At 45.5% G+C, this 144,179-nt stretch overlaps 1 protein-coding gene and 2 long non-coding RNA genes across 4 annotated transcripts; 1 reads left to right on the top strand and 2 right to left on the bottom strand.

Annotated features, from left to right (window-relative positions):
• Positions 1–23,373: 23,373 nt before the first annotated feature.
• LOC116454397 lies at positions 23,374–25,440 on the bottom strand. The gene is made up of 3 exons (XR_004244085.1): positions 25,195–25,440; positions 24,226–24,332; positions 23,374–23,602 (listed from the first exon to the last, which is right to left on the bottom strand). It is a non-coding gene; the product is annotated as an uncharacterized LOC116454397 (long non-coding RNA).
• Positions 25,441–45,114: 19,674 nt separating this feature from the next.
• On the bottom strand, positions 45,115–132,795 carry BRINP1 (BMP/retinoic acid inducible neural specific 1). Of its 2 annotated transcripts, none has more exons than XM_032130787.1 (8): positions 132,342–132,795; positions 104,611–104,878; positions 72,168–72,358; positions 66,573–66,742; positions 65,196–65,301; positions 58,244–58,480; positions 52,692–52,914; positions 45,115–47,527 (listed from the first exon to the last, which is right to left on the bottom strand). In XM_032130787.1, exons 2-8 carry the CDS (start codon positions 104,826–104,828, stop codon positions 46,387–46,389), a joined length of 2,286 nt encoding a protein of 761 aa, XP_031986678.1. In that variant the 5' UTR covers positions 104,829–104,878; positions 132,342–132,795; the 3' UTR covers positions 45,115–46,386. The 2 variants fall into 2 exon arrangements, with proteins under 2 accessions (XP_031986678.1, XP_031986679.1); XM_032130788.1 differs by lacking the exon at positions 132,342–132,795 and adding an exon at positions 118,976–119,000.
• Positions 129,747–132,551, top strand: LOC116454325. Its single transcript, XR_004244065.1, has 2 exons — positions 129,747–131,002; positions 131,275–132,551. It is a non-coding gene; the product is annotated as an uncharacterized LOC116454325 (long non-coding RNA).
• Positions 132,796–144,179: the final 11,384 nt, after the last annotated feature.

Raw genomic sequence — 144,179 nt, 5'->3', positions numbered from 1 at the left:
TGTAAGGAAAGCAAAGGCTCTTCATCCCCCTTCCTCTTGTCTGAAGCTGAGAGAGGAGTAAGCTGGTATCCTCAAGAGGCTTGGAAAACAAATCACTTTTGTGTTTGTTAAGTGCTGAACTTCACACACTTCAAGACATGCTCAGCTAATTAAGACCCAGGGTAGGAAGCAAAATGGGTGAAACTTCCCCAGGAAGGCTGGAATAACTCACTAGTTATTAAAATCTGTTACGCCAAAGAAATGCCAGCAAAGTCCCCTCTTCCTCCACCCTACACCCCAGCATCATGGAGATATCACAGAGAAGGGAATCAGGTTTTCCCAAGTGTTTTGCAGCTTCACTGCAGCATCTGCCCCAGGCAGAGCACCCAGGCAATTTGATCCAATTTGTTAGCAAGAGACATCAGACTTCTCCATGGTGTCTTTAGTCTCCCAAGTTCCAGGATGAAAAACCTCTGAGTGCAATTCCAGAGCAAAAATGGCTCCAAGGCACTGAGGTTACATGAATGTGCTTTAAAAGCATCTGTTAACTCTGTACTCCTTTTCAGCTGTAAAAATTACTTCATATGCTGTCTGCAATCCCCATTTATAGGACTTCAGTACTTTGGTGGATGGATGGAAGGAAGGAAGCCTGAAGCATGCACAGGGGAAGGTACTGCAGAGCACTGTGCACAGCATATTTTGTAGTAATCACTTGATTTCTTCTCAGCCTCTTCCATACAGGGGGATGTCTGTGCAAGAGTCTGGGCCTGTGGTTTCCAAAGCATCACTCATCCCCTGCTTGTTCACAAGACACAACCCAGGACTCCTGGAAGGATTAGCTTCTGCTGCACTGGCCACAGAAGGCTTTGCAAACTCACATTTGCCTGGTGGGCTCGCCTCCCACCTTTAGTTTTCCAGCTGGCTCTGCCTGTTTTGTGGTGGGAGGACTCCCGGGGAGCAGGGGAGCCCAGCTGGCCAGCAACTTTCCATCTGAGTGGCACAAAGAGGCGTAGAGGGGAGTAGGATGATGCTGGTGATGTGAAGCTGTAACCCTTGAATGTGGCACATGCAGCCCACAGGGAGATGTGAAGAAGCAAATCCATGATCCCAGGGTGATCTGCTTCCCCAGATTTCTCAGGACTCCTGTCCTTCCACAAGCAAACATTTCACTGCCTCTCACCCACCAAGACTCAGTGGGCACTCACCCCTTCCTGCTACAAATATCTTCAATTGTCATTTGTTCCTGGTTCCCCACCCCACCAAAACTACACTCCAAAAGGCTCAACTGCTCTTTTTATCTTTCTTTACTACTGTCACTCTTTTTTCCATTCCTCCTCATCATGCAAAACCAGAAGTAAATAAATGAGCCCCAACTTAATTTTACACGCACATATGAGCAGCACAAAGGAGCCATGAACAAAATCAGCAAAAAGCCCTAATTCCAGCAGTCTTTCCCTGGGCCCTTCATGGCATGTGATGTTGGAACAGCCACTGTCAAATGGTGCTCCAGAATGGGGCTGTTTCTCCATCTCTCCCTCCCTCCATCCTCCTCTAAACCCTGGCCACTCTCCTACCATGGCTGTCCCCAGCATCCCAGGGCTGTTTCCCTCTTCCTGCCTCTCCCTGGGCTCCCTCTGCACTCTCAGCTGCCCAGGATGCTGGGGATGGAAGGGGCACCTCCTGCCAGTTGGTGGCTGGAGGGAGCGGTGGGGGCTGAACCATTGGAGATGGCAGCAGATGCTTCCTGGTGGAGGCTGCGCTGGCTAATTCAGGGCTTTGTGGTTTCAGACAGAATCCCAATTATTTCCAATTAGGAGATTGTAGTGACAGCTGCTCTGAACGGGGCCTTCTCTTGCAGCTGAGAACCTGCTCCACGTTCAGCTGGGGTTGGATACCTGTATTTCCAGCACGGAGAGCTCAGCCTGGGCTCTATTATAACATCTTTTGCTTCCACCTCTCATTAAGCCATTCCTCTCTCCCACACAATACCACTTCTCAAGAGGAATTTTGGCAGTGGAAACGTCCTTATCTCTCCCTCACCAAAATCCCTCCATTTTCTCCTTTCTATATGCAGAGTTTAATTTTCCTGTTGTGCTGTCCACCTCCCCCTCTTCCCAGTTCCCCCATTACTTCTGCCTGCCCTGTGATGTATGGGCCTTGTCAGGCAGTTTTGGCCTGACCCAGGCAACCAAAATCAGAAGAAAACCTGGTTTTATTTTGCCTGGGGAGAATTCATCACAGAAAATGTCTCATTTAGGGAAATTAAGGATGAAGGAAAGGGAGAGCTGGAAATTATTCTGGTTTGGTGTTAAAAATATATCTATCTACTGCTGTGTTAAAGGCTGATATTTTCTTTCCACTTTTCTTTCACTCTTGTCCAGCCATATCACACAGTCCAGAGGCAGAATTCAGGAATAAGGGGCATTGGGCCCCTTGCTGGCTGGAAAATTCTGCCTGTGGTAGAGAGTGAAAAGGATAAGGAGCTGTTGAACAAGAAGACACTTTTCTCTCCATTCTGTGCCATAACTACTCATCAGAGGCAAATGGAATCCTAAAAATACAGACTAGACAAATGCTTTGAAAGGAGGAAGGGGGATATGCGGGTGCTGGCTTTAGTTATGATTCAGTTAAGTCCTTGTTTGTTTGGAGACTGAGCCTCTTGAATCACAGCAGAGCAAGCCCAGAGTGAGCCCTCAAGTGTGCAGAGTCCTGGAGAGCCTCCTCCAGAACTGCTGTCTGCCCTCCCCAAGCACAGGGACAAGGGTTTTCCTGGTCTCCCTTTTCTTCCTCCCTGTCCCAGACACAGTGAAAAGTTCATGGTTTCCTCGGGGAGAATTCCCAGGTGTTTTCTCTTACAAGGTTAGGCATCACTTGGCTACCCCACACCCATCCCAGGTTTGCACTGTGGGCACCAAGGAGCTGTAGAGCAGATTTGGGGGAGCTGTAGGGCATGTTTGAAATCAGAATTCCTTTCTCTGCTATAGAAACCCCACATCTGGAGGGAACCCAGGATCTGTATCAAGAAACTCTTGGTCTGGGGGGACACCACCCATGTTGAGAAGGTGACACCAAGGGGAGGCCAGGCCCTAACTTGACACAGGTGATGCTAACAGCAGTGCTGGGCTGAGAACAAACCCCTGCTGGTCCCTGCTGGTGTCATACCCACTGGTACCCACAAGAATTTTGACAGCAGGTTTTGGCACATGGTGTTTGTCTTGATCCCTGCATGGCTGTGCTCTTAATAGTGCTTTTCATTTTCCCTGGGGTCCAAGAGGGAAGATATTAGTCCAGGAGATTTTTCTGTGGTACTGGGATGAGTGTTGTCTATTAATTCATGTGGAGCTCTTAGGTGCTACAGAAGATAAGTGCCTCGTAAATACAGATAAATAGATCAGATTAGACCTTGACAGTGGTTCATGCAAAAGGCATTTTTATGTGCAAAAAATAGTAACATTGTAGAGAAATAGCTGTTATTTGAAACCTTGGGCTAGAGCTTCCATAATTGATATTGTTGGAGGAAAGATGAAGCTAATGGAGAAGACCTGCTGTGATTGCCCTTTTGTCATTGACTAATTCTTCCAGCAACCAAAGTGACATTACCCAGCTCCCATTTAGACCTCCAAGCAAGTGGTCACATTTTTCAAGAGAGCACAGCTCAGTGAGCACCGAATCCTTTCACAACTCTACGTGCCAGTGTGGTAATGGCAGGGGTGAGGGAATGGGAGTGATTTTGAAAATCAGCCCTCTCCTTTGCATCCTGACTGCTTGGAAATCTCAACCACGGTGTGCCTCAGAGAGAGGCATGAAAAATGTCACTGCCCAAGAATCTGGACTTATCCATGACCCTGATGGAAATCACATCCTCAGCAATTTCAAAGGCAGTGCAAGGAGAAGATTTTGGGTTCTTGTGATTATCAGCTCAACAAGGGTTGGCCACAAACTTGAGTTTAACCCATTCAGGCCCAAGCTCCCAGCACATGGGAGGTTCCTCCAGTGGTGTAGGTTCACACCTTTCTAAGCTACAAATGAAGGCAGACCCTGGATTTCAATTTATCCACGCAGAATTAAAAAATAGAAAGGCAGAAATAAACACTTGAGTGATCTTGGGAATCCTGAAACAAACAGCAGTTTTGTTCCTCCGACAAGTTACAGTGAAGTACCAGCATTGCTCCCTCAGCCCCATCACATTAGGTACAAAACACAAGTGCTTAAAAGCCAGGGGATAAATAATTAACAGCATCATACATCTTTTATGCCCTATATAAAGCATATAAAAGGTTAAATCCTGACCCATCCAAAGGCAACGTCAAAGTTCTTGACTTTAGATGAACTTGGGTTTTATCTAAATTGGTTTTTCGCACACAGTGAAACGTGTCATAAGATTCCTCCACAATCTTAATTCTGCACCAAGAGAGATGATTTTCTATCATCGCTTCTAGAATCTAAACAGAAAGCAAACCCTTTTTTAAAAAATGTGAAATACACCTACAAAATTAATATTGATTTGAAGACAAACAATATTATGGAAATCCTTTTTTTTTTAGTATAAATATGGGCACATATTCACCTATTGCAAATTCAGTATCACTTAACAGTAATGGTACTTAGAAATACTTCAACTAACTAATGGTATTTACCACCTAATAATATTCTTTAAAAGATAATGTTTGTACACCAAATTCAATGAAATAAAAATGCCACATAAAAGAGGAAAAAAAAAAGAAAACAATTCACAGGTTAAGCATGAGGTTGTTTTGTCAAAATAAAAAGTGCACTTCTTTGTACTCTGCTTAAAAACATATATTTATTATGTGGGCAGTATAGGGTTTCAGGAGTCCTTAATCATTCATGTCCCTGTTTTTAAGTGTGAGGGCTTTGCAAATGATGTGATAAGTAAGTACACTGTTGTCACTTAGCAACCGTAACTTCTCTCTGAAATGAGTTGTTTGTTTCTATAACAAACGAGACACTCGGATACCATGGAGATAAGCTGAGACCTTGTCTGCTTTGCCAGAGCCCATCCTGGGAAATGGGATATTGCTTGGAGGGATGAGGTCATCACACAGAGGAGCAGCTCTTCATTCCTGTCCACAGCATAGAAACGTGGGCACTGGCTGTGTTTGTGCTGATCTGAGAACAAGACTCATTCTTCTTTCGGGCAGAAAACCTGGAATTTTGGGCTTAGCCATGGTGATCTCTCCAGTGTCCAGGACATGGTGGGTTTGCAGCCAGCTCTCAAATGCTTTTGTTGTTATCATCAGCCTTACTCTTTACACTCAGCTCCACACTTGGAAAACACCATCTTTCCATCTTCAGACAGCCCTGCTAGAACCACACTGGGCCTCTTCTTGGCCCCTAATTGCTCTTTTATGCCCCTCTTCTGCTGTAATTCAGCTCTAAGGCCAGTTTAAGCATCTGGAGGAAGATCACTGGCCTCTGGGAAGTCTGTGATAAAGAATGTCCAGTACAGTTCCTGCAGATGGGAACTGATGCCACACCTTGAGGGCTGTGTCTGCGGGAAAAAGGAGGAAAGACAAATGGCACGGCTGAGATAGAACTCCCTCCCTCAAACCTGAGCTCCTGGCACTAAATTAAAGCACAAGGGTTAATAACAAATGTCAAAACAGATTTTAGACAGCTCTGTTCTCTTCTAAAACTGTATTTAATTGTACAAGACATCAGTAAATCCCTGGACACTGTTGATTTGCTAGAGCTCACCAGATTTTCCCAAATCTTCTCCTCCCTCACTCCTGTATTTCCTGACTTTCACACAATCAACTTGTATGGCTGTTACAGCTTCTTGAGTTTAAATTAATCTTTTAAAGAAGGATGAATCACACAAACTTTCTTTTGGTTTAAGAAATCACATCCATATTCATACCCACTAATTATGTTTGATAAATCAGAATTCATTGTGAAACACACTAGCCCTTCATGTTGCTTCACTTTTTAATCTCACAGGGAAAGCAATCATCGCTGCCAGGGGGCTGGGCTGGGCTGTCTCGGGTGTCTGCTTGAGTCAGCTCCCTTGTTTGTACAATGCAGCTTGTGCTCCTGGATCTAAGCTATCATCTAAAAACGTAATTAAGTCTTCAGCACTTCAGTAGCAAGAGGAATCCTCACAGTGTGAATCAAACACCATCTTCTCAGTGATGCTGGCCTGAGCCTGCAGCTCAGCTGCGGGAGCAGCTCAGAGCTTTCTTCTCATTCCAATGGTGTAACAACCACATGGAAACCTCAAGGTGCTTTGCTTCCAGGTCAGCCATGGGAAGAGTTGCACCTGCAGTCAAAGAATAAACAGAGAGATGTTTGTAGGGATCAGCAGGGTCTGTTATTATGCAGTGGCTGGTTTAACCAAGTGCAGTGTGTGGATAAGAGCGAGGGAGATGGCATTTCTGCCCCTCATGTCATTTGGACAGGAACGTGCATGATTGTGTGTTTTCTGTTTGCAAAATGGGATTTTTGGCAACACCTAGATAAGTGCAAGATTAGCTACATCACCGTGTTTTTCTACCCCTATCAGTCCGTTAATCTTGATCTTTTCTTTAGAGGAGAAGTCTTCACATGGCTCCAGTTCCTCTGACATACTCCGTCTGCTTCTCCTGCTGCCAGCTCCAAGATGATCCCTTCTTCCCCACAAGGTGAGGCAGGAGACGAGCAGCCCACAGTGGGGGAAGGACAGTGACAAAGTGAAGTACTCTGGACCATGAACCTCCTCCTGGGGATGATGTCAAGGTTCTGGCTCTGCTCCATACACTGGAGTTGCTCTGCTTTCCCACAGTCCCAAGTTTTGGGCTCCCCTGCTTTCCCAAAGAAATATAGCTGTTATTTGCTGAAGCAGATTCTAAACCTGCCACACTTAATAATTCAGTGGTGAACTTTCGAGCTGTGAGCAGGTTGAAAAATAACTTGCTTTAGTAAGTACAAAATCTCCATTTCTGCTGCCTTTGCTTCTCCTTCCCTCCTCCTCTCGCCCATGGCCCCAGCAGCCCCTGCAATCCAAACACTCCCCGTTATTATACTTTGGAGCAAAAGGGAAAGGCAGGAGGGGGAGAAGAAATTCATTTCCTCTCTGTGGGATGTTTATTGTTTTTCCTGCTCTCAGCCATCCAAGGTCTCTGTCATTTTACGTGATATTTTATAATGGGAACAGTTCTTGTGGGTACCAATGAGTTCATCTGCAGAGAACGTGGAGCCTGGAGATTTAAATTTATACCTCCCTGCCATGGCTGTAATTGGGACTCCCGGGAGAGGAAACCTTGACAAGTGACAAAATAACCCCTGCCAGACCCCTCTCAAGACCTGTAGCAGGAACCCCAGGAGGACTCCCATGATCAAATTAGCCTTAAACAAATGCTCCAGCCTGCAGTAACTAAGGGTGTCACTGCTGAAGGTCAACAAAGTGTGTGTGTAACTTGATTACTGGGTTTAGTTCCCATTGCCTGCTCCCAATCAAAGACCAGGAGCTGCAACACTGGCAAAACATAACTAGAAGAAGCTGCAAAACTAATTAAAACTCGTTACTCCAATTGCCTAGGAATACATTTATTTAGGCCTTCCCTACCCCTCTAGCTATGCAGGCATAATTCCACCAGCACTGTTTCCCTGCATATAAATTAATAAAATAGAGTACACACGTTTTCTCTCCTGTGAACTGAAATTTGGCAATGTCTGTGATATTCATTTGGGGAGCTGATACAAACATTTTGAAGATGTCAGCATCTCAGTGGAAAAGAGGAGGTTAAGAAAGATTGATGGGCAGATGGATATGGATATGCAGATATATCCATAGATATAGATGTATAAAAAGGATTTACAGTTTGCTTCTTTTCTCCCACCCTTTTGCAGTAAGCTTTTTAGGGAAACTACGTATTGTATAAATAGATGTAATTTCCATGGAGGAGGAGAAATAATTAATACTGATTTGTCAGCTGCCAGGGAATGTATTTCAGGTGCTGCACTGCCTTAACTGTTGGTTAAAAGAGGAAAAGTCCCCATAATTGAGCCACAAACTGTGCTGGTGTAAAAAATCTGTATTGACCTTGTTCAATACACAAATAGCTCCTTCTGATAAAAATAGGAAGACAAAAATTCCAGATGTAATGCAAAAATCATGGGATGAAATTCTCAGACAGGATTATGTAGGAAGTTCAAACTTGAAGAACAAATGAGTTCATAATTATTGATTAAATTATTATCATTATTAGATGTTAATTTATTCTGGATTTCCTCCCAGAATCTGCTGGGTTTGAAACATAAACTTACTTAGTTAGCACAGAGCTTTTTTGTGAGCCCAAGGCCTGGGAGAATCTGTAAGTTCCACAAAAGCTTGATGGGACTCAGGAACTATGGGAAGATTTTCTTAGGAAAAATCAGTCATGGTATCAAGGGACTGCTTTGTTCCTTGCCCACTGTTTGTTTCTCAGTCATTAAATGGGGCTCCTGTTCCTGGCAGAGCCCTGTTGACAGTCCATCCCTGAGGTTTTGTTCCAGCAGACACCGTGTCCTGGCCCTGGCTGTCCCTGTCACATTCCAGTTGCGCTCCTGTTGGTGAGCTGGACTCTTCCCCACTGCCAGAGGAGCGGCTTGTGCCACAGGCTGGCATTCCCAGGCATTCCCTGGCATTCCCAGGAACTGCAAATGTGCCATTCAGGATTCATCTCCCTGCAGCTGCTCCAGGGATTTTTTCCTGGATAACATTCCAGGGTATGGGAGGAAGATCTCCAGCCCTCATCCTGTGTCTCCCAGTGCAAGGAGATGCCCAAAGCGCCTTCTCAGCATCCTGAGCTGTCCAAACTGCCCCAGCATGTGTAGCCATCCTCTAATGCCATGCACAGCCTGCCCAGCTCATCAGCTCACATCCTTCCTAACATGCCCAAATTCTCCCAATATCCCAGTTGCTCAGGGCTCCAGGCCGTTCTGTGCTGGTGGTAAAAATTACAATCACAGAATCGGACTTTTGTGTGTAACCCTCAGCTCAGTCACCAGCAGATTATTTAATTGCATGGGAAAATGTTCTCTTTAATCTTTTAGAATTAGTCATCTCTTCCTCAGTCATCTCTCTATATTTTTGGTTAGAGACACTGAAAAATCTTAATATATCTGTGACATTTATAGCACATGTTAATATTATAAAACGTCAGAGCTCTATTTGCAGAAATGAATACTGATGTGATGGGAGTGTTTTATTATGTCAACGATTTTTATTATAAATATGATAAAACTGTGTCATCTCTTTTTTTCCCCAAATAAAAAATAAAACCACCTAATAATTTATCCCAAGGTTACCGCTGTGCTACCTGGTTAATTTATTCAATAGCAGTGCTAAAAAAAATACACCCGGCAATGGATTTTCACGTTGTGTGGTCATTTGATGGATGTTATCATTGACCTGAAGGTTTGTTTAGGATTAGAGCGTGACAACGCACACAGGAACAGGGTTCACACAGCGGCTTCCTGGAGACACAAAGCCAGGAGGTGAAACCTACTTTTGAGGGGATAATTAATCATTACCAGAGAGTGAAAGGTGAATGGATGTCATGGAATCTCCACTTCTCTCTCCAGGACTGCTGAAATTGCCAGCCTCAATCTCACCTGCCGTGTCTGCAGATGAGGCTCTTGAGAGGGTTCCCTGCTCAAGGCTCCCTGGCCCTCAGGTTCATTCCCAGAGATCCAGGAGCTCTGGATGGTATCTTAAAGAAGGCCATTTATGGGCTATGATCCATCTTACTAATTAACCTTTATTACTACAGCTAGCATTTACTGTGGTGAGTAAGCTGAACTGGTCACAGCTGGTAGTAGCACTTCCAGCCCCAAAAAGTGACAAATTCACAAAAAATTAAGAGTTCACTGTAAGGATAATGATATTTTATTTAAAAGATTAGTAAATAAGGAGAGTTTCTATAAATTCCCTTACTTATCTTTGAAAGTTTCAGGCCTATAAGAGTCATCTCTAAAAGCAGTAAAATATTAATGTATTTAAAAGACAGAATGGGAAAGCTTGATTTGATTCATACAAAGTAACATGACTCCAAGGGCTGGGATTTTTCAGAATAACAAGGAATGTCATGGAAGTCCCTCCAAAGTTAGAAGCAGCCACAATAATGAAGGGGCACATCATTGCTCTCTGAGGTGACACACTGCATGATGAGGGATCTGTTCCCTGGAGAGAAGCACAGGGAGGATGGAGATTGCAGCTTTGAGATGCTATTGCTATGGTTGGTGGTGTGCAAGACTTCAGGATTTATATTTCTTTTAATTTAAACTTTTTTTCCCCTCCTCCCCCTCCTCTTCTGTCCCTGTGCAAAGAGAAACCCAAAATTCCAGTCCTTGTAAGAAAGACATCTGTTCTGGTTGGTGACTGGGAGGAGGTCAGGAAGAGGCTCTTGAAGATGACTGTCATGCAGTAGTACATAATAAATCCAGAGGGAAATTTAATTAGTGGGTGTTTTTAATGGCAGGCATCTCAAATGTCTGGTGAGACGCCCAGTCTGGTTTTTCAGACCTCTCTGGCGCTGAGACCTGGCAGAGTCACTGCTGAGGAGGAGGTGGGCAGAGGGGTCTGTAGTGGGCAATGAATGAAAGGCTGAGGGGCCAAAGGGACAGCCTCTTTAGATGGCACCAAACTGAACAGCAGCACTGGGCAGGGAAGCTCCTTCAGCTGCTGCTTGAATGAAAAATATCCACAAACTGCCTCTGCTCAGCTCAGTAATAGGATGCTTTGTGGGAAGAGAAATTCCTGCTGGTGTCCAGTCCAGAGAGCTCCCAAAGAGGCAGGTGTGGAGTGGCCATCCCTTGGGACACTGTCAGTGGGACAGGGTGGGCCTGTGGCCTGGCTGTGCAGGGCCCTCCTGCCCTCACAGCAAGAGGATTCCTGAAATGCTGCCTGGCTCATTAGGCTGTGTCCTGTTAGTGATGTTTATGGAGGCTCCCTGAGGACTCCAGCCTGAAGTAGCACAGCCAGAGAGGGCTTCTCCCTCCCATAAGTGACTGGAGACAGAATAGCAGCTCTAAAAGAAAATGCTGCAGCTTCTCTTTTAAATGTTCCACTGGGCTCTTGAGAAGCTTCTCAGACATCTGCAAGGCTCTGAAGGATGAAGTGATGAGCCCACTCATTCATAGCACTGCCCAGCTGCTCCCAGCAACACAAGAATGCAAACTTTCTTATGGTTGCAAAGCAGGACGTGGTAACCAGCTCATTTCGTTGTTTAATTTCTTTCTTAAGGAGGGAGAGGGGATATAACCCCTCCTTCCCTGGATTGCAAATGGCTACGGGTAAACTAAAAGTAGGGAAGTTGTGACAAGTTATTTACTGCTGGATGAAATGCCCTGATGAAGAAGCATAAATCACGGTTTGCTCAGAATATTTCCAAATTAAACCTGCAGAAAAGCCTAATGTCCTTCCATTTCTCCTGCTCTCAAACAAGGTTGTCTCAGTATGACACTGATCTGAATTGCTCTCCCTGCAGACATTCATAAGGGTCTTTTATTGGCATTTAAAGTGGGGTCCATAGAAACACCCTTCTGTACAGCAGCCCTTTGCACTCAGGGGTTTGAGGATGTACAGGAAACAAGGCTGGAAACAAGGTCTCCTGAGACATACGTAGACTTTTAAGTCCCCAAGCCCGCTGTCACTTGGGCTGCTGAGATCCGGCTACAGATCTGGCTGCAGATTTGCTGCTGTTCTTGGATCCCAGCTAAAACTAATATTGATGCAATTCAGTGGGATAAAGGGAGAGAATCTATAAATATTTTTTATAGATTGTTATCTATGAATACAGCTATATATCTGTATGTACCTGCCCAGATATACAACAGTGTGTTTCCCTGCAATCCTCCTCTGGACTCTTGCCTGACTCCTGCCCTTTGGCAGTGGTGAAGTGCTCACCCTCCTTGCCCAGCTGGTCCTGGTGTTCACCAGGGAATTCCAGTTATGTCCTCACTGGGGCTGGGGTTTGTTTACATTTCCCTTCCAAGTGAGGTTTTATACCTCCCATTTCCCCTAATCTCATGCTTCAGGAGCCAGCCACTGGGAGAGAGATCATGTGAGGGAAGAAATTCCCTTATGTATGTGCTGGGATTTCAAAACACAGCACTGGAGAGCAGAGCTGAGCCTGAGGTCACCCAGGAGATGCCTTTAGTGAGCTCCAGAGAGAAAAGCGTGGCGTGATGGTGCATATAATACCAGCAAACCAGTGGACCCTGAAGCAGAAGAGTGTCTTCAAGCTGGTGTTACTCTGGAATATAGAAAAGATTGAGTCTGAATGGCTAAAAGGGGAAGAGCTGTGATGGGCAGCTCATGGAGGGAGGAGCGTGGGCTGAAGGCAAAGGGCAGCCTGTGTGAGAGGACAACAGGGAGGAAACCATAAAATGACAGAAAATAGAATTATGGGATGAAATGAGCAGTCAGAGGGAATCTCTGAAAGGCCTTAATTCAAAGGCAAAACTGCCAGATCCATGATGTTGCTGATAAACATGAATAGGTCAGGGAAGGAGTGAGGCATCTCAGGAACTGAGAGAAGGACTGGAACTGAGGATTTTGAAGGAAGAAACTCTGCACAGAGATGGCTGTGAAAACCAGAAGCATTGGCCTGAGGCAGAGAAGAAGGATAAAGGACGTAGGACCAAAGCACAGAGATACAAGATTGATTTATGGAGAGGGGAGGGCCTGGGAGAGGAGGACAGCCAAGGGGAAACACTGGCAAGAAGAATTCATTTGAGGAAGAAGTAATGCCATGGACAGGGACAGCCTGCCAGATCTTGGTACTCTCTTCATTTTAGTTTGCCAGTTTGCTATAGTTTCACTTCCATCTATCCCTTCTACAACCACCTTACTGAGCTCCTTAAGGATGACTCATTAAAAGTGGGGGGGAGGGATGGAAAAAAAGAAAAAAAAAAAACAATAACCACCTATTTCTTTTCTAAACTGAAAGGGCAAGATGTGTTTTTTATTTGAGCTTGAAAATACCTTTCAGAGCTCTGCTGGCATTTAATTTGTTTACTCCTTCTCTGGACTCTCACTTGCCCCTCTCTGCTCCTGTTGTTCACAGTTTCTCCTAAGTGGAAGCAAAGCCACTAACGGCCAGGTTGGAGGTGAACTTTTAAACTCACAATTTTTGAGCAGTTTCAGAAGGAAACAAATGGAAGCTGCTCAGGCATAATTTAGGAAATGGGTGGAGATGGATGTGCATTTGGACCTGAAACAAGAACAGGGAGACCATGGACTTCAGTACAGCAGGAGGATTTTCTGCTTCTTTGAAGAAGCCAGGGGTGCTGTCTCAGGGATAAAAAGGAATGTTAAAAACATCTCCAGATGTGGGAATGGAGCCCAGGTGAAAGTGGCCTTCCTCTTCCTGGAGATGTGACCTGGGCACTGTGGTGGCAGTGTGTGGCAATCCATGATGACAGCTTTATGAGCACATATGTAATGGTGAGGCTGAGCTCCTGGATGGCTCCAAATGGAAGTTTTAAATGCCATGAAACCAGCTGTGCAATACTTTGTGTTTCAGAAGAAAAGCAGTGAGGAGGTCTGTGCCAATTTCCAATGCCAGGATGTGCATGTGGACATGGATGTGTGTGCTCTGACGCTGGAAGGGATGCGGTGCTCTCAAGCTGTCCCTGCTTTCCCAGGGAGAGGAAATTCCAGTTCTGAACTGAAGTGAAAAGGAGCTGGAAACACAATGACCTTTGAAAAGAGGAGCATCATTCCTGCTGGTCTTGTCCATAGAGATGGGGATCTGACAGAAAACTCTGCCTTATCCATGCCTTGCAGCAGGAATCTCTGCAGAGCAGCCAGAGCAGCAGCATCTCTTTCACTTTGGGCTCGCTCAGCCTTTTCCTGGGGCTCCAGGGAACTTGTTCCTATTAACGTAATTGGCAAACACATTGTTCAAGTATTAGCAGTGGCAGCAAAGCCATTGTGTGGGACAAGTCAAGGCAAGCAGTGCCTTCTTCACTCACAACACTCAGAGCTGGGTGCTGTTGCCAGGCCTGTCAGGTGCTGACTGTGGTCCAGAAACGCTGTCCAGCTCTGAAGCTGCCTGAGCTGCTCCAATCTTAGCCATTATTAATTTGACTGGGGATAAAACTACATTTAAAGGCCACTTTCTGCAACTGAAAGCAAGTGAGAAAGCATTTTGCATGACGTTCATCTGCCTCAGGTGTAGGGAGTAAGCGAGGCAGAGCTGTGTGGGAGCAGGACTGAAGGGAGTTGGGCTGAAGGATCCTTCCCATGTCCACATGTTTACTGCATCCAACTCTCCCCTGGCTCCAGCACGTCATCCCAGGAAGAGGTAAAGCAGGAGAGTTGCATAAAGCTGGGGAAAGGTTTGAATCAGCAGCTCCCCAACACAGGAAAATGTCCCCAAGGCTTTGCTGCTGCACCATGGTTATGTAAGGCACAAGTAAGGAGGGTTTGCAGGTACTTTGTTGAATAGGACTTCATGGGAAATGTTTATAGCAGTGAGCCAAATCCCACAACCCCACTGAAATCAATGGCATTTTACGCCGGGTATGAACAGGGTCAATATTTTTATGATGATGCCTTCACTGATATATTGTTTGCCTTAAAAAAATGGAATGAAAGTGATTGTAAAACTCAGGTTATGCTTAAGTGTCCAGACATGTGAATAATGCAGTTCCTATATGACAATAAAAAGGATGGAAGGAAGATCTTTTAAATTCTTTATTGATGAATTTAATGTAGCAGCTAATACCAAGTCGATGACACAATGAAGGGTCTGAAGTTGCCAGGTCCACATCTGTGATTTGGGCCAGTCCAATGCTTGAGGGTGATAATTTGGGTCATTAACAATTCTGCTGAGGCTGTGTAAAGAAGTGCCAATAAGATCATCCATGGCAAGGGGTTGGAATTACATAATCTTTAAGGTCCCTTCAAGCCCAAACCATTCTGTGATCACAGAGATCTCCAGGTTGCTTTCATGTAAAGCAGAGTTCCAGTGAGAGGAAACTGGAGAGAGTATTGGTGACCCTGAGATTAATAGGAATGTACTTCCATATCACTGCCCTGTACACAGCAATCCCAGACACCTCTTCCTTCATCCTGCTGCCCAATGGTCCCAGCTTGCTTTGATCTTTCACATAAATCCCCAGTTCTTAGTGATGTATACTAAGGAATACTTTTATTTTCTCTTTTTGGTCAGGAAAGCATGCACTGCTTTTTTTTTCTGTATATGCAGCTGGAAAAAAAACAAACCCACAGCTCCCCACCACCATGTTCCCAGAAAAACCTAAAGATTTTAAATGGACAAGACACATAAATGAGAATCCAAAACACACTGGTAAAAACCTAATGCATTTTTTAGCCATTCTCATGCTGTTTGAACACAGAAAGCTGGGCACACTCTGGCTCCAGCTGACATCTCCCCTGCTATAACTCTGCTAGAGTTGAGATGAGCCACATCAGCAGACAATTTGGCCCAGAATTTTTCTCGTGACCAGCAATTTAAAACATAATCTCTGAAGGCAGTGGGTGTTTAACCACTGTTCCCTCTGCTCCCTCCCTTTGGGCTGCTTGGAGCCTTGGCAGTAGAGAAGGAGTGTCCCTCCCCTTTGTCAAACCACCCAGACCACACTTCCCAAACAACTGACACTGAGAGAAAATCCACCCAAAGTTGTCTCTGCTTCAGAGACACTGCGTCCTCCCTCTTCTGTGGGTAAACTGCCCTATGGAGGGGACACCTGCATGTAAAAATTTCAATAAAAACAATACAGATTTCAACCCCAAATCCCATATCCTGCTCATTGAAATAATTTTCTCCTTAAACTCAACCTTATGCTTTAGGTGGAAGCCTGTCTTTAAATGAGAAGGAAGCAAAAGCTGTGGTTTCAGCAGACTGTTAGAATTGAAAACCCTGGAGCTTCTGGTACATTGTTGTGTTCATTAAAAGTTTGTTAAAATGAGTGGGGAAAAATAAGAAAACAAAAATCATTACAGGAAGATTTTTATTTCAATATGTATAAACTCAGATTGATGAACTGATTTTATTTTTTTTTTCTACACAAACATTCTGTTAATTAAGTATTTTGTTGTTTATTTACCTTTACAAATACCCAAGGACAGCTTCACAGCAGGGTTTATATTACTCCCTAGGAAGCAGAAAGCTTGTGGGTCTAGGGAAATATTTTTATTTAACATTTATACCAGACTACAGACCTGATTCACATGCAGAATTTTCCCCTCTGAGGTATTTCAATGTACCCATAAGACTGATAGCAGAAAAAGTTGAACAGAAATGCAATTTTGCTGCAAAATAGTTAAAGGATAGTTTGAAAATGCAAAAAAAAATATTTTGAGTTAAAATCCTCCAGGTATGTCATTTTGCCTCATGATAATGATATTTTGGGGCACATTATTCTCTCCCACGGTCTTCAGAGTAGGGCTTGTACCTGCCTACTTCAAAGGAAATGTTGAAGCAATTTCTGCAACGCTGGTATTTTTCAGCTGATTTTTTTTTTTATTTTGATAGAAACCAACTACCACTTTGCAAATATTTTGATGGAAAATCCCTAGCAATTTCCCACTATTCAATGAACTCAGTTAGATTCCTTGCACAGTCTAAATTCCATGAAAACCAGCATCTGGAATCTGTATCCAGGAGAAATATGCACACCTTTTTTTTTACTGGGTTTATTATATCTGGATTTTCCTTGGTCCCGGCCCCTCTGATTTGAGCCGTCCCCACAGATGATTGAGCTTTATTACAATTTTGGATGCTCCTCCTATGGGTGTCCTGTTGCATCCTGCAGACAATGAACTGGAGAGGTGCAGGGAAACAGGAGAAGAGGAAGGACAGGTTTTGAGGAGCATCATTTCAGGTCCATGTCAGAATCCTGTGACCACTCAGCCCTAAGAAGGCTTTGATCTCCCATTTCCCCACCCCTGAGCCACTGTTGTGAGCATCCATGTTAATTCCTAGCAGGTTGCCACTCCTTTTTCCAGCCTGTATTTGCTGACATTCCAGGGCAAACACGGAAACAGGAAATCAGATGCAGCTGCAGATCCTGGAAAATCTGAGATGTTTCCAACAGGCTCCCTTTATTATCCCTACCACTTTATTTTTTGGCAGCAAAAGCCAACTAACCATGAAATAGCTACTTCAGCCACAGGAAACTGAACACATCTCATTCTCTATTTCCCTCTCTCCATGGTTCTATTTCATGTTGAGTTTTGATGAGCCTTAGGGATATGTGTCCTTGGGTGATCCAAAGTTTATAAAGTAACAATGAGATCCTCAAAGTAGTAGTAGGATAATGTTTGGCAAGAAAACCAAGCAGGAGATGACATAGGAAAGTGGGGAAAAAAAGAGGAAATAGGAAAAGAGGGGCAGGAAGAAACAATAAAGTCATGCAAAAATGAAAATAGGGAAAAGGCTAAAAGGATGGTAAAGCAAAGATGGAGGAGACAGAATGGAGAAGATGAATAGATGGGCTGAAGGAAGGCAAAGGAAGGGGAAAGCTGAACAAGGAGTGATGAAAGAACTCCAGAGCGATGGGTTTGCAGGTGCATCTCAGCAGGTTGCCTCTGATGGGCTCTCTCAGGGACACAGCATGGCACCTGGGCTAATTTATAGAGGAAATGGAAAGGAAATGGACTCATTATAATGAACACCATTAATTCACCTCTCCAGACTCCACCGGTTGAACAGAGAGCATCACACCTCTCAATTGTCATTTGTCTGTTCCATCCTTCTCTGTTGCCTGGCGGAAAGGACTTGTGAGCACAGACACCCCGAAAGGCTGCACAGCCACTAATTAGCATATATATTGTTTGTCCTGGTACAAATTTATAGCAAACAGCAATATTTTACACTCCAGTAAAGTTAATAAATGAGGATTTAGGCTATAAAAATTTCATGTTCTTTTGTGCAAAGGTCAATTATAAATAGTTAAGCTCAGATTCATCCAAAAATTCTGGGCTTCAGCAGGGGACGAATAGAATGTGTTTTGGTCACTCTGGTTGCAGCTGGACAAATGCCTCTTCAACAGTGCCTGAGAGAACTCTCTGCAACAGCCCACTCAGTTGTAGAGTTGTTTTGGCTCTGAGGTGATGGATGCCCCATTTGAGAGGAAGAAGATGCTCTGAAGGGTGGGAGGCACAGCAGGATCTCACTGGGCCAGGAGAGGGGAGAATTTAATGTTTGGAGTTGTCTTCTCTGAGAGGGAGTTCTGGATCTGGAAAAGCAGATGCATTCACTCAGCATCTCCAATGGTGTTACAAAGGACAAAAACACAGAAAGAAATTAAGGAATATGAAAACTTCCACATTTTAGACGTAAAAGGAAATCTGGATTTCAAGACATCTTTTATTTCATAGAGTCATGGCAAAATTTTGGTTGAAAGTGGTCTTAAAGTCCCATGGGCAGGGACACCTTCCACTGTCCCAGGTTGCTCTAAGCCCTGTCCAAGCTGGCCCTGGAGACTTCCAGGGATGGGGCAGCCACAGCTTCTCTGGGCACCCTGTGCTAGGGCTTCACCATCTTCACAGGGAAGAATTTCTTCCTAATATCCAATCTAAACCTCCTCTCTGTCAGTTTAGCACCATCCCTGCTTGTCCTGTCACTCCTCCATGTCCTATTTGCATTAGGGGAACATGTGGGATCCACATTTTACTCAACTCTATGAATGAAGGAAGGAGAGGTGACTTTGGTTTAAAGGGCATCATCTGCATACGAGTGATGGAAGGAGATGTTGGTTGTTCTGTGCATTATTATTATTATTCCTTTATCACACAGTTGCAACAGGGAGACTGTATCCTATTGTATGAGGTCACATGTGAACGTGTCAAGATAGATATCTCAAGGCTGGGGGTTTATAAGTTATGGGATCAATGATATATAGATTTATCTTCTTCCTAGTGCAGGAGGAAAGAAAAAATATTGATCCTTCCTGCAACAGCCTACTTGAGAATTGAGGCATTAAATCAGAAGTTTTTTGAGGGATCCTGGGGAAGTTGGTCTGGGAGGAGATAATTCAATTGCAGGACATTGGAGATTACAGGATGGACCAGACTGAACAGAGGATTCAGGAGTTAAGTTACCAAAAAGAGACTGTGAACAAGAGCATCTGAAGACTTGACACCACAGGAGGCTGGGAATGGAAAGGGCTGGATCCCAGGTCATGGAGGAAGCAGTGTTAAGCAAACTGTCACCCAGCATTTGTCACCAGCCTTAACCTGGTAACCAGGCAACTGAGAGATGTGTGAGAAGCTCCCTGCATCATCCAGAGCCAAGGGATGTGTTTGGAAGGGAGGAGAAAGGGCTTGGGAGCTCTGCAATTCGTGGGATCAGCAGCCCATCATCAGGGGCTGCCAGGCTGGCAACTCAGGGGACACATGCAGGCTTTGTAGGGTAGATCAGGGGGAAGCAGGAAAGCATGGAAATGTAATCAGCAGGGATGGGGACTGTACTGAAGAACCCAAGCTTTTGTAATTCCCATCACTATCCACCTCTGAACCATTCCTGTGGCTGTCCCAAATGCCGTTTGTCACTTTGGTTTTATGCTTCCCTCTCCAGGGTTGGGCATCCCCTGTGTCCCTGTGGAGCTTCAGTCTCACTATGGGTCGTAATCAAGGACGTGGATCATCCCTTCACTGCCCAGAGCCCAAGGCAGCCCCCACCGACTCCAGCAAAGGGAAGGACATCCATGGGACTAGAGAGAACTTCCCCACTGGAGCAGGGGAGGACGGAGGAATAAATTTATTTAAATAGGCCACGGATATCCTGGGAGCAGCATGTCAGCAGCTGGGAGTAAGGAGACCCCCTCAATGGAGTAATTTCCTATGGGAAATGGTTTGAAGCTCCTGTTCAAGAAGAATTTTGGCAGGGAGCAGAAAGCTGTGTGGAGGAGACAATGCAAGGGGTTTGGAGAAGGGGTAGGAAAAAAGGGGAGATACATCTTTCCACTGGAAGAGTTGTTAACACTCTGTGTACATCCAGGGAGGAGAACTCAGCAGGCAAAGCTTGGCTTTCCCACTCCCCTGCTTTTCACTGGGTGAACTTGGAAGTTGTCCCTGGGAACAGAGGGTGTGCAGAGTTACCAGCTCTCTGTGAGGAGGAGACGCAGACACCACAGATCCTGAGAGGGGATTAATGATAAAGTTGACTGAAATGAAACTATTGCCATCATAATAACCTGTGAGTTCATTTCCCTGCATTTCCACCTGATCCATTTTTTTCTGCTTGACATAAAAGGAGCTGTGCAGCAGCAGAGAACAAAAACAGGATTGGAAAGGAGAATCCATCTCCCAGGATGAGCAGAAGCTGTTGGCTGCTACTGCCAGGCTGGCTCAGCAAAGGTCATCCCAAATGGGCAGACCTGTGAGTTCTGCAAGAGGCTGGGAAGCAAAAAGAGGCCAGGCCTGAGCTGGGCTGCTCAAAGGCTTTCAGAGATGCCCCAGAAAGGGGAGGAATGCTGATGTCTGCACTTGGTCAGGAGGAGACAGAGCTCAGCAAGGAAGCTAATGCAGCTGTGACTGTCATGTTGGCTTTGCTTCATTTACAGCACCTGTTAATTACACAAGGTTTGTGTGGGGAACAGCTGGCAAGGTCCCTCCCTCTGTCCTGCTTCTGCATGAGCTGGCCTGGTTGTGTTCTCAGCATGTCAGACCCAGGAGGTTCTTGTCCTTGTGTTCTCAGCATGTCAGACCCAGGAGGTTCTTGTCCTTGTGTGCCCAGGCACCATTCTCATTATGGCTCTAGTTATGTAACGTCCGAATTTTAAATTAAACTCTGAAACATTTTTGCAATTTCTTTTCATCTCAGACCATAAAGAATGACAAAAGAAGGGAGATGGGGAAAGCAGCTCTTCAGCTTGGATGTTTTCAGGACCCTTGTGATTTTCAGCCAGTTAATTTCTGATCCCTCTGCTCCAAACTTTCATCCTCCATATTGTCCATAGGTGAAGATTTTTACCCTTTACACTTTTAGAATTACTTGAGTCAGAATGGAAAAAGCTTCTGAAGTTTAAGATACAGAACTTGTGTCACTTCCTCAAATCCGAGGGAGATCATATTTGTTAGGCTGTGGTGACTGGAGAGCTCACTTTCAGAAGATGTTTACACAGAATATTTCAGATCTAACTCCCTGGGTTTTTTTGATATTTATATAAAGTTTGGGGAAGACTTCAAATACAGCCTGGATCTCATTGTATAAGAGCAAAGGTGCACAAGGAAAAATGACAAATCTTGTGACAGCCCACACCTTCACAAGTTAGGAGAGGTCCTGCCAGCCAGGAGTTCAAGCAAAGGGAGCAGAAATAGGAAACTCCAGGAAAAATGGATATGGTGATATCCTGCATTAAGAAGAGTCTTGGATTAGGGTGATTCACTGATTGAGAAGGAAGCAGCCACAGGAGGGTCCTCTCGTGAGACAAAGCCACTTTCAGTGGTCCCCAGTCTCAAATTAAGTCTTTAAACTTGGCACTGATGGTGTGGGCCAAACCCCTGCCCTAGTATTGCAGAAACCATCTGTTTTCCAAAATACTGAGTGCTGGGCACTGTGCTGCACAAAGACAGGGTGAGAGGCAGCAGCCCTGCTCCCCCAAAGGCAGGACGAGATGGTAGAGGGCGTACCCACCCCGCAGCACTCCTACCTCTGCTGCTGCTATTTCCACCTTGGAAGTGGGGCTGCAGAAGGGCTTGAAGGAGCCCAAGGACTGTGAAAGGGGTGTCCTGTGATCCACATCATCTCCTGCAGCTCCAGCTGTGGTGGTATGGGTGGTTGATATACATAGGTTAGTTGTCCACTCTCTTACCTGGATGTATTAACCACTCAGGAGTTCAAAAACTCATATAGATTCAGAAATTTGGAAGCTCAGGCTGGTCTCATCAAAGCTTTCAATGTTATTTTCTCTGCGAGCCAGAGGTAGACAAACACCCTCAGGAATTCACCTTTAATAAACACTTGTGGGGCAAGGGGGTGAAGAGCATCCAGCCAGGCCCCTGTTACTATACTTTCGCCTTGTTCAGTACTTCTCTCACTCAAATATCTCAGAGACATAGGGGGTTGCTGGTGGTGATGGGGATCTTATTGCAATTAATTAAAACCAGAGCATTAGGTTCACCTGGCTGTGCTGACTGAGTGCTTTTCATGGAGCAGAGTAAGGCCAGTGGTCCTTGGCAGCGACAAAGCTGGGAGGTAGAAAAGCACTGTGTCACTATCTGAGAAGATAAAGAACCACTGAGCTATGGCAAAATTAAAGTTTGCCCTAATTCCCCCACTGAAGTCTGCAATCAAGCTTGGAAGCAGCAAAAATGCCTCCAGACCACAGCCTAGTGAGGAAGTGACACAGCAAGTGCCATCTACAGCTGGAGAAGGCTGCAACAGAACAAAATCCTGGTGCCATGTCACATGCCATGGGTACAGCTGTCCAGGTACTGCAGCCAAGCTGGGCCCAGAGATGTTGGTCAAACCATTTTTCTCCTGGCAAAACCCATCCTGGGGGACCTGGATCTGCTCCAGGTGTCCCCCCAGGCTCTGCTGTGCCCCCCTGCAGTGTGCTGTAGGAAAAGCATAAACAACATCCAGCTGTCTGCCTCAGCAACAGGTCCCTTTTGGAGGGTGTCAGTGGCAGCTTGAGGCAGTTTCCTCACTGGAACAGGATCTGGCATCTCCAGGGGATGTGGAGGAGAGCCAGGCTGAGACAGCCCTGATCTGAGTCATGGAGTGACTTGCAGAATTCCTTTGACTCAGTAGCTGAAGGGGTTTGGGTTGCTGTTCTCGGGCTTATTCCCGAATCTTCTGTCAGGAACACAGCCGCAGCCAGCAGGAAGGAGCGGTGGTGGGGCTGCTCTGCACTGCTGCTCAGAAACCTAAATACAAATGCTTCCCTTTGAAACCCCTTCTCACATAACAGTAGAGGCATGGGCTCCAGGGTTTATTTAATGTTTTGTCATTTTATTCCCACTCTTTCTTCCTTGTCTTCAAAAGGTGCTGCTCACAATGCAGAGGGAGGATCTCTTTCTTAGTTTAAGAGCGAAAAATGTAAATGAGGAACAATACTTGACAAAATAAACCTGTAAGGGGAAATCTTCCAGCAGTTTTGCTTTTTGTTGCGAGTTATTATGTACACCCCTGCTCTGATATTATTTTATAATCTAAAATACTGCCATGCAGTAATAAAATAATTAAATACAAATATATTATTACATCTTTGTCTGGCTTAATGATGAACACCTTGGGCAGGGTCACCTGCAAGGTAGAAGCAGCTGGTGGCCTTGTCAGCTCTTGTCCCCTGCTCGGAGTCTCTCTCCTCATTTCCCTCTGCTGCAAGGCCCATTTCCTTGGCCAAGAGCCATGAGCCTCCCAACTGAGAGAGAAATTCGATCATAGGAAGCAATTTATTGTCAAATAAATACAACCTCTGACATCAGTTTCATTTCTTGTTTTTATTGACCCATTTCACGCATCTGAAGTCAATTTTCAAAGCCTGTTAGGGGCAGGTGTGTCCTTCTGTCCTGGTTAAATGACCTCACTTTGCACGGCTCCCAAAGAGCGCAACCAGGCAGCATCACCTGAGCCCAGGCTCAAACTCCTGGTGTCAGCTGCTGCATCCCTTGTCCCTGGAGCTCAGAAGAGGGACAGCCTTGGAGCCAGGCAGAGAAAACCTGTGAGAGGCAAGCAGGAGGGGCAAGGACTGGAATTGGCTTAAGAACAAAGGGTGAAAGTAAGAGTACAGCAGGAGAATGGGACTTGCTGTGTCAGACCAGGACAGAAAAAAGTGAGAGAGAAGAATAGGAGAATAAGATGGTGTTAGCATAAAATTGTGCTGCAGGAGATAGAGTTGGAAGAAGAAATGTTTATGGGAAGAAGAAAAGAGAGAAGGCAAAACGAAGAAAATAAATGAAGAATTAGTCTGAGGAAGACAAAGAAACAAGAAAAAGTACAGCAAAAAGTGTTTGTACTTCTTCCTCCTGAAGCAGCTGGGTTCAGTTTGTTACTTAACATTTTGGGGCTGTGTTTTAGAGGCTTTTCTTTTTCACCCCCCACTGTCCCAGGTTGCTCCAAACTCTGTCCAGCCTGGCCTTGGACACTTCCAGAGATCCAGGGGCAGCCACAGCTTCTCTGGGCACCCTTTGCCAGGGCCTCCCCACCCTCACAGGGAGGAATTTCTTCTTTTAGCAGAATTGGGTCCATGGTTACACCCATTCCTGGGCCCTGAGAGCTGGAAGCCAGCCAGGGTTGATCAGAGACTCCAACCTTCTCCTGCTTCCTCACTTGAAATCACTACCTGCCACCTCAGGAACTGCTGAAATATGTTCTCCACACCTCCTCTGAGCTCCCCACCCTCAGAAGTCTCCTTGGATTTCCAATTTAACTCCTCCAGGGAGAGTGTGCCTGAAAGGAAGAAGCATAAGCTTACTAAATGAATCTCTTAATCACTGTCATTTTAGTCCTAAAAAACCTAGCAAAAACAAAGATATAACTTCTGCAGACAAATGGAAGTCCAGCAGTGAATTTTCCCTTCTGATCACATCCCTCCGGAGAAATCTTTCTTATTGAGCTGATTTTTTACATATACAAAGCACATTTCCTTTGATATTTTCCACATTCAGCAAGGTGAAAATGCTGGTCAAAAATGGATTATTTCTATGCAGAGAGAAAAGCAATGTGCGTCCAAGCTTTGAAGCCTTCCTCACTAAGCATAACCACAGTGTTCTCAGGAGGAGCTGAGCCCAGGCTGTCTTGGTGGATCAGGCTTTAACCTGCTAAGACTGAGAGGACTTTGATGCTCCTGATGGTGTTAAAGTTGCCCCATGTTCCTAGTTGGTCAAAATTATGGTGCACCCAATATGAAATATCATAGTGAAATGAATCTGAATGAATAAAGTGTGATTAATTCTGCGTGTTAAATGGTCATAAGACGCTCACGGTGCATGAGGCAGAAAGAGCCCAGCTTTTTCCTCATCTTGAAGCTCATAGCATTTAACCATGTTCAAGTTTGGCCTGGTGATCCTGTGCCCCCCTGGTGAGTGAACTGCCTGTGGTGAATCTTGGATTTCGGGCAAACTGGCATAGATACTGTCTCCTCGCTACTAATTGTCCTGAGATACATCTTGCTATGATGAAATAGCTCTGCCTACAAAAAAAAAAAAAAGAAGTGATTTGTGAAGGAAAGGCTGCAATGAAATAGCAGAGAGCTCAATAGTGCAGTGAGTTAATAGAGGAGGAAACGTAGGAACTGAAAGCTGAGCCCTACCTTTCATCCATGCAGTGGGCTCCCCACACGAGGGGAATGCTCTCCCAGATTTGTGCAACAAAGGAATGCAAAGAGGCCCCACCATCCTCTGCTTCTTCCCCCAGCTGGATTAAAATTGTGCATTCAGAAAGTGAGCCGGGATGGATTCCATGTAATAAATTCTGTTTGAAAGCTGGAAGGTTTGCAGCCAGCAGAGGAGGGAAGCTATAGGACAGCCTTCAGCAGGAGGAGTGGGTGGCAGGCAGCAGCCTGATGGGTTTTATGATGAAGCTTGATCTGCTTTCGAGTGGGTGTGCGTGGAGCAGTTGCCCAAGATAGCAGGGACTGGATGCGATGACCTTTGCGGGCTCTTTCCATCATGTGTTTCCTGAAACTCCAGTGAAATCATGGGGTATAACAGACACAGTTCAATATTTTTTTGTTTTATGGAATGTACTTTAGCTCACACCAGCTGAGAACAGCCCTAGTGTGGCCAACACCAAGGCTGGCAACCTTTAATCCTTGCCACGTGTGACAACACCTCAGCCCTCTCAGCCCTCACCTGGCTTCCTGATAATACCAAGGATGGCTTTATTCTTCAGGGCCTTTTTCTATTGTAGAGATGTTAGCAATGATCTGGTGCCACATTCAAATAGATATTTCTCCCTTTGTCTGGCAATAAAAGATACCTTGAAAGAGCAAGGATGGTGGTGAGAGTGTCAGGTGGGGTCACAAGGCACAGGCATTCCACAAAAGGGAACAAAATAACAATGAGAAAATACCTCAAAACACTTGCCAGATATAGCAGCCTAATTAATACAGCCATTGTTTGCTCAGTGGCTGAACCTCCTTTCCTGTGCTTGGAAATGACTGCTGCGGAATTAGAGGGAACTTGACTTTGTTTCTAAGCTTTAGCCCTAACGATCTGCTTTGATGGAGAAATGTGTATGAAATCAGGTGGCTGATACTCAGCATGGGAGCTCTGGGTTGTGTCAGAACCAACCAGCACAACATGAACATGGGATGCAGAGTACTAACAATGTAATGCCTATTTTATATATATATATCTATATATATATATATATCTATCTATCTATCTATTTCACAGAGGGACAGTGTGCCCCCAGTCAAAGTGCTGGATGGACTACAAACAGAACAAAAAGGGCAACCTGCAGAATCTTACAATTCAACCAAGTTATGGCACAGAAAATATAATTCCATGAAAAAATGTTTGGCAAATAAATGCAAAGAATTAATCCCTTGTAGGAGGATAACGCACAGAAAGGCAAAATCAGTCAAGTAAATTAGAAAGAATTTCTAAAGCAAAATTAGCCTGATAAACCTGTGGCTAAAAGTTAATCAGTGCAGTGCTCACGTTCGGTGTCACTTCCCTCAGGGTGCTGCTGAGCATGGACAGTGACTCAGTGGAGATGCATCAGTCTGGACAAAAAAACTCTCCCAGCCCACTGCTCACCAGACCACAGCTGTCTCCACGTGTACCCATCCGTTTCTGGTAGGAGAACGACACTGGCTTTGTAGAACCTGCTGTTAAGCTTTGTAAGACTTCCAGCTTTGCAGGGCTCTTTTCCCAGTCTCTGTGGTCAGCCAAAATGGCATCTGTTGTGCTGTTGTTTCTCTGGAGACCGTCAGAGATCTGCTGTGCATGCAGTGCTGGTTGAAACAGGCAGTGCTGGACTCATCCCTGTGCATTTCAGGATATAAAAAGAAGGATCTAGTTCAATAAGACCATAAAACAAATTTGTCCAAGCTGCACAGGAAAACAAGCCCAGCTGCACATTTTTGTGGATTCATTTATCCTACAGGCAACAGCTCAAGGGTACAAACGTTCATGGTTTCTCTTGCTACCACATAGCACTGAAAAGCACCTCTGTATTTGACATGGGATCAGAATCGAGGTGTCCCTTCATCTTCCCCTGTGAATCCCAGAATCAAACAATGTTTCGGGTTGGAAGAAACCTTAGAGAACATCTCATTCCCAGCCCCTACCATGGGCAGGGACACCTTCCACTATCCCAGGGTGCTCTAAGCCCCGTCCTTGACCAAGTGGCCTTGGACACTTCCAGGGATGCAGGGGCAGCCACAGCTGCTCTGGACAACCTGTGCCAGGGCTTCGCCAGCCTCACAGGGGAGAATTTCTTCCCAATATCCAATCTAACCTTCTGAAGGGGCAGGTTAGAGTAGGGAACATGCCAGGTTGGGGCTCTGTGGTCCCTGACTATATCCCTGGAGGAGGGAATGGTGTCCCTGGACAGACGTCCTGCTCCTGCCAGCACACACAGGAGCACATTTTCTGTGCATCCCTGCTGCTGCTGAGGAAAGGCTTGAAGTGCTGTCTAAAACTGCACTTTTAAGAAACCTCAGTAGCTGCCCAAGGACAGGAGTTTGCTTAATTGCTGTATCAGTGTGTTCAAAGCTCCTCGCTATCTCACCATCGCCCTGGCAAAACATGTATTATCCATTTGTCCTTGGAAGCAGCCATCCCCCAGTGCAGTGATTACAGCACTCTTGTGCCACATGAACCATGCACAGCTCTTCTCCTCCTGCTCCCCCCAAAGATATCATCCCCCTGCCTTTCCCCTAGTTATGACAGAGCTCCTTCTGTTCAATTTATAACGTTTGCACTCATTTGTTTTCCGTCAGATTGGCTTCAAGGCACTGCATCCAGTGACCTCTGGCAAAGGGATGGGAATAGCACACACTTTTATCCTGGCACCAGGAAGCAGCAGTGACAAATTGGTTTACTTTTCTTCCTGACACGGGGGGTTCCGAGTAGGGAAAGGGGGTTTATTAGCCTGGACTTATGCATCTGAAATATGCTGGGTAAACTCTGCTCTGATTTTATTTAAAATATGTATTTGGCCTTGTCTCTTATTGCCTTGAAATGCAGTGAGTTTTGCCCAAGTGGATGGAAGCTTTTGGCTGGAAATAAACTTGTTATCACGATATGCTGGGATTTTAAATTTTTATTTTATTTTATTTAACAGCTAAATATAAATGTTCAGTTGTGTATGGATGTATTCGGTTATGTTAGGGAAAGGAACAGCACATACATCCACACTTTCCAGCACAAAAATATCCAGCCATTTACCAGAGAAAAGAGATTAGGAGGTGTGCACAGCCACAAACATTTCTCCAAGCCTATGGGAACATTTTGGAAAGAAAGTACTGTTCCCACTTCTCTCCTTCTAAAGCGAGCAGAAATAGCCCAGCAGATGGGGGATTCTGGGTGATTCTTGGCAGCACAAAGTGATAATAGCATTGAATTTGGTTTCACTATGTTTTGCCAGCACTGCCCTGCCCTCCAGTTCAACCCCCTCCATGGGCACATCCACCTTTGGGAGTGCCCAGCAGAGCGGCAGAGGAAATAAAGCAGTGGAGATAATTTGTGTGGCATTCAAAATACTGCCCCTCTCTGCACAGCCTGTAAGGTCTACTGATAAAAGCACTAACAGGTGGGTCCTGTGTCTTTGTTACATTCATCACTGATTTAAAAATCAAGGAAAGGTTCTAACACCTGAGGACTTTTCCTCAAGAGCCTGCATAACCATTTCCAAGAGGACACATATGTATGTGAATCTTCATTTTCTACCCTGGCTGGGCTTCTTGCTGTGGTTCTGAGGATGATCACAGTACCCATCTCAGCTTGGTGCACTATCACAGCACCATTTTCAGTGTTCCCATGTTGCTGCTGTGTCCTGACCTCAAAGGATCGAGCTCAATGCTGCCTCCTCAGAAAAACTCCATTTGTGTTTCCTCCTCCACTCTCCTTTTTTCGTGGATGATATTATCTCCTGTTATCTTAATTACAAGCTTTAAGGGTGCCTGCTGCACAGATCATTGATGGAGTTTGATGTTTGTTAATATCAAGTTGCATTATGAAAATCTGGTACATTAAGAGTTTGGTGTCTTTCCAAATTATTCTGAAGATATAAAAAAAAACTAATAAGCAATCCACTTTAACTAATACAGACTAATAAGTTGGGAAGGCAGTGGGTGAGTTTGGGAACATGTTTATTTGAAGGGTTTTAAGAAAATTATTTAAAGAGCCCTTGCACAAGACTTGCTGTTCAAGGTCAGGGTTTAGTGTGAGAATTTGGGTTAGTGCTGCTGGGGACAGCAGATAGCAATTTGTGGTCATATCAAGTGAACCTTCCCACTTGTATTTAATTTTCCCAAAACAGCAATTTGTCTTTAAATATGAACACTTTTTAAAATCAGATACAGATGGTTGTTTTTATCAAATGAATGCTGTTTTATCACTTTAAAAGCTTTTGTTCTTAGTCAAGTGAAGGCAGTGGGCAGCACTCCCTTGTTTTTGAAAGAAGAAGAGCATATGCTTTTTAATTTGAAATGTAGCACTAATAGCATTATCCACAGGGGTATAGGCTGTGCTATTGTGGATTGTGGATAATGCATTTATGCTCAAATATCCTTTATTCCCTCCTGAGTGAAAGAATTTAACAGCATATTGTATTATCATGCCACAGAGAATATAGTTTACACCAAGAGTGAATTTTTTGACAGTATTAACTCTTCTTATAAGTCTGTGTTGAAAAAAAAAACCCCAACCTATCATGAACAACGAAAAAACACTGTCGAGGGGAGATCTGGAGATAAGGCAGACAAGAGCCAGAGACAGTTTCAAAAACTGTCAGGCACATCCTTCTTTTGCCTTTCTCAGTCCCTGCTCCCTTCTCACCAGAAGCTGGTGCTTGTGCTACAAAGGTGCCACGCTGGGGGATACAGTGGAATGGGGAGAAACGGGCTTGGGATACACAAACTCAGCCCATTTGTGACTTTCCCTGGCAAACTCCTTTCCCCCAGGGCTGGAAGACAACTGGTTTAATAACCCAGAATGCTGTGCTCTTTGCTTCAGCAAAGTTGACTCTGTGCATTCAGCCTTACTCACAGGTATCTCCCACAACCTCCTGGGAAAATGCTGAACAAACAGAGATCGTGGCTTGGACACCCGGGGCTGGCCTTGCATTGTTTGCTTTTTATTATAAGGCTTATCTTACTGTGTCATATGGTTAAGAACTGGAGCCTTGCCTCCAAGATAGCAGAGGGAAGGCAAGAAAAGCTTGTGCACATTTGTCTTCAGGTCAGTTTTACAAATGAATGTACTGATGCAGCCCTCAGAAAAAGGCATGGGAGAAACTATGAGCAAGAGAGAGCAGGAGCAAGTCCTAACTTTGTTACCATCATGTGGTTTTCTGGAAATGAAAAATCTGGACGCTGCTCTCATGCTCTCTCACCAGAGGACTGGCTGTGCTCCAGTATTTGTGTGAAGTGCTGGACTGGATCCTTTCACTCAGAGACAAGGGAGTGCAGCCACAGCCCAGCTGGAGGGACATTTGGAAAACAAAACCAGGTCATGCACCCTGTTCCCACCGGCCCCAGGATCTTGGGATGTCCTAGTTAAGTCAGGGACATCAAGCCAAACCTGTTAGAACCATCAACATAGAATGAGGTGACAAAGGATGAGAAGCTCTATGGAATGAAGGCACCACGGGGTGCAATGTACAAGTGGGGCAGCAAAAGAGAGAAAAGAGATTTTTGAAATCAAGCTGGACACTGAGTGCCCACCTACGACCTTGTAGGAGGAAGCAGAGAAGGAATTCCTGCTGTCTCCCAGGAGGATTCAGCTTGAACCTGAGCTGACTGCCTGTTGGGCATCAATTACCTCAGACCTGGTTAGGACAAGACAGGAGGTCCATCCTGCAGCTCCACGTGCAGGGCACAGAGCAGCAGTGCTCTGGTGTCCATCACAGTGCTTATTGTGAAGCACAGAAATATCTGCGTCTTCTTCAGCTAAGGGAGGATTAATTTTACCCATTTTTAGTCCTGTAAAAGTTTAAATGTCTAAGCAAGTGATCTAGCCTTCTTGTACAGGCTGTGAGGAGAAAGGGAGGAATCTCCAGAGCATGAGTCATCTCTTTTAATGTATAGTGTCTGAAGTGGGTGGGTTGAGTCATTCTCCAAAGGTAACAGTCTCTTTCTGTCTTAAATAACTAGTTACAACTGAAAGCCTGACTTCACAGTGGCAGAAGTTAGCCATCTTCAGTGTCACCAGCATTTTTATAAAGTTATTTTCACAATTTAGAGCAAGGTGAGAAGGCTCCTTCTCAGTTAATGGCACTTCATAGGACTGTTTTGTGCTTTCTCCTGGAATCTGCACATCTTTGTCCTTCAGAAATGGTGCTGAAATGGTTTCCTCAAGTTTCATGGAGTCAGAGAAATTAGAGGCTGTTGGAAATAGTCACTTGACCCATCCCCAATCCACAGGCAGAAAACTGCAGTTCAGTTTTGTTATTCTTAATGTTTCCTTCTTTCAACAATATCTTCCAACAGTCAGTAAGAAAATTTCAGTTGTTTTCAATGGGCTTTGATCCAAGCCTGCAGAGAAGCAATAGAGGAAATTCAGCTGCAGAAGCAAATCAACAGAGGGGAAAGGTAATGGCATGAGAGAGCTAAAAGACGTAATCGTGAGATGAGCGGAGAAAGGGGAACAAAGAGAGGTGCTTTAAAGCCTGAGCAGAGGAGGAACACAGAGGCAGAGCTCAGCGGAGAGGAGATCTGGGCACGGAGAGAGGGACAAACTCGTACCCTTGAAACACGCGTCTCTCCACCACTGCAGCATTACTTCAATTTGAAAATGCCCAACTGCTCTTCAGTTTAATCATTGCTGCACTTTTGGGTATAAGATGAATAATTAAGCCTGGGAGTAGAATACAGCAAGTGTTAATAGGGCAGAAGGAACTGCAAAGTCCTTATAAAAAGCTGTGCTTGCAGCACGAAGTGGCTGCTGTTCTCTGCGTCCCCAATCACTGAGTGAGGAGCAGGAAAGTACTAAATTAAATGAAGTGCATCTGTATCCATTCTGCTGGACTCTTTTCCCCCTGTGTTTGATACTATTTCTTGCTAAATAATATCCTGTCTCTAGCAAAGGCTGAACAGTGTAATTCTAAATTGTCCTTCCAAATCCATCCAGGACAGACATCCCGCACAGCCCTTCCTTCCATGCCTGCACCTGAGGGCTCCGACAGGCACAGCCTTCTCCCTTATGTAACTCAACGTCTGAAGAAACTCTCTGGTGCTTTAAAGAGATAATTCAGTCTGAAGTGACAGCGTTGTGGAATTCATCCTCTCTGAGGAGCTTAAGATTTCTTCCTGTTGCTGTCAGAAGATGAACATGAAGTAAATGCCACTTCACAGCATGAGAGGCAACAATTAAACAAGGTCTGAGAAGACCTCTAGGACGCTTGAGCAGGGAGGTTGGCCCAGGTGACTCCACTGTGATCCCTTCCAGCCTGACCCATTCTGTGAAGACATTGGGCCATGCACACAGCAAGAGAAGGCAGAGCCAGAAAAAGTTGTACCTGGAATAAAGTACAGCCATTAATCCATGTACAAAGCAAGTGATTGTGGTTTGCTGCTCTCTGCTCTCCCCTCCATCTGGTGTGCCTCCCTTTCCCTTAGCACCCTCTTCCTCAGACCAACAAAGCAGCAGCTCAAAGGACAGCAGTTCATATCTGAATCACCTAAAACATACCCAGGGACAGCGTGCAGGGAGTGTTGTTCACTCCTCCGGGAGGTCAGACCAGTGACAAACCAAAACCAAACACAATGCTCCTCTTTCAGATTTTCATTTTCCACACACACCCAATTAAACAGAGCTGTGTACATTAATCAAATTAGGTGGGGAGGAAGAAAGACAGATTGTTATTTTTAAATCCTTGGAAGATGTTTGGGAATGAGAGGTCATAAAAGTAAAGAGGGAAGTCAATAAATAGAAAGGAGAAAATTATTTTTACCCATTGCAGATAAGGTATTTTTAGAGCAATCACCTGAAAGCTCCCTGAACTACACAGAGTGATAAGCACAGCTCAAATTGGCAGCTTCAGCCTGGCTCAGACCCACCTTCCCTGGCTTCTTTAAAGTGAGTTTTCAGTGTAATGACTTTTTCCTTTCCTTTTTTCTCCCACCTCCAGTCATTTCTGCTCTCACTGAGGCACCCCAGAAAGTCTGGTGCTTGTATGGACATTTGAGGAGATCTCCAGTTGTTAAGTAGGTATTTTTCCTCCTCTTTGATTTCTTTTTCATCCTTTTCTTTGGTCTCCTTTCTCCTTCACAGGAGGTGGAAGGATGATGAGCCAAGCTTCCCCAGGCCAGCATGTTGGAAAAGAAACCAGAGGCTGACTTCCCTGGGGCCAGGAGGACACACCTTTGGCGGGAACATCATAGACGGGGGTGTCACATGTGGGGCAGGAGCAGTGACTCCATCAGAGGCCTGTGCCACCAACCTCCAGTCTGGAGGCAGCAGACCCAGGCAGAGCTGCTTAAGGGGCCTGGGTGTGTTTGCCAGTAGTGGGAGAATGGGACATCACTGGGTTTTTAATCTTCTTTTTGCACACTCTCCCACACAGCTTCACCAATTGTCCATGTCACACCTTGTCAGCAAGGAGATGGGATCAATACCATCATTTCTCATAGTCTGGTCAACAGTCCAGGCAAATTTAGGTGTAGGAAAACTGTGGGGTGTGCCCAGCCCCTGCCCTGGCAGGAGGCCTGCTGAGATAAGGAGATTGCACAACCTCCCAGCAGAATCGCCTTGGAAAAGGCAGCACTTCGGTGAGGGTGAGGGAAAGCAAGAACCATGATCCTCTGGGAGACCCTGTGTAGATTCTTTGTAACCCATTGGCCTCTACCCTCTCACACCCACCCTTGTATCCCTGTAAGATCTACCCTTCTCCCCCTTTGAGTTGGAGAGCTCGTCCCTGGCCTCCCTTCGCGGGGTGCGGGCTAATAAAGCTGCCCCATGCAGAACTGCTAAAGGAGCCTCTTGTCTCCTGGTCCAGCCTGGGGTTTGCCTCACAGAGCAAGAGCTGAAATCACTCCCACTGAATCCCTAGAGAGCTGGCAGCCTGCTGAGACAGGGAACCCCTCTGCAGAGGCACCCCAGCAGCTGAGGGATCCCCGCAGACCTCTGGAAGGCTGTCCCTTGTGGGACACCCTCTCTGGAGCTGTCACGGCTTCCAGGGTCTGAGCCACAGACCCCAACCCGGCCGCAATGGAAAACAACTTTGGATCAGGATAAATCCAGGACAGGCCTCACACAGACATTCCCCTCTAATGCTGCAGAAAAAAGCCTGGGATGCACTGGCTCAGCTGTGTATAAAACACTTTTTTTGGCTCTCTACTCTTCTAGAAAGGGCCAGATCTTCAAAATAGTTCCGCATAAACCACATTGTGCCGTAACATGTAAGCTGAGAATTTAAAACAGATAATTTCAAAGGTAAGGGAAGATGTCCCAGTGTCTTCCTCAACCTGAATTAGCAATTTTCCTGCCAGGCTGCCAAGCTTTTGAATGTGTCAATATGTTGACATGTTGCCATAGTTTGGGGAAAACAATTGTTTTTGAGCCATCTTCCCATCTGTTGTGTGAATTTGATTGTCTTCTTGCACCCTGCTGGCCACTTCACTGAGAGCCATGATGCCTCTGCCTTCATGGTTTTCCAGAGTAAGGGCAAGGAAAAGGAATTTTCTCTTTCAGGGATCAAAGCAAAGCATAGAAGATGCCAAAAGATAAATATTTGACTTTGAAATGTGAAAAAAAGAAGAGGAAGAGCAGCCTCATGGGAACAGATCTCTTGGGGTGTCCTGCAATCTGGATGTACATTTGTATTGCAAAGATAGGAGCTGGGGATGTGGTGTGTAAAGATGTGGGTTTTACAAGAAAATAGAATCAGTTAGAAGACCTCTGGGAAATCACAGAATGTGTGTACACTTTATGGTTGGTATAAAATTAAATGCTTTTTTTTTTTTCCCTGCAAGATATTGATCCTTGTTCTTTTATTATTATTTATTATTATCATTTCTTTTTTTTCTCTCTCCTTTGATTATCCATGTCCTGGTCTTTCTGGTCCCTAATTTGAATTGGGCCTATTTAAGTGAAAGAGGTTGATAACTCTCATCTCTTCTCTCTTATGCTCTGAATAATTATAGGTGTCCCAGGAAATCTGGCCTTCAGTAGAAATTTTGTGAAGGTTTTGAAAGATTTTCTTAGAAAACACTTGGATCCTGCACAATTATCGGTTCTGAAAGGTGCTTTGCCCACCCTCTCCAGTGGAAGGGCTATTGATCATCTCACAAAGGCAAGGCAGGTACTCACAGGGAGAAGAGTTGAGGTTTGGTTGCCTTTTCAACATCAAAGATAAAATTGCATCTAATGTTCACCTCATTCACCTTAACTCCAGTGGTCTGCACTAATTAAGGTGGAGCAAGCAGTGCTGGTTAATAAAGAACACTGTAATTCAGCTTGTGCCAGGCAGTGATTGCGACAAGAGGAAAAACTCAATAACTGATTTAAAAGATGGGCTTTGATTGCCAGAAATATCTGGGGCTTTTGTTCCCTGATTCCAGAGCACACACTGCAAAACCCTGCCACCATCAATGGCCCTAATGTGACACTCAAAATACCTTCTCTACCTTTCAAGTTGGGCTGCAACTTGTCGAGTTGTGCTTTAAAATATTGTAGATGATACTCACAATTCTGTCTTCTATTTTGAAAAAACACTCTTCTGTTTGGCCATATGTGCCACCATCCTGCTCCCAGGTCCTATATCCAGAGCCATCACATCCCACACAGTAGCCAGCTCCTTTTGGAGCAGCTACCTTGTTCCCTCCAAGTTCCACACTGCTGTAGTTTACAGGAAATCTTGCTCCTAGGTCTATTTTGGATATCCATATGTCTGCCAGGTTTGGTTCTGTCTATCCAGGACAGTTCTTCCCCACTATCAGAACAGACTGTGCTCTTTCCTTCCCACCACAACCAGCCATCCCTGAGACATGTCCTCTGTGCTGTGCCAGCAGGGTTAGGACACAATCCTGCTAGCTCCACTGCTCTGAGGCGAAAACATACACACACAAAATCATTTTCTAGAGCAGTGGAAGCCCAAGGGCAAGAGCCAAATCAGGTGATGTATTGCCCTCGTGGCTAATTCCTTCTCTGGAGCATTAGCCATGGAAATGTGTGATGGAGACCAGCTTTTGCAGTCTGCCTGATTATCAGGGTGGGAGTTGGAAATACATAAAGCAACCCCATGAGGTTTTCACCCCCTATCCCTGTCTGGAGCAGCACATTCCAGCTGTGTAGACAGGAGACAGAGCAATCAAGAATCACTCCTTCCCAGAAGCCTCTCAGGAGCACTAAGAAAGGTCTACATGTACTCAGCGAGGCCAAGTTTTCACACCCCATTAGCCCAGATGGGATGAACTTCACTTCTCATAACCAGCTCTGCTGACAGAGCTGACCAATTCATTTTTCCCCAGCTGAACAGTTTTCTCCTACAGAAATGCAAATTCAGCAAAATATCATTTTTGTTGACATTTGTAATGGGAAATTATTGAAACACTTCATTTCCAGTTTAGCATTTGGCTGGTTCTGTCTCATCTGCTGTGAAGTAATCAAAACCCAGCAAAGAAGCCCTTCCCTCTTAAATCATTCACCAAAGTTTCCCTTCAAGAAGCCTGTCCTGAGATTCCTGAGATGAAATATGATGGGAGGTTGCCTTTTACCCAAAACTTTGAGAATTCTGCTTTCCTTTTAACTTCAGAACTTCCCTTCTTGGAATGAAACTATTGCTCCAGAAAGCTGCATTTCTAGGGAGAAAATGTGCCTTGCAGCAGCTGAATCACAGAAAGGATGGTTTGACTCAAGGCTTTTAAAGAATTAACAGTTGCCACAACAGGACTCTCTCTTATGCAGCCAAGGCAGTGCAGAGAGGAGTTGGTACAGGGAGTCCTGCGTGGTTCAGGCTTTTTATAGTGACAGATTTCTTTGCATAATGTATTTTGGGTGAAGCTTCAGGTTTATTTTGTACTTATCTGATGACAGAAAAGTATATATTAAGTCTTTTAAAGAAAAAAAAAAGGAAAAGAAAGGTTTCTTAATCAGCTTATTACAGCCTTCCATGTCTAATAAAGCACTTATATGGCAGTAAACCTGGAATCCTACAGGAGTTTGCTGTAAAGTGACAGATTCAGGTCAGCACTGTTCATGAGCAGCCAGATTGATTTGTGATGCATAACGATGGGAGAAATGGCATTATTGTTTTACAGGAGAGCACAGAAAGTTAGAATATGCCAGGGCCATTAGAACAGCTGAGCACCCTGGTCTGAAATACCTTGCCTCTGGCCAGTGCCTGATATTTCAAATAAATTTAAGCTATTCCACAACTGGTGAATAAAGCAGTCACACAGTAGATGTGGTTTTGGCTCTTTAGCTCCCTTCACTCTGGCAACAAACCCTAAACGTCCCTGTTACCTCTTGCTCCTGTAGGTACAGATTTTGAAAACCACAGACATGGGATGGGTACAACCAGGGCTGTCTGCAAGAGATCAATTTTTAGATTTTCCTTCCTTTCCCTCTGTCGCTGCCTAACTCTGTGACCATGAGCAACTCTTTCAACATCTACTTCTGCCCTCTTTCTTGTTTTGAACAAATCCTTTTTAGCACATGAGTTTGTCCTGTCTGTGTCATCTGGTTGGCTTTTATGTTATTTCTTGTTCTGAATTTGTTGGCCTTTATTTTTATTAAGTGGATCCTGTAATAAATGTACAAGTAATGCTAACCTGGAGGAAATGCTGCTCACTCTATAAAGATATCAGAGAGGTATAAAAACACTTTCTGAATGGAATTATACTGAAATGGTAAAAGCAATGGCTCCTGTCCAACATTTCTAGGGACAGCAAAAAACCACCCTAAAACAGATGAAGGACTGGTCCACCTTTATGGGACTGACCCTTGAAAACCCGCTGGGAACTTCAGACGGTGCTACATGCATCTTCCTCTTAATTAGTGCTCCTCTCAGAGACTTTGTGACACCAGATCTCCTTTTCCTTACATCTCAGTAAAATACCAGCTACTGTGGGGTTTTGGTGTGCAACTGAGGTCCCTCAGTGCTACATCAGATATATTAATTCTCATTAAGAAATGATGCAATCAGTGCTCATTTGGACACGTGCTGTGCCCCTCACTGGCTGCTGGGTGCCCTGTGATTTTCATCTTGGGCTGAAAGGCTCTGTGCACTTTCCATCACAGCTGCCCAGGCTCACCACACCCAACCAGCTGCTGAGATGAACAAAGTAATTCAGGCTGGCAGGTTGGGTTTTTGATCTTGGGACTCCTGGGCCTTTACAGCCCAGAGACGTGGGATTCTCCCTGCACATTACCAGTTATTGAGAACTCTGAATTCCAGCCAAAATAATTTATGGGCACTATCTTAACTCTGAGGGGTTTGAAGAATCCCTTTGACTTTCATGCATCTGCCACACACATTCAGACCCTCAGTGTTGCAACCCATTGTGCTCAGCACCCTGCAGGACTGAACCCTTCACTAATCCTCCTAAATCCAAGTCTATTGACTTTCAAAGCAACCCGCCAGGGTTTCTTATCTACATTTCCTGAACAAGCTGCTTGCTTAAGCTGAGCTTTTTTGCATTAGTCTTCAACCAGAGTTGATTTTGAGCAATGAACATGATTAGATTTTCATATCAAGAGGGAATGAAAGTCTGGAGATAGTTCACAAGTATCCTGGAGTGAGGCAGGAGTGATCTACCTTAATTGAGTAGCTTGTAAAAACACAAAAGGTCAGAATTAGTGTCTAAATCCAACTCAGGCAATATCCAGGTTTTTCTTTCTCATCCTGGAATGAATCTCAACAGAACCCTGAGTCTAAATGTCTTAGGGAAGTTTGAAAGCCAGATCTCAGCCCTTAGATGCCTGACATTTCTAGAATATGATCCTGTCACCACATGGCAGAATAAGATTCAGTCCTAAACTACAGCACAGCCCCACAAAAGAGGGAGATGCTGAATGAGGTTAAGGAGCCTGCTCCAGAAAACAGGCTGAAATAAGGATTGCTTCATCTCCAGGAAATGTCCATTATGGGGGTCACTTTACCCCAAAATCAGGTGAAGACTGTTCCTTCAGGCTGGACCTGAGCATTTGGGATGTCAGAAGTCTGAAACAAAACCCGCATTGTGGCAGCACAGCACTGTACATCTTTCTCAAGGCCTGTGTGAGTGGGGCAGTCAGACACCAGGAACTGGCTGTGGAAATAAAGCACACCTGGAGTAGCCATTCCCACGCTGACATTCTCCTCATCTTCATACAAAGGTCAGGCTTAGGGCTGAGACTCCAGAGAGACTCTGGTACAGTTCTGTGCAGGCTTTGCCAGAGCAAGTCACTCTTTGTCCATTTTGGACTTCTTTTTCCCACCTATAAAATCAGAGTAGTCCTAAACTGACCATGTCTCTATAAGTGGCAAACTTGTATTAATTCAGTGTATGCCCAGGAATAAACACAATGAGACTTGGATTGTCACTGAGACCTCAAAAGGTAGATTAATAGATAAATTAATAGATGTCTGTTAATAAGTTAAAAGATCAATAATATACACATATCAAACTTAACAAAAACCTGCATGTAGAAACACAGAAGGTGTAATTGTGTTTCTGTCCTTCTGATGTCACATTCAGTCTCTTGGCTCCCTCGCTTCAATTCAACAGCACCATAATCCAGGTGTTCTTCCCTCTATTCCTGGCAGCAGCTTTGAGAACTCCTGACCTTCAGCTCCCCTTGGCACACCCTGTTTGAAGAGATGTGTGAGCATCTTGGAAAATCACCCCAGCCGAACTCCTCTTTCCTATTTAGACAAATCTACGTTCTAGACAACATGACTGACAGTATTAAGACACAGGGCTAACTCAGAGTCTCAAAAAGTAATACCCATCTCACATTTGTCAGTCAAGAAATCTTGACTTTAAAGTATCCTTTTTTACCTAAAATTTCAGCCAAAATGGTTCAGTTGGACATTTTCTACTGGAAGCTGTTGTGTAGTTAAAAATTAAGGTATCTCACAGCGATTTATCACTGGCAAAAACATCCCTAATAAACAAAATGAGCTGGTGTGCTTTTCCCATTTCATTTTGCTTTTTTTGCTCATCTTGATTTAGTTGACTTTTTCAGCATTAAAATATTATTTTAAGCTGTGCTTGCATGTTGTGTGTTATATATAATATCTAATGGGCTGGCTTTGTTCATCACTGAGCCAAAACTGAAACGAGGAGGTGATGAGAGACAAGATGGGCTGGGGGAGTGAAAGGAGTCCTCCCTGAACACTGAGGTCAGTAATCCAATTTCTTTTGTGCCTGCCTGTATCTCTTCAGGGGTCACTTCACCAGATCTCACTCCTCCACAGATTCTGCTGCCGTGGTGATTTTTTCCAGCAATACCTTTTGCAGTTCTCCTGGGGAGGAACCCATGGTCTGTTTTTTTTAGGTCTCTACACAAGGTCAAATTTCCTTCTTGGCTTAAAAGCAGGTGCTGGAGGTCAACAGGAACCACCTGGAGATTGCACTGCTCTACAGATAAATGCTCAGGATGGGTACACAAAGATGGGTAACAGTACCTGGGGCTGTTCCTGAAGATGTCTTTAATATCCAAGGAGCAGAGACTTGGATAATTTGCCTTTTTTTCTTGTTACACTGAAGGAAGGTTCGGTTGAACAATGTATTTGTACAAAGCACCCATCTTGGGCCAGTTAAAAATTCAGGAGGAAGGACTGAAGTGTCCAACAAGGCTTTTATATAGTATTTTAGTCCTCACTGGTTTCCATATTTATTTAATTCACAGATGAATAATCATTTTGGTGACATTAGGAGAAGATTTAGATGAAGGCAAAGAAATTTTGAGAGTGAGATAATTGATGTGTAGATTCTTGGACAAGAAGTCTATAATCTGACTGGCTCCAACAGGGTTAATCTATGATTTCAAATTTTTCCAAGGTAGAAAGAACATGGAAGTGTCTCCCCTGTGACCTCCTTATGCCTTGTCTGCTGTGTCTCCCTTCAGCCTCTCCCCAACACACACACCACAGACCATCCTCCTGTGTCTCTACTCTCACACCTGCAGCACCTCCTCCTTGTGCCATTTCTTCCTTTCAATGAGGGTAAATTCCTCAAGGGGAGTGCTTTAGGAGACAGAGCACAGAGCTGGGTTTGGCACCCAGCGTGTCTCCTGCAGCACTGGGACTGAGCAGCCAGGCTGGGGATCTTGCTACACCCTTGTGCAGGAGGCACCATCTGCCAAATGTCCTCCTGAGCCATGTTTTAGCAAGTGGGCTAAAGAGCTAAAAAGAACATCCCATCCATGGCAGCTGAAGTCCATCACAGCTTGCTTACAGGATTCTGGCTCTGAAGGGAGGCTGGGCAAGTAGCCAAGAAGCCTCTCTTACTTGCCCATGTTTCTCTTTGGGGAAAGAGATTCCTGGTTTAGCATGGCCTGAGACAGCTTTAGGGAGCAGGATGGCTTTAAGGGAGCATTGGAGTTCCCTCATCCCAGGTGCAGCCCACCCAAGAAGATGCAAACTCCATTAATCTGATTTGCCAGGGCCTTGGGGCTGCTCTTGATTTCTTTGAAGTCACTGGCATAAGCCTTGTCATCTCAAAAAGTAGCAGATTTCTTGTGTTCTTTTATGTAAGAGCAGCCAGGCTTCCAGGATAGGGAAGGGAAGGGAAGGGAAGGGAAGGGAAGGGAAGGGAAGGGAAGGGAAGGGAAGGGAAGGGAAGGGAAGGGAAGGGAAGGGAAAAGAAAAAGGGGAGATGATCTCCATGCTTTATTTATTTCTCTGCTTTCTGCCCTTGTTGCCCCCTCCCCTTTCTTGTCCACCTACTTCTCATCCCTCCAAGAGGACATTTCTGCTCCAGAATGTGGTTGTTCCTGGAATTGTGCAGGGGGGTCACTGGGCCTGACTGGGGGGGTCTCTGGGGATGTGCCCTTTGCCCCTGAGGAGGCCAAATCTGCTGAGGTCCAGATTCTTCCTGATGATTCCATGTGATAGCTAATAATGGCCTACCCACGTTTCCGTGGCAACTCCATGCTGTGCTCTTAGCCCTGATCCAAATGGACATTCAGCACACTCCAGAAGCCATAGCATCAGCATGTTAATAAGACTTGCTGACGTCTTTTGCTTTCTGCCACACCGGCTGGTGAGCCTAAATTTGAATAATTTAAAAAGAGCAGATTTCTTGGGAAGCTCCCAATGCATTTCTGTCATGTGACTGGAGGAGAGTGGTCCCAGAAGTCTTCCGCATCTGAAGGGAAGCGGGACTCTGCCCTACCTTCTGCTTTTTCCATGCTTTGGCTTTGGGACACCTGGCATTGGTTTTCTTTTTTCCTCTGGGTTATTTTGAAGCTCCAGCTTTCATGTGGTCCCTAATCTAATGACAGCAAGGAGCAAGCTGGACAATCTGATGAATTGCTCCCTAACTCCTTCTTGTGCCAAGGAAGGAAGCTGGGTTTTGTTCTCATACAGTCAGAGAATGGCTACTCTGATTTGAGAGTATGAACATCCCTTTTATCATTAAACTCTACAACAATACCCACTGATCATGCAGGTTAGTGGGTCAAGTTCTATGGTGAAAGTGTTCTCCTGGCCTCACCTAATTCTGCTCTGTTAATTACCCTCCATTCCAGTCATTGTCTTGTCAAACACATTTTTATGACCATCATTTCCTCAGGAGCCCATTAACCCCACTGTAGCACTGGTGTGGCCTCCCTGGGGGATCTGAACTGCTTTCTCTTGCTGAGACAGATGTCAGATGCCTCCACATCTCCTATTGCCTGCAGAACAAATTCCCTAAACCAAACCTGGGGGATGTTTCTGGATCTGGCTGTCACAGACTGCCCCTTACCTGGGGAAGGGCTTTTGGGACTGAGCAGTGGAAGCAGAGCATGTGCCCTGTTTAATTTATTTCCTAGCATCAAAAGCATCACCCAGGCCACACTTGATTGGCTTGTTTGGCTTTTTTGCCATTTTCTCAGTGACATAAGCTTTGAGCCCAAAATTGTGGTAGAGCTGCCAAATAGCTTCATCTTCCCTACCTTGAAGGACATGGGAGTTTATTCTTGGCATTTTTGCTGCATTCCTTCACAAAATTTCATGTAACCACGTTGGAACGTGGCTCCACTGTGTGGTGTTGATGTGCCATCATATTTAGGTGCACCATCAGGTACTCCCAAGGTGAGTTCCATATGGTGAACATGTCTATGCCAAAATTCCTTTCCTCTTCCTGCACTGTTTCCCTACACTCCAGCTTCCCCCTTCCCAGCCATGATGGGAATGTTACCTCACGTGCCTCTCTCAGCTCCACACCATCCACTTGGTTCTGGATGGGCCAGCCAGGATTTAATGTTGTGTTGGCACCCAAAACCTTGCTTAAGGTTTATGGAGTTGCCCTCGTTGCTGAAGGCAGTAAATTCTGGGGGCTGCTCATCCCAAGTCATCATTAAAGATACATGAGGGCAATTGATTTTATCCCTACCAGTTCCGAAACACCAGGCAAACTTTAGGTAATGTGCTGCTAGTAACCCATGAGATCTGAGATTTAATTGCAGCTTCTTTGTCTTCTACTCACTAGACCTGGATTCTTATCTCAAAGGAAAGGAATTTATCGAATTAATTTCACTCTGTGTTGGCACGGTCACTATTCGCAGCCATGAGCAAATCCCATCATTGCATGCAGGCTGCAGCTCAGGCTGCTCAGAAACAGCAGTCAGTATTTTTAGAGCTATAGTTCTTTCCAGTGTCAGTTCTTTGGGTCATACATGTAATTTAAACAGTACATTTCTATTCCCTGCTTAGATGGATGTAACTGTCAGGAACATTATTTCTACTGATAATTACAAATTTGACATTCATTTCCCATGAATACTCTCTACTATTTGCTTAAAACTCACCTCCATGCATACGACTGCTGCCAAATGTTCTCTTATCAGAAAGCTGAGGCAGAAATGTCACATCTATAAAGAACACTCTTGGAATGGTGGCGTCTAATATGATTTTCTGCTACACAAAGCAAAGACTAGGCAAATGAAAAACAAACACTGGGAAAAATGGGCAACCTGAGGCCTCTTGTGTGGGCTGCCCAGGGGAGAGAGAGATCTTGATACGAGGTAGAGAAAAAAAGCTACTACTAAAGGAAATGTCCCTATAAACATCTTTGCTGTTTAATTCACCCAGCTCTTCTTCTGATACCCATTCTCCAATAGACAGACTTTTGTGACTAATCCCCCTTTTTGGAGTTTTACTGATTACCCAAATTGCTTCTCTTATGCCCTCAATTGGTAGCTCAGGAGGAGAGTTCAGTGAATGTATATTTTCCTTAAGGCATCCAGGTCCTTCTCAGGGAATTTGGATGAGATCAGCCTAAGTCATACGAATTAAACCTGAAGCCAGCCTTAATTGCCCAAGTCCCTGGTGACACATGACAAACACCACAAAGCATTCAGGTCTTTCCAGAACTGATGTTAGTCTTAGAATCTCAGCCAAAGTCTTCAAATAAAGTCAAAATTCCTACAAGACTATTTGGAGGTCAGTTGAATCAACATGTTAAATCTTGAGCCAAACCTGAATCTTGGTCTTTGGATCAGGGCTGTGCCCCTTGCTCAGACCTGTTTTCCCCAGGATGCTCCTCCAGCTCTGGAAGCCATCAGGATCAGAGATTTATTTCTCCCTTTCTGGAGGGCAGGAATTCCAATCTCTCACTAGTACTTCTCAATCCACTTTAACTAAAAAAAACCAGTGAAATTAAGAGAAACACCTCACTACTCACCTCCCACAGTGCTCAGGCTTCATCACCCAGCTCAGCTGATCCTACATTCACACGCTCCATTCAACATCCTATTTTTCATTTAAATCCAAACACATGTCCACACACATTCCAAAAAAATTTACCCACCTTTTGGTTATTTTAGTATTTTTTTTGATAACTCAATTCTTTTTAATTTGGCTTTATCCTTGCAAACTCAGGGTAGGTTTGGTTGTTGTGCTCTTCCCTCCCACCCCTCCGTTTTACTAATTTTGCATATATTTTCATAAAATGTTCTCATATATTTGCTGTAATTTTTTTTTTTTTTTGTGGACAAAGTGTAAGTGAGACAAGGATATTATTCACAGCCACAGAAACATAAGAAAGTAAAAAGGACTTTTTCCTTTCCCAATGAACAAAAATGACCTATGTACCCTTCAGTGTCTCCAGGTTTCCTTGGAAATGTATTCCCTTGCATTGTGCTTTAGTTTTTGTGGTGATGAGGGTTACCCAGTGCTACTGAAAAACCCAGCACCTGAGGCAGAAAGACAAACTCAGCTTTGCCTTTATGATTTTGGCTTTCTCTGCTTTAGGGACTATGTAGAAAGACCTTAAAGATGAGTGAGTGAAGATTTACAGGTGCTGCTCCTCCTCTGGCACCACAGAAGGCAACATCAGCCCGATGCAGGGCACAAACTGCAGGTCAGCTAAACAACCCCACACATCCCATTTTCCAGCATCTGCTGAGCCTCTACCTCTGGTGAAACATCTTCCAAGATGGAAATCCCAAAGCGAGGACACCTGAGCCCTTCACCCACCCTCCACCTCTTCTGTGTGGTCCCACCAAGGAGGCATCAGTTTTACTCCCCAGGGGCTGCCATCCCCTCCTGTCCTCCAGCAAAGCTCAGCACAGGCTGTGGGAATAACTCAATATAAAGCTGGCATAAATCTCAGCAGAAGAAATATCTTTTATCTTTAACCATTTACTCCCACTATAGGAATAATGGTAGCTCTTTTACATTTACATGTAACTCTTGTTTGTTTGCTTTGATTTTTTTTTTTTTATGTCTCTTTGTCTTGGCACCTGCATAGCAGAAAACTTGACAGTTCAGTACAGAAGTTTGCCCCTCTCTCTGCTTCTCCCTTTATTTCCTCTTCTGCCCCTGAGGACTCGCAAGCAACACCCCCAAGGTCAAGAGAGAGTACGGTGTTACCCTTTTATGACGGATATAGAAATAACAAACATGCCTGACAGTTTTATACAGCTGCTAGAACGGGTTTAGTTTTCAACAAATGAAGAATTTCCTCTTTTTTTTTCTCTTTTGTATATTAATTACATTTTACAAATCTTATTTTTCCCCTTTTCTTTTCTTTCCTTTCCCCCCACTTTTCCTTCTTCCTTTTTACTTTTTCCTCTTTTTTTTTTTTTTTTTGGTTTTTTTTGGTTTTTTTGTTTGTTTGTTTGTTTTGTTTTGTTTTATTTTTTTTTTTTTAAAGCAAAAAGATCAATCACCAAGGTGTCCATTGCTAAGTCCGGGGTTAGCAGAGTTTGGCTGTCATCTGGTCAGACTGTTTGAGGATCTCGGTGTTGTACAGGTCCAGTGCATGGTTCACTCGGATGATCTCGCTGTTGGTGAGCTTCAGGCGGTGCTTGAGCATACAAGAGAACAGATCCAGCTGGGGCTTCCCCGGGGCCACTGGAGGCGCCAGGCGGTTGATTCGGTCCCGAATATCCAGCAGCAAGAGCATGACGGAGGAGGAGGAGTAGAACTGCCCGCCCTGCGTGTAGGACTGGTTGACCTGCTGCACTGCGCTGCGCAGGAGGTCGGCGTTGAAGCGCAGGCTGTAGCCATAGACCTGCACATCTGAGATCTTGATATAGAATTGGCGCTTGGTGGGGTCAGAAAGGTCCACGGGCCCTTGGCCGGTCTCATTGCGCAGGAGGGAGGGCAGCCGAGTCCGGCTGCGTAGGTAGATGTGGACGGTCTCAAAAAAGGTTTTCCACCGGTTGCCCAGCAGCAGGGTCCAGTTGTAGCACTGGCTGTTTTGGAGGCGGATTTTCTCCCAGCGCGGGTAGCCATACTCCCCGAAAGGCATATTCCAGCCCTCTGAGTGGCTCCCACTGAACGGGTTGACATAGACAAAGAACATGGGGTCTAGGCTGCTGTTGCGCATCTGGCAGATGCGCATGGAGATCCCGATCACCATGTGGATGAAGTCCATCCGGTTCTTGTTGCTCTTCAAGGTGAGGGACATGCGTTTGCGCCACCGCGGGTCGAAGAAGGTGTCCAGGCGGATCTCGTTGCTGATGAAAGTGGTGTGCACATACAGACGAGAGTCCATCTTCTGCAGCAGGTACTTCAGCTCCAGGTCCTGGAAGTCCAAGTCCGTCTCAAAGCTGATGAACTGCTCGCTCCGCTCGGAGTCCACGTTCTGGGGCTCACAGCGGCCTCGGTAAAGCTTATAGCCCTTGTTGCACGAGCCGCAGAGGGAGATGTTGGCAAGGCTGCACATGGCACAGCTGTTGTTGCCCCCGATGATGCAGGGGATGGGGCGCTGGCACAGACTGGTGCCACCATGGCAAACGCAGCTCCGCTGGCTTTCCAGAAAGGTCCCCCAGAACCCGTTCTCGTTGCAGTAGAGCAGGGACTGGACTCGGGTAAGCCATTCCTGTATCGTCCTGCAGGTGGGGAGAAGGAAGAATTAGCATAGTAAGGCCTCACAGGGACTTGGTGTTGGCATCTTGCTGGAGCTACAGTGTTTTCAGGGATATATCTGAGGCAGAGCTCTCGGAACATCGATACCCTGCTGAGGCATCTGGGAGCTATTCCAGTCTATTTCTAGACTGAATCTTTCATCTGCTGTTTACTCCTTTGGTGATGAGCAAAAGCCTTCTAAGAAATAGCTACCAGTTAGAAATGCTCATCTGATCTCTCTCTCTTCACTCTGCTCTAGGAGCTGATACAGGCACGGTGTTCTGCCAAGGATCCCAGCAGTGCTACAGTGACATGGGAATGGAGCTGATAAAGCCATGCCAGAGGCTGTGGGGCTATCAGACATCACAAGGGCAGCAGAACTCCCAGGCTAGCAGGAGAAAACCGCTCTTCAGGTCACTGGCAGTTGGCCCCACCCTCTAAAAAACAGACCCATAACAGGATAAGGCAAAGCAAGCTGCAAATTCTGCTTGTGGTGCAGAGCTCAGAACAGCAGAAAAGAGGGTGGAAGCCAGGATGCACAGAGACAAAGCTACTAAAACTATTCCTCCTTAAACAAACCCAAAAGATTGCTGCTAATTAACCACCTCTTGCAGTCTCTCCCTTAAAATCAGCCCCACTCACCCACCCCTGAGCCCCACCACTCCCACAGCTGCTGTGTCAGCACCTTCAACTCCACATCCTGCAGCCCTGGAACAACTCCTAGAAAATGACAATGCAACCCACATTCACTTTTTGCACAACCCACTTGCCATGTTGCCTTGTTTCCCCCTTTTCTCCCTTCCCACTGCCCCAGGAAAGCTGGGCACAGCGACTCCTTTCTCAACAGTCCTCAGCAGAACTCTCTGTGCAGCCGCTGCTCCCTCCCCTCCGTCTTCCCCCTGGCTAATGAATACTTCATTGTCTCCTCTGGGCAAAAAGTTCTTGGTAGTGCTGCAGTGAGAGGACTGGCTAATGACAAATTAGGATTCAGCCCCTGTAGAACGGGAGGAGTGATTATGGACAGAGGCTCTCAGAGCTGGATTAGTGAAATTCATGGCACCTGCATCGCCTGACCTCCGAATAATCATTAAGCTGTAGGCTGTATCAAAGAAGGCATTAAATGATACAGCAGCAAAGAACAGCAAGATGATTCGGGGGAGGGAGAGAGTGGAGGGATGAGAGTGTAAAACAGAGGAAAGTGCTGGAAGGAAAGAAATAATCAAGGAGCAGAAGCAGAAAAGTTGGGAAATAAAGAGAGGAAAATGTGCAGGTAAAAGGAAAAATGAGAGAGAAACACAGTGGGCAGGAGTAACAGGGGTGGAGAAAGGGAAAAACAGTAACACCAACAACTGAAAGAGAACAGGCAGGAATGAAAAGCAGGAAGAAAAGGAGTGAAAAGAAAGGGAAAAAAAGACAGGGTGAGGAAAAAGGAAGGGCATTAGACGAAAAATTCGGAAGTGTTGGATGTGGGAACAGACAATTTTCACATTCTTCCTGTGGTACAGGGCTGCCAGGGTCTCTTTCCCCTGTTCCCAACCAAGAGGAGGTCTTCTGCTGGTGGAAAGGACAAGGTTGGCTGGGGAGCTTGGGAGCAAGGCAGGGACCTCCATAAATATCTGCTATAGAGGGAGACAGTGACAGCCCAGGTCCCTCGAAAAAGTGCACAGGGCTCCTCCTGATTCCTGGGACAGCTCTGTCTCGGAGGGAGGAGACAGCACAGCACAAAGTGGCTGCAAAACACAGCCGCAAGCTGACAGCAACAAGAATTTTCAAACCATCCCAGGGGGTTGAGGCTGCCTTCTGCTCACAGGTGAATTTTTGCTCACTTTTCAGCAATACAAATATGTTTTCACCCATCTGAAGCCTTGTGCAGTGCTGGATTGATGCTTTGCACAGGTTTTAGGGGTTGATAATGCCCCTGAGTTCCTGGGCCAAGGACTGCTAGGCCAAAGCAGGGGACACAGTATAAATTAGAGTCAGGTGACCACATTCTGTCCATTTTGGGTGTGTTCTGTCTTAGAAAAAAAATCACTGGATCGTTCTGTCCTTCTTTATACTAGCAGCCAGCAGAATAAAATGGGAAAGAAACCTCAGCTGATATCTTGCAATGGACACCAGTAAAATTCCTGTTCCCCAGATGAGCTTTGTGGAGGAAGGATGGGAGGTTGTTTTTTGTTGTGTGCATGTGTATGTCTCAGCTTTCAGCAAAGACACAAGTAGGACTAAAAAAAACAAGAAGAAAATGAAACAGGAGACTACCTACCATCTGCTGATGGCAGCAATAAAGGATGTAATTAAATGAAAATACAGAATCCAGGGCAGAGCTGGGCATCGACTACAAACACGACAGTGTGAAGTGTGAGAGAGTGAGAGAGAAGAAAAGTGGTATAAATTACCCCATTTTTTCTTGCAACTGGGGCAGGTTAAGAATATACACAGGACCAGCCAAAGCCTTCAGCTGACAGAAGGTAACTCACAGCACTGTACCTAAGACGTGTCAGAGAAGGAGGATGCTGGAAAGAGCCACTGTTTAACAGCTAAAATCCAGTACCAGAGTAGCCACTGATTTTCATTTAGAATTTTCCCAGGGAGGTGGTGGGAGTCCCCACCCCTGGAGGTGTCCAAGGAACGCCTGGATGTGGCACTCACTGCTCTGGTCTGGGTGACAAGATGGGGATCAAGCACAAGTTGGACTCACTGATCTTGGAGGTCATTTCCAACCTCAATGATTCCATGATTCTAAAGTGAAAATAAATATGACATGCAGGCCAAGCTCTGAGTGAGAATTACTTTGCAGTGTTTTCTGACTGTTGCTCACTGGACACGTGGTTCCCTGGCAATGCTGGAAACAGGGAGCCAGACAGATTTTTCTTTTTATTTGCAAGGAAAAAAGGCAGGGACGTGAAAAGTTTGCCTTTGTAAACTCACCTTTCACTTTCCAACCAGTGCTGGCTGCTCTGGGGGTACTTTTGGGTTTTCTGTACAGAATAGTGAAGTAAAAAATGCTATTTTTATTCTCAGCAGCTGTGAGATATATTCTGGCTGGAGGCCAGAACATGTATAATCGCTCTCTCCATTGGATGTTATTTCTATTTTACATCCGGTATTTTAAAATAAAACTACAGGTGATCATTCAACATCGAAGCTTTATTAACTGAGGAGTGGTCTCCTTTTTAAACCAACAGACTTGCCTCTGTTTTAAACCTGTAAACTTTCCTGGGTTTTTACAAAAGAAGTCCAGACCGAATATACCTCTGTCTGTCTGTCTGTCTATCTATATCTTTATCTATATTTTTATATATCTCTGTCTCCTTAGCTGTTGCAAAGGGTCATGGAGAATCAGCCTAATTGCCAGAAGGCCTACTCTTCCTTCCTTATCTTCCTTTTGGAAACACCACCTCTTCCTCTCCCTGAGGACAATCAACAGCAATCATCTCATTTCTTTTTTTTTACATTGCCTTTGAATGTATAATGCAGGCTTACAATTATGTGTATTAAAGAGAGAGAGGCTTGCTCTTAATAGAACCTTGCCATCCTTTCAAAGCCACTGGTATGCTTGATAAGCTTCTGTCACTCTGTACCGCAACAATTAGAAAATTAGAGGATTTCCCAGCTCTGTGAGGAGAAAGATGGGTTGCACCTCTTCCACTACAGAGCTCCTACCACACTGCCCCCCTGCCTCGCTGCAGATGCAGAATGACAAACAAGAAAAGAAATGATAATACGCCTGCTGATGTTGACTTAAACAAATCAAGCACATCAGTCACTTAAAAACCCAGCTGCCATCATCCATTCCATCCTCCTTCCCCCAGATTTCATTGTAGTAGTTGGAGGCTCCCTTTCTGCTTGGCTGGGTTTTTAAAATAGATGAGAAATGCTGGAGACATATTTGTCTAAATGTTTTGGAGCAACGTGGTTGGATGGAGATTTCCTTGCTGCTGTTTCACTTTATTGTCATTGTTGTTGTGGCACAACTATAAAATCCACATTGGACATGCCTGTGGCTCCTCCAGCATCAGCCTGGTCAGAACAGCTCAGCCAGTTGGCAGAGATGGGCCAGGTTTAGGAAGCTCTCCAAAGACTTTATTTCATAATCTCTTACATTTAATAGATATTTCTCCTCATCCCTAGTAAGTCCATCAAATCTTTGTCCTGAAACATGAGATTTCTTGGTAATTAAAGAGGTGTTAAGCCCTGGAAGAGTTTTCTGAGCTGCACCAGCATGAAATGAAAAGTCAGCGTGTTCAGCAGCCAGGGAGCTGGATGAGAGCAGTAGACAGCAGTCAATCTGTCAATTTTTCTCTTGAAACTGAATATTTAGCTAACGAAGGAAGTGGACAAACAGTTTCTCTTCAAATATTAACTTGGCCTGACCCTTCCAAGAGAAGCTTGGAAGAAAAGGTACTCAGACTCATTTTTTTCCATAAGATTTTCAGTATTGCTTCATTCCAGACAATGTAGAAAGACACAGCAAGAGATGTTTATTAAAATCCAGAAATGCAAGTCTCCAAAAAGGACTTGAAGCAAACTCGGCTACAGGTTAAAGCCGAAAGGAGCCAGCAGGAGGGATTATTAGATATCAATAGTTGCTGTAGCAGTAATGGAAAATCTGCTCTCTCCACCTGTAATAACCCTGCAAGGCTTCTGCTCAGTGAGGTTTTACAGGTCCACTCTGCCTCTCACAGCAGCAATGTGATGTATTCCAAGTGAAACTAAAGCTTCTCTTTCACTCTGGAGATACTGAGGAGCACAATTCAAGAATGGAGCACCTTGTGCTCCACGTCCCTTTTAACAGCAAGTGGAGGTTGAAAGTTTGGCTGTGGATTTTGAGGAAAAAACCACAAAAAAGCAGCTTAGTCTGCAGAACAGACTAAACATATTCTTGCAGAACTTAAAGAATAAGTGATGCCCTTCCCCTGGGTAGGTAAAACCACACTGAAGGGATGTGAGTGTAATCAGGAACGTGACAAAAGTTACCTACACCTCCAGGAATTTCAACCCACTCCCAGATTTTACTGTTTCCCCCAAACATCCATGCCAACACAACCCACATCCAAACACAGCCTGCTGGGATTAGGTCCAAGCCCGAGCTCAGCTCCACCAGCCCCCCAGCCCAGCCCCCCTGTGCCCGAGGAAGGATGCAGGTACCTTTCCCTAGGCAGCTGGTGGTTAGGATTGTGCCGACACCGGACACTGAGGCCAAAGAGTTTGCGGGCAGTGCGCTGGATCTTCTGGCGCTGGGCTTCCAGCGAGCTCTGCAGCAGCTTGTAGCGGTTCTGCAGGTCCCAGTCATTCCCCCAGTGCTGGTGGATGCTCCCAATGGTCAGGAAGTGGTTGCTAGGTAGCCTTTTCATGAAGGATTTAAACTCATCTGGAACACACACAAGAAATGGGGAGAAATATGGAGGTTTCGGAGCTGTAACAAAGTTACAAAGCTTTTCATTAGCTGAGGGAGAAAGAGCAGTGATGGACGAGGCCATCAGCGCTGCCAGAGGAAGGTGATGTCCATTAACTCACTGTTCTGTCACTCTGCCCCAGGAAGCCACTAATTCCATGGCTGTTGCTGCTCCCATACAGGAAAAAAAAAACCTATAGTGAATATCAAGGTGAAACAACGCAGTTAAAGTGTACAGGGTGGAGGAAAAAAAAAGAGAGAAATTCCCTGGAGCATGAGGTTATAGTCTAAGGGTTATAAACAAAAAGCTGGGAGTTGTAATCATTGTCAGTTAAAGAGTTCCCATTTATATTGTTTTTTAGCTGCTCCTGAAATGCTGTTTGTTGTTGAAGGCAAAGCATTTGGCTGTGTCATTAAAAAAAAGGGGAAAAAAACAAAGCTGTAAAAATTCCCCAGAGGAAAGGTTTGGATGCTGTTAAAATGTCCTGCTTTCGCATTTTTTAAAAAGAGCATTCTGATTCTTTCCTCTCATTTAACTCCATTTGAAGTTAAATGAGTTGCATTTTGTAATGAGGAAAATAAAATAAAATAGTTTGCAGAGCTCAGGTGAGAACAAAAGGTGTCAATTTTAGCTAAAGGGAACAAATCCAATTGATCGAAAAATATATTGTTCAATGTTGCTGTTTGTTGTGTTTGTTGTTTTTTGATCACTTTATTTCCATATTATTTTGTTTGATAATGAAAAAACCCACCATTATGCAGGGTTTGTTGGAGGGGTTTTTTTCATCACAATCAGAAATTCTGATACTGTTTCTGTTTATGATCACCCCTTCCTTCCTCCCTGAGAAGGGTGGTTTGCTCAGACTCTGATTACCAGGCTGGGACATCCTCAGATGGGAAAAAACCAGATGGTTTCAACTTTCTCAGGGAAAAATAACTCAATTTTTGATGGTAGAAAACCATATTTGACAGAGTGAGACCTTGAGAAATGCAATGAGTGGGACAATAAGAACTCCATAAAATGCAATAACAACAAGAGCAACGTTTTATACCAGGAGAGAAAAACCCCATGTGGCAGCACAGGCTTGGGCACAACCAGCTGAGGAAGGTCCTGGGGACTGAGGTGGGTTAACAGTCTGTTCCACTGGAAAAAAATGTCATACTGGGCTGAATCCAGCTGGTTGGGGAAGTTGATATTCACCTTTTCTTGGCACCACTGAGGCTACACCTGGGGCACCCACCTAAAAGGGATGAACAGAGGGAGGGCGGAGCTGAGGGACACCAAGATGCTCCAGGGCCTGAGCACAAGTTCTGCAAAGTCAGGTGTGGGGAGCTGCACTGGTTTCATTTGGTAAAGAGGAGGCCAAGGAATAAATAATTACTGCAGCAACTGCTCAGAAGGTACTCACATTTATGAACAAAACTCCTCTTTTTAGAGACAGTTGCTATAACAAGGAGCAATACATAGTTTGCAGCTTGAGAAATTAAAATGATTTACTAAAAAATTTTCTTCACTTGGAGTTAACGCAGCACTGGAACATGATCAGAGATGTATAAAAATCTCTCATTTTAGACTCTGCTAGACAAAACCATGGCTGACCTGACCTAGTGCTGGCTATGGTCCTGCTTCTAGAGGGAGGCTGGACTAGACCCCTGCCATAAACTTCTCAGATAAGACAACAAGAAGTACAGCCATCTTTTCCTGTACATTACTTACATTATTTCTGATACTTTCCCAATCCTTTTTTTTTTTTTTAATTCCTTCATCCTCTTTTCAGAAGGAAAAGAGGACAAAAGCAAAGGAAAAAAGTCAGAAAAGGAGAGCTTGTAAAGGCTGACATCTTTTCAAATAAAAAGAAATAATCCACAGAATTAGTGGAGAAAATCTGACCAGATAATTTACATCCTATAGTACAAAGTTAAAGATATTTGCATAACAGATTTCCTATTATTCATCAACTTGCAGTTCATACTTAACTGCCTAACAAAGGATATCTGTACATTAGTCAGTCCCATCCTGACATGGATGGTAAATGGATGTTCACATCCTACTCATCACATGGTGTAACTGAGCTCCTCATAAAAATCATCATCATCACTGCACTACCAGCATCCATGGGACATCTGCTTATCTCCTTTCTCCCCCAAAGATAACTAAGAGATTCCTTTTTTTAAGTCATCTCTCAGGTTTTCATTCTGGTTTTAATGCTGCTTCCAGTGCCCTTCTCCTCCCCAAACCTGACTCTCTGCTTTTCCGCAGGTCTCTGAAAGTACCATCATGTATAATTGCTTCTGTTGACCATGCTGATTACTCCAGGTACCTTTCAGCAGTAAAAGCCTTGCATTTGCTTCCCGCCCCTTATAAATCAATTTCCTCAAAAGCCTGTTTGTGCAGGAGCCCAGGCTCTTTTCCCTCTGATGATGAATGTGCTACATTTTTCATCGAGACGGGCAAGGCAGGAGTTTCAGTGCAGTGTGTACGTTTTGCTACCGCAGTGCAACGTTGGGGGAAAAACAAATGAGCAGCAAATCTGGCAAAATAAAAGCTGGATGGGGTTGTTTAAAATTAGGGTGATGAAGGAAAAAAAGTACTTTAAAACCATCATCGTTTCTTCATTATTTATATTTATTTATAACTCTGCCTGGAAACCAACAGTATGGATGGGGATATTCATTATTTCTGGGAATAGTTCATTTTTAACCCTAAGAATTTCCAATTAATTAAAAGTCTGTTTGCCTTTATTGTTATTTTATTCCTCTGCACAGAAAACCTTGCTGATGGCTGGGACTATACTTCCCGTGATGCAGCTTGGCCCCTCTTTCTGCCGAGTCACCCCATCCCTAAGGCAGTCCCATGGCAATGACTCAGCATCACAAGTGCCACCGCAGGGAATTGACAGGTCAGACATCCCTTTCACAGATTAAGTTTTCCTTTTGCCAGAGTTAAAAAGAAAAAAAAAAAAATCCCATTTACATCAGAAGGCAGTAGTCTTGAAAAAAACAAACAAATTAACAAATAAAACTCCACTTAATGACTTAATGACTTAATTAAAAGTTGGGGTTTTTTAATCCACAGTCACAGAATTTTTTGACCAGCCATTCTAAAATGCCAAGAATAAAGCAGTGTTATTTTTCTCAATTTACACACAAGCAGTGAAGCACAGGGCTAAAAAAACTCCTGAGCTGATTCAAAGCAGCTTCAGTTCACTGCATCCTCCTTGACTTTGAAGATACTATTCCAAATCACACCAACTCCTGATTCACCCTGCATGATTTTTTCAGATTAACAGAGGATCCAACACAGACCAGAAGCAGAATACAAATGTTTTAGGCTCTCAGTAGCTTCCTGTGCAAAATGGTATTTGCTTTCAGAGCACTCCTGTGACTTTCAGTCCACTTTATTGGAAAAGCCTTCAGATGTCATCAGAGATTTCTCCTCTGCTGTTCATAATGAAGAAAATCCCCTAGTTATTGGGAATATTTATTAAAACAAAGAAGCAAAACACTAATACTGCCATCTTTTCTGATAGCAACTTCCATCTCAAAGGATAAGTTCACGCATGATGCATCAAAGTGATGAATCAGATGCAGCATCTTTAGACATAAAGATAATCACTCCATCTAGCCCTGAAAAGCCTCCAGCCCTGGGTGGAATATGGCAGAAATTGCACTGCAATATGTCACTTTAACATGGCAAATGAAAAACACCTTCCCCAGTTCAAATCTCAAGGGGAGGGAGCCTGAATATAATTATCTACCCTGGCCTGTGCTTGGATCGAGTGCAGCAAGGACAGAATGTGACAGGGACAGAGACTGTGGGACTGGAACTCCCCTCTCCACAGGGCTCCCACCTTCTCAGTGCCTGGGTTAGATCCCCTGGGAAGAGAAGGGCTTTAATGAGACCAACCTGTGACTCTTGAGCACCTTATGTGAAGATCCTGTGCCAGAACTAACAACTGGTAACACATAACCAGTGGCAGAGCTGTGCTGGCCAGCACTGCCAGCCATCCTTGTAAACTTGTGTAGTACTGAGGTGGCAAAAGCTCCTGAAATCCACATTTCTGGTTTACCCTGGTGTTACCCACCCCATCCATGAACCCATAGAAACTCACAGAAAACATCTGACCTCGTTAGCTGGTGACCTGCTCCTGGAACTGCCCAGCCCTGTGGCTCCCCAAGGTACATGGGGCGATCTGGCCAAGATGGGCATTAGCCTCAGGCCATTAATTCCCACTCTGACTGCTCAGCTGAGCACCAAGGTGACAGCATGAGTGGGACATAAGGATCTATGCAGCAGCAGAAACACCAGCAGGGGCCACATGTTGAAGTATGAAGAAAATCCTCAATAGCCCTTCAAGGAAACATCACAGGCTACTGCATTTCAGCTGTTAAAGGGATTATGGTGACCTTCAACATGAAGAAAGAATGAAAACTTAGGAAGAATTCTTCTTGAATTTAGCTAGATGGTTCTTTTCTCAGAGTTTTCCTCCCTGACATGGAGATCTGGGCAGTTGTGACAATAATCATTGAGGAAAATGTGTTGGAAAGTAGCTGGTTAAACTGAAAGATGAGAGTCAACACAAGGACAAGTTCCTGATGAAGTTCTGCTTGGTGCCTGTGTGGTTTTGGGGCAAGTAGGCCACTTGCGAAAGGATAGAATTCACTGAAAGTGTTGCTCCTTCCTACTTCAAGCCCTCAAGAGTGTGTATCCCATGAGTACAACACACCTGCTATGGGTAAACTACTCCCACTACCAGCATCAGCGTGGAACAAACTCTGCTGGCACCCCCAGCCTTACCTGGGGAGAAAATGGAAAAGAGAAATGTTCCCAGCAGCAGACATTGCCCTGCAGGAGGGAGGAGTCATTTTCCTTTCTTCTCCCTGCCTCAAAGGAGGTGTCATCTGTCCTGTGTGTTCTTCTCCCTCTGAATTGCTTTCACCAAAGCAGAATAAATCATTCATGCAAATCTGAAAAGCAATTTCTGCATCATTCGTATTATGGAAGATTCTCCACAGAACTATTAAAAGAGAGATTTGGAGATGGTTTGGTATGAAAAATCATATTTTTGACCAATCACACACTTCCATGGAAAATATCCCTGTACACATAATACCATGTGTGGTGTGTGTTCCTGTCTGTGTGTTTAATAGAGGGAAAAAGGGTACTCTCTCAAGGCTAAGATCCTGGGTTTGAGCTCAATATCCTCTATTTTTTAGCCAAACTAGAGCATTATACTGAGGGAATAAAATATTTTTACCTGATACAATCTGCCATGAATTGAAAAAGTGAGTTTTGCTCAGTTACCTGAATTCTCCAGATCTTTATAGGCTTCTGTCCAGGTCTTGGCCATGTTTGCCAGTGTGTACTCCATGATCTGGATGTCGGTGATGGGGCAGTTGCACTGAGGGAACTCCTCAGAGCACTGGCAGCCGCACTGGCTGTCCCGGCAGATGTACTCGCCCTCCCCATTGCACATGATGTAACTCAAGGCAGACTGGACAAACTTCTCTTGTAAATATTGAGGGAAGATGATCTGGAGACCTGGAGAGGGAACAAGAGGGTTATGGGAGGAAAAAAAGTAAATTAAAAAGTAATTTCAGGTATTTATTCCTCAAAACCTGTTTCATTAGCAGTTTGGGAAAGTTATGGTGAAGAATTAAAAGCTGTCATGAATAAGGAAGGTACCACCTGCATCCCTCCAGGGCAAGTAGTAATTTAGCTGAGAACAGAGCCCATCTTGTGTATGGGAGAAGGGCGACAAGTAACTTCTCTCTTCCCAACACCCTTTCATCCCATTCCCAGATCCCAGCACAGTACAAAGCCCCTGAATGCAAAGCCTCCCTTAATCCCAGGTGTGATTGTTTTTGTCTCCTGAAACCAAGTGCTAGTTCAGAAGCAATGAGCATTATGCTGCTCTTACCTGTTTTGAGAGACACTAAATGGGTTTGGTACCATAGAAAAAAGGAAAATACACACTGAAATGGAAAATAAGAAGGAATGGAAAACAGAAGAAAGGTAAATAACACAAGAGTGGATTTGTAAAAGACCCTCACAGAGTTAAGTGCCCAGCTCCCACAGCATAAATACAGGAGTTGGGTACCTGAGCCTTCACAGCTTGCTCCCTGCTAGGAAGGCTACTTGCCAAATCCTATAAAAGTGCAAATGGATTTAGTGCCAATGATTTCAGTGGTGCTCAGCAGATTTACATTAGCAGGGAGATCTATCCCCTTGTCCCTTCTCCATGGCAAGTGTTTGTGTATCCATCCATCTGTGCAGGCATTAGTGTAAGTGCACCCATGCTCAGGTACCAGAGGACGTACTAAGAGTTTAAGTGTTTGCCCTGTGCACAGTGTACATGGTTTTCCATCCTGTCCTCCTCCAGACTATCTATGGATCTCCCTGAGGATTCACAGCTGTTTGTTTCTATCTGGCAAGTCCTGCCTGTCAGCCCCTGTCAGTGTCTGTGGTGCAGAGGCAGAGGACAATGACTCCAAATGAGCCTTTCACGGGACCCCACTTGGAAAAGGCCAGGGACTTTGGAGTGGCAGCAAGAGGAGTTTATGGCCTGAATGGCAGCACTGAACTCCAGTGTAATGAAGGCACGCAGGTCAATTACCCATCTGTTTGTGTTTCTGCTGTGCTGAATTACTGGATTTGTGCCTGACAGCTCATGGGAGTGGAATGAAAATCAGACAATAATTCAGAGGATGAGAGTGTGCAGGAATGGCAAAAAGGGCTGTGACCCCTTTCAGGTGTGCAGGTCCACTTCTGATGGGTTGTGTTCACCTCAGACAAGAGAAAAGCCACGGGTGGTGACCCTGGGACCCCCATTACCCTTTTGCTTTTGGATCCAGAGATGCACTTCAGCCTTAATGAGGTCCCTCTGGAAGAGCAGGTTTGGGGGCTCAGGAGGCTGTGGAAGGCCCAGGGAGCCCTGTTTCCTCTCCCCCTGGTCTAGGTGAGCACCATGCTTGGTGGCAGCAAGCTGCCCTTCTGCCTGACCCCACTGGCAGCCTCCAGGCAGGATGATCTTGGAGCACTGTCCAGCTGGGAATATGTTTGTGACACTTGCACAGGGAAGGACTTCAAGCCTGGCATTCAGTGGCACTGTTTCTGCACAGATCCTGCTGCCTTTTTGGCTTTGCTGTGGGGGACTGGAAGGAACACACAAAGAGCCGACCAGTACAGCATCCCTGCAAACGCCTCACAACTGGCCTGCAGAGGATCATCATTATGAGGTCCCTTTGGTCTTTTCTGAGATGTGTCTCAACAAGAAGCTCAGATTTCTTCCTGCTGTCTTCAGGATGTCCTGAAGGTCAGCCTCTTCTAGGGATTGTAGTGATAAGACAAGGGGGAACAGCTTTAAACTGAAACAAAGTAGGTTTAGATTTGACATTAGGAAGAAATTCTTCCCTGTGAGGGTGGTGAGGCCCTGGCACAAGGTGCCCAGAGAAGCTGTGGCTGCCCCATTCCTGGGAGTGTCCAAGGCCAGGTAAGATGGGGCTTGGAGCAACCTGGGATAGTGGAAGGTATCCCTGCCCATGGCAGGGGGTGGAACAGGGTGAGCTTTAAGGTTCCTTCCAACCCAAACCATTCTGGGATTCTCTGATTTATCTGAAACAACCACAACAGAGGGATGGTCCCTTGTCAAATCCTCACATGGGTATTAGTGATGGTCCCACCTGCCAGGATCCAAACTTTCCTTCAGGATGGAATGAAAGTGCAGTGCTATTGGAGAACTGATCCACAAAGGGGACTGGAGAGCCTGAAGGCAGCTGTACTCACTGAGCTTTCAAGCTCACATGAGAGCAGAGCTGGACTTCTTGATGTGCATTGACTCTTCATTCATGGTCCAAGTCCCATGAGTACATTTTCCGCTCTGCTTCATGGAGGAGCAACCTGCTCTGGCTCTTCGAACATGATCAAATGACCTCAGCTCTTAAGTTCTCCATAGTTTCTCTTTGAATTTTAACTTGGATAAAGCACAACAAGCTGTTTGGTCCCATCTACGAACGATCCTGACTTTGGAGATTTTTATTTTATTTTTTCCTGGAGGGAATAGGGTGAAAAAAGCAACTGAAGTTTCAGGGAAAGCACTTCCCATTCCAAGGGACATCCTCCATGCATTCCAGCAGATGCAGAAACATGAATACCCTGTAATCTCCAGAACACAACACGTTCTAACACTTCAGTGCTTCACGTGGATACTCTCTTTCTGCCCATAAAACTCATGCTTTCTGAAAAAAAAATAACATTTCCAGGATAACCTCCTCTTGTAAGAAATAATATCATGTTTAAGGGGCAATCAGACCTCTTACCTCTGACCTAGCACCAACTCGTCAAAGCACTTATATAAATACTTAACTTCATCAGCGGTTTTGCTTTATCCATCAGTTACCTGAAGCATTTGACAAGAAGCACACACTCAGAGCTGTGTTTGCACAGGTGACACCCAAATCCAGCCACTCATAGGAGCACCAGTGTGCACACTCCAAACACAACCCCCTGACTTTCAAACAGGCTGTAGGGCTTACATGTGACTCACATCTTCCAGCCAAGAATTTCCTTGTGGAAGAAATCAGTGTTACTGAAATACAGCTGTGCCTATTTCCACAGAAGTACTTTCATATATATATATATATATATACACACACATAAATATTCACAGATTCCTCATCATCCCCAGACAAGTGTAGATTCATATCAATTTTTTTGCTTTAGTTTTGAGCATCTCTGTGATCAGACCTCAGCAAGAGATTTTACAAGCACTGTGCCAGCAGCAGCATCTCACCGAGTCCTGGAATCCTCCCTTTCATGTGTAGTTCTAGCCCATGCCCAGGGACTAAATATTGCTGCAATTCAGTGGGTTATGGTTGTCAGCAAAGCACAGGTGGCATCAATCTTTTGAGACCACTGCTCTGGTGCTACAGTTTCTATCTGTAAAGCAGGAAAGCTGTAATCCCAAGGAATATAACAGCCCCACAGAGCAGCATGTGCTAGCTGGGAAAGCCCTGCTGCCAGCCACAACCCTAATAAAATATCCCAAATGCTGTGTTGTTCTCTAACAAATTTATTTGGGTATTTCAAGCATTCAGAAAAACACATATATATTCAATCTTTCACTGTTGTCTACTGATGAAACAACCTCCTGTCAGCAGCCAAGAAGAGAGGCAAGCTGGTCTTAAAAACTGGAATATTGGACCATTTCCATGGGGGCAATCCCTCAATCCAAGCCAGGGGGCACAAGGAATGGGCTCATCCCCAACAGCAGCCTCAGGAGATGATAACAGATGCACACAGTAAGTTTGCTGCTGACTTGAATATCTTAGGTTTGAAGGTAACTTACTGATCAGAGGGGGAATTCTGCCACTTTGTAAAGCATAAAGTTCCTCTTTAAAAATGAAGAGAGGTACCAATTTGGTATAAGTTTATCTTAGATAACTACAGGCAGCATATGAAGTGTCTGACAAGGGAACATGTCCTTAATTCACCTAGAGAAACTATTAGAGATGTTGGCTTTAGACTGTATATAAAAGGCTTCCTGCATTAAAAGAGGTAAATTTCCCCAGCTCTAAATTAAAGCTATTTGAAATATTTTCCACAGAAGAGTTCTCTGTTGAAAATGCAGTTTCATTGAAGCATTTTGTGAGAGCATGTTGACTCCAAAAGCACTTTTGACTTTCTAAATGTATTTTTTCATACTCCCTCATTTCACTGCACTGAAAAGCTGAAATGTTTTGTGCTTTCATTACCATTCTGCCCATTTTGGTCATTACTGTTCTGCCCATCTTGGAAAAAGCTTTAATAGTAATTGTAATGTAAATTCTAATGTTATACTATCATATATATTATATAGGTATATAATATATCCCTCTATGTAGTTATATATGTATAATATAGAAGGGTATTTACAGATCTATAATAATATAATATTAAATATAGTAATATAATATATGTAATATTATATAAGTATTGCATATAACATGCATTATATATACTATTATATGACCATATTTGATGCATCAAATGACCTGATATGCAACATTTCCTGTTTATTTGCACAGTTTAGAACAGCACAGAAGCATTATACCTCACTGAAATAGTGCTATGCTCCAATATTGACATATACTGTCAATAACAGTATTAATACAACAGGATGTGCCTCTGAAATTTGGATTTCCTGAAATTTTTTAAGGTGTTGCTTTTTTCAGTCAAATTTTCCAATTTCTGCCCAGGACACTTGTCCAGGGAGCACAAATTCCCCTTTTCCCACCATGTTGCTGTAGAGCTGCTGGCTTCTTGCCCTGCATCACCACAGGGATCCTGCTCCAGGAAGTGCTGGGAAAAAGGGAGACCTTCTGTGGCTCCTGGGATAAATATTGTGTATATATGTGTATATATATACCCCACTGCATGTCAGGCATACTGGGCCCACAGGATACTGGTTTATAAATTAGTGATTCTTTCCTGTCCCAGTAACCACAAGTGCAGCACCAGACACCCTGCACCATCCTCCCCTGAAATCAACCTGCCCAAACCCTACATGGGTTCATGGAATCACTTAGGTTGGAAAAGACCATCAAGATCATCGAGTCCAACTTTTGACTGATCACCACTTTGTCAACCAGACCATGGCAATCAGTGCCACAGTCCACCCAGTCTCTCCTGAAAGGCACAGCTTTGAAACCCCAACTCCCAGGGCTGGGCGGCAGCAAGTTCAGACAGAGAAATTCTCCCTGTCATGAAGAAGCTGCTCTTTTATTGAGCCAGGCTCAGAGCTGGAGTGACACAAAGGCAGGAACATGGATTTCTGTCAGCAGCTCATGCTTGGCTGCTGATCAGATCAGAGGAGACTTGGTCACGATCCATTACCTGCTGCAGCCCTGTGACTAATTCCTAATGAGGCCTCTCAGAGCAGAGGAAGGATCCTGGGTAATTATCCCAAGAACCACACTCCAGATTAGGTAGAAAATGCAGGTGGAGCCTTAAAGGTCACTTTGATCTATTAGGAAGAGCTCCTACCTTCCTCCCTTCGCTTGCTGTCTCCCTTGGCCTGGCTCCAGCCCCTCCCTGCACTGGGCTCAGCCATGGAGCATGAAACCCACCTGTGGTTGACCCTCAAGGTCCTCTGTCTGCTCCCATCAGAGATCACAGCCTCATCCCCTCTGTCTCCTAATTTTCCCCTCTTCCTCCACCTCCTTCCCCACCCCTTGGTTTATCTCCTCTCTTGTAGGATCAGATAACCAATAGAGGTCTATTGATTTACCCACTTGTCTGCCTAAACCCAAGCTGCCTGCTGATTTAGCTGCTTCCCCACTTATCTCATGTGTCATCCTTGGGTTTTCATTATCAGCACAGTGTAAAAAACCCCTCAAATTGCTCACTGTTAATTAGGTAAGAACCAGAACTCAGTGATTTGGGTAATCACTGGCATAGTGAAAACAACTTGCCTATGATTTTTAATGGCAAATAATAACAACAATAATATTATATCCACAACATTACTTGGTAAATGAAACCCAGTTTCTGTGAAACCAAAGATTAAAACAGCACTTGCCAAATTATACTCAAAGCAGAAGATGTAATGTAACCCATTCATCTGAAAAATTAAAATTTGTGCAAGTACAAGGATTCCAGAAATAAAACCATCTGGGCAAATGAGCAATTAAATACCACATTTCCTTATTTTGTAAAAAACTTGGGAATAACCTTCGTAAATTACATGCCCAGTGAATTTCTTCCTTCTACTGAAGCTGACTTCTTGCTAACCAGCATGTATTTATTTATTAATTCAGCCATGACCTCTATCTGTTGACTTCTGGACTAGCTCCCCATCTGGGACTGAAGCCATGGCTTCTAGCATTCAAATAAAACCTCTGTGACTTTTCCCAAAGATTATGGTCATTAGAGAGTCCCAAAAGCTGATATGCAAACCTCTTACACAAATCAGCGATTCGGGAGGGATGGAGAGATGGGGGCAGAATTCTCCTTCAATATTGATGGAAGAGGTCACATTTTTTTATGTTGGTGTGTGTATCATACACAGAAGTCCATCAAAATTCAGTGGCAGAGGGCACTCAGACACTTCACTGGGGTCAGCCGTGGCTCTGCTCAGCTGAGCCTCATGTGAAGCCACCAGAAGCTTCAGGGAACTTCCAGACACAACAGTATCACAGCAAAGAGAAGAGGGGAAAAGGCTCAGAGAAAGGGCACCCCTCTCCCATTTCCACCCCACTCCCTGGTTCCTGGGCCCTACCTTGCAGGTGGAGTTTGCTCTCAGTGCTTTGTAGAAGGACAGAACTCACAGAGTCCAGATTGTCGTAGCTGTTACAGCCCAGGGGGCCGGTCCGAGTTTCTGTTACCTACACAGGATGTAGAAAAGAAAGAACGTTCCCTTTGACTGCAGCCTCACACCTTCCCCAGGCTTTTAAAATCTTTTAGTTCAAAGGACGCCTTGTCACCAGCTGATATAACCCAAAGCACATCTTCCCTAGTTGGGAAAAAAGGCCCCACCCTGCACAGACACTGCTAATGTTTGGCGCAGTGGCAAGCTGAAAAATCAGAATGAATTGTGGCTGCTCTCTTCAGGGTACCTCAGGTTATTCTGGGCTTGGCAATGGGATCCTGCTTATTGATGTTTCTCATAGACGATCGCCACTGGAGAACATCAGAAGCCTGTAGAGGAATTATTCCCTGGCTTCTCTTATTGCAAAGCAAGAAACAGAGATGGATTGCCAGCCCACAGCGGTGCCTGGTGCTCCCACAACAGATGTGAACACCAGCCCTGTGCTGAGGATGGATGGAGGCACAGATGACCTGCAGTGCTGCTGCTGTTGGTTTCCAGCCATGGAGGAGAGCTGCCCTTCTGGAATTCACCACAGGTGATTATCTGCTGTCACTGGTTCAGTATCTCAACACAATCTCCCATCCAGAAGGGAACAGACTCAGCCATGAGACAGCACAGAACAGTAATGAGAGCTGAAACCCTTCAGAAATGGCTAACAATGATGACTCCATCCACATCACCTTCCCTGGAGTGAACTCAGCAACAATAAAATCCCTGCCCAGTGTAGGATGATTGCTTTCAGAGAAGGCAGCCTTTGCAGAGCCATTTTCCCTATTTTGTATTCTCTGAGCAGCTTCCCTTTCTTCCTGCTGCAACCCCCCAAGCTGTCTCTCAGTCCGTTTCATTCCAGATGCCTCAGTAATGCCACACTGAGTTTTTCACCTTTTCTTGTAGCAAATTCAGCTGAGAGATGTTTTGCAGCCTTACACCCCCAGGAGACAAATACTCCTAGGTGGCACAGGGTTGTTCATCTCACAGACCTGCCTTTCCCTTCCAACCTCCATAAATGATCTGGGTCCTCTGCTCCCTCTCTCCCTTCCAGAAGTCCCTGTCAAATTTAGTGAAAGTCTCCCATCCTACACAACCACCACACTGAATGCCCACCTCTTTCCAGACATTTGTGGCCCTGGGAAAATCAATTCTTCAATTGAATAAGAGAAAAACTAACCCTGGGAACAAAACAACTTGTGACCAAAGATATCAGACCGGCAAAGTCCTGCCCCAAATCCCTGGAGAATCCATACAGACACACAATCTTTTGCCACTTCCTAAGGCAGTATGTGGTACCTTAATTGCTCCGGTAGAGATCTGGATCTCATGGAGTCTCCTCATGGTGCCATCACGATCTACAAAGTAGGAGGACGCGAGCTGGTGTAAAGCTTCAACGCTCTGGGTGGCGTTTCCTGACTTTCTGTCGAGGCGGCTTTTGTCCATGTACATGGTTAAGGCCTCCTCTCCTGCAGCAGAAAGAAAAGGAGATTTCAGGCTGCCAGGTAGGGCCATCTTAACAGGAGCAAGTGGTGTCATCTACTGCACCTAGAGAAAGAAAAGTCCGACACCTAAAGCACTCTCGGAGGAATTTGCCCTTCCTCGCCAGCACCAGGACCCCAGGGGGATGTAGAGAAGCCTCCTCTATCCAGACAGCAAGGCTATGTCCACCAGACAAGTAAATCAGCTCCACTGAATTGAGTAGACAACATTTTGGATATTTTTTAGCCAGCAGAGCTTTGACACAACTGCTGGAGAGGATTCAGCCCATCTGTCCCACTCGAGGAACATTCTCTCTGTGGGTAGTGCGTCTAGAATGATGCACACCTGACAGGACAAGATCCCACCTTATGCAAGTCTCTGTGTGACCTGATTGCTAGAAGGAAAACTGCAAAAAGAATACAGTGTGTGGGTAGGTACAGTGGACAAACAAATGTTAGTTGGGCCTCTTCAGCTTCCAGTGGCCTTGCAAAAGGGGAAGGGAAAGGGGATGAGTGAAGAGAAGTAATCAGAGGAAAGACTAAATAAGAAATTTAATTTAAACTAACCACCCTTACTGCCTTCTTTCCTCTCCCAGAGTCTCATTCAGGGAATATAAGTGGAGAGTGAAAATACTGTACTAGATACGGGACAAAAGCAGGTGATTTTGAAATGCTAACCCAGAAGATCTGGGAGTGAAGCAGTTAAGAACTGATAAACATCAGCAGAGACCTGAATGTAACAAAACATATCTAAAAAGGACATGAAGCCGAGAAGGCATATTTACCTAACAGTTCAATTTGTGCTGGGTGAGGCATGTTAAAATCCAGGTCATTCTTAACATAAGATTGGCACTGTCAGAGATCTAAAAAGGTGGAATGCCATCCTGCATCCTTAACATGTGAAACTTGGATTTTAATAAATGAAGAGCAGACACAACTATGGGAGGAATGTGCCATTTCTGCATAACTCTCCTAATGAGAAGAATGGTGCTTCTTCTTATTTGATAGATGAACCACTGATGAATTCACTGCCTCTGGCAGTGATAGCATGGTCCAAAAAATATGTACCACCACTTTCAAGATCAAAAAATATTTTGGTCTTCATCATCTTTGCATAATTTTTTTTTTTTAAGAGAACAAGAACTTATTTTTCTTTAAAAATCTTGTTAGCTGAAATAGTTTAATTCATCCAAATTACTTCTTTTATTGCATATCTGAAAAAAATAACCCAAAATCACGGTAAGCCCTCCCCCTCACTTTCCCTGGAAATTTTCCAGCTTTTATCTGAAAGCCAAATGCCTGAAAACAAACCGAAAATATTCTGGATGAAAATCAAAATATTTTTATTAGATTTCAGTTTTTCAAGCAATAGTTGTGTTGAGGATTCAGCCCTTGGCTTTGAGATGAAAAATGGACTTTTTTTTTTTGTGGAAAGAAGGTACTTTTCATCAAAAGAATTGATCAGTTGAAATCTTTTAATTGGCTTCACAGGACCCAAGTGGAGAAGTTTGGCATGTAAAACTTTGTCTTTAATATTTTGTTAAAAATAACAGACTGGCCTTTGACCACGATCAAAGCTGTGGTAGTAACAATATCATCATTGTTACCTCTCACAAAAACACTTTCCCTGGAAAATTACCAGCTTTGATTTCCTTTCTGACCGTTACCATTATCGTGTGTTGAACTTGTGAGGAGACCTTGGCAGGGATCAAGGCTCTGCCACATCAGGCTCTGTCCACACAAACAAAGTTAATCCATCTTCCAGGGGATTTAACCCCCTGTATCTGATGAGACACAACAGGTGAATACAACAAACAGCCCGCAAGATACAGGTAATAAAATGTCTGTGGTTAGTGTGAGGAACAGTGGTCACTGCACCGACCACTCTCAGTGCCTTTTCAAGTTTCATCTCTTTGTGTTTTTCAGGAGGATTTGAAAAAACTTTGTCAGTTTTCATGAGTCAACTCATTTGCCACTGAAGAGGTTGGATCAGTGTGAAAGTGTATTTTGAGCCAGAAGTTTTGGATCTCTCATGTAACAGAGGCATTTAACTGCAAGGAGATGCAGTAGAGAGAAATGAGAAATGATGCTTCACCACCATTTTGTGAGGCTGTGGCAGGAGAAGGAACACCTGGGATAATTCTCCCCTTAACTGTGATTCACAGCCATCAACTCTTTATCAATTCCACCAATAATTGGAAAAAACCAACTTTTTCTGGAAAAATATCATGCCTTATATTAATAGCCAAGGCACAAAAATCAGGACTTTTTCATTCCAGACTAGCTCGTTTTCACTAGAGGAATGAGGCTGGAATGCCTTGGCCAGAGGGCAGGCAGGAAGCCTGGGTGGAATCACATCAGGCAGCAGCACTGGTGTCAGATCACCAGCAGATCTCCTATTGGATTTGATCCTTACACAACACAAACCAGGCACTAAGAAACACAACAGAGAAGAGAAATCTGTGCTCTGGGACAGTAGGGATCAGTGATTTCCCCACAAAAGCTGTCATTTTTTCCTCCAAAGGAAGAGAGAATTAAAATCCATGAGCGATGATGCTTTTTCCTGAAGGATCAGTGCTGTCCCTAGGATTGAGAGGTGCTGAGCAGGGACACTGCTGCTGGAAACCTATTTTGTGTAGCTCTGTGCAGAGCTGGAAAAGCACAGCATCCCCATGGAGGGGGCACACGGGAAAGCAACTCTTGGATCAAGAGAGGTTAACAGAACTTTGCTGCATTATTAAGTCTTAATTTCTCCTTTATTAAATGAATGCTATGTTCAAAGTTGTTTTTCCTTGAGGGCTTTTCCTGAAAATTGGCTCTCAGCTCCATCCCAGAGCATGGATGCCCTCAAAGTGACCCTTCACCAATGCCTTTGTCAGAACCACACTGGAGCAGACCTGGGTTTTTACTGGGCTCTCAGGGGACCTGGCTGCTCTGTAGGTTGAAAGGCACCAGAGCTGTTCCTCCTGTGGCCAGGTGTGGAAATTGCTGTGTTCAGGTGCTGCTCTATCTCCCACCCTCCTGGGGCCCGTGCAGCAGCTGGCGTTTCAAAGCCAGACAATTTCCTGTGTGTTTGTCACTCGTCTGCCACCTCCTCAGACACCAGGCTGAACTACAAACAACTGTAACCCAGGGCAGAACTGCTTGTAGCTCTGCTGAGGAGACACCAGCTCCTGGGAGAGCCAGTGTGCCAGGACACTCTGCTTTTATATCCCAGAGCTCTTGTTTAGCCCACAGACTATGATTAGAGCGTGTCTTCCGTGCATAATGCATGCCCAGCTCCATCTACATTTTCCCTGGGACTGCCATTGCCAAGATAAATCCTCCTTTTCTCTCTGCCATTGCTCACCATGCTTGAGGCTGGTGGAGTGTTTAGCTCTCCCCTCTAACACCAGTTCTCATTACAAGTCTCTGCATATTTAAAGTTGTTGTGTTGTAAAATCAGGAGAAGAAACAAGTCCCTGTGAATAATTTACAACCTCACCCAGGCAAAATTAAAAATATATTTTACCATCAAAGGTCTTTCCTATTTCTAATTTCCACGGATGTGAGTGGCAAGAAAAAGAGGAATGTCAATGGAGAAAAAGTAAACCCACCAAAAAAAATAATCTCACTTTCCTTGGCTCTCTTGGGCTCTGTAAAACATCATCCTGAAAAGTGAGTTCCTCAAAAAAAAAAAGCAGTATATCTTTACTCAGACTTCATTAAGGCCTGATGAAAGCAATCACTTGTGCTCTTCAATGCTTGGAAACCCCCTTTCTCTCACACTTCTTGCTGACGGAATGGACTTGTTCGGGTGCCTGGACTGAAGAGCAGCCCAAGGATCTTTGAAGGACATTACCACACCAAAGGCCATTTGACTTCAGGGGAACTGTGCCAATTCACCTACCGCCTAATTTGTGCATGAATCATACGTACACATCTAATCTCATCCCAGTGTCTGCAGAATGCTCTGGGAACAGACGGATGGCCAGAAATTCCTCAAAGTTCACTACAAACATGGCAATGTGGCAAGGCTTGAGGTGAGGTACATTAGAAGGAGCAACAATAACAAATTCTGAAGTAAAATTGAGCCTTTAACACTGCAGAATCCTTCTCACAGATAGTAGTAGTAGTAGTTCTTGGAAGAAAGTAGTTCTTGGAAGAAGAACATTTAAATGAAAGAAAGCCCCACCCCAAAGGGGGAAAAGAATTGTGAAAATAATACTGAGGGAGAAAAAAGAACCAGGAGCAAATAACAATAGGAGCTGCTGATTTTCACCCCTCCGGTGTTCAACAGTTACTACTCAAAATGTTCCTGCAGCACCACCAGCATCGCCTGCTCAGGAGTTCATGGCCCTCCAGGGCTCTCCCTGATGTCATCCCTGACACATTCTGTGCACACACAGACCTCTCTGCAGCCCTTGCATATACATTTTGAATTTTACTGATCTGCTGTTTTTGCAGAAGTCTGATCCATGGTAATGCATTCAGCCTTCTGACCATCTCTTCCCCTCTGCTCACGCTCCCTGCCCAACTCCTTGATCTCCCTTTTCCTGGAGCTCTTTAAAATTCCTCCAGTTCCAGCAAGAAAGGATGTTTTTCCCCCTGTGTTTGTTTTCATCCTGTAAAAAAAGAGAGATGAACACATTCTGTTGTGAGGCTGAGGGCAGTGATGCAGGGCTGGCAGGACAGTCCCCCAGCTGAGGGACGTGTTTCTCCTGACACACATGATGGTCAGAGCAGCACAGGGGCACACGTAGCACAGGGGCTGAACTCCCACCTCACACTCTGAATTCCTTTGTGAAGGTTCTTCGGACTCTGGGTACACAGCTGGGCTTTGGGAGGGAGAGCTGCAGCCTGGCCTGTGCCCCCACTGCACCACCATGGTTTCAGAGCCACAGGGATATTCAGATTGCAAAGGACCACAGTGGAGTATTTGGTCCAGCCTCCCTGCTTTGGCAGGGTCATCCCAGAGCACATGGCACAGGACTGCATCCAGTTGGTTCTGGAATATCTTCTGTGAGGGAGAATCCACACCCTCTCTGGGCAATCTGTTCCAATGCTCCCAAGAAAGAAATTCTTCCTCAAGTTCAGGTGGAACTTCCTGGGCATCAGTTTCTGCCTGTTCCTCTTGTCCTTGTGGCTGGCACCACCAAGATGAGCCTGGTCCATGCTCTAGGCACCCCCGTTTAGATAATTACACTCATTAACAAGGTCTCCTTTCAGTCATCTCTTCTTGAGACTGAACAGCCCCAACTCCCTCAGTTTTCCCTCGTAACAGATGCCCCAGTCCCATCACCCCTGCCATAGCCTCTGCTGGACTCACTCCAGGAACTCCATGCCAAACTGGACACATTTCCAGCACTGCCCAGTGCCTTCACCAACTCCCCACAACCCCCCTCATCAGAAAACAACCCAGGTTGCCACCTACCTCCCAGGGTGGCAGAGATGAGGAGGTGGGTGCCGTACTTTTTGATGATGGTGTCAATGAACTGCTGTGTGGTGGGTCTCCTGCCCAGAAGGCGGATGCTCCTCTGGAACTCAGGCATCAGGGGCAGTGGGTTGTGGAGCAGGTCCCTCCGCTCGATGGCTGTGTTCCTCACCTTCCAACGGGCAAACTCCCTATGCCACAACACAGGAACACAACAGGGGTGAGCCTCCGAGTCTGGAGGGGCAGGGAGAATCACTGGGAGCAGGAAAGGAGGATGGAGACGGGGCCAATCCTGTTGGACACTCCTACATGGATACACACGTGAGACCACAAGGCTGGACAGACGGCAAGGGGAGGAGAAGAGGAAAAGCGAGACATTATTGCACAGTAACGATACACTATGAGGATCAGGCTGGTAAGGAGGTGCCCTTGGAGTCATCAGAGGTGTCTGGCAGAGAGCTGGACTTCCCTAAAACAAAAGCAGGCTGGTCCTTTCACCCTCCCACATTTTGGGGTCTTGCACTTCTCCATAAAACAGCAAATTCTGGTCTCTGTCAGCAGGTCTAAACCACAGATCTAGCCCAAACTGCCCACAGGTCTTCCTGGCACACTTTTGCAAAGCAAAGCTGGAGAAAATACATTTTCTCCAAACATCTTCATCTTCAGGAGTATGGCAAAAGAGCATTTTGGAAAACAATTTTTGAGACAAACCATGTAAAAGGATGGATTCAGGTATCAGCAGAGTCCAGGATGAAAGCAGAGGTTTTGTTTGTGTTTTAGAAAAAAAAAACCAAAGTGATTCTCAAATCCATGCTTTTAAACTCAGAGCAACAGAGAAAAAAAATAAAGTTACTGTTTGCAAAAGCAGTGCTTTATTGCAGGTATCCATTTTGAAACGACAGAGGGAAATGCCTAGAGAAAAGCTTGCACACCTGCAATCTAAAAATCAAGCCTCTGAAACATCACCAGCTGAGCACCTGAAAAATGAGAAACCTATTAATGTCTTTCGAAAAATATTGAGCAAAGCCTTCCTTAAAGGAGAGGATATTATTTGTACCCATTCTCCTACGATGCACCTGCTCTATCTTAAGCTGTCTCCCAGACCATCAACTCAGGCTTCTCTGTCACTTTTCATTCGCTTATTCCAGTAACTTGGGTTTAGGACAAACATTTTATTTAGATTATAGGTGTTGTGGTTTAACCCCAGCTGGCAACTCAGCCCCATGCAGCCACACACTCCTCCCAAAGGGGAAGAGAGTCTGAAGGGTGAAAGTGAGAGAACTCATGAGTTGAGATAAACAGTTTAGCAGATAAAGGAAAAGCTGCACGGGCAAGCAAAACAAAACAAGGAATCCATTCCCCACTTCCAGCTGAGTCACTGGTGGAATGGGATGAGAGGCAGAAAAGCCCTGACCTGTGTAAGCTCTGCTCAGCAACACCCCTGTGCTATCAGCACTGTGTCCAGCAAAATCCAAAACGCAGCCCCATACCAGCCTGGAAAAAATTTAACTTTATCCCAGTTTAAGACAGAAGACATTTAATAACGTTCTCTGGGAATAGTTTTGTTTAGCGTTAGTGTGGCTCAGCAGTAGCAGCTAAAGCAGAGGAAGCCTTCACATGCAAGAACTGACCAAGGATAAACTTCTTTGAGAAAATTAATGCTGCTAACAAGGAACAAGCTAAATTCAGCAGATACAAGTGGAATGAAGATAAGGACCAAGGAGACTATTCCAAGAGAATGAAGTCACTTCAGAAGAAGGCCAGCCCAGCGACCAGTTGAAACAATAAGTTAAGGGACCACTGATCAGAATCAAGGATTTGGGGCTGGATTTGAGGATTGGGTGATTAGATAGTACAGGTATAATTCTGAGGCATGAATTGGGATCCGGGTCCTCTCTGGAGGCACCCAGCTCAAATTGTAATCCAGGAAAGACTAATTGGAAACCTTCCAGCAGACTTGGCATTCCCAGAGGGATCCTGGGGTCAAATCTGTTACTCTGGCTGGTGTGGAAAAATCCATAACACCCAGTCCAAACCAGAAATGACAACACCTGGCACTGAGGCAGCATGTCCCATCACGGTGTGTCCACCCAGCACAACAACCCCACCCGGCTGGCAGAGACCCTGACTCACAGGCAGATTTAGGAGACTCAGTTGCAAGGCCAGGATCACAAACCAGATCTTTTCTGCCCAGGTTGATTCTATACTCAGTCCACTCAATGTGTGTTAGGTTATTTGACTAAATGTAATTATGCAGGTATTTATTTGGATTGTGCCCCTTCACAACACTACACGCTGCCTGGCAGCAGTTACATTCATCAAAATAGCAAAGTGCCAACTATTTATTTCAAAATATCTCCTTATACCTGAGCTAATGCCCCCTCTGTAGTTCCTTGCTTTCACAAGCCAAGTCAAAATGCCAAAACAAAACACACCTCTTACTATGTTACAAGAGTCATTAGTGTCAAACCTTCCAATCTTCCAATCCATCTTTCCTAGAAAAACCTCAGTCTAAAGGCAACCCCCCCCCCCATACAACAGGTTCTTAACACAAAGAGTGACTGAAACAGATCATTGGCTCCCAAGTTGTCTGCAGGTAACAAATACATCACCAGTGTATCCCCTTTATGGAGCAGAGGGTGTTATCTGCTGTTCCAGAATTGTGTAAAAGTTGATTTTAATGATAGATAAAACTTTAAAAGTAAAGACAAATAGTTTCTCTCTGACGCTACAGGGAGGTTTCTCTAATCATTCCAGATTAGAGTTTCAATCCCAGACCTCGCTACACAAGGAAATCCCCTTTGAGGAAGGAATGGTCCCTTCAGCAGTTGCACTGCATGGGAAGGGGCAGAGCTGGATGCTTAAAGACAGGCAAGGTTTTATAATAAATAGACATGCCCCCGTTCCCATCAGAAAGATCATAACTAGCAAGCATAGAAAGAATGCCATCTGTGCTTCCTCTCCAAACAGACAATTATTGCTTCCTATAAAACTCAAGCCCACATTCGGATTCCTGCTTCCTGCAGTATCCATAAAGTCAGGAGGGACCAGAGCACTCCAGAGCCAGCATGTTTTCAGAAAGGGCTGAGGGAATGTTTCATGTTCCCAATAAAGTACAGACAATTTGGTTTTGCTGCTTAGTAATAGATAATTTAGCAGCAAAGACCATAGATTTGAAACGTGCAACTGGTCAGGTACTGATCCATATTCTCCTTCAGGGAAGCTATGGCTGCCCCCGCATCCCTAGAAGTGTCCAAGGCTAGTTTGGACAGGACTTGGAGCAACCTGGGATAGTGGAAGGTGTCCCTGCCCATGGCAGGGGGTGGGACAAGATGGTCTTTAAGGTCCTTTCCAACTCAAACCATTCCAGGATTCTATGATATATCAACACCCAGACCCTGGGAGTGTCACCATTCAGGGTGTGGAGATGGACAGGGCAAACTGGGAAGCGATGGACAATGAAGGCAGGAGAAGGCAGGAAAGGAGGATGAAATTTTGATAAATAATGTGTCCAAAGGGAAAGTGGGTTCATTTTTTACACCAGGTCCAACATCACCTCATGACACCACTAGCAGGAGGCAAAAGCAGGAGTTTAAAAGAAATCACTGTCATAACCTCAGCCTTTCCTGCTTCGAAGGGACAATCCCAGTCCCTATTCATGTAGCAGATGAGCCCTGAGCAGGATTCACCTCTAAAGCATGACAGTGAAGGAAACTCTTCCCACCATCAATTGTTATTGATGCCATCTCTCCCCAGGGCTTCCTGCTCCCAGGGCACATCAGGGAGGTGAAAGCCCAGTTCTGCTGTACTCCTCCTGTGCTTGGATGTGTGGCTTTCCCAGCTGATGAGAAAAGCTGAGCAAACATGTTATGATGAATAATTTATGCAACTAACTTAGATGTTTATCTTCTGCTCATAGAATATCCATGAACCAGTTGCAATTCCCTCTAAGTTATGCATTATTTGAATTTACTTAGTGATATGTTTCAAGCTTTTTTATAGGTTTTGCATAGCATTTGGCTCTTTTATTTCTTTGTATGCTGTTGACTCGTTGGGATTGGAATCCAAGAAGGGTTAAGTTTGGAAGGGAACACCAGTGGGATCATCTGTTCCAACCTCAATGGTCAAGCAAATGATATGGTCTTGTTAAGCTTCCTGTTTAATGTCCAAAAGATACATTTTAAACTTGGCTCACTGAATTCCAATATTTTTCATGGAAAGCAAACCTCTAATTCCAGCAATTTTCCAAGCAACCTACAGAACCCTCTGCTGCAAGATGCACCTGAGGCCAAGACTGAGGTACAATTTTGGAAAATAGACTTCACATTAATAGATATGGCTACTGAAATCATTTAGAATTATTGAGGTCATAAAAAAAAAATTATATTTGCAGGAAACAGCATAGATTCGGCCTTAGGGAATGTTCCAGCCTGGAACTCCTGAAGCCTCTGAAGAAACACCTCCAAGAACAGGTTTTTGATTAGCTTTCAACTCTAGATTTAATTGCATTTTCTGCAGAAGCAGAAAATCAGCCAAAATTAATTCAGGATGCTGGGTTAAGTAAACAATACTCTTGTCTGTTTGTCACCACTGAATCCTTCCATCTGTGAATCTTGGGAGGATTTACCAAGGCCTTGGATTCATGGATAATGGGTGCTGAAACCTTTCCTCACAAAACCATTCTGGGCTACCTTTCATTCTGGTTCTCAGAGCCACCAGTCTGTGTGCCACCACCTGAGACACAGAGGTGAGGCCTCTACAGGTATTGAGGCATTTAAAAAGAGAAATACTGCCCTGTGCATCACTTACTTTCCAGGTAAAGAAGTTGCAAAGACTTGACCAGGATTAGGGGGCACCCTATGGTACAGCTAGGATTGGTACAGTTGGGATTAGTACAGTCTTCTGACCCTCAGGGGAAATTCCAAGCAAGGACCTGAACTTCTGCCAGCAGGGAAGCTTTGAATGGCTTTGGAAAGATACCTCTAAGGTGAGAAACCTCTTAGCAAGGAGAAGGAAGAGTCAGTATCCCTGAGGCAGAGATGGGATAAGGACACACTCTGACCCAAGGTCTAAGTAGTGGGGGAGAGGCACTTGCTGGTGCTCTGGCTCAGCAGGGCTGAGAGCCCAAGGGAATTTGGGGTGTGCCAGGAAATACCTTCCAGGCCAGCACAGGACAGCTGCCCTCTGGAGAAAATCCAGAGGACTTTCTTTAGGGCTGAAAGGGGTAGGAGGTGCTGAAGGGGGAAGGGAGGTGAGAGGGAAGAGGGATGAGGGGTGAAGTACTGCCTCAGGGAGGCACATACACCTAGTAAAGGCTTTTCTCCCTGTAACAGCAAGGGGACACACTTTATTTGAATAGGGCTGAGGATGAGAAAATACTGCCCCTTCAAGCCTGCATTAATGAGCTTCCATCAAGGCCAGCATGTCAGGGACAGAAGGAGCCACTAGGAATGTCTCAGTGCTCATTAGCACTATGACCCCTCTAGGGAAACAGAAAAACAGGGAAAAAAACTGCTGAAGAGGGAGGAAAGGTCAAGAGCCTGGAATAGGTACATCATGTAGACCCCACTCTGCACCATCACAGAGGACAGCAGGATCCAAGGGCGGGAGCATCTCTACCCAGGGAGGGAAGTCTGAGGGAGAGAGTCCATCAGAGCAAATTAAATTCCCCATCTTCAAATGGCCAAGACAACCAAAGCATGTAAGTGAGGAAACAAGTTCAGCACAGACCTTGGAGCCTGGTGCTTGAAAGAAAAAAGAAATGAAATGCATCAAATAATGATCAAGACAGACACAGTTTTAAAAAGGAAAAAAAAATAGCAGAGAAGGAAGACACTGAACAAAGCATAAGTAGAACACCCCAACCCCTCCTGGTGCTGGAGGCACATCCTTCAGTGCAGCCCACCCAGTGCACACCCAAACAGGAGCAGCGTCACCCCTCCCTGGGAACTGGGCAAGGGAAAGGCACCAGCTCCTTTCTGCTCAATGGCTCTTTACTTCTTTTATAAAATTTATCTTGAAAGTCACCAGCTGCTCCCAAAGGTGATGAGCCTTCCTGAAGGCAACACGCTCTTCAGTAACAGCAGGACACAAACATTATTTCATGCCCTCTCCTTGGCATATTGCCCACATAATTGACTGTGATGACACCAGAACTCCCTGATGTCAGAGAGATGTTCCCTGGGATTTTGGTGTCCCTGCCCCTGTTTTCCTTCAAGCACCTCACCGTCATTAAGACAGACATTTTTGGACATGTCTGTATATGCTGCAGACAACTATTAGTAACTGTCACTAGTGTGAAGCAAACCAGAGAGATTTTAGGCCTTGTCTGGGTAAGAAACAAGTGCTGTGTTACCCCTAAATCTTCCAGAATCCTTCCAGATGCTCCTACAACAGAGCTGTTGGTTTGGGGGTTTTGTTTTGCTTTGCCGTTCCTTTTTTCAGCCCAATTGTCCCACCCACTGGCTGCACAAAGTCCTGGTTATCTCCAGTCCTCAGGATGATGGCTCTTCCAGGTTCCTGTGAGCCCTGGATTCTGCAAACAATGCCAAGGGACAGGGTCTGAGCACGACAACAGCATTATAATGCTATCTTGTTCTGCCAGATCAGGGTTTATACAAGTCTTTGTGGGGTATCTGTGATTATGGTGGGGTCAGTGATGTTTCATTTCCAGCCTGTGCCCTCAAAATGCCAGACAGCCCCAGGCTGAGCAGTGCAATATTCTTTTAGCACTTTCCTCTGCAGCTTGGCCTCTTCCCTATCTAGGCCAGCATGAAGAAGTCACTCTTTTCAAAGCTGAGCTTTTCAAAGGACCTACAAGAATTAGTTTCCTGTGAGGGTTTGGCACTCATCCCGCCTAATCTATTTAAAAAACCTCCAGTCTGTAGATTTAAACTAGTTCCAAATTAGACAGAGGCTGAATCTCTGCCATGAAAAAAAGAAAAAAAAAATCTAAAAATTTAATTCCAGAAAAGTATGAAAAAAGAATCACTTAAGCTGCAAGTCCAACAGCATTTTGCATAACAACCAGGCAAGCAGACAGGCTCACTTATGACAGCTGGCAGGTGAATGAGGTAAATAAATTGACTATTGATCTATTGATAAATGCTGTGCTGTCTGCAGCAGGTTTATTGCTATAAGGGCATTTACCTGGATAGGACTGAACCAAGGAGAGGACAATCGGTGTTTGAATCATTCAGCAGAGTCCTATGGCAGAAATTAAGCAATGCTGTTGGACTACTTCCTCCTCCACCTGGCTCCAAAGGACAAAGGAAGAATCTCCTGTTGCTTTTCCCCTTGGTCTGTCCTTTGGCCATGTGCTTGGTGTTGGCTGAGGGGTCTGAAACCTCAAACACCCCCCCCTTTTTTGGGCAAGCAGTTCAGCCTGCTCCAGAGTTTTGTTTTCATCTCTCTAATCATATTTTTTAAAGATATTAAATTGTTCCAGAGTTGAAAACTCTGAGGGGTTTTTTTTTGGAGAAAGAGAGAGAGATGGAGGTAAAAAATAGGTCCAGAACAACATGATGATTGCAAGAATCAAAAAGAAATAAAATTATTTCAGAGTTAGAGGGATTTCATGTGACTTTGAAAGCCCCTTGGTAAACAGGTTGTTCCAGCACTGAATTAAAATCCAGTCAGACAAACATGATTCCAAGTCTTGTGTTTTCTCTCAGGATAGGCCTGCATTTGGGTCTCTTAGGAAGAAACATGTAATGGTTGGGTGCCCAAAAGATCAATTTGTTTAGAAAAAAGCTGGAATAAATTTATTACTAGAGACTCAAGGCAGAGTGATTCAGCATAGGTAAGAACAAGTTAAAAGACAGGTCATCAAATTTAATCATTATTAAGTTTGCTTATTATTAAATGTGATCATGGCCAGGATGTGGCTGTGGTTCTTAACCCTGACTTCAAATCCAAAACATGAAAACATGGCAGAGTAAGTTTCTACCCTTTCACCTGCTTGGCATCACGTCCAGGTCACGGGTTTCTGCATCCTCAATAACACACAGTAACTTCTGAACTTCTTCAACACAGCTGCCTTCATCAGTCCTCTATGGATCTGTTCCCACATCCCAGCAGAGCCAGCTGCAGCAATGCCCTTCCATCTCACCCATCAGTTCCAGTGTTAACAGCTTGTGGACATTTATTCCCCCAGCTCTCCCTGTAATGTTATTTGTGCAGATTTCCTTGCAAAAATCCCACACCTAGAGCACTGGAGAGACCCTTCCCAACACCAGCCTCCGTCATCCTTGGCCACCCAGCAGACGCGTGATGGTGAGTGGTGCCCATGATTGTTAACATCACCTCAGCTGACGGCACTTCTAAGCCACTATAATTTCCATCAGGGTTGATGAGAGCTGCTGGAAGCAGGAGTGACATCTCTCCAAGAGCTCCCAGCATTGTTCACACCACCATAGCTTAACAAACATTATTAACAATAGCAAATGTTCTGCTCTGGTGCTGTTTTCTCCCTGAAAGCTCACCCAGATCAGACATGGTTTATTAAGCTACTGAGGAAGCTTCCAACAGGCTGTTCCAACAGGCTGTGGGGTCCTGTGCTCCAGCACTGGGATGGACAACACAGAGACACCCAGTCCTTCACTGTGAATTCGGATAAAAAATCACAGAAGATGCAGCCGGAACAGCTCTCCCACTAAAATACCTGATATAGCCTAGAGAAACTCATCTGTGAATCAGGCATTTTGAGGTCTCTGGTTACAAATACAATGACAGGTATTATTTTTCATAGCAGGGTCTTCTGGATTTTTGTTTCTAGGAGTTTGACCCAGAATTCCCAATCAAGTTGATCCTGGAATGTCAAGGAGCTGCCAAGAAGAAGCTTTCAAACAACACTTTTGAAGCAATGGGTGGAAACATCTAAGTCATTTAAGGAATTTTAGGTATTCTTGAGGAAAGGTGGGATAGCTGACATGATTGTAGGTTCTCTTCTCCACACTTCTTTCAATTCCCTCCTTGGACACTCCTTTGCTCAGCACACAATCCTAATCCAGGGGGATGAGGGCAGACATCAGCCAAAACAGGTTGGAAGGGAAGCCAAGACACAGGATGTTGAGACAAATAAGGCTGTATAGGAACATGTGACATAGACAGAAAAAAGCCCCAAACTATTCAGTCTTGTGCTGTAGCAATTGGTTTGGGGGAGGGAAACAAGAAAAAACTACAAATAACCCCAACAAAACAAAGAAAAAGCCAAACAAAACAAACCAACCAACCCAACAAAACAAACACAACACACAAAAATAACCCAACAAAAAAACCCCAAACCCCAAAATAAACAATAAATCCACAAAAAAAACACCCGATAAACTAGACCTTTTCACATTGATGTGTTTTTTGGGACTCTAGTAGATAAGAGGATTACAGCCTTGATGAAGTCCCTCCTCTTGTGGCTAAGTAGTACATGAGAATATTTAAATCTGTTGCTTTTGTAACCAAGTTTGCAACGGAAGACAGGCAGGGAGAGTTTAATTTATAGAGCAGATAACGAATCACCCAGGGGCGACTGGCCCATGTTAAGTCCTGGTGAGCCCTTGCTACCCCATGGACCCTGTCAGCAAGCAGTGCCTACCCTGCCCCAAAATTCACCATGTGGATTCAGAGCCTGCCAGTGCTCCTAGGAGCACAATGGCACCAATCAAAGGCTGGAACAAGAACACAGTTTGGAACAAATCATTTCATTAAATTGCACTTGCTTCATTTCCTGAAGATAGAGGTGTATGTCGACCACAGGCTTTTTTTCCTAATTTTAGCTGTAGCAAGCTGATAACCTCAGCCTGTGACACCACAGCCCCAAACTTTGCTCTGTACTTATCATGATTCACAGCTTGCTCAGATGAAAAAACTGAGAAATGTCGCCTTGAACCTTAATTCCTCACGTTGCAAGCAAGGGTACCTGACTGCTGCACCGCCGGCAGCTTCAGCACAGCATTTGTCAATACTTGGAAAGCAATATCAGGAATTTAGCCTTGATTGCCCTTTTTCTCAAAAAAAAGGTACAAAATTTTCTCCAACACAGCATGCAGCCATGTTTCAGAACTCGAACTGTTGTTAGAAAATGGAGCCATCACACCTCCTCCGGTCAGTCGTGCTCCTCACTTGGCAAAGGCTCAAAATCACTGATTTAAGAGGGAAAAAAACCCAAAAGATGATGTTTAAATACAAAGCTGCTCCTGCCTCCTCTACCCAGCTGAGTCCTCTAGGCGGTCCTGGCAGAGCCACCTGGGCACAGCTGCCAGGCTTGTGGGCAGAGCAGGCAGTGATGGGAAACTGTCCCCTCTCACCCAAGCCTCGGCCCTGAGTCATCCTCAGCTGATGGAGACACCACTGAGCACTCAAGGCAGGAGCTGGTGGGTGGATGGGATGCCTAAAGGCAACCAGTTGGCAAAGCCACCTGTTCCCACCAGGGATCCTTTGCTGCAGAGCAGCCAAGGGGTTTTTGTCCAGGTTAAAGGAAGTGAGGAGGGTCCAGCCCCTTCCCTGCCATCCTTCAGATGGAAGGGTGTCCTCCACACTGCATGAGAGGATATGCAGGGAAGACAACTTTCAGGGGTGCAACAGGACAGGCAGACTAAGCGCTGCCTGCTCGCAAAGGCACCCCCAGATCCAACAGATGGCCACCAGCCTCAGAATGGCACAGGGGATGGGATAAGGACTCATATCCTCTATCATCTGAGCCATTGCAAGGGATCTTGCAGGAAGCTTCTGTGAGTACACAGCAGAAGTAGGAGAGAGCAAGTGAACAAAAACTGTGTTAAAATAGTAAAACAAAGACACACTTCCCTCCCACTTTGATCCTTGCCACCTAATTTCCATAGTATTGGGACATTATTTCCTCCAAGTTGGTTTAGGAGAAAACAGTGGTTCTTCCTCATGATTCCTCAGGACACTCAATTCTGTGCCTTCACCCTCAGAGCTGGGGCTCCACATCCCTTTGGTTTCCAAGCTGTGCTGTTCCACTCAGGCCACTAGCCAAGGGCTGCTTTTCAAGCAGTGGCATCCAGCAAGCAGGAATATCCACAGTGGCTGTATGCAGAGGATGTCCCCTCTCAGTATAGGATTCAGATGGTGACTGGGTCTGAAATTACTAGCAAGTAGCATAAGATAAGAGGTTAAGGGCTAAAAAAAAAATTAGGCTGCAGAGTATTGCTGCAGCAAAATTTGAGTCATACATAATCAGAGACATTTGTGCTTTGCTCAAGATTAAAAAAGAAAAAAAGTTCCCAAAAGCCTACGACATTTCAGAATTACAGTAAAACTGAAGAAATTTTCTCTAAGAAAAAGGTGACCCATTTCCTCAGACTACATCCCTCTTTAGCAAAAAAACTGAACACAAGCTGTGAGAAAGCCTTGAATATTCCCTGGTTGCTCCAAAATCTCATTTCTACAAAAATCAGTTTTGATGTATTTAATTTTCGTTCCTAGTCATGCCATTTCAAACTCAGGCATGTTTTGATGGAGGAAATAAAAAGACTGCAATAAAATAAAAATTCACAAACTCATGAAGAAAGGCAATCTCTTTGCATGCTGCAAAGTGGCCTGCAATGAAAAGATAACCATGCTTTTTATGCAACACTTCATAAAGAAAAAGCTTTATTTTTGTCCTGTCCTAGCCAACGAACAGGGACTTGTGAATGCAAATGCTTTTGTTTCCTGGGATCTGTTTGTGAAGCTCTGAGGCACTTGGTTATTCAGGCACATGCTTGGCAATTTCCCTATCATGAGTCATGTTTTCTTTAGCTGTTATTTGTGACTTTGATATGTGGATCTCAAAGCACCTTTAAGCAAATGTGTCACTGTAGATGGAGAAGCTAAAGCAGCAGGAGATGAACAACTTTTCCAAGGAAAAGATCAAGAATATAGCACAACCATGAAGAAAATTCATACAGATGTAGACAGGTCAAAGTATTTCACCAGCAAGGACTAAAGTAGATGGTGGGGTCATGGCTGAAGTTGCTGCCCTGTTTTGCCTGCCCAGGGCTCAGTTCATCTCTGCCTCCACACCTCACTCAGGTTGTGCAAACACAACCCCACAGCAGCTACAGAGAACAGAAACAGGGCCAGAATCACTAAATCATTAAACTTGGTAAAGATCTCCAAGATCATCCAGTCCAACAATCAACCAGCACCACCAGCACATTCACCATTAAACCATGTCCTTAAGTGCCATATCCACACAGTTTTTGAACCCTTCCAGGGATGGTGACTCCAACACTTTCCTGAGCAGCCCCTCCAATGCCTGTTGTTCCACAATTCCTAATACCTAAAACCTCCCCTGGTGCAACTTGAGGCCATTCCCTTACGTCCTGTCAGAAATATGTCTATTAAAAATCACCACTGCACAGACTCCCAAATCTCAGCCCTTTATGGAGGACACAAAAGCCATGTGCAAGCAGTGGAGTAAGTGGAGTCATGCCACAGGGAGGGTGTTGGACCTGATCGATACCAAAAGTGAGAGGGATCAGATGCACACCCCTAGCACTTATCATCTCCCAGGTAGGGGAGTCTGGCTGGGAACTCCTGGAGGGTTGGTTCTTCCCTCTCTCTTGTGCTGCTCTCTTTCACAGCAGACTTCTTGGTTTGTGTTGAGTTAAAAGACAGGATCCTTCTGAGGATGAACATTCAGTCTGAGGGCATCAGATGCTGCAGAAAAGCTGAGGAGAGACCCCAAGGTGTCCCTGCCTGTGGCAGAGGATTGGAAGTGAGTGATGTTTAAGGGCTCTTCCAACCCAAACCATTCTGGGATTCCATGAAAAACCTCCCATCATGGCTATTTTAGGAGGGGAGGATGGGGCAAAGTTAAATTATCAGCTCCTATTCTAATTCAAGATACACACACACCTGAGTTAGGGATTATGTGCTATTGCACATCTGAGCCTCTGCTCCCAAAGAATGAATTGGACCCCAGAATTTAGAAGCATATGCATATGTATATATTTATCTACCGAGCAAAACAACCATATCTGCAATGCTTTTTATTTGCCTTCTGTGTTTTGAGATTCAAAGACTTGTATTTTCTGGCTTTCCTCTGCAATCCTAAAAGACAGCCTATTCTTATTTTTTAAATGGAAGTTGTGAGTTATACAATTATATGACTCAAGCCTGGAGTGCTTAAAGAAGACAGGAAAAAAGCTAATGTGAATCCCCCAACTCTTACAAATACTGGAGGAACAGAAAATAAAAAGCAGTATCTTTGCAGTCTAATAGAGAGCGGGTCCTGATCTTTTCTCTTACTGACTGGAAACCACACAGTCCCCAGTGCCTGAGCAAGTGCTAGGAGGAAGGGGGACAGAACAGCTGCTTCCTTGCCCTGGTCTAGGTCATTATCCCTGGGATACAGCTCTGCCCTCCCTGGACTAGGATAAACCCTCAGAGTAGCTGAGTGATGCTCCAGCCAGTGGGATGCATTTCAGCACTTCCCTCTACACTGAGGCATCCAGCTTTCTCCTTTCTCCTGCCTTTTGGTGGAGTTCCTTTCCCTCCTCATGATTCCCAGCCATCCTTTCTGTTTTTCTCTCCGCAGCTCCTTCAGTATGCAGAGCAGTACAGACATACGGTCCTACACACCATATTCTGTGGTAGGACATAGAACCTGATGTAAACTTAACCCAACCTGAAAACCTAATGGAGGGCTCCTAAAACTGTGGGAGGAATAAATTATCCACCTCTGTGCAAGAGCAGCACCCAGAGGCCTCCACAACAAGCACATGTTTATCTCACTGAGATCTGTCCCTGCATCAGCCCTGCCTGTCCCTGCTCCTTCCACTGCCACGGCTAAACCCCAGCTGCTGCCAAATCCCAACTGCAGGGAGACAGGATAGGGAGAAGCAACCCCGTACTGAGGTGTCTTTGTGCAGCTCTGATACTGTTCCTGGTTTAACTTATTCCCAACAGGAGATGCACGGGGTAGTCCCACCTCCCCTGCCTGTCTCTCCTTGCCCCACTTATCCCCATCTCTGGATGGGCATGTGGAACCTGTATTTAAAACCTCAATCTTCCTGGGCACTGGACCGTGCCCAGCAGCACACTCATCGCTGGGGCAGAGTTTCACTGACTGATTGTTTTCTGATTCTGTTTGGCATTTTATCCTGGCTGCATAGAAAACTTATTATAAAATCATATCTGTGTTCCATAGATTATATCTGTGGCTCACTGCGGCGGGAGTGCAGAGCATGACAGGCAGAGTCGGAGACCAAGGTGACAGGGACCGAGCTGCAGTGCAGTTGTGGTGCTTGCAGGGGACAAAACAAGAGCCCCTTGGTCAGCTGTGGGTTATACTGGGGGTGGGATGGGTGGGATAACTGTTAATAATTAGCTGTTGCAATTCTCCTGGCCAGATCCATGCCATCTGCCACAAATAAATGTTTTAAACATAGAATAGTTTCACATTAAATGACTGCAACAGTTCCCACTGCTATTAAAAATCTCTCGGGCTTTCCTCTAGATAGTCCCAGCTTAGAGCTGCTGTTCATTTGCACCTGTATAGAGTCCAACAGCCTGTGCTAGAACCAGAGAAAATTATTGTTTAGGATTTTGGTTATTCCTTGGGTTCTGGGAGCAGTCAAGACCTGAGAGATGCTGACTGCAAAGAGAGCACCCCCGGCATCCCAGAGGTTTAAGACTTCAGTTCTTCAAATGGAAGAGTGGGAGGTGGGAAGCTGTGACCCTGGTGGGTCCTCTTAGTGCCGTGTTCCTTGGGTTAAGATACCAGGTGCTAAAGCCACTCTGTCCTTCCACCACCTTCCATGTGAGCCAAACAAATGGCATACTGTGAGTTCAGCCAGAAGACACCCCTGGAGTTGCATATGGCCCAGAAATGGAGGTAACCATCCCTTTTAGCCATGGTTTTCCCATGTTCCTCCCAGCTCCATTCCCTGTTCACCTCCCAGTCATGCACAGAGGGTGTGACTAGTGGCATTCAACCTTCCTCCCCTCAGCCTCTCTCTTGGGGAGAACTAAACATGCAGACTCGCATTCTGTCAGTTGCTTGGCAAAAACATTCCCTAAAACAGGGAAGGTGTCCTCAGAAAAAGGCCAAGGAGAAAAAGAAAGTTTTACCTCTGGGGAAACAACTAGACATAGCTTCTTGGAGAGGTGGAAAAATGTTCCAGCCTCCTTCTCTCCAGAGTTGTTTCTGCTCTCTAGAATATGCATTTCTGGAGAGAGCTCCTCTATTTCCCCCACTCCTGAGCACAGACAGATCTGCTGGATTTTCCTGCCCACTTCAGCTAAAAACAAGAGGTACCTTGCTCACAAGTTCATCACAAGATGCTGGTGGTGCCAGAGGCTCCATGGCAGTGGAGTTGGCCATCTGGAACAAACCCCGTGTATCTCTTCATCTCATTGACTTTGTTCCATTTCAGTCTCAGCTGAAATTGGATCTTTTATCTCTCCTCCCTTGCCTGTGACTCTCATTTTCCCCCTCATACTGTATCTGCTGCTATTTATGATTTATTCTCTGTCGCTGTCCTATTTAATGCTGCTAAATGGTTGGGATGATAGTTTCTGTGGATGGTGGAAGAAAGCAGAAGGATCCTGTCCTTTACCCATCACAGAGGGACTGACTGAATATGTCCCAGCACTGTGGGAGATGGGAATCCCCAGCAGCACCCTGAATTCCTTACTGCCCAATACTGTGAAATGCCACAGTGTCTTGGAGACTGTCAGGGGGATGGTTATTGGGAATCCTGGCTAAAGCAAGGAGCCTCCAGGATGTGGGGCTCCTCTCCTCACAGTGAGCTTAGGGCATCACCTTACTCCAAAAGGACTGAATGCCCTTTCCTGAGTGAGCAGCTGGGATGTTACACCTGGCATTTACAGTCTTCATCCAAGCTCTGGAATGCCCACAGGTCCTCTGGTCTCACCATTTCAGGAAGCCCTGGGATGTGCAGGAGTCAGAGCAGCAAGACACGAGTGTCTCTGTGAGGCTTCTTCCTACACTGGGATTTTTTTATCATGCAAACGCCACGCTGCAGCTGGTTCTGGGAAGTCTTCTGCCCACACACTAAATAAATTCTGGTGTGGTGCTCTGCTTCTCTATGGAAACCGTACCCTGCATTTCCCTCCATAGGGTTTTTCTCATTTCAGGCTCCATAATAAATTAACGAGAAGATGTTTTCTTTACACCAACCGTATAAGAGACACTTTTCTGTACTCGATTAATCTTTAGTGATCTATATTAAATATTTATCTGAAGAAACGAGGCCTGTACTGCAGCAACATTTTCTATTATGAGACTTTATCATATCAAAAGATATTTTCCTAGTGCCGACTCCTTCATCTGTACCCAGCCAGCATTTCAAATGGAAGGGTAACTTTTTTTCCCTTTCTCTCCCAGTGACCTTCTCCCTCCATAACAAGCTGCTGATATGTTAGAATTTACTGGGTTCTAAACATTTTTTATTGAGTAGGAGGGAGCTGGGTGATTTGGCACCAGCTTCCCTAATAAAACCCAGGGGAGAGGCTGCAATGTTTGACTCCAGTAAAGGTCTGGAAGCACCTGCAACCTTCTGGGATGCTGGTCATGAATGACAAGGGGAGTTGGGAGTGTCAGTCACGTAGCTTCCCCCTGCTGAGGCACTTTTGGAAGGAGTCCAGCTCACTGGCACAGGAAAGGGAGCTGGGAGGGACCCGGTAGAAGACTGCTCTGTTCTTCCCCAGTATTTCCAAAACTGTGATTTATCACGTGGAGCAGTGAGTTGGGATCCCTAAACCTTCTTGCACAGCAGCTGTGAGGTGGGGAGATACTAAACAGTCGAGATAACTCAGAAGGGATGAGGACCTTGGTGTTGGGGTCAAACACTGGTCCTGAGAGAACACAGAGAACTCAGGTCACAGTTTGACTTTGAGTAAGTGGATGGATTTCCCTACCTGAGGTAGACCTAGCATTGGCTAGAGATAACCAGAATTAAGGCTGATCTATTGAGGCAGTGCCAAAAGAAAACGCAGATGTGGGATTCTGCTTGTGGTATCAGGTCCTGACCAAAACCTCAGCAAAAAGAGAGGGTCCAAGTTCACCATGAGCTCCCAACCTTCCATGTTCTGCCTCCCTAGGGAGCAGAGCTTTAACAGTCAGTAACTAAAATACCATAAGCCTGAATAAATCATCTCAGGACTAGATATACACACATTATAAATGTTTAGTTCTGATGATATATGACTGAGCTGTTATTTTGACAAATAGCTAGTGAATAATATATCTGATGAACTGCATAATATTTTACTAATGATTAATTTATTCATTCAAAACAAACAAACAAAGCCCAGCCTTTTCCTCCACTATCCTAAAGAACTCTTATGGCTGCAAAGGGCTTTGAGATCCCTGGATGAGCCATGTCTGTTATTCCTCTTTTTATCATTGTGTATTTCTAGTGATTTATTACCAGGGACAATAAATTCATGGCTTATGTTATGGATGGCTGCATTTCTGATAGTAGCAGATCCTGTTTAAAAACTCCTGATTTTGTAATGCCCACTAAAATCTACAGGAATTTGGTACTTAGGTAGTTATTTACCCACACAATGTGCCTAAATATCTTTTTTAAGTCTGGGCCAAGCTTATCTGAAACATTCTGACTGAAGAAATGTTGTTTGGGATATTGTCCCTAGGGTTAGTTACTACAGGATATTTACTACAGGACGGAGGTCTGTGAGATTTAGTTGAGGATTGCCCTGGCTGTGCTTTTCTCTCTCCCTCACTCTCAATCCCATTCAGAAATACAATTTCTGTGAGTTCTCAGAGAAGATAAAGGACCAAAGAGCAAGAGCTCTTCCTCAGAGCTTTCCTGTGAGGGAGGGGGCTGATTGATTACAGATCGGAGGCTGTTCCACTTTCCCTTCCTAAATGAAAAATTGAGAGCTCTTAAAAATTGAATAAAATATGCCATTCTGAGAAGGATTTCCACTGGCATGAGCACAATAGGAGGTAGTAGTGAGTTGCTCAATATTTCTGTGTGCACTGGCTAATCCTTTACTCCTCGGTCCCTGTGCGCTCTCCCTGTGGCACCTGAGGATAACTCATCTGTAATTGGTAAGGGCTCCAGTTCTGTGTCTCCAGACAAAGCTTAAATCGCTCACTTTTGGGAGAGCTCCAGCTTCAGCTGTGGCTGGAGCTGCCCAGGAGAGGATTCCTTTTAGTATCTACTTTCAGGCCTGCAGAATCTGTCTTTGTTCCATGTTGGAACAATCTGGAACAGCTTGTAATGTTTTCACTAGACAAAATTTTGTCAAAATAGCTCATTTCTTAGATCTCTTGCTTTCACCATAGTCACTGGTGCCCAGAGAGGCACACATCAAAAATACGTTGAACCCAATCCATCAGTCTGAAACACTTTACTGCTAACAAAATAAAGCATTTTGACAAAACCTTACTGTGGAGAAAATGTTTTTCTACTTCACTGAGACAATTTTATTGCACCTAAAATACAAAGACTTTGCCATTCTGTTGTTTTCCTCCACGCTCGTAGAATTTCATCAGTTCTGCTCCCCTTTTGGTGCACAGTCCCTACCACTATGAGTGAAAATCCTGCTTCAGTGTTACAAACACTTGTGAGACCTTGACAAGGAGCTGAGATACTTCTATGCCAGCTCACAGACAGCAACTGTGCACAGAAAATCTTTTCCTTTGGGTGCTCACTCACAATTGTGCAGGAGATGGTCACCAGTGGAGCTTATATATTCAGGGGGAGATAAAGAACTGTCTTTTTTAAAGACCTGATCCAAATATCTCAGTTCCCCAGAGTGAAAACAATAAACTTATTTTTATGACTCTTCTGCAGGAAAAAATTAAGTCCAAGTACAGTTGGCAATTATCCTGTAAGCTTATTACATAGTAGCACTCACCCTCTTGCACACTCTTGGTTCCTCTTTTTTTGCATGCTGGAAGAGCTGGTAATTTCTGTCCCTTATTACAGAGTCATTTCACAGGGAAGCGTTCTCAGATTTCATTTAATCCACTGTAGGCTGTGCAAGATGCTGCAGACACCTCAATAGCTGTGTGCACCTCAGACATCAATGGTTCTGTGGGCATGGAGTCACTTAGGGGTGACCAGCAGAGCCCTGTTTGCTCTGTCCCCTCCCCACCCTTCAGTGTGTGTGGCTCCTAAACAGAATGACACAGCCTGAGTACACCTGCATGGGGAAGGCAGATGACAGTGGTGATCCCTCTTCATCTTGCCACACCAGCATCCCTGGTTTTGTGTCTGTAAACATTCCAGGAATATTGTTGTGGATGCCACACATCTGGAAGTGTCCAAGCCAGGCTGGATGGGGCTTGGAGCAACCTGGGAGAGTGGAAGGTGGCCCTGCCCATGGCAGGGGGTTGGAAGTGGGTTTTTTTTAAGATCCCTTCCAACCCAAAGCATTCTGTGATTCTGTGATGAGTAAAGAGCCCCTGGGTGGTGCCTATACCCATAGAAATATTGGAACTATTCGTTTCAACATTCAGAGGCTTTTTTGTCCTTTCAGATCAATTCAGTTCATCTGACATCATCAAACAATTAGCAAAACTTCAGTTGTGGCATCGGTAACTTAGCCACAAGCGTCTGTTCCCTGTGCAATCCTGTGGTAGGATGGAAAATTCTGGAATATATTTCTCCCTGGCTTTGCAGTGCTATTGCTCTGTGGCCTGCTCTCCCTGCTTATGCATGCTGAGGAGATTTGCTATTATGAATCGCACCACAGAACTACCTTCAAACTCAAATTTAATAACCTAAGTATTATGAAGATCAATATTATGGCTATTCTCATTCATATGATTAACACTAATATAATTTGGGGAAATATTTATGCTGCAGTAGTGACTGGAGACCTGGATTAAAGAGGAGATCCTCGGCAACTCCACAGAAGGAAAGACACTGTTGTCTCCAGATGGGCACTGAAGTGCAATACTCCATTTCTGAGTCTCCATGGGCTTGGATATTTTATGTAAGTTACCTAATAAGATAACAAACCAGCCTTACAATCCCTACAGCCACACTGGTGACAGTTTGAAAATCATGAGTCAAGCTCAAAAAAAGAATTAAGAGATTGGATTTAAAATTCATGAGACTTTTAAAATCTGATAAACTTTAGAGGGTTTTTTTCTTCTTTTTTTTTGCTTTCTGCTTTCTGAGTATGTAGGAGTCGTATTATCAAGTTTTCCTCTGCAATTATGAGGGCCGTAAACTTACTTTAAAAATTGAGTTGAGACATTTACATAATCACAGGACTCTGAAAGTGTGGGCTTTGAAGAGACATTAAATAGTCTTGAGATACAGTTCATCATGTGACTTGGCAACACTCACTGCTGAACAGTACAGCAGAGACTCCAAATATCAAATACTCCCAAGGAACAGAGAGGAGTCTTTTATGGGTGGGAGGGGGGAATCTGACACTTCCACAGTCTGCACATGAATGGGGGAGAAGGGGAGGAAAACAGGGGAAGGAAAACAAGGAGAACAAGGACTGTGGGACTATTCATTTCACTTTAATCAGAGAGGAAGCTAAAAAATTTTTTGTCTTATTCCTGTATTTCCTGCTTGCTCTTAACCATGCAACACATGCTTTTCCCTGTGTACCAAGCTCTCTGATTAGCCTCACCCTGGCTGTGCACCTGCACTCCCCAGGGACAGCCCCAGACATTTGGAGGGGAGTTAAAAGTAATGTTCTTTCTGGGGTTTTCGCTCAAGAGCTGGAAGATAACACTGAAATATTTAATGCTGAATACTCGATGGGCAGGTTTGCCTTTGCTGAAAAAAAATTAACCAGTATGAGAGAAAGGGGAGGGAAAGCAAAGTGAGGCTGGGCAAGGGTGCATGGGCTATGAAAACACCTTTCAGGGGTGCATGGACAATGAAAATACCTTTCAGAGATGCATGGATGATGAAAACAATTTTGCAGGGATGCACAGGCAATAAAACACCTTTGCTCTCCTGACGTAACACAGCTTCTTCCACCTGCAGGTCGCCATGGGGTGGAAGTGTCCCTCACTGGTCAGTGCATCCTCATCCAACCTGAATGCCCGACATGCTCCGTGATGTTCAGATCTCAAACCAGTGCTCAAGCCCAGCCCATGCTCCAGCAGAGCTGCCAGCCACCATGAAATCTCTGCTTGCAGCTTGCAAAAAGGCACTTTTATTGCAGAAGCATAGGCCTCCAGTGTCAGGATGCTTCACTGAGTCAGAGTCCAGAGACTGGTCCCCCCTGTAAGTTACAGGGGTACCCTTCCAGTGGCTTTTCCATGACACTCACACAGGGGAATGAGAGGCTGTTGCAGTATCAGGCATTTTTGAGCCTCCAGACCCTGGTGAGAGCATAGCCATCAAACAGGGCTCTCCTTCAACAAGCCTTGTATATCCCTGGGAGATGGACAGTATCCAGGGGTTTTTCTTTAACTGGCCTCTAAAATGCCTGGTTGCTCCCTACCCTCGCTGAAACTGATGGCAGGAGAAAGCACAGCATGGGGTTTTGGGCCAGCAAGGGTATATTAAAGGAGTCCCTTCAATTTAAGGAACTCCAGGAGGCAAAACACCTCTTGCCTCAATCCCAGAGCAGATAATTTCCATGCTGCTGCCTAAAAAGTGCTGCACATCATTGGCAGGTCCAATCAGGCAGCTCTCACACCTCCAGACATTTGTCCATGAGCAGGGGCTGTGTCAGTGTGAAACCTGGCCCTGCAAGGCTGCAGGACAGCCCCGAGCAACTTGATCTCATGGGTGGCATTCCTGCCCATGGCAAGGTGTCTGGACTAGATGATCTTTAAGGTCCCTTCCAACCCAAGCCTTTCTAGGCTTCCACGGTTCTATTTAACTCTGTCGTAGCACAGCTTTTTTGGAATCTCTCTCCAAAAAAGCTCTTTCATTGCAAGCAGAAGCACAAGCTGGCTTGACCTGATTGAGAATTTGATGGAATGGCTTCCTCTCCTGGCTGCTCACCCCTCTGCTGGGAGCCATCTGCACATTAAAGCAGATGTTGGTTGCACTCAGGTCATGTTTCCAAGCTTTCTTTTGTAGCCATAAGGACTAGAGATTCTTCCTCCCTGCCTGCACTCATTTCTTAATTAAAGCTTAAATTCTGATGTCATCACATGACTGTAGGAGCAGATCCCCAGGCAGGCATTTAGTACTCTGTGTTGTCAGCAGGACTTTGATTTAGAAGCATCACAGATCCTTTAGAGGATCCCATCCCTCTGGAAGCCCCAGCCTGGCCCCGCTGGCAGCTGCCACTGCCAGACCTCAAGGCTCCCTCTCAGGCAGGTGCTGGAGCAGGTCAGAGGCTTTCCCACGCCACAGAGCGTGGGAATGGGGAGGATCTCTGTCTTCTTGGAATAGTGGTTCCAGAGCCAGGCAGCTGCGAGGAGTCTGGCAGGGAGGGACAAGGAGGAGGAGGAAGAGGAGGAGGAGGAGGCGGCAGCTGCCAGCAGCCTGCACTGCAGTGCCTCAGCCCAGAGAGCTGGGTGGGTGTAAACACCATCCCTGCCCCTCTCCTCCCTCTCTCCAGGCTTTTAACTTGATGGGATGTATTTGACCAGGAAAAAAACCATTCCATGGTGAAGGAAACCTCATGGCAGCTTCCTGTAAATACTTCATGGCCACCATGCGAGTTCTGGAAGGGTGAAGAGCTGCAGGTGTGAAATGGGTCTGCTCATAAGAGCTCCCAGGCTTGGCCACCAGCAAACAGAGCCCTGGTGCACACCCCTGGCAGCCAAATGCTGCCTCCATCAACCCCGTGCTGAGGAGCAGAGCAGGTCTCACCTGCCCCAGGCTCTCCTGAGGGAAGCTGGGCTGTGCCAGGACACCTGGATGCTGCATCAGCTCCTTCTCCAGGCACACGTGGGCAGCAGCACAAAGTGCTGGCTCTGCACAGGAACATTTGATATCACACTGCCTGCAGAGGAGATCCTGGCACAAAGGGCTGACCCAAACCCTGCTGCAGGCAAAGCTGATTCCAGGGTTTCTTTGTGTCCTTGGGTTCTCTACCTGCTCTTAGCAGCTTAGCCCAGGAAAACTGCCTGGATGGCTCCGGCTGCCCTGGTGGGACACATCTTGTTCCATTTACAGAGCCTAGTGGGTGGCAATCAGCATAAAAGAAAGGGAAAAAAACATACTTTCTGGAACCTAAGGGAAACATTGGAGGGATTCAGAAATAAAAAAAAAACCCTTATAATGCCTTCTCCCAGTGCTACTTGTGCCAGAACAAAATTATTCTGTCCATCTAACATGATCACTTTTTATTTTAATATAACAGCTTCTCTGCTGAAATAAGCATCCGCCTGATTTGAAAACAGAATTAATAATCTGCTCATTAAAAAAAAAAAAAACAGCTAAAAATATTTTTTTTTTTAAGAAAGAGAATGAAAGCTTCTCTTTGCCTTGTTAGCCTTTAAAATATGTTCCCAAGCCACTGGACCATAGTCTGCTGCCCTGGAGGAATCTGAGAGGAACGTGCAGAGTCATTGCTGTCACAGCATGCTGGGAGCAGCCCTGCTGGGCACAGCCTCTGCTTGACATGTGGAGGGGAATACTCCCTCACCGTGCGAGAAGTCTCCAAGGGGACAGGATGTGGACATCCTTGTCCAAGCCCAGCAGGATGCAGATCTCTTTGGAAAGGTTCAGTGACTAAAATATTTCTGTGCTGCTTCTGGGATTCACTGGAAGGAGGATCAAAATATTTCTTTATGGATTGAGAAGGGGAATTTTTGTGCTGGAAGACGCAACCCTGCAGATCTGTGCTAGCACTTGGCCAATGCAGCTAAGAGCTCCCCTGGATCAGCAGGCAGGCACTGATCTGCCTTTGCAGGCACACAGCTCACAGCAGTGATTTTCTCCAGAGGAACTGGCGTTGTCCTAACCACAGGAGCCTTATCAGAATGTGAACTTATCAACTGCTTTGCCTACACGCTGTCCTGTGGTGGACAGGGTGTGCGCTGCTGCCTTCGGATGCGGGGCTGCCCTTCCCCAAGCCTGGACAGATTTTCTGCTCCCACATCTCAGCAGCTCCAAGCATATCAAAGGCTGGTGCCACTTATCCTTCCTCTTGCCCTCTGTTCTCAAGAATATCAAAGAGAAGGAGAGGTGCATCCTTCTGTCAAGTCCTGCAGCTGCCAGGGATGTTCCCAAGCTATCACCATCCGAATCCAAAGGCAGCCAGAGCAGCTGCTCCTCCAACCTGACCAGAGCCAAGCTTTGTGCCTGCTCAGACACCCCAGGATGAAGCTCTGCACAGCTCAGCCCCAGCCATTCCCTGCCAGCCCCTACTCCTGCCTTATTCTGCTCGTGCAAATCCATGAAAAGCTGCACATATGCAGGGAGTTGCATTATGCAGGGGATGTAAACACAGCAGTCCCTGCACTGCATGCAGAATGAAGGTTGGGGCTGAAGGAGATGCTGTGTGATGGAATTGTCTGGTTTATGCCCGTCACTGAATGGCTTCTGTTTGCCAAACTGCTTTTAGAGATGCTGAGACAGGAATGTAAATTGTGGCTTTCATAAAGTTGCATAAACGTGTAGTGATGTCACTTTTAGATTAGCATTTACATTGAAGACAACACTAGAAGGCTTCATTGTTTACAAGCACTATGGAAATGGATTTCAGGTTTTGGTTTACACACATTTATTTACACAGCATTTACTGATTACAAACCAATGTACATCGCTCATTTACAGGCATAGCATAAACCAGGGAGATTCTGTATTTTTGCCTGTATGGATTTCCATTGCTCATTCCACACGGAGAAAAGAACCTCCTTTCATCTCTTTCAGCTCCCTCTGTCCTTCAGTTGCTGTGTTGTCTCTCCTAAAAAGCCTTGCCTCTGACTGGAAAACAACAAAGTTGATGTCCCCTTTAAACAGATAGCATAAACCCCTAATAAGAAAACCTTGTCAGCAGAACTCCAGCGCAACCAGAAAAGCCCAAGCAAAGATTAAAAGGCCTAACAGCACCTATCAATTCATACCAGAGCTAAGCACCACCTTAATGCTGTTTGAGAAGAACGTTCGTGGTGCTTTCTTGGATGCTTCAGGCATCCAAACAAGCGGAACAGGACTGAAAGCTTGCCAGGGTGTGTGTGTGAAGAGAGCATCTGTGAGTGCAGCCATGGCATAATTTGTCACAGTCACAGCACCCAGGTCCCAGCACCCAGCCTGGTTTTGGGAAGCACCACGAGCCTTCCCAGGCAGAGCTGCATTCCGGCTGCTCATCTTGGCTCTCATTCCTCTGCCCAGCCGTGCTGGGGAAATTATTATTGGTTTTTTTTTTCCTAAGATGCTGAACCCAGGGAAAATCAAAGCTGGACCCTAGGGAATTTCAAGATTTCAAAGTCACAAAGAGCGAACAAGGACAGTCTTTTTTTTTTCCGTCCTTCCCTAACTCAAGGATATAAAAACTCCTTGCAAATTCAAATTGAAGAACAAACAGCTAAACACAATACACTGAAAACCAAACTGTTTCTCTTTTGGCATTTTTCAAGTGGCACTACTTGACTTCATGTCTTGAGATAAACTTTTGCACCTTAAAAATTAAAAAAAAAAAATTCACTGGATTAATAAAGTGAAAATAAACAGCAAGGCTTGGAACTTTCACTGAGCCTGAAATGAAATGTTTTAATTTTTTCATTTTACTGAAAAGTTGAATAAACATCCATTTCATATCAACACATTTTTAATGTTATTTTTGTTCTGTACAACCAGTGAACCACAAAATCAATTATTTGTACTGCTCTAGTGACCAGTAGATTAAATTCAATGCAATAGAGAGACAGCAAAAAGAGTCAATGAGGAATGTAGAGATGGGAGAAGAACAGCCTGAAAAGATGATAGAAGCAGCTCTAATAGATTTTGTCTCTGCCAGAACTTAGCACAACCAAAACAACTTCACAACCACTTCAAAAGAACTTATGCACATTGCTGCTGGAAAGAGCAGTGTCACCAGTCCCTTTTGTCACCCTCCTGCCTCCATCCACACATTCCTGTTCCTTTGCTACCCCCTGACCACAGAATGAATGAGACCACAAAGTGATCTAGTTAAAAATTAACTTTTTTTTTTCTTTTTTCTTTTCTTTCTCTTTTTTTTTACCTGTCAGACTGCTTTTTCTGCCAAATCAGTTCCTCAGCTCTGGAAATCACAGGTTTGCATGAAATCTGCCTAGAAGTTCCAGTCAGGAAAGGCCAAACTTCTGTAGGTTGGAGTAGACTTTAGCCTGGAGAAAAGGAGGCTCAGGGGGGACCTTCTTTCTCTCTACAACTCCCTGAAAGGAGTGACAAGTGACAAGGAACAAGTGACAAGAGGAAATGGCCTCAAGCCGTGCCAGGGGAGGCTCAGGTTGGATATCAGGAAGAATTTTTTCGTGGAAAGGGTGGTCAGGCCTTGGAAGGGGCTGCCCAGGGAGGTGGTGGAGTCCCTACCCCTGGAGGTGTCCAAGGAAGGCCTGGATGTGGCACTCAGTGCTCTGGGCTGGGTGACAAGCTGGGGATCAGGCACAGGTTGGACTAGATCTTGGAAGTTTTTTCCAGCCAAAACAATTCTGTGATCTGTGCTTCTGATATAAAACCACCCATAAAACCCTCACAATCACTGACCAGCTTGGCCAAACCCAGTGCCTGACATAAGAGTCACATTTTGCTTTTGCCCAGAAATAATAAAAGCTCGTTGTCCTCCCAGCCAAGGCAGGCAGCCGTACAAACCCTGGTCCTGTGTTTGCAGCTCTGGGCACTGGGCAGTGCTGGATGTGCTGGAACACATTCTCCAGCCAATAAACTGGTGAATTTTCCTTGAAGTCAACAGTTTCACATATTTAAGTCACAGAGAATCTGGCTCATTGTTTTTAATTTGTGGTGCCATAAAACTTTGAAAGTTTTGTGAGACAGTTTTGTGAGACCAATCTTTTTTCTCCTTTATTCTTTTTCCTTGAAGGGAAAATTCAAGCAGTAGAACAGCATATGCATTTCTAAGTGTTGTAGCCTGTGCTACATGCACAGCAAAGATTCTGGCTTCAGCATCCTTCTCTTCCTCTTCACTGAGGGAGTGACATGTTTAGGGAGCATGTAGCTGCTCAGATTTGTGGGTTTCCTAGGACTAAATAAAAATCTCTAGTGTGGCTGAATGCATTCACTAGAGCAAATCCCTTTATGAGCACACAGTTTAGTGTCCACTCTGAATTGGAGAAACAGGGAAATAACAGAAATGTTGGTTAGATGGGACCCTGGGGGTCCCTAATCCAACCTCCCACTGGAAGCAGGACCAGCTCTTGAGCACATCAGCTGGGGCTTTGTCCAGCCAAGCTTTGAAAGCCACCATGGGTGGAGACACCTCCCACCTCTCCACTGACTTGTCCTAGACCTGCACTGTTCTCCTGATGAAACAACATTTTGGGAGAAAAATAAAATCAGCTTCCTTCCCCAGGCAGCATCCCAACCAATTTCTGTCCAGCTTGTGCAGCAAGTTACCTTAACCTTTCCTGTCTCAGGAGCTCCTTTTCCTTTTTACTAACCAGGACCTTGCTGTACCAAGTGTATGTCAGCAGTTGTCATACATCTGTCCTGTCACTCTGCAGAGGGAGGGATGGGGCAGAACTGACTGCTTTGGTGTCACCACCCCCACTAAGTTTTGAATCTGCTGGTGTATTTTAAGCAGACCTGACAGAGGTCTCAGAAGGATTCTCTATTTGCAGGTTTTGTGAAATTAGGCAGCCTCTAACTGGTCCCACTGCAGAAGAAGTTGCAAGGCAAGCAGATCTCCTTTTTATACCCCAGGGTTTCCCTGCTCTCTTACACAGAGAGCCAGATTTCCCCATCCCCACTGTCATTGTAGAAAATGGAATTAAACTCCCACGCATAGAAAATATGCATTTCTTCTTGCACATGGACATTCCACTTGCAGCCCCGTGTGATCATCCATTTTATATTGCTGTTTTCCCTTATGTCCAAACGTCTTGCAGCTTTTAATTAAGTCTGCCCAGCAATGCAGAGCAGGCAAGTGCTGTCATCTCCTCATCTCCCCTTCTCAGGGGGTGGGGAGGGAATTGAAGCACACAGAAATGAGGTCACCCACAGCCACACCACGAGCCTGGGACAAAAATCCAGATCCTGCTTGTGTCACCTCTCTGCCATCCTGCCTGCGGGCTCCTCTTTCCAAGGCACTGTGTCCTGTCCCTGTTTTCCATTGAACTGGCAGTGGCAGCCTCTCTGCTCAGCTGGATGAGCCCATCTCACCTCATCCCTCTGCCTCCCACCTCTGACATTGAACAACAAAACCTCTTTTTTTTTTTCCTAGAAAAGGTTTTTCTTTTTCTTTCTTTTTTTCTAGAAAGTATTTGTGTTTTCGAGAACTTGCTTCAACTGAGCAGCATCATCAGGGAAATTCCTGTCTCCGTGTCTCTGCCTGGCTATTTGCATGGAGTATTCCAGTGCTCAGCCCACTTTTTGCTTTACCTTATAGCTAAATAATCAACTTCTGAGAGAAGAAAAAAAGGACAACATGACAACACACTTCAAAGCAGTGGGCTGAAGCTGTTAACTGTTCAGTGGTAACAGGGATGCTTTCTGGTCTGAGCAGAACCCCAGTCCCAAAGCCAAGCCAAGCTTCCTCTGTTTTCCAGCCTTCCTGCAGTACCTCATACCCAAGGCTCTCATGACTAGGAACAAGGATGGTGACAATGAATATTCAGACATCCCACAAACCAGTCTCAGCATCTGCCATCCTATCTGCATTAGCAGCAGTGTGCATAGATAATGATCAAAGCAGCATTTTCCTGCCAGAGGCCCCCCTAAACCACCCTTATTAGTATGAATCGATGCTGATTAATGTGCTTCCCTCGTGCAATGGTATCCACTCCTACTGTTCATGATTTAACATAAAACATCTCCCCCCTTGCTTGTCTTCCTCCTAACACCACGTGCAAGGTGTGAGCCTTGACTGAGGGCACCAGGAGAATCAGTGATCCAAGTTTTACAAGAAACAGACCTAAAATCCACTGAAATGAAATGCGTGGAAGGAAGGAACAAGACTTTGGAGGTTGTAACAGTGAAGCATCTTTCCATGCTAGGATGGTAGACCTGGATCCAGGCTTCCTATGAAAGAGCTCATCAGCTCTGAGATTCTACAGCAATTCTGCTTATGCAGAATATAAAATAGCCCTGTGTGCTTGCTGCTGACAGACCTTTGGACTTCAGTAGTGATGGAAGGAGGACTCCTCCGTGATTTTATGTTGCTTCCTTTATAGCATCACCTGTAAAAAGGAGAAAATGCTGCATTTTGCCTTATGCTGCTCTTAGCACCACCAGTGGCTTTGTCTTGGTGGTTTTCCAGTGTAAATGACATGGTCCTAATGTGCTGTGTCCATGTTCCCACAGAGCAGGACACCGGGGAAATTACCACTAAACAGCCAACAGCGTTTCAATTAGGGATGGGTGAAGCTCCCAGAGATTCCCTGATTTCACATCCTCTCCAAACCCTTGGTCACTGTGGCTGGTTTGAGATCTGATGCCATTGGCCTTGGGAGAAGAGCAGGGGTCAGGCCAAACCTCACTCAACAAAATCACAAGTTCCCCAAGGAACTGCCTGACAGAGCAACAAACTAAAAACCAGCCAACCTAAAAGAGTATGGGAGGAAAGGGGCATTGAAGGAGAAGATTGCACAGAAAATTCTCGTGCTCCATATCAGCTGCTTTTCTAAGGAAAGGAGTGATGTCCTTAATGCAGGATATGTGCCTCCCTTGGGCTAGTCTAGTGCAAAGAGCAATTGAGAGACATCTTTTGGTAGGAAAGAGGCTTCTATGCTGGAATTAAACAGTTGACAAAATCCCAGCAGCTGTACAGATTCTCAAAGTCAATTTAAGGAGCCCACAAAATGAGATTTTACCCCTGTGGGGTTCAGTAAAATGTAGTGTTCTGGGAGAGTGTGTGCACGGTCTAGCTCTTAACTGTGAGAATTGACTGTGGTTCCACTAATTCTCCATAGCCAGACTGAGTCTGATATCCCTTCAAAAATGCATGGGTTCAGCTTTTAAGTGACCAATTCTGCCAGCAGAGACAGATATTAAAAACAAACAGCCCTCCAGCATCCAGCCAGACTCCCACCTGATTGTTCCATCTGCTCTGCTGAAGCACATGAGGCTTTCCCCTCCTCCTCAGCTGACCACAGTGGGAGCAGGTTTGTCCCAGACTTGTATTTCCAAAGTGCTCAGCTCCCAGCAGCTCCAGCCACCACACACATGGCTGGTGTTCCCCAAGCAGTCAGATCCCTCCTTCAGCTCAGTGTGTGGTGTTTCACCATGAGATGCCCTGGGTACCCTTGCAGTCCTCTCTAAACTCTCTCCCTAACGACTTCCACTGGACTTTGTCTCATCTCCAGTTTCTTTTGGGAATGGTGACTTCTCCAGTATGGTCACCATCTGCAAGACCCCTCTCAGACACCTCCCTAACACACAGAATGCTGATGCCTGTTTTCTCCCATGCTGGAAGGAGGGTGTTGTGTTCTCTGCCTGCTCCACGTGGCTTTTGTAAATGGTTCAGCAATACTCAGCAGAAACAGAGAAAACAGATCCCTTTCCACATAAAGTCCATCCTGAACTGAGGTAAGACTTCAAATTCATATTAGTTTCCTACAAACTGAAAGGGAATTTGTTCCTTACCCCCTGACAGATAGGACAACAAATCACAGGCTTCACATGAAAACAAGATTTTGGTTCCTTTATGAAAGTGGAGGAGGCAAAGCCACGGCACAGGCTGCCTGCTCAGGGTGTGAATCCTCTGTCACGGGAAACCTTCCAGGTTCCCCACAAACCTCTGCCAGACACGACACAGGTATGTCTGAGTCTGCCTTGGGGAAGAGGCACGGATTAAATGACCTCTCAAGGTCCTTCCAGACCCGTTTCTCCATGATGCTTAGAGACAGGATCCCAGGCTTGATGGATCTGTGGCCTGACCCACACTGACAGTTCATAGATGCGTCTGAACACATCCATCGTGTGGTTCTCTCCCCCCAGCCCCTGCAGACTCCGTGGTAGCATCCCAGGCTGCACAGCTCTTTAGCAAAGGGCAGAGCCAGTGCCAGAGGCGAGGAGCAGGGCAGGGATCTGCAGGCTGGGTCACTGTGTGTGTTGGCAGGCAGGGCAGGAGGGGAGCTGGGCAGAGCACAGCCAGGGAGAAAGGCTTTTGGGAAAAGGCATTTTCTCTGCTTCTCTGTGCACAGGCAGTGAGACCTCACCAGTGGAAGCAAGGCAGCATATTTTTTAGTTTTTGGGGCTGCCTTCCCCCTGAGCTGTTTTGGAGAGGACAAGCCAGGACAATATTTTTAACCTGCCCTTGCTGCTGCAAGGGGAGGGGGTGCTGCACTCCCTGGAGGCTGCACGACAAGAACAACTCATTTTTCTTCCCCACACAGAGCTGATGCCTCACACATCTCTGTTACTCTGCTTCTGGCTCCGTGCTCATGGGACAACACCCCCTGCACACAGTGATTCTCTGTGATTCCCTGCTCCCCCATCCCCATGTCCATGTCTCCACGTTCACAGTGCCATGGGCTGTTCACCAGCACTTCCCTGCCCACCACTTTGCATAGCTGCATTTGCAAGTGTCTTTCTGAAGCACAACAGGACCATATAATTATGTAAATGCACACATGCCTGGGAGAGTTTTCCAGTCTCTTTGGGTTTTAGCACAAATCTCCTGACACTTGCTGGCTTATTCCCCTTCACTCCAAAGTGCTTGCTGATTTAATAGGATGTTCATGTAGGCACCCCAGCTTTTCAGATTAAAATGAAGAGGAAAAAGTGTGGTTCTAGATAGCAAAGCTGGCAAGAAGAGTTTGAAACAAGCAACAACTAAGGCTTAGAAACCTAGAAGGCAAAATAAAATCCAAATTCTGCCTATCCTCTGTAGGATTTTTTAGTTCTCTGTAGTTTTTTAAACCAAGATCACAGTTCTGCAGGCAAGTCCAACTTACACACGGAGATAAATCCTCAGAGAGTCTGTGGTAGGCAGCACACAGCCAAGGCTCCCACACAGCAGCGTGAGAACTGTCACACTGACGTGCGTGGTGACATCTTTATGTGAACCTGAAGCTATTGGCAGTTCACATGTATGAGTTTGGTACAGAGGCTTGGGCTGTCCAGAGCTCCATTGATTTGAAAAAGCTGCTTGGGAACCTGCCTGTGAACTGTCTGTCACCACGAATGAAGAACACCCACCCCCTCAGTTCCTTTTCATCTCACTCTGTGCTTTGCACATTGCCATGACACTGCAGTGCCTTCATCTCACTAGCAGAGCACTCCACCCGAGCCTTCGAAGCAATTTGCATTGGCAGCTGAGGGCCATGGGGAACCAAAGGAGCATTTCCAGGTGGAACAGGGACAACAGTGCATCTCCCATTGACTCCCAGCCTGGAGCCCATGGGAACTGGCAGAGTTCCCACCACCTAAAAACTCATCCAAGCCCCAGGAACCCGGCATACCTGTATATTTTATATCTGGTTGTAAATCCTTGACGATGTCTTTCCACAAAGGATAAGTAGCTCCGTGAGTGGTGGAAAGGCCCCCTGTCTGAAATAAGCCAATCAAACTCCTTGGAGACATGTTGGTTGGTAGCAGCTGGGTCCTGGTGGGAGGGCTGTACGAGTATATGGTCCCATATAAACAGGAGGTAGAGGAACTCAACAAGCCTCCAGTTCATGCTTTTCTGTCTGCCTTTTTCCTCTCATTCTTGCTCCATTCTGTGGAGTCCTGTTGAAAGAGAGAGGGGATAGGAGGAAGGAGAGAGAGAAAGAGAAATGAAAGGGAGGAGAGGGAGGAGGGAGAGAAAAAGAGAGATTAAAAACGGGAATTGCTCTGATCCTTTGACAACCATCTCTCAGGGTGAAAACAGACGTGAAAAATCAAGTTTTAAAAGACTTTGGTTTGCCTGTGTTACAGCTTAGAGTATTTGGCAGTGTTTTATTCATGTATTTAAGTGGTGCCTTTAACCTCCTGAGCATATATCACCTTTGAAATAACCAGGTCCTGACCTGAGACATCCTCACCCCAACTTCTCCATCATTTCCCTCATGAAGTTCTCCACAGTGCTGCAAAGGCAAGTGAAGGCTGGGTACAGGAGGTGGCTGCACCCTAGGCTACAATTACCCCTTTATTGTCCCTTTAATGCTGTGCCAGAGAAACGTGTCTTCTGCTTTCATGTCTCTCTGATGATCTGTAATCTACTCTGTGCAACCTGAGCAATCTATAAAGACCCAGCTCTTACTTTCAAGTGCTGCCAAAAAAAGAAATAAAACAAAATAATTACCCAGGCTTCAGCGACAAGCACACGCAGACACGCAGGCACACACACACAGACACACACAACTATGAAATCCTGCCAGACTCTGACAGATAAAAATGTCCTCACCCTGCTTTCCTGCTGCGGTGTTGGGGAGGTGTGTGTGGTGCAGGGGATGGGGTCTGTTGCTATTTCATATGGTGGGACCTCGAGGCTCTTCCCAAGATCAAGGCTCTGCAGATGACACAGTGAATGCTGAACATGCATATTCAGCAAGGGAGATTTACTAGGGAGCTTCAGGGGATCCTTCCCAGCACCTGGAGCAGGACACGCTCTCACTGCCGTGGTGGAAGAGTGGCTGTCCTGCTGCACCCCCGGCGAAGCGAGGCTAGAGCCAGCCCTGCGCCACGCCAGCTCCTCTGCCAGGCATGTGACAAGACATATGGTGAGTGGGAAGAGAACCAGGGAGTAAGGTGCCTTGCCGAAGGTTACCCAGCAAGCCATGGATACAGCTGGAAGAGAGCCCTGGTCTCCTGACTCCCATTTCCAGCATCTCAGCCATTAGCTCATCCGCCTCCGCAGTCGGGCTGCTGGCACCGTGCCCCTCTCCAGGCAAAGCCATGTGCTCTTGTGGTGGCAGGTGAGGGGCTTGCTTAGCTGTCACCCCGCACCCAGCACAGTCCCCTCCTTCTTCCAAAGCACTGCGTGGCTGCAGCAGCTCAGCCTGTCGGGTTGTGCTCCTCGCCCGTGGGAGCTGCTTGGAAAAAGTCCTCTCCACACTTACAACTGGTTCCTCCTCCTGCCTTCTGGGTTTTGTGAAGGATATGCCAGCACTGTGGGCATAGCTGGGCCAGCAGTGATCTTAAGGCTGCTCCCCCAACTCTTGGGAGCACAAGTTGTCCTCAGGACAGGTGATACCCACCTGTTCCTGTAAAATACAGTGCAGAGAGACTACAGATATTTTTTAAAGCAGGAGAAATTAGGCTACTCAAAGCTTTGCCACAGTGAGATTTCACGTCAGGCTTTTTTGCACATCTCCAGAAAACCTTCTGGTTTTGAGTCTGAGTCCTCTATAAGCATTTGAAAAGTTTGTAATTCCCCGAAAGAAAAGGTTTTGCTAAAAGTGTAGGAGAGGTGTGCTAGAGGTGCCACCCGCATTCACAGCACTGTGTGTGAACCTTGGCTAGTATGAGCAGCAGAGCACAGACCAGAGGCCATCAGCATTGGTGGTCAGCATGGCTATCTCCTCTGCTCCAGGAGCTTTCCCTGGAGCATGTCGGAGCTGCATCCCATGGCAATGAGTGTGTGAGGCTGCTGTGCAGGTGGATTGGAGCCCTGGGTGTGCCGGGGACCTCAGGAGCCCTCTGTGTGTGCCAGAGTGTGTGGGAGCCTGCACGTGTGCACAGCATGTGTTCGAGGAGCTGCAGTAAGCTCAGCAGCACTTGCCAGAACCGAGTTGTGTACGTCTGGTTAAAGACGACACTCAGCTGTTGCATTACAGGAAGAAATGGGAAAAAAAATCAAGTATGGGAAAGTCAGCCAATGTTTGATTTTTCTGTTGGTCTCATGTAAACTTCTTTCTAATTGCAGATGGAATATTACTGTTATTAAACCTGGTGGTACCTGCAGCTCCTGGCTGAGGAGGTTGTTCCCGTTCTGGAGACATTTTTTTAACATCAGCCTTCACCACTGACTCCTATTTCAGCCCTAAACAGGGCAGTTCTCAGTGCTTAGTCCCTCACATCACACAAGGACTGGTTCTACCTTACATTACAAAACAGGATAGTTTCTAGCCTCAAACTGAGGGCAACAGAGCACATTCCAAGTGGGCCACAGAACATCCCTGCTTCCACTCACTCATGAGCCCAAGGGGATTACTGGGGAATGCTCCCAGCTACATCCCACCTCAGGATCTCCAAATTCCAGTTCAGAAGTGTATTTCTACTGCTTCTCCACCCTGGTTCCTTCCCTGCCTGGTTGCTCTTGTCCCATCAGGGTGAGCAGCTGCAAACTCAGCATATTTGCCGTGAGCTGGGTGTGCAGGTAACAATCAGCTGCTCTGTACATGCTGTCCCAGCCTCCTCGGTTGTCTGTTCATTAAACTCATCCATAGCTACTCCCCTCATCTGCCAGCCTGGATCAGTTTTCCCTTAAATATTTCACTGTCTATTGGATTTCTATGGCAGAGAGAAGGGAGCTCTTATGTACCCAAGTTGGGGACAGCCCCGCCTCCAGTTCCCGGCACGATGCAAATGAGAACTGAAATATGAGAAGAGCCAAACAAAATGGGCCTCAGAGAAAGCCCAGTGTGTCCTCCTACATGTGAATATCATACACTGGAGAAATATCAACTTGTGAAAGAGAGGAGATAGTCCCTAATTCCCCACACACACGTCTTCATCCTCTTTTCCTTTCTTTTGGGGCACAGTTGGAGTCAGGATGATTTGGGCTGTGATGTTCTTATCCAAGAGGTAAGATATGGGGAGAACATGCCTTGAGACCACTGAAGAAATGATCACATCTCCAGCATGGAAGCTGCCTGAATCAGTTCTGAGAGCAGGGAATGGTGCCTGAGGCAATGGAGGATGGTGAAGCACAACTGGGTCCAGACTACTATCACACCATCAACTTTAATTTTTTAGTAGTGTCTTTTTCCCCCCTGTAGCTGCTGTAGAGATGTTGTTTCACATTAAAGATTAATCCACTCCACAGGGCTGGTCCCCATGGAAGCTATAAGGCTTACTAAAGTGGGATTATCTTGTGTCTAAGACAATATTGTGAGGTGCATTCAATCTACCTCCTAACAAGCTTGAATCTGAAATTAATTTTTTAGGTGTCTTTATGGGGCTCCAGTGATGTGAAATATGTTTCATGGATTTGGCAAAAGGAACCAGGGAAGAAGCAGGGAGGGGAAGTCTCCAAGTATGGAGCTCTTAGGTGGGAGACCCAAGGCTAACTAAAAGCTAAATCTGGCACAGAAGCAATCTGTGGACTAAAGGGTAGACTCAGGGGAGTCAGACACTGAGTTTTGATCCAAGAATCCAGTGTTTTGCTCAACTCTGCCCCAAACACCCCCTACGACCTTTGGCAGTGCCCTCACGTGTGGGGTCTTGGCCTCACTTTCCAATTATCAACATGGAGCCACAACAGCATTTGTGTGACTGTTTGTATCATGAACTTGTTGGAGAGGCCCGAATCGGGCTGTAGCACCTCCTGAAACACAAACCTGCTGCCCATGTGACTCCAGTGGTGTTTCTGTCCTACAAGCAGTGAATGACAACCATCTCAGCAAGCTTTGCAAGGCAGCTGTTAACAATATCCAGCTATAAAGCCCATTTCCACTGAGAAGCACGAGCAGTGAGTGAGCTGGGTCCTTCTGGCTCATGTCAACAAACACAATCATGCAATCATCACATCTGTTAATAAACATGATCTGTGGGTGAGCCAGGACATGGCTCCAGTTCACAGCAAACAAGCAGTGGGAGAAGAAAATGTTGGATGTGCTGACTCTGAGTCATAGTACAGTCATTTTCCAGCACCGTCCAGCATGGAGGCACATCCCCCAGTGCACATGGAGATCCTTCTTAAAACCCCTTGGAGTTTGTTAGGTGGCTTAAGATGCCCTTTTTCTAATACAAATTCAGCCTGGAACATTAAATGTTCCTTATCTTATGAGTCTTCAGGATTCTTGGAGGAAAAACAGGCAAGTATTTTCTGTAAAGTGCAAGTTGCATTTGAATGTACACTTAATTTCTTTGTGATTGATATCTGTGTGTTAATTATATTCTATTTTTGGCAATACCTTTGCTGTCACAAGGCAGTGCCTTTTATCCAAGGAGTTCAAATTGAATTAGAGACATTAATTAAAGCTCTCAGCACTCTAGTAAGGCAGGCAAGTGCAGTTACTCCCGTTGTTTCTTGAAATAAGAAGAAAAGAATAGAGCTGGATGTCTACTTAGCCACTTAAAAGGTAATTTTTATACAGTGGGAGAGCTCAGAGTGATAGATTTTGCACAAAATTATATTGCAAGGTCTGTTTCATCCAAGGGAGGCTGTGCAGCCCCAGATCCCTGCTATAAACAGGCAGACAGGATGCAGGTGCTCTGACTCTCCATCGTTTGCTGTGAACACTCCTCTGCCTCCTGGGATTTTCTACCTTTCTTCTAACCCCTGTACCTTTCATTTATCCCTTCCATTAGATCCAAATTGATCTCAAACACATCCCTTCTGTTTTCCCATGCTCATTGTTGTGAACTATTTCCATCAGAAATGCAGACTCAGGAAAAAGAAATTACTGGACACATTATTTGCAGTAATGGAATAAGTCCCCTATCTCTTTAAGCTTCACGCACCAATAATTCTTCCTTGTGTCCTACATTTGGTCTTTGGCAGGTTGAGAGAGGTTTCTGCCTGCTGCCATTTACCAGAAGGAAGAGGCTAACAATTGCTATTTGTATCTGAAACACTTCTGCTCTTCAGCAACTTCACACACTGCTTTGGGATGCTGATAAATTAGTAAGAGGCTGAAGTGTCAGGGGAGAGATGAAACAGTTTATGTTAGTTTAGAGCTCGACCCTGTAAAGTGACGAACATCTGACCTCCTTTCAGTGAGCAGCTTAAGTGTACCCTTAATTTTAAGTATGGGATGTGCTACTCTAGATTTTATTCAGCTATCCCTGCTTCGAGTTTGTGCACTCAGATTCCTGGACAGGTAATAACTGCCCCACACCTTTACGATTTAATTTAACTTGTGGAGCAGTAACATTTCTGTCCTGCCCCTAACTGAGAGATGGCCCCTGAAAGTATTGGAAAGACAACAGCCAGGAGCAGCCCTGCTTGTCCTTTGGAAACCCTGCCCAGCAACCCAACCCAGCTGGGGACACCTTTCCTCTGTCAGGGCCAGAGGAATACAGGGAACGTGGATGGAAAGGGAAGCCAATCTGGCAGAGTTTAAGTCATATGAACTGCTGTGGATAAACCTGAGCTCTGGGAAAACAGAATTTGGCCACTTCTGACCTAGATGTCTTCATAGCTCAGACTGGAGACACTGATACCTGCCTGAGTCAGGGCTGGAGCTGCAACTCAGCAGTGGCTCTGACTCTCTGGGTGACTGTGGCATACAGCATCGTAAAATCCCAAATGGTTGTAAAGCTATTTCTTTATGGAAGTGGGATTTCACTATTTCAGGCAGTGATTGGCTAATCCCTCCCCAAATCTCCGTAATTCTGTTCTGATTAGTGTCTAAATTTGCATTACTCTTTAACCACTCCAGTTTTAAATATGCATGAGTGGTTAGACCTGCGGGATATTCATCCGCCGAAATATTTTTGGGTGAGAAAAGGCAAGGAGATGAGAAATACTTCTTCAATAACACCAACAGAGTCCACAAATTCACTTCACTTTTGCCAAATTGCTCATGCAGAAAAAAATAATGATTGGGAGATGTCAGTGTTTGGGTTGTGAGAGCTCAAAGGGGAAATGTTTCCAAATCTCTATTTGAAATTACTGGAGCTTTTTCTCCTTTTGATTTGTCTTTCCACCCCCTTAAGATGGAACAGTGATAAAAATATCACTTTTGACCCCAAATGTCTTGTAGGAGAAGAGATTTTTTCTTCTTTTCAGTTTGTCAACACTTTGCTTACAACTTGTCAGAATATTCAGTGAACCAAAACCACTCCACAAACCCTTTTTTATTAATGGAGTTCAACCAGCAGCCTAAACGGAGCAGTTTTTGTGCAGAAACTCCAATTACTCCCTGCCTTTAAGGAGGAGAGAATTAAAAAAGCTCTGTACCTGCTCTCAGCTCGTTTGTCCCTCCACTTCAGCGAATTATAAAATCCTGGTGTGATGATGAGGAGGATGAGGGGCAGCTTCAAACCAAACAAGAGTAGCAGGTACCTCCACCAAGTCACAAAATCAGGTGGCGCTGGACAGAAGGAGTCAAACCCCAAAAGTCCTGATCATAAATCTACTGGTCAAGGTGCCAAAGTCACTGCTCTGAATTCCAGGCTCCACAGACACTTGGGTCAGGGCTCTGCTTGGAAACCTTCTCACAGCGCTCCATAGGTTGGGAAATTAGTTAAAAGGAACTTCTGCTCGTGCACACAGGTTTATGGTGAAGTGTCACAGGGTTATGAAGATGGTGAAGGGTCTAGAGGAGAAGCCATAAGAGGAGCTGCTGAGGTTTGTCCAGCCTGGAGAAGACAGGACTCAGGAGAACTTGTGGTATTCAGATTCCTCACAAGGGGAGGTGGAAGGGGAGGCATGGATCTCTTCTCTCTGGTGACCAGTGATGGGATCTGAGGGAACAGCTGGAGTTGGGCCAGGGGGGTTTAGGTTGGATATCAGGGAAAAGTTCTTCCCCCAGAGGATGCTGGGCACTGAACAGGCTCCCCAGGGAATGGGCACGGCCCCAAGGCTGACAGAGCTCCAGAAATGTTTGGACAACGCTCTCAGGGATGCATGGGATGGGATTGTTGGGGTGCCCTGGGCAGGGCTAGGAGCTGGACTCTGGTCCTTGTGGGTCCTTTCCCACTCAAGACATTCCACGATTTTGTGATTCTGAAGCCAGTCCTGCTGAATCTGAGACTGGAACAGTGGGTGCTGCACAGACAGCAACCAGCAAGGCGGTCCATGCCCCAAAAAGCACACAATCTATTTAGGAGAGCAAGGAGAGCAGATGGCCGGGGACAGATGGGGGAACGCAAGGGAACAGTGAGCTAATCCCGCTCAGCGGGCTGTGGAGCAGCGGTGTCAGCACACCAGCAGCCCAACTGTTGGCAAGAGTTTGATAGCTATTGTCACAAATGAGAGTTAAAAATAGCGAGACTGGATAATGAGCTCGCTTTTGTAGATGTTTGTGAGGAACTCCTCTCATTTATGAAATGGCAGAGATAGAATGAATATAGATGATAATAATAATAATAATGATAAATTGCACTTTTCTGAGCTGCTTATTAAAAAAGAAAATACGGTGGGTGTTGAGCAGTGATTTCTATTAAGCACTGCCTTGAACTTGGAATTATTCCTGCTATTGTTAAAGTACTGTCCTAGCGAGTCCACTTCCCCATAATTTCTTTCAAAGTTATACAAAAATGCAGCTCTATCTTCTGTCTTCCTTACTACTTATACACCTCACATCTAAGTCCAGTAACCTTACAAGCTTTAGTAGATTTTTATCCTTGCAGTAGCTTTAGATGGGGAAACGCTGCTTTTTTTCATTCTGCAGGATGGGAATTGAGACACAGGGTACATTAATGGCTTGTTCCAGATCATTTTAAAACTGCTTCAGGAATTCAACCCAAATTTCTTACGTCTCAGCTCAGTGCTACGTCTCCTTGCAGTACCCTTCCTACGCACCTTCATGCTACTATTCCAGAATTAGCTGGGACTTGCCACAGAGCTGCTTAGAATTATTTTGGATTGCTCATTTCACGTCAGGAAAATGCCAATTCATCAGAGGCAAAATACTTTGTAGAAATTTGTTGATTTAAGGGGGAAACAAAAGGCATTTTGATAAAGTCAGCTTTTCTTTGGAACAGAATGTGTTGAGTGTTCTGTTTGGAAGGGATTGGTTCAAGATTGTGTTTTGTTTTTCATTACATGTTGAGTAACATACATTCAAAATCAAAATGAAGTGTTTTCTTAAGCTGTGTGTTTTGACTGAGCTGAAATAGATTTTGTAATTTATGCACAAGAGGAAATATCCAAATTCATTTAATACTGTTCCTACAGTTTGGAAAAAGAAACACCTGCAAACCAGACACAATAAATTGAACAAAAATCATGCAATTCCCTGCAATTTTCACTAGAAATTTCGGAAAGAGTAATCTGAATGCTCAGTTTAATGAGGCCTGTGACAGAGTCCAGAAATCGTGGGCTTTGCTTTCACTACTGTTCTGTCCTGGTGCCAGTCTTGCCTTTCTAACATATTCCACTGCAACGATTGAGACCTGTGAGCTGAGAGGCTGAAGGAAAAATTGATGCCAGAACTCCTCTGGAGAGCAATAATGTAATATTCAATCCAAGAAAGTCAACTCTTATCCCACACCTGACAGTCTGTGCAGTATTTCGGTTCTGAAGTTCATTCCTGGGAAGAGACTTTACCACTGAAGCCACATGGAGTGATCCCACTCCATAGGGCTTGGGAAATGCAAACTACCACTGCTTCTTTCAGTAAAAGAAGTTGAGGTTGCCTAATGATCCTCGCAAATGGTTTATCTTCCCATTTGTCTTGTCCCTCAAAAAGGAGCTTAGCCTTTGACTGGGTTATTGTGTTCCTCCACTCTTACTGGAGGAGCTGAAGGGGTTAAAATCCACAGGCCATCCTCCTGGTACAGCTCCTGCTGCTTGGATAATGCCAGCCCTGCCTGCCAGATGAAAAGCACCATCAGAGCTTCCTCAGGGCACCATATTTAGCCACCACTCAGCTGGATGGAGACAAGAGAAGCAGGGGCAGCTGAAGAGGGGAGAGAAAAGGGACTCTGAGCCGGCAGCTGCAAATTCCAGCCTTGGGCAGCTCCACCTTCCTTATCCCACTGAGTGGATCAGGAATTTGTTGTGGCCATAAAACTCTCTGTGCATTTAGTCCCCCTGGCTCCTGCAGCCACTGTCTCACACCCTTGTGCATACCCCTGCCAGGACACTCTGGAAGCAGGGTGGGATCTGCTGAGAATGGTATGGCTCAGGCTTCTGTGGAGAAACAGAGCTGCAGGTAGGGCCAGGGTGAGCACAGGTAGTCCCTGATGTGAGCTTGGTATCCCTGCAATTCCCTGGGGGATGACTTAAAGGTGAGTTACACAAATCACTGCTTTAGGTATGCAGGACACTGCTCTGAGGCTGAAAACACCCAGGATCTGCCCCTTCTGCAGCCCTGCTACCCCACAGAGGAGAAGTTAGATGCACTGCACTTCAATTCAGGTTAGGAATGTGAGCTAGAATGAGTATTAGCCCCAAATAACAGCATTTCATGGGCAGCTTCTGCAGCAGAAGTCAGAAATCTGAAGCGCAGGCTCTGCCACTGCAGGTTCTCCTGGAAGGTCTATTGAAGTCAATGAGCCTTGGGTTGGATCTCACTGCAAAAAGATAATCAAATATCATTTTAACTCTTAATTTGGAACAACATATTAAATTAGAAACTCACATTAACCTGGAACTGCATTTATATAATGAGAAGATTTAAAATCTGTGTACCATGAAGGTGGGAGAACACCTACCCAAAGCTGTTCTCAGCCGTGAATCCCAGAGCCAATCCACCTGGAGCACCGCACTTCTACCTATTCCCCAAGCTCTAAGCCTGGGATTTCCACTGGGCCAGAAGGATGTGTGGAAAATAAAGCCATCTCATCCTTACCAGTATTAATCTGTCAAGCACAGAAGGCTGGTACCAGCTAAACTCCAACCAAAGCCAAGAACTGGAAAATCCCAGAGGATACTGAGGATCTGCACTGGCATCACAAACACCCTCTCCCATCAGTGCACCAGTTCTGCAACACAGATATGCTAAAAAAAATTAGAAACTGAAGGAATTAAGTCCTTTGTGGGATTAAAGTTCAACACCACTCAGGTCTGAGCATCTCAAACATTGCAGCCCTTTGGTACCCACGTTTGAGGCCACCTCTAGCTGTGAGCTTTATTTATTTCCTTCTCTGAGACTGTTCTGCTCTGTGCTTAATCCATCTCCTGACCACCTGGAGTGTTTGAGAGTCTTGGCTGTGATGCTTGTCTGTTTAGATAGACTGTAAGTAGAGCTGGTCAAAAAATTTTGACAGAACAGTTTTTTGCAGGAAAACACAGTTCCCTCAAAATCGAAACGTTGCATGGGAACATGTCAATTTTGACAAACTTTTTCATGTTTAAAGTGTCAAAACAAATAATTTGGATTTTCTCTCTTCATTTCAGTCATGTTGAAATGTTTAATTTTGAGGAAATAAACACACTATTTTTGTGTTGTTTCAATTAATTTGTTTTGACATTTTCAGGTATTATGTATTGTATTGATATATGTTTAGAATGTATTGTATTACATGTTTAGAATGCATTATATATTGCATAAAACATTCGGTGCTGTTTATTTTATGTATTATCATACAGTGCTAAATATTTCCCACACTATCTTAGTGCTTCAGCACCACAGGAACAGAAGATATCAATGATCTCAAATTATTATTGCTTTTAAATTTTTAGGTCATAAGAGCCTTGTGGGATCATGGTTCTCCTTCACATTGAAGTTTAAAAAAAACCAACCAAGAATCAAAAGGCAGGAATTTCCCAAGGAAATTGCCCATTTTCCAAGCAGCTCTGTCAATGACAGCATAGTACAGCTCCTCTCCCCTCTGCACACCAGAAAACCAACTTCTCTACTTGTTAAAGAAAAAAAAAAAGAAGAAGAAGAAAATGCAGGTTTTCCCAGAGCAGAACTTGTATGCAATGTTTTCATAAGCATCAGGGATTTAAAAATCTGAATATCACTGACCACCTGGGGCCTTTGTCTTTCAAACCACTTATGTACTTTTAAGAGATATATTCCACCTCCTTCCTGGAAGTCTACCTGATTTTTTTTTTTTTTTTTTGCTTGTTTGAAACCACATGTCTGCTCCTCCATGTGTAGCAGAGGGGAATCGCTCCCTGTGAATTTCTGCCGCCACCTCTGTGTAGGTGGTGGGAAAAGTGGGTTGAAAAGAAGGGCAAAGCAAGTGGCAAAAGGGAAGGCAAGAACAGCAGCACGGAGCTGAGCCTGCAAGAGGCAACTCCATCGATTCCTCTTTTAAAGGAGAAAAATGTCCCCAAGGTCCCCTGTGCAGCCACAGGTTCGGTAAGAGACGGAGGCAGTGCTGGATGGTTGGAGGACACAGAGCCCATTCTAAATGTGGAGAGAGGCAGGACCCCAGCGGGGCTGTGTGGGATGGTGATGGAGAGATAGCAGAGCATGGCCATGCACGACCATTCTCCTTCCCCCTCCTCCCTCTCAACAGGATTAAAGGAAGTCCCAATACATGCTAAGGGCTGCTCCTTCCCATGGAAGGCTCAGCACCCTCAGAGAGAGGGATCAGTCCTCACCACCTCTCCCAGGGAGAGCTGTGTTTGTGAAGTGGGAATAAAAAGAAGCATCCCAAACTTCTGGAGATTTATTTACAGTGGAAGAGGGGCTTTTCTATCTGCTTTTCCTCTTAACGGGACATGCCTGGAGCGCTAGGCTCCATGGTTGGAAATCTGAATTCCCCCATGCAGCTGCCAGGAGTGCACCTCTGAATGCAGATCTGCCTGGATGTGTCCCCGTGCTCCAGCTGGCCTGTCACTATGGATTACAGCTCTTGGCTAATAGTGAGCACTGCTGGAGTCTGAGATTTCCATTAAAAGCTGATGTTCCCACCTCCCCGCCCCACAAAAGGCTCCATCCCACCCCAGCTGACGTTTCTGTGCATACGGCCTCATCTCTGGGGTGGGGAAGGAGCAAAGTGCCTCAATTTGTCTGTGTTAGGCAACAATGGAACAAGTTGAAGGCAGGAAAGGAGGTTTGAGGATGACCAATTTTGAAAACTCTGGATAATTTACTTGAAAGTTGACCTTACCCCTTGTCACCAGCACATCTGTAATATTGGAGCCCCATCTCTCTGACAGCAAGAGTACAACTGAGCATGGAATTACCCCCTGGAAGAGTCCTTGAGGGAAATGCTATATTATTCCAAGTTACATTGTGGAGTGTCTTTGGAAAGGAGGAATGCTCCTGCAGGGAGATATTGCCCATCCGAGCCAGACACTGCAAATCATTAGCCCTTCATTGCCAGAGGGACTGAGGGCTGCTGACAGATCCAAAAGAATTGGCGTGGACACTTGACCTTTCCTCAATGCCAGGAGGAAATCACTGACCAGGAAGAACAGCACATGCTCGACCAGGCTCTACAAAGGCAGGCAAGAAGGTCTGGAAGAATTCAGAGCTATTTATAAAGCAAACACTACAGTTTCAGCACAACCTGTGCAGTTGGCTGGTGCTGCCATCACTCGCGGGCAGGCCGAGGGGTGACTTCCAGTTTGGCAAGTGCCAGGTGCCATCACAGCTCCTCCCGCTCCAAGGAGGACATTCAGAATGAATGCCTACAAAGCTTCCACGGGAATGCTGAGAGATTTACACCTTTGTGGGCTGGGGGAAGGACAGGACATGCTGAGTGGTACTTTACAGTTTCCCTGGCATGGTGTCCTGCCAAAGGCCGCGAGCAGTCCCCTCCACCACACATTCTCCTGCTAGAACTCCTCACCCTGGATGGATCCTGCACGCCTCTGCAGCTTCCTAAAGTGACTTTGAAAGCAATCCAGAGCAAGCATCACACGTGTCTTCAACAGCCTGACTCCCAGAAAGATCCCGTGCAATCAGCTGGCCAAATCCAAATCCGAAAAACACCTCCATGGCTGGTCATGACTAATTAATTCTGCCTTGACATTTCCCAGGGCACCTAGCAGCTAGTCAGAGCTGCCAGAGAAAGAGACACTGCTGTGGGAAAGGATAAATAGTCTTTCCTCTACTGCAGACATCAAATTAGGTAATAAATAGCTGGCTAGATACATAATTTTGTATGAGTGTTAAATTAAATGCAGAGCAGAAATACAGCTGGCTTATCCCTGTGAAATCAAAGGTGTTGGGAAAGAGTTTCCAAAGAAGAGTATTTAGAGTCTGCTGTGCTCACAAAGACACAGCCTGAAGTTATCTATCATGGCTTATGTGACTGTTTACAATGACAGGCAGCTATTCTTGGACACTTTATTTCTGGTATAACATTCTCAGACCAGAGCAGCTCAAGGAAACTTCCCTGTAATTTACACCTCTGTTTCATCCCTCCTCCTGCAGACTAGACAACATCTCTGTTCCAATAGGACCAACACAGTTTGTCCCCACCAGCTGTTGTGGGCTTAGCCTGTGTTCCTCAGGGAGCTGCAGCTGCCAGCCCAAAACAGGGGCTCTCCTGTGTACCCCTTAAACACTTCAGACCCCTAAAACCACAGGTTCTGCCCAGATTTTCCCAGCAACCACACAGCAGAGGCTCACGGTGACAAGCAGGGGATCCTGTAGGACTCGAGGAAGCCAGCAAGAGGTGCAGTGACATCCCGGGCTCAGGTGGGGCCCTGTGGAGCGGGTGGCCCAGAGCAGATGGCTGTGGAACCCCTGCCAGCAGCACAGGGAGCACCATCAGCCCTGTCTCATTGAATGTGCACACCCACAGCTGATTTTATTCCAGCAGCACCACAAGTCCCTGTGCACAAACCCAGCCACACAAATCAAGTGCAGGATGTCTGAGCTCCTGTCACAGCACAGCACAGAGGTCTGCTGGTTCCCCTTACATACCTCCCAGTCCTGGAAGTCTTTGCTTTCGCCCCTGTATCCCTGAGGAGACAAGTCCCACCCTCCAGATATGTTGATGTTCTCCTCCTGAGACAACCAGTTCAGACTCTGCTCCCATTGCAATGAGGTTTCTGAGCGTGCAGGGGCTTCCTCTGCCTTCCTGCACCTTTGCCCAGAGTCTGAAATCAGTTCAGATCATCCCCTCCCTCCTTCTTTGCAACTTTCCTTCACCCACCTTGCTCCTCCTTTCTCCATCGCAGCAGGCACAGCCAAGACGTGTTATTAACACTTGCCACTTCGTTTGCAATCTTCTCCAGGAGGAGCAGAGGAGAAAACGGGAAAGTGTACAAAAATTGGAGAGTCAGGAAAGTGGATTAAAGGAAGAGTAGCAAAGACTTGAAGGTGTGAATGAGAAAGTGCAGGAGTAGAAGGAGGATGAGAAAAATCTAACGGGTGAGAAAGAGATTTATAATTAATCCCCAGGCTGGTGAGAAAGCAGGGAATGAAGTCAAGACCATACGCTTCTCTAAATGGTTCTGCTCCTGACTGACTTCAGACAGATCTTTTTACTTTCTCCTTTTATCTCCCATCACTCTGGACCCTTTGAGTATCTGTTATTTGAGGTAGGAATTGTCTTTAACCACGTGCAGCATAAAGGAAACTGCAATCATAGGCACTAAAGGATGCAAGACATTGTTTTTAACACATCCTAAAATTAGGCTCAGAAAAGTGCTTGGGGATTGTCTGCCAATGTTTATTAATTCAGATTGAATTCATTAGATAGTTACTGTCAAAAAGTGGGATGGGAAAAAATTAAAATAATCAAAGTACATGACTGCATTATTTCTTAGCTTAAATGCTTCATGATGAGATGTTTATAAAGTGGATCTAGAAGGAAATATTAAAAAAAATAAACCAACCAAAAGGGAAATACTATGGTCACGAAAAAAAATTTATTCATTTATGAAAAAATTACATTTTGAAGTGATTTTCTACTCTCTTTTCCTTTTAGTCTCAAATATAAAATCTTTTCATTTTTCCCCCACCACACTAATTATAGTTAAATACCTAAAAGTAATTTTTTCCCTTCATTTTTTCTTCCAGAACTAAACTGATGAAAAAAAAAAAAAAAAAAGAGAGAAATCATTATTCACCTATTCCTACCAGGAATTCCAATAACTGTCTGTCAGATCTTCATAACAACATGAGGGATCTCAGCAAGGCTGAGTTTCTGTGAGTTCCTTAAGCTGATGACTTTCAGAGTCCTTTGCTCTCTTCTAGTCTAAACCTGCATTCAACAGAGAACTTAAAATGAAATAATTAGATTTACAGCAAAATAGATGAGCAAAGCCCTGTATAAAAAATGAGTGAAAAGTCCCCAGGAAATAATCTGAGAGTGAATTCACTTCTTCCATTAGAAATTGTCATATGCTTCTGGTTTATTTTAAGATGGTGACACCATCCCTTTTCACCCTCTATTTCTCTGAACTCCTCCTTTTCACTTCTCCTGGCTTTCTGTTTGTTTTTTTTTAATCACCACAGAACCAAACAGGCACAAAGTCCCAGCAGAAAATTGGAACGTGTGACGTCCAAGTGCCCAAGACATTAAGCCAAAAAAAAAGCAGCAGAACTCCCTCCATCAGCCATCCCTGACTCAAGCCCCTGAAGAGCACTTGGAGTGAGACACAGGCATGCAGGGATGGGAACAGCCTGTTCCAGGGATCCTGCTCCTCAGACAGTGTCTGCACCCATTTTTGTGTCTGGTTTCTCCAGCACAGGACCGTGCTCACAGCAGTCTTTGTCCCAGGGGTATTTAGGGAAGCAGCAGCTGCTCAGCTTCCTGTATCCAGAGGATTTAAGAAAACTAGGTATGTGTGTAGGAATTGAGCATCTAATATCTCTGGATGTTTCCACATTGCCAAAGATCTCAGCTCCCTGTATTAGTTTGCTCTTGGAGTTTCTCCAGGAGGAAACAAGCTTCCCCTCAGAAATAACCCAGTTTTGGGTATATTTCGCTTTATTAACATCAGTGTTGGGCAATATGAGCAAGCACAAATCCTGCAGTGGTTTATTATCATCTTCCACAGTCCTGCAGCATTGTCCCAGCAGATGCTGCAAGCTTGAACACTCTGCATGTGGGGCATGGAAAATGCACCCTGAGTCTCTTAACACAAAAATACTGTATTACTGAGCTGGGAATCAGTCCTCATATCCTTTCAAGTGCCTGGAATTTTAAACTCACACCTAAAAATAAAATCCAGAGTGTGTCTTAGCTGTCCTGTTGATTTCCTTTTCCCTGACTCCAAATGTTACTGGTGGAGGTCTGGAGACCAGAGCAACACTGTGCAAGGGCAGCAGAGTGTGTTTGTCCCCAGCCCTTCCATTCACCACTGCCACAGCCTCCGAGGGAGGGTCATGCCCCAGCATCAAAGGGGTATGTATCCCTGTGGTGTAAGACACGAGGGTTTGGGGACTGCATTCACTGGTGTCAAGGCTTTACAGAAGAGCTGCCTAAGAGGAGCAGCAATGAGAAAAAAAGTGCAGCCACGGACAAAATGTCTGTCTTCAAACTTAACAAAGTAATGAGAAGCACTGCAGGAGGATCCACTGGTAGGAAGGACCTATCAGCCTCTTTTGCTCTTCCATTTAGTGCAAGCAGCTTTATCATTATTTGCTATTTACTGCAAATGCTGAAGTTGGTAAAAAGATTAATATGAAACAGCAGCCTTGATTCAGCATTCTTAAAGCACAATGCACATGTCTGTGTGTGTGTGTGCACTTGCAAACTCCATTTTATATTTTGTGTATGTAACATACTCATTTCTGTGTGCAAGGGAAGCAAAAAGATGCAGTCAGCATGTTCTTTTTCCCTTATCTATTCCAGTGAAAGGCCAACTCTGCCAGTGATCTTAGGCAATGAGGAGAGAAATTAATTCAGGCCAGATTTGTGAAGATGGAGCCATTTTACTGGGGTGGAGGGGAGACAGAGGCAAACCAGTACTGCTTTTGCCCAGCACTGGAAGTGTAAAGAGTCAGCACTGCTGACTACCAGTCTTTGGGGGATTATATTTCATGAGTACAGGGGTTGCTGAATTCTTAAAAAAATCCACATTTTCCCTCATGCCAAACTTGGATCTGAGCTCCCTGGGTAGCTCCCATCTGCTGTGTGAGCTGGAATCTCAGAGCCGCAGCACTGAAGGGATTCAGCTCCTGTGCATGGAAACACATGCATTTAAAAAGCTCTTCTGAAAAGCTCCCAGCCTAAGTGACCTCCTCAAGGTCATATATAACATGTCAGTGACAGTACCACAACTGAACTATCTTGCTACAGCGCTGCTTTATTCACACAGTGCTGCTGCATCCCAAAACAGCTGCTGCTCCCGGTCCGCTGCTGCCTTCCTCTCCTTATCTCATCCTCCTTAGAGACACATCTGTCCTGTGCTCCGTAAACCATAATATACCTGTAGTCTTTTATTCACTGTCTGTCACTGGGCAGTTTTATTACAGATCCCTGAATTAAGCAGCCTAGACTACAATCTACTTATTCCTATCAGCCGTTCTCGCTTTTGACCCTCACCTCACCTTTCAGCCTTGTCAGTTTTAAGGCTTTCAGGTACTTGAAATGCAGGGACAATTCTGATTCTTGGGGGAAATCCAGCAGAATTTCACTGAGGCCAGCCTGCTGGTCTCCCTCTCTTTTCTAAATGCAAGTGGTTGGAAATCAGAAGCTTGCACTGGTCTCTGCAGTCCCATTTGAACCAATCCTTCAAGAATACTAACAGCTGCCATTTTAGACCTCTGACCCCCATTCTTGCCATTCATAAAATTTTATTCTCCTCCTTTTTTTGCTCCTTTAATCAGAAATCAATCTTCCAGTGATGCAGGTAAATTGCAGTCCTACCTTATAGCTTTTTTTTTTTTTTTTTTGCATGCATCTTTCTGACGAATTTTGCAGAACAAAAACTCCTTTGTCCATCCTTCCCAGCCCAGGCCATGAGCACAGTAATCATCACACCTACACAACACCTCACTAGCAGATTTACATCTGCCACTCACATCCCTCTCTTGTTTCGATCCAGGAAGCAAGGGAATCGTTTGTCCCAATGTGGCAATTTGTCTGAGCATTCACACCTGCCCCACCAGTGAACTTTGTGTTCCCACCATTCAGCTCCCCTTTCCCTCCTCCCAGTCACACACCTGTCAGAACTTTATCCCATCTATTGATGTGTTTTCCTCACAGCCAACAGCTGCCCACACATTCCACCTTTCTGAAAGAAGTACTGCTGTATTACCTGACCAGGGGAGAGTAGTTTCTTCTCTGTTCACCTAGAGATGCTCATGGCCACTGCAGAAGTGTCACCTGTTGAAGCTGAACTTCCCTGTCTGTACTCAACAGCCTTGTTTTCTCTTCACCCAACCTCTGTCTTCAACAGCAGGAAAAGAATGGCTGATGGGAGAGGAAAGTTATGGAGAAAAGCACATTCCTCCTTCCTCCCATCAGTATGGTGATAATGGATGACCCTGGGCAGGAGGCAGGACTGTGCCCAACACAAGGCAGACAGGGGGAGTCACCCTGGGACCCTCAGGGGGATGGGACTGTGGGGAAAATATAGGGAGAGGAGATGGCTCCATAGCTGATCTCTGTCCGCCCTGTCACTCCTACCAGGCTGCTTTGGTTAAGTCTCAAGGTTTCATGCACCCACTTACCTTTGTCGCAGCCTCCCTGCATCAGCTTGGGCTGATTCTTTAAGGTGGCATCTTACAAGCACCTTGGAGGCTGATTTTCCAAATGTTCCCCCTATCCCACGGCAGTATTTAAGGTCCTGTTTTCTATAATGTTCTGCTACGTTGCCACCAACTACTTTGAAAATCCGTCAAGGCAAAATTGCAAACTGAAATGCTTCTACTGACAGGATTTGACCTGATCTCCGAGCCTTGTGCTGCATTTCCTCTGGTACTGAGTAGAGGTAACAGCATTCCCTGTTTCTTTTCCCCCTCCTCTGTCCAGGCAGCAGGCCCTTAGGGTCAGGGAGCTTGTATCCATACAGAACCTGGTGCTGGGAGACTCCAGGCTCATCCCAGCTCTGCACCAGCCCGCAGATACCGGTTCTGATAGAGGAAACTGAGCTGTGCAGCTCAGGGTCACGGCTGCCACCTATAACCACCCATTTCATGTCCTACTTCAATATCTACTCTAATCATTGAAATTACTTTTGTGGGAGCTGACACAGAAGAGGAGATTGCTGGATTGATATTCTGTCTGGCATTGATGAAAACCTTTTTATAATACCTTAATCCAGCACCCACAGAAGCAATTTGCTAATCTCTTGCTGACTTAGCTTCCAGCGGGATTGACCATAGGCAGTCACATCACCTGGCCAACCACATTATGTTCTTTTTATGCAGACAGAAAATGTCCTTCCTGACCCCAGAAGATGGTCATTCCTTGCTTTGAAGCCTGAGACCTGATTACCATTGTCCCAGATTGTAGGGCTGCAAATGCTATTAATTGCTACAAAGTTATGTAGCCTTTTACACTTCAAATCCATCCGGACTTTCATCTCAGCAACATCCTGCAGCAGGGAATTGTGTGCCTTCACTATACACTGAAGAAAGGACTATTTCCTTTTAATTTGCTTTAAAAGTTGTGCCCTTTAATTTTGATGTGTCCCCTTGTTCTTGTATCATCAAAGTGTTAAAATGCTTCTGATCACTTTTCATTTTAACCTTCATATACCTTTGTACTGGAACCTGAATGTCCCTTCTCACTCCCATCTTTCCCAGACTAGATGAACTATTATTTCCAGGCTTCCCTTATTTAACTTGTTAATATTTGTAAAGCAATTTAAAATGTATTAATATGGTTCAATTATAATATCACTTCCATTTTCCATCCTTCCTTTTAATGTCTCAAGTGTCCATCTAATTTGCCATCCATCTCCATTGATTCTCCCTCTGATGATATGTTAGTCTTTATAATATCCCGGGGAATATTTCTTCTGCCTTCCTGACCAGCATTTTGGAACAAAGAAGCTGAACACTGATGGACCATAAACATGATTCACTCTGCACTCAGCCTGTGTATGGATTTGCTGTTGCTTAGGCTTTGATCTTGGAAATCAGTTTCATTATGTCCATGGGGCTGTAATTAAAAATTTCTGTGTGATTCCAATTGCAGGATCAGGGTCTTTGTGGTTGTGATTGCTCTGGGTCAGTTGACAATTGAGCCCAGGTGTGAAAATAAGTCTATGTTTGATAAATTTTGAGCAATATCTGAGCACTCAGTGACACATCCAGCAGCAGCAGGGCTTTTGAGACAAGAGGAGTGATTTTGGCATCTATCCCGTCACAAAGCGGGGAGAGAACTGAGATATGGTTATTCACCCCTTCTCTTTCCCATAGAAAGCTGAGAGACACACAAGGAAATTATGTGGTACCAGATCTAAAACCTCCCCCAAAAAAAAACTTCCATAGATGACTCGTAACTTACTCCATTACTGCAGAATGTTATGAAAACACAAAGCATGAAAGGAATCAATAAAGAAATAGTCACACACAGGATATTCCAGCTGGCACTGCAGATGACAGTCCTCAGACAACCACTGACTTTGCACGTCGCCACACGGCTGAAAGGTTATCCCAGGAGTGACAGCGCTCATCCATGTCTTTCTTTTTTCCAGTCTTAACAAGGCCCAATCCAGCTCCATCAGCAAAATATATCCCTCCTTCATCTCTCATCCTCCAGCAAACTCCCTGAGCAACACTTCCAGTTCCAATCAGTCTTTTTACCTTAACTCTTCCCCCCAAGAAGCAAATAAAAGGATTGCTGCATATGTATCTCTAATTGAACAGAAAGGGTTTTATCTAAATATTTCTAGAACTCAAATTTCCGGTCTTTGGTTACTTTAGGTAAGTATTGTGGGAAAATCCTAACTGGTCTCTTTTCCCTGGTTGACCAGATTTATCTATTCACTGGACTAAAACATGGTCCATCATTTTCAAATACTTTACAGTTCTCTTTTAGGAGAGTGGAAATAGCAGATAAACCACATTATTAGCATTCTCCAGCAAAAAATCCCAGCAAAGCCTGGAGTTGTTTTGCAGAAGCAACTCCGAATTTGGACGACATGACAATAAGCAATTCTAGAAATAGCTGCTGGTCTTAAGGCTATGTTACAGGAATCCTTGCTGCTGCTTTCTTCTCTCTGTTCACAATTTTAGCACAAACACTGCGCTTAGTTCTTTTCTTTGACTTTCTTGGTATTTCTTAGGCATTCTTTGGTCTCAGCTTGTACCTTCTAAGCTCTTGCTGCTGCCTCAAAACACACCTTTGATTTTGACTGTAAACCTCACCCAGAATGGAGCAGTGTGGGAAATGGCTGGAATAACACTCCTGTTCCAGGCAGGGAGATGGTCTGAGCCAGGAGGGACCCAGAGCCATATACATACCCCAGCATATGTCTGAGGGCTCTGCTTACCCACTCACCATCTGCACCTGCCTGAAGAGCAGCCACGTGCCAAGAGCAGCCTGACTGCTCCAGCACCCGCATCCTGCCTTGCTGGTGTCTGTTCCACTGATCCCAGAAGTCTAGCTAAGGATTCACACCTGCTCATCCTGGTCCTCCTGCCTGCTCTGAATCCCCAGCTTCCTCCCTGGAGTAACAGCTCATTTCTGTTCATTCTTCCCTGGTTAGTTTTAGTTTCTTTGTAATTTTCCACAAACTCCTTTTATTTATTTTTCTGGTTTCTGCAGCCTCACCTGGAATGTGCTGCCTGCATGAGGCGATGGTTTTAAAGCGCACCCTCCCTGTCTTCCACCCTGCTTAGCAAGTCAGCATCAACAGCTGAAAGGATAAATTACCACAGAGGTCTCCAATGTTACCAATGTATCTGACAGCCACACACGCAGCTAGGGCAGGGTAAAGAAATGGCTAAATGGAATCAGTTGTGCTGACTCAGGACTTCTGGCCAAAACTGCATCCAAAACCATGATGGCCACAGTGGAGTCCAGAGCACAGGCTGGGATCTAAATCACACTTTAAATCAAAGCCTAAGAAAGAGATCCTCACTCACCACAGAGCCAGTTAACAGCCCTGGCTTCGACAGGTTGCAGTGATTTACAGCAAGAGGCTGTGAGCTTTTCACAGGAACTCGCTTGTACAACATATTCCAGCTGTAACATGCGAAGATATAAAACTCCAGGCTGTAAGAAGACCTGTTGTAAGGCTTCAGGATGTATCTTCTCTAAATACCAGGGTAAAGGACATGCTTCCTGTCAGGATAGCAATGAGACAGGTCCCAGGCATGAAAAGACTACAAGATCCAGAGCTACTCTACTGGAAGCTGGGAGTACGGAGAACAGATGGGAGTGAGAGCTCCCTCTACTCCTATATTCTCTTTTGATATCCAACCAAAAGCCCTGGAGCAAATTGTTGGGGTTTTGTTGGTTTTCTGGAGCTTCTGTGTGAGAACCTCTCACAGCTTCGTTTGCAAGCTTGGTGTGTGTCAGCCCTGAGCTGACTTTGCTGTAATTCATGACTCTCTGGGAGGGAAGATGTCTCTGTGATGGAAATACTCCACCGAATGGTGCCCTCTGCTAACACACACACACACAGAATTGTTCCAGGGCTTCAAAGTTGTACTGGTGCTTCTGGCACCTCAGTTTCTACCTCTGTCCAGCATTTCCATCCCCAGTACAGTGAACAACAGCATGTGTCTGGCAAAGGCAATTCACTCCATCCTCCTCTGCAGGCCACCCTCTGAAGCTGGTTTAATTATTCACTCCTCTATGACTTACTGTTATTCCTATTGCCACTGGAAGAGGTGATCCATTAGCTGTGCAACTGGTTGTGTTTCTGGAACAAGAGCCAGGAATCATGTGTGTGAGAGTTCAAGCACTGGGGAATGCTAGGTGAACACCCAGAAACATGCCACCACCACTGGGGCCAACATGGGTCCCACTCTCACCCAGCACTGCAGCGGACAAAGCAGCAGCTCTGTGCAGAGCTGAGCTCTGCCAGCTGCACTGTGCAGGCAACAATAAAATGGATGTAGAACACATGACTTCAGAAGAACAAATAGCAAAAATAAATAAGCATCTTTCTCCTGTGAAGCTGCTTGCAGGTCCTGCCTCAAGGCTGCAGGAAAACAGCTCCCTGAGCAGGGGGCTGTAAACATTGTGTTAAATTCCCCAGCCCAGGCTCAGGGGAATCCTGGGCCTGACTCTTGTTTTCTTTCCAAAATGACATGTTCATATACCCAGTTTATGCCACCTCCACTTGGGATGTGATCCAGAATTCCTGAAATAAACGTAAGTCCTTCAATAGCCTTCAGCTCAGTCTAAATCAGCTGCTCCTCTGATTTCTGCTCTTTCTCCCATTCCTCCCTCCCACCAGTCAGGACTTTTCCTTTCCTGGCACTGCATAGCTTAGCTCATCAAGCCAGCAACAGCTGTCCTGTGCCTACTCCAAACCCTGGGAATGTCACCTCGTTTGTGTGGTCCAGCTCTGCCCATCCTCTCTCCAGACAGAAGTTCCTAGCAGATATATCCAGTTTGCTTCCCCAGGTCTCTCTGCTTGACAACATTTCCCTTTTCCACACCAACTGCAGCCATGAGCCCGCTGCAGCCCTGGCCTGACGTGCTCCAGGCCCAGCACGTCGACTGGACATGGCCATGCAGAGGCACAGCAAGCAGGGGAAAACCTTCCCTGGCATCCAAGAACACACTGGAGTACCACACATTGCTGGGGGGAGATGTTTTGCCCTGACTTAGCTCAGCACCATTCCCTAACTCAGCATCCTGCTCAGCCAGCCTCGGCATCCTGGCAGCCATCTTCCAGGGATGAGGGAGAACCACAGGACCAGCCGCCGGTCCGTGGATGTGTTTAGAGGCCAGATCTGTCTGTGTATGTGGATATTCTTCCTTTCTGAAAAGTTGCTCTCTGTGGCCCGGAAGGAAATGGGCCAAGGTCCTTATGGTTGTTAAAAATCTCATGATACTTTTGCAAGCAGGATGGTGTAAATCAAACAACTGGGCACAAGCTCCCTCGGTCCGGGTAATTTATATTCTGCCTCACTAAGTTCATCTCTGCACTTCCAATGCATGAAGTGATTTTTCACTTCCCCTGTAGTATTTGCTGGCACGGAAAAGCTGCTGGGCTCTGTCCCAGAAGTAGCTGCATTTTATCACCGGGTGAACGATCCCTGCGCGCACCGGGCCGGCTCCCCGTACGGCTCCCGCTCGCCCCGCGGCCCCGTAGCGAGAGGACGCGGCCCGCACCCCTCCAGCCGCACCTGGGCTCCAGGAGCAGAGCCCCGCCGGCACCGAGCGCCCACCCCCGGCCCCTCCGCTTTATCCGCGGCTTGGAATGCGGGCAGGGGATGCGGGCGAGGATGCGGACGGGGGATGCTGCCGGGGAATGCGGACAGGGGATGCTGCCGCGGAATGCGGGCGGGGATGCGGGCGGGGGTGCGGACAGGGATGCGGGCAGGGGTGCCGACAGGGGTGCGGGCAGGGATGCGGACAGGGGTGCCGACAGGGATGCGGGCAGGGATGCGGGCAGGGGTGCGGGCAGGGATGCGGACAGGGATGCGGGCAGGGATGCGGACAGGGATGCGGGCAGGGATGCGGGCAGGGATGCGGGCAGGGATGCGGGCAGGGATGCGGGCAGGAGTGCGGACAGGGATGCGGGCAGGAGTGCGGACAGGGGTGCGGACAGGGATGAGGACGAGCCCCGCTCCGCTCCGCGCTGCTCCGCGCCCGGCGCTGCGTGGAGCCACAGCGCCCCCTCCTGGGGCCCGGCGGCGCCGCCCGCCCGCCGCGCTGGCGCAGCGGGGCTGCGCGGGGCTGCGCGGGGCTGCGCGGGGCGAGGGGGGTGCTCCCTTCCCAGGGGGGTCCCTCCCTGATTGCCCACCTCCGAATGCCGTGCCTCGCGGTGCTCGGGGAGTTCTTCACCCTCGTTTCTGTTCTTCAGCGATTTCCCCACCTCCCTCCCCCCCCCCCCCCCCCGATCAATTTTTTCCTGCTTTCTCAACATCTCTGCATCAGCTGTAAATACCAAGTCCTGGATAAAGGAAATCCACGTCCATTCCTGGAGGTGGACAGGGAGCTGGGCACGGATCCCTGGTTCTGGAGTCAGTTCCTGCCGTGCTCTCCTGAGCAATGCGCCTGGAGAAGGTGGTGGGGCTCCTGCCTGAGCAAAGATGGGAGGATTTGGCTTTGAACTATTTCTGTCATACAGACAACAATGATTCTTGTCTGCTGGCAGACCCATTCCCACATAGTGTTTAGCACCAGCCTTACACATACTTCCAATGTAGTAAACAGTGGTGGCTAGGAGGGAACAGATACACATTCTGTGTCGTTTCCTTTGGGACACGTTTTACCTAGAACAAGCCAATTCACCATATGTTCCTCCTCTCCAAAGTTTTAACACAGACTTTAGTTGGCCTCATTATATTCCTGCTCTTGGAGGCTTGTCTCCTCACTAGGCCCTATGGAAAGAGGGGAAGAGGAGGAAGGTCAGAGGGGGATGTTAAACACCTCTAACACCAGGGACATAATCTCCCCTGTGCCTACTCTGTCATTTCTCACCAAAGGGGCTTGCAAAGGGAGTATCTGTCCCCTGAGGACGGAAGGATTTTGCTCTGAACCAGGGTAAGACTGAAGTGGAGCTTTGCATTGTGTGTTTTAGCCATAGATGTGTGTGTGGTTCTGCTCACACACACACTCACACACATTAAAATGCTATGTAACTCCAGCAGAGCTCTTCCCATACTCCCAGACTCCAGCTCTTGATCAGAGAAGGCATGATGGGTATGGAATTGCCACCGCGCCCCCAGCCATTTCCCTGCTTCCCTGTCTGCTGCTCGTCTGCCTTTCCAGTAGAGAAATCATTCCAGAGTCTTGGGAATCTGCAAAGAGCCATAAAACAAACGTACACACACCAAACGTAGTAGGCTTTTCTGCTGAGTTGAAAAGGGCTTTGGAGTCAGACAAACCCCAAATCAATGCCAGGAGCCAACTACAAGACAGAAAACTACACTGGAGGAACAAACCACCTACTGCGAGCCCTGCAAAGAAGACAGCATGTGTGTGCTCATGTGAACTTCTGAAGGTTTGATTTACATAATAAGAATATCAATGCAGCTATTTCTGCACGTTCCAGTGTGCGTGGATCCCACCTGTGCGGCTGAGCGTGTGGGAACTGCGGGGCCGCAGAGCTTGGAGAGGTGTTTGCATCCACGGGAGAGCAAGCCCGAGGTACTGTGTCTGAGCATGGGGTGGGCTGTGAGTTCCACAGCATGTGCTGGATTGCTTGGCGTGTACATGCTTCAGGGAGATCACGGTGGCTTGTCTGGGGTGTGTGGGAGGGAGAGAGTCCGGGGCTGTCTGCCTGCTACTCACAAGGAGAGCTGATTGATATTTTTGCTTTATAAGGAATTTTTTTTTTAAAAATCTTTCATGTTCCTTACGCCAAAGCCTCTTTACTCACTCCCTCCTTCTCTCACTGTCTCCCAAATACTTCTCTACAGCTCCTGGGAAAGCAGATTTACTGCCATTAAGAAATTATTATTATGCAGCCAGATGAGCAGCCAGAGTAAAGCATGAAGGACCTTCCTGTCCTGCCTAGTGCAGATGTCAATCACACGGCTAAATTCAAACACGAATTCTGCCAGCATTTAATCTGCTGCTGGGTTCCTCCATGAAGAGGAGACTGCATCCAAGAAGTGACACCTCCTCCCCTTACCCACTCCCAGGTACCAGCACGGGGGAACTCTCCAAAGCCAAAACACACACACCTATAACCTCCCTCCTCTCTCTAGACCGTCTCTGAGTCTTTAGACCCAGGCTGTGCTGGACCTCGGGGATGATGCAATGGCATGGAGATGCTCTCCGTCCCCCCGTTCCCCAAGGACTGGAAAAAGGCAAAGTTATGCTCCACACCAGCCTCGCAAGCAGCACTGAATGCCGAGTGGGGAAAAGCCATCTCCAGCACCGTGGGGTGCAGCTCCCCGCCATCGCTGCCCTCCCCCGGCTCTGCCGCTGTCTCCCATCCCCGCTGGAAGTAGAGGCAATCAGCCCAGTGTGGAATTCGAGGCGACAGACTTTCCTTTTCCTCCGCGATTTGCTTGTCACTTGCGAAAGCGGAGCAGTGGATTAAGTGGAGATGACACCATCTCCCTGGGGACGGTCCCCCCTGCTCCGGGATGTATCGATACTCCGGAATACAGATGGATCCTGGCTGTCTCCCACCCCCACCGCCATACCCGCCTCGCCGCCAGCCCAGCCGAGTCGGGTCTGAACCCCAGTTGCCGGGCATCCTCCGGGGGGGCTGCGTCTCGCCCCAGTAAAAACCAGCGCTCCCAGTCTTCCCAGTGCGCGAATCTCGGCCCCTCGCTCAGCACCACGCACGCAGAATGACTAACGGATCCGCGGGACTCTGCCGTCCATCCCCCCTCGTCACTCCGCGCCGCCCAGGGCGGAGGTGCAGGCAGGGGGAGCGGAGGGGCCGCGGGCGCGTTACACAACGCGCGGCAGGACGGGGGAGCCGGCCCCGGGCAGGGGCAGCGCCGCAGCCGCAGCGCAGCGCTCGCCTTACCTGATGCTAATGTCCCTCCCTGGCGGAGATCGGGTCGCCCGTGGGTTTTATTCGGCTCGGTAGGAACTTGTGGGAGAGCTTTTCTGTCCAGCTCGCATACTGGGTGCGGGGCTGATACTGCAGGCGTGAAAATCCTGGGGCTCTAGCAGTCCTTTTCATGCTCAGACAGAAAATCCCCTTCCTTGATCCAGATCGCGGGCATTAAGGGCAGAAGCAAAAAAAAAAAAAAAAAAAATTTCCTTTTCTCCCCTTCTTCCTTTTCCTTTTTCTTGCTTTTTTTCCCCCTTTCCTGTGCCCCCCCCTCCCCTCTTCTGCTGCTCAGTTCGTAGCCATCGGGGGAAAGAGCAGAGGCAGCAGGAAGAATGGAGAGGGGGTTAGAAATAAAAATGAAAAGAGCTCCAGGAGGGAAGCGAGAGGCTGGGCTTGCCACCGGAGGAGGGGCTTGGAGGGGGCTGGAGAGGATGAATGGGGAAGAGGAAAGCAGGGCGGAGCCCCAGCTTGGCCATTTTATTCTAAGAAGTGTTTCGTACATAATTAGAGAAGGGGAGGGGCCGGTGGCAAAAAGGAGGGACTTAAGCTCGGGCCAGACGGAGCCTGGGCCGTGGGAAGGGAGGGTGGGAGTAGGAAGGGCCGTCGGATGGAGCTGCGGGAGGGGTAAAAACTTGTCTGCCGAGAGGGAATAAGAGGGGCTTTGGGGAGGAGGCTGCAGCGGCGCCGGTTGCCATTCCAGGAAGACCCCATCTATTTTTTAAATTTTTTTTTCCTACACCCCCACGCCTTCTATTTTCTCCTTGCGGACTCGGACAGCGCACGGCTCGTTCGGCCGAGCTGGGAGCTGATGGGAGAGCAGGATGCTCCCAGCCTGGCGCCACGCTGGAGGGATCCCAGCTCTCCTTGGGGAGGTGCGGTGGGGACGAGCCTCTCCGCATCCCCGGCGGGCGGGCGCGGTTCAGCACCGCGGAGAGCGGCGGCCGTGCCGGGAGAGCCGGGAGAGCCGGGAGAGCCGAGCGGAGCCGGGCTGAGCTGCCGCGGGCGGAACCGAGCCCAGCCAAGGCTGGAGGCAGCGGCAGCCGGCTGCGCTCCCGGCCCGGCTGTGCCCCCCGGGGAAAGTCCCGCCGCTGGGCATGGAGATGACTTGGGATGAGGAATGGAGATGGGGCCGATTCAAGGGCATGACCCACCCAGATAAATCTCAGCAGCTCAGCAAAGGCAGCCCAGGGTACGAGCAGAGCGTCACAACACTGTGATGTGAGGTTTCCAGACAGGGACCCCTAAGAAAAGCCAGTAGCTGGGAGGGGCGGGGCGGGGCTGGGCTGGGCTGGGCTGGGCTGGAAAAAAATCAGGGAAAAAAATCAGCCACCTCGTGCAGGGTATGTGGGGAAAGGAGGGCAATGGGAGACGCCTTCCTTCCTGCAAGGACAAGCCCTTCTCTGGCCTGCAAGGACATTCTGTCCTTCTCTCACCCATCCCCTGTGGCTACAGAACATTGTCTTAGGCTAAATCTTCAGCAAATCTTTCCTAAGCAGAATAAGAAGCTGTTTTGTTAAACTCCAAGCTGCTCCGACAGGGCTGAAGCTTAGCTTATCTCAGTTACAGGATACCCAAATCTCCCGAGTTGTGCCTTTTTCCAAGTGACTGTTCAGCCACAAAGCACACTTCCTGGTAAGCCACCTTGGATTCTGTCACACTGGCTCAAATAATAGTCTGAAATCATTCTCACAGATTCCCCTGGTGCAAGGCTTCAGAGGAAACTCCACAGCAGGGAATATTCAGGAACTGGGTCTTATACAGAACCTATAAACAAGGTCAAAGCCGTTGTTTAAACAAATAAATGGTGCTTGGGGTTATCATCAGTGTGTTCTTTCATTGATGCTCTTGGCATTTACCAGAAATAGAAGAGGAACCTTTGTGTCCTACATGAGGCTGTTTGAAATTAACCTGCAGTGTAGCCACATGGGATTTGCCAACTCAACCAATGCAACAGTTCTGTGTGTCTTTCCTCAGTACGCCTGAGATGGCTTCTGTGATTTGGTCTGGCAGGATTTGGCACCACCCAGAATGACATTTCATATTCCTGTGAAGAGGGAGAGAGAGAAAACAAGTGAGATGATACTCTTCAGGCACCCAAAGGTCTCACAGACCTAGGGAACATTTCATCACCCAAGGGCTGGAGCTGTGTCAGGGGAGGATATCAGGAAAAGGTTCTTCCCCCAGAGGGCTATGAGGCACTGCCCAGGCTCCCCAGGGAATGGTCACAGCCCCAAGGCTGCCAGAGCTCAAGGAGTGCTTTGACAGCACTCTCAGGCACAGGGTGGGATGGTTGGGGTGTCTGTGCAGGAGCAGGAGTTGGACTGGATGATCCCTGTGGATCCCTTCCAACTCAGGATATTCCATGATTCTGTAATTCTGTGATAAAAACTCTACAAACTAACACCTCCGTCCAGAAAGTCTAAGTCAACCAACTCCTGGGGCAGTTGTCCTGCCTGGAAATAAGATTTTCTATGAATATAATAAAAATATAATTAGAGGAAAACAAAATGCAAAAAGAATCATTTTGCTTATCATTTTCCTGTCCAGAATGTTTTCCCTGTTCCCCCCCAAATCACACACACACTGTTGCTGCATCTTTTCCCACAGCTGTGACTGTCTCTGTATCAAAAGCGGATTATTTGGTGCATTGAGTATTCAACATGTTCTCTTACAGTATTGTTGTGTTCAATGAGCTTTGCTCATCTGAATGGACACTCACTGCATAGTCCACTGGTTTAATTTGCTGCTTTGGAAACCTAAGCAGGTTACAGTATATTTAGCTATGTGTCTGTTCTTATGTGTCAAAGATAAGGTTTCTGGATGCCATTTTTAAAAACAAAATTATTTCACTTCAGTAGCTTTCTCTTTTCAGTGGTCTCTTGTTTTTAGTCTGGGGTATTCCAAGTCACCTTCTCCCTACAACGAGCAAAGCCTGGATCTTCACCCCAAATCAGCAAAGCTCCATTGAACAAGGATTTCTATATCTTCTTCCAGTAAGGAATTTTTTTTTGAGCTTTTAACAATTTTAGCACATCCAATCCTCACTTTTTTTGCCCTTCTTTCCACAGATGTCTTAAAAGCAATGTGTGGACTTCTTTAAACTATAATATTGTTCCCATGATGAAAATAGAGACCAGTGTATCAGGAGAGGATATGAATGAGAACAGAAATTCACAACACACAGGGTGAAAAGAGAGAGTCTCCAATTTGCAAGCACTGGGAAAAAAAAATTGTGGTAGTGACGAGGATGGGGAAACAGTAATTTGTACTCTTTATTAGAAGTTTAGGAAGAAAACACATGGAACTGAGAGATCTAGAAAGCAGAGAAGTTGGTCACTTAAGAGTGCCACAATGATGAACAAAGAGGTTCCCACAGTGTGTGCCAGGTGTGCTGTGGGTATGGGTTAACTCCAGTGTTCAACTCAACACAGCATAGTCATCCCCTCACTGCCCTCCAGCCCTCACTCCAGGGACCTGGGGGAAGAGGAAAGGGCAAATAAAAGCAAGAAAACTTGGTGGTCAAGAGAAAAAATTTTCAAAATTGAAGCAGTAGAAGATGACTAAAAGAAAACAAAAGAAGTGAGATGAAGGCAATCACTCACCACATCTCACAGGTAGATCAATACCCAGCTGGATCTCAAACAAAAGATGACTAATCTAACTAAAATCCTCTTTTTTCCCTTTCCATTGCTGAGCATGATGTTCATTATTGAAATTATCAGTGTATGAACAGCAGTTTTTGGTCACAGACCTACAACAGGATCCTATGAGCTGCTATAAGGGAAATTCACTCTACCCCAAACAGGCCAGCACAAAGTGCCATTATTGTCTCTTGCAAAAGGAGCTGTATGTGCCAGCTGCACACAGTGAATTCTTCATCTCTATTTGTGATTCTACAGCAAAACTCACTCCAGAGTCCCTTGAGCTGGTGAAGATATTCAGACTCCACTCTCAGTTCTTCGCATGCTACTGGCAAACTTTTCTTTCCTACATATCCTGTTGTGTTGTCCTCCTTGAGAATGCACAATGTATTCTTGTCAAGGTTTCACAGACTTCATTGTTTATTACAGGCTAAAAATGGATTAAATTTGCTTTGTGAGCATTGTATTGATATTCTGGTGCTTTCCCAGTCTCTTGTGAAATATATTTCCTCTTTCTCCTCTGCGAACAATATCACAGCAAGCAGTGATCTTACTCAGACTGTGCTTTGTGCTGGTTGCAGAGATATCCTATGCACCAACCAGATTCATCTGCTGTTGGTATCCCTGAACACCTGGATGAGTGTCTCAGTGTTCCCCAAGCAGGATGGGTGACACAAAGGGCTCTGTGGCCAGACAGCTACCAGGCTGTTCTAATGGATATTGGCAAGAAGGCTGTGAATGGGCTCAAGGGTCAGGCCAAGAGGCAAGGAGTAAGCAGAGCCTGTTTCCACCACCCCCAAATGCAGAATTAAAGGTGTAAGTCGAATCTTCAGCAGTGGCTGGGGAAAAGCTGGAATCCCCAGCCAAGACAAAATGCTGGCAGGTCCCAACAGGGTGGGAAGAAGCAGTTGGGAAATGTTTGGGGCTTTTTCTAAAAGGAGTTTCTGATATCTAGTTCCCCTGCATTAAACTGAAGCATCATCCTCAGTGCAGTTCTTAGATACCTTAAAAATTCTGAACTCATTAATCTTTCCAAATAGGTACTTCCCCACCTTTGCATTGTTCCTAAATTAACATATCCCAGATTTATCGTTTTAGATAAACCTCTTTCCAGCTTCAAACTAACAAAGGCAGAATGCCTTAACTTCAGAATTGAACTCCAGCTGTCCTGGGCAGCACCTTTCAGGACACTTGTTCTAAGCACCATGAACTTCTGAAGTTGCAGAATGAGATTTTCAATTTCCTGAAATCCAGCTTTCTAATTAGCTTTTCTAGTATTTTTCCCTGCTGTTCTGCTTCTTAGCAGATGTCTTGTGAGAAAGAAATAATAGTGATTTGTCTTTCACTGAAGTTTAAAATAAGGCAGCGACCACTCTGAGGTGAACTCTCAGAAAATGTAGTGGGCAGAAAGAACAGTGGAAATTGGTTGTTTCCCAGCTCTGAAGACTGTTTCCTGACTGTCACTGATATGACAGTTCCTGGCCAAGACTAGATGATACAAATTAATTATTTGGTCCATTGGATTAATGGGGAATTAGAACAGGCCAGACATTTGGTTTCAGGTATTCATCTAAACATTCTCTGCAGTTAACAGAAAGTGGTAATTTTAATTCTACAGGTGTAATCTTCTTGTTATCTTTGACATGTCTTTGACATGGCTTGAATTGCCTTCTGAAGTTCTCTTTCTCTGTGTTGACTCTAAAGGGAACCAAATCAGTGCTTAGATGAATTCCTAAATTTTAGAAGAAGGATGAAGCCAGAGGATTTGAATACGTTCCTTTAGAGCTTGCTGTGGTGCATGGAAGAGCAAGCAAATGAACCTATATCTGCTGATTTTGCCATTTAGGCACAAATCCATATTCTTTATTAGCAGTCTTTCATATTCACTATTGTTGCTATTGTGTGGGACCAAGCACAAGCCATCAGTATTCATCATCTGCAGTTTAGTTTCCTTCTGAACTTGGACTAAGACTTTTAAAAGGGAACTACTTGTAACTCCCAGCCCATCATGAGCTGTACAGAAGGCTTCAAGCCTCAGTCTCCCTCTATCTGCAATCACTCAGCACTTCAGACCAATTAAAAAAAAATGTTGGCAGATGAAACCCATGTGCAGTCAAATGCAGGGACTAAAATGTTCAATGGATTTTTTTTTTTCTTATTCCTCACTCCAACATATCTGTGTTCTTGCAACTATTTCATGTCTCACAGAGCCCCCATAAAATTCACTGCAAAGGAGATGGCAAAGCAAGAGGCATGGATATCTCCTGATGTTTATGAAGCAGGCATGAGAGAGGGTTTAGCTTGATTAAAAAAGTTGCAGGAGAGCCACTGTCATCCAAAGTCCAAGCTAATTCTGATGAGAGCTAGAGGGTCAGTGCTTCTGTTCTGATTTCCCCACCCAGCAGGGCTGTGCTGAGGTCCTACATTGGATGTTAGCAAGGAATAATGGTACCAGCCCCAGGAGAAAACCAAGTCATGCCACAAACACACATCCCACTGCATGACTGTTCAATTTGTGCTGATCCATTGCAACTGTCCAGGCCATTGTTTTCAGCCTCTGGAAGGGGTGGCTTTGTCTTTTTGTCCCTGGATTATAAATAGCGGCCAAGCCACCTGGCTTTCTGCCACAAAACACGGGGGGAAACTCTGTTTTCTGAAGCCTAAGGGTCCAAATCTCCAGGACAGGGAATCCAGCTTGTTCCAACAGATTCATGCAACCTAAATGCATTTATTTCAACAACAGAAGTCCAGGTCAGAATGGACCATCACCATTATCTTTGGACCAATATACCTGGTAAGTATTGAATAAAGGAGGAGGAATAAAAAGTAACTTTTATTTTTTCACCACTGGGTATTCTTATTTATTTGGGAGAAAATATGAATCAGTGAGGAATACCATGTTTTAGAGTGTGCTGTTACTCTGAGATAACTGCATTTTGCCTCAGGTATGCAGTGAGTCACCAGGTTGATGGCTGGTGCATTCCAGCACCCTGAGAAGTGGAGCTCCTCACAGTAACCACATGCCTTGAGCAATATTATTTCTCACCTACAATAGGGGCTTTTTATCTCATTAAGACAAAGTGATGCCATCGATTGCCAGGAACTATGTTGAAAGGGCTTCACAAAAACTCTGCATAAACACAGCCTCTTGGGCTATTCTGATTAGTGGTCAGAGCAGGAAAGGACAAATCAAAATATTCAGGAATCTATTTACAGAAACATGGTCAGGTAAACCAAGAAGGAGCCGTGGTGTGTGTATCCTATCCAGATGAGTAGGACCAGGATCTTTGTGTGAAACACAGCTGTTTAGATGCAGCCCTTATGGCACTGTTTCCCAAGCAGCATGTTAAAGAGTGAGTATAAAAACTACAGTTTGTTTATTTCATTTGGATGCTTCCCAAAGTAAAGACTGTTACATACTCTGTGTGTGCACACCTCTCCCTGAGCAGTCCTGAACTCAGCTGCTGCCTTTCCATGGAAGTAGAGATATTCCTAACAAGGATCTTTGCCTCCATCCTTCTTCACTTCCTGCTGCCCAGACATGTTTTGGTACCAGCAGGTTTCAGATTTCTATACCAATCACTTCGTTCTCTGTGGGTTAAACATTAGACAGCAATTCAGTCTGGGTAATCCAAGAGGTTCTTATGTCCTCTATTTTCCCCTCTGGGTATCCATTTGCCCATGGCAGCTCTGAACCAGCTCAGATGTCCTCTCTAGAGCATTGTCATCCCCAATGTCCCAGTGCTGTTACAGTAGATTCATACCCTGAGTTCAATCTCTGGAGCTGACACTATTTTTTGGATGCCAGCAATTAATTCTGCACACAGACACTCAAGGCAACTGAAAGGGCTGTGGCTGTCAAGTGTTTCTTTTTGTCGTGTTCAATTCTTGTTTTCAAGCTTTCCTTATGCTTGTGACACCTTCTCCAGGAATAAACATTTCTTTCCCTGTTAGTTGTAGACCAATTTCCTCCCAGCCAGTCAGCATTTAACTCTTCCAATGTTTCCTGAGGAAAATCACCAGCTCACCTCTGGAGGGAGTGATCTATCGTATAGCATGTGCAGGACCAGCTTGGACACCTGGGATCTATTTTTAGCTCTGCTGCTGCTGATAGCTACCTATTCTTGAGGGAATCACTTTACTCCTCTTCACATCTGTGTAATACAATGATAAAATACAGATCTAATACTCTTGTCAGGATTATTTGTGTTTGACTAACTTCCACCTGGAAGCCAGACTGAGCTAACTGCATTTGCCCACCCAGTTTTTTGTCTAGACAACATAAAAGCATGAATCCAGCCCTATATTGAGGTATTTATAGGCAATGTTACAACTGAGAGCACCATGGTTTGCAGTTATCCACGCCAGCAGGATTAAACCACCATGGGAATTTTAACATCCTCTACCAAAGCCTCTTTGGCCTCTGTAGATCATCCTGAGGGAAGTTCCAAGGTTTGCCTCACAAACCTCAGTATGGCTGTACTAGTTTGAAAACAAACCAGTGGGAGATCACAAGTCAGAATTATAATTTAATAGGGAATTTAAAATAAGTGCAATAGTACAATAACACTGACAGAGTCAGGATACAACCTGACACCCTCTTAGTCAGGGTGGTGGCAGCAGTCAGGATGAAGTGGCCCTGCTGAAGCAGTGATCGTGTAGAAAAAGAGTCTGGTCTTCACCTGAAGGCCCAGTGGTGCAGCTCTCTTCTTCTAGGAATCCCATAGGTAAGGGCTGCTTCTGCCATTCCAAACCCGGGATTATACCCAGGTGGGAATGCTTGGCTCCTCCCCCTGGGTGGAGCATCCCACGATGGGCTGATGTAATTCTATGAGTCATGCGGTGGGCCCTTGATTGCCCATTAAACAGAGATCGCTCCAGAGGGAGTTATCAAGGATGAGTCATGATAGGAGACAACGAACATTGCCCCACCTGCTTTAACAGCTTGGGAAGATGATAATAGAATACATGCTTTTGGTTATATCTTACATTGTAACCGAGGACAATGGCAATAGGTGAAGTTAAAAGGAAGCAGTACTGACCCTCTTGTTCATGAGAGGGATGTAGAAAGAACCTGTTTTACACAAAACCAGAGGCAGAACTTGGAAAAAACACAGTGCCAGACCTCAGTTAAATGTCTTTAATCTCCAAATCATCCATCTCTACACATGTTGACAAAAACCACTCTATAGGGGCAAAGTAATTATTTTTATTCTCTTTCTTTCCTGCCTGCTTCACCAATACTCGATCAATATTGTCATTAAAGCTCTGAGAATAGGTTCTGTTGGTTAATCTGTGCCTTGAGTACAACACGGAGAGAAAGGAAAACAAAAATCCCTCAATCATGTCGCTCTTCCACAGCCATCACCAGTCCCTTTGTTTGGGAAAAGGGGCACATCCATGGATGTATCTTTCACAAACAACAAGGCACATGGTCCTGGGTTTTCAATAGGCATTTGGAGCCCAGGAGAGCTCTCTCACCAGGGGCAATTTGCAGGTAGGTCAGGTTTAGAGGATGAACTGACTGAGGTGTCCTATAAATAGCTGGCTTATTGTATATTTAGTGTGTGCCTTTAACAGGCTTATGCTGCCCTTAAGTCTTCTGTGGAAGAAGGGAGCCATTGTGCCACTGCAACACCGACCTAATTAGCTTTACTGAGGATTTCTTTAACAGGTTTATTCTAACAAGTTTATTCTTTAAATGCCTGATAACTGATTTGTTGTAAGTCATTTTAATGAGTCTCTGTCTTCCTCTGTTGGTTTTAATTTGTGCTGCTGCTGCTGCTCAGTAAGGTTTTGCATCTACACAGAAGGCTGATTGTGATGTGTTTAGGCTTTGATAAGCTTTATTCTTGTAGCAGATTCCTTTCAATGTGCTGAAGTAGGTGGAGGCACGTATATTCCTGTAGGAATGTGTGGAAGAAGGAACATTTTTTTGTATTGCATTTCAGTGCTGTGCCTTTCATCCAGAGAGGCCCCAGCAGTCTCACAAACTCCTGCACTCAAATCCTGCTTGCTGGAAGGAAAGTGATTGATTTCAAGTGGGTTTCTAATCACAGACATAATTCCTAATTGGTGCATTCACCGACGAAATGATAAGGGGTTAATTGTGTACAAGGTAACTCCAAACGTGGTCTGAGCCTGCTTTTATCTCCACAGCACCCCGAGGGTCCCTTGGGTGATAGGGTGAGGTGTTCCCTAGCCTTGTACAAGAGCACCGTGTAGGACATGGGGCTGTTCTGACCCTGATGCTGAAGGTGAGATGGTTTCAAATCCTCTGACTGGGCAAAGTATCCTATTACAGCCTCTTCAAGGCTCTCTGAATGTGCAGAGATGCACACTTTTCTTTGTGCACCTCCAAACACCTCTGTTCTGGAGGCAATTAAGCATAAATTTAGCTGCACTCTAATGAGACGTGGTTTCTATATTACTTCAGCAGGTAGGGAAACTCAAGCAAGACCTGTCAGAGCATTAATCAGAACTGCCCCACGGATCATTGGAATAGATTTTAGCTTTCCTAGCCCAGTTCTGCAATCTCAGGCTTTGTGTTCTCCAAGTAGAAAGAAATATCTAGAAATATTGTTCTAGAATAAAAGGAGAAAGCACCTCTGTTTAGGCCAAAATATATTACTGTTCTTCAGACTCAAATAATAATTATTATTGATAATTCATACTACACAAATAATGCTCAAATTTTAATCAAATTTTGTATTAAATAAAATGTATTACTATTATATATAATCATAATAATTAAATAAAAAGGGGGTGGGACCCACATTGTTACACTGTGCACCACTTGATCCAGACAATGTGGACAGACAAACTCCTCTTTTGATCTTATTCAGTCAGATTCACTCAGGCAGTGCCTCAGCCAGAGAGAGCACCATGAAAGTGATGCCTGGTGGCAGAATTTTGTGTCATCTTTAGAATGTTATTTTGCACAGCAAAGAGAAAAGGAGGTTCAGGGAACAGCCAACACTTTTGCCTCTTACAGTCAGGGAATCTGCTGTAAGAATGAAGTAATGTCTGTGGAAAGGGAGGAGGAACTGCAGGCAGATGCATGTGCTCACATAGACAGAAAGCCTCAATCTTCTAGATTTACTTCCTAACATATTTAGGATAAGGTGGAAATATTCTTATCGTTTTTATAGATGAAAATGCAACAGACTGAGGGCACTTATCTGTAAAGTAACATAGAAAAGATGTGTCCAGACAGCAAATTTAACTGTTGCTTCCAAAATACCATCCCTGTTTCCTAACACTTGGATCAGCCTTTTTCTAATGGAAGCTTTCAGTCCATAGTACCTCAAACCCCCTGACTTCATATCACCAGAAATAAGTGAAGAATTAACTATCATGGCTTTCTGTATAAAGGGAGTCTGGAGGAGGCCCTGGAGATAACCTCTTGTTCAATTTTCTTCACCTCAGCTCTGCCAGTGTTTTTTCTGAGGGTCTGCTAGCAAAGGTTTTACAGTTTAAGGGAAAAGAAAGAAAATTGAAAATTATTTTCCCCCAAAATTTTACTAAAGAGTTCTTAATGTGGCAGGAAATATTTCCACCATGTGATTTTCCTTCTCTGCAGGGCTGCTAAACACACAGACTAATATCTACAGGACAGATATGGATGTATACTCCCTGATGGAATGATTTTATTTAAAAACATCAATATTTTGACCCCAAACTTTACATGGAAAAGGCTTTTGTTTCAACAACACTTCTCAATCACAGGATTCTACTTATGTTGAAAACAGAGAGAAAGAAACTTTCAGTCTGGCCCCCTGAGATGTGTAGGAGATCAGAGGCTGAGACTAACTTGGGTCCTTGTGTGACTCCCCTGGAGTCTTTGAGGCAGAGAGTGGAACTGCAGTGTGATTCTGTCCCAGTCCTCTCCACAAACCCCCAGGCAGGGGCTGGCATCAAGGAATGTCCATGTTTTACTCCTGGAGCACATCCATATCTACATTCACAGCCCCTTCCCCTGCACACAACCTATTACAGAAGCAACTTGAGCCAGGACAAGGAGAGGCTCTGAGGACAATTGTCCCACCCCATCCTCACCACCTCACACAGTGCTCTCCAGTTCTGTGACTGAGCTGTGATGATAAAAAGCCATTTCAGCTTTAGCCAAAGCTTGACCTTAGTTATTAACAGTACAGGTTGTGCAGAG

The sequence above is a fragment of the Corvus moneduloides genome, chromosome 21 (assembly GCF_009650955.1).
Source record: "Corvus moneduloides isolate bCorMon1 chromosome 21, bCorMon1.pri, whole genome shotgun sequence".
Taxonomy (NCBI): Eukaryota; Metazoa; Chordata; class Aves; order Passeriformes; family Corvidae; genus Corvus; species Corvus moneduloides.
The sequence above is the reverse complement of the archived record's forward strand: the minus strand, read 5'-3'. Positions and strand labels throughout refer to the sequence as shown.

Bases quoted from the DNA above. Each gene is read 5' to 3' on its own strand.
- BRINP1 (XM_032130787.1), bottom strand. From the start codon at position 104,828: ATGAACTGGAGGCTTGTTGAGTTCCTCTACCTCCTGTTTATATGGGAC. The intron at 72,359-104,610 runs GTATGCCGGGTT...GTTGTGGCATAG, and splicing joins ACCAGATATAAAATATACAG to GGAGTTTGCCCGTTGGAAGG. The intron at 52,915-58,243 runs GTAACTGAGCAA...TGTGTGTTCCAG, and splicing joins TAAAGATCTGGAGAATTCAG to ATGAGTTTAAATCCTTCATG.